General features: G+C 41.2%; 3 protein-coding genes and 3 non-coding genes across 9 annotated transcripts in view; 5 read left to right on the forward strand and 1 right to left on the reverse strand.

Moving 5' to 3' along the window:
* The first annotated feature begins 62,143 nt into the window (after positions 1-62,143).
* On the forward strand, positions 62,144-62,215 carry TRNAD-GUC (transfer RNA aspartic acid (anticodon GUC)). Its single transcript has one exon. It is a non-coding gene; the product is annotated as a tRNA-Asp (tRNA).
* A 640-nt stretch (positions 62,216-62,855) lies between these two features.
* On the forward strand, positions 62,856-62,927 carry TRNAW-CCA (transfer RNA tryptophan (anticodon CCA)). Its single transcript has one exon. It is a non-coding gene; the product is annotated as a tRNA-Trp (tRNA).
* Positions 62,928-70,376: 7,449 nt separating this feature from the next.
* Positions 70,377-98,548, forward strand: TMPO (thymopoietin). 3 transcript variants are annotated; one of them, XM_087814841.1, is made up of 9 exons: positions 70,382-70,933; positions 76,667-76,793; positions 81,171-81,329; positions 86,487-86,584; positions 93,449-93,568; positions 93,668-93,763; positions 94,189-94,299; positions 95,549-95,637; positions 96,340-98,548. In XM_087814841.1, exons 1-9 carry the CDS (start codon positions 70,655-70,657, stop codon positions 96,623-96,625), a joined length of 1,365 nt encoding a protein of 454 aa, XP_087670967.1. In that variant the 5' UTR covers positions 70,382-70,654; the 3' UTR covers positions 96,626-98,548. The 3 variants fall into 3 exon arrangements, with proteins under 3 accessions (XP_087670966.1, XP_087670967.1, XP_087670968.1); XM_087814842.1 differs by lacking the exons at positions 93,449-93,568; positions 93,668-93,763; XM_087814840.1 differs by lacking the exons at positions 86,487-86,584; positions 93,449-93,568; positions 93,668-93,763; ... (1 more) ...; positions 95,549-95,637; positions 96,340-98,548 and adding an exon at positions 82,325-85,048 and having other exon boundaries at positions 70,377-70,933.
* A 12,342-nt stretch (positions 98,549-110,890) lies between these two features.
* On the forward strand, positions 110,891-117,523 carry SLC25A3 (solute carrier family 25 member 3). Its single transcript, XM_087814843.1, has 8 exons — positions 110,891-110,966; positions 111,207-111,367; positions 112,949-113,070; positions 114,688-114,867; positions 115,646-115,827; positions 116,469-116,641; positions 116,991-117,101; positions 117,182-117,523. The coding sequence occupies exons 2-8, from the start codon at positions 111,211-111,213 to the stop codon at positions 117,340-117,342; spliced, it is 1,086 nt and encodes a 361-aa protein (XP_087670969.1). The 5' UTR covers positions 110,891-110,966; positions 111,207-111,210; the 3' UTR covers positions 117,343-117,523.
* On the forward strand, positions 116,150-116,398 carry LOC148093926 (small nucleolar RNA SNORA53). The gene has a single exon (XR_015714157.1). It is a non-coding gene; the product is annotated as a small nucleolar RNA SNORA53 (small nucleolar RNA).
* Positions 117,524-123,229: 5,706 nt separating the features above from the next.
* Positions 123,230-139,995, reverse strand: part of IKBIP (IKBKB interacting protein) — a 19,711-nt gene continuing 2,945 nt past the window's right edge. Inside the window, exons 2-3 of one of the 2 annotated variants that reach the window (XM_087814844.1) lie at positions 136,008-136,125; positions 123,230-124,144 (exon numbers count right to left, since the gene is read on the reverse strand). In XM_087814844.1, coding sequence (XP_087670970.1) covers positions 123,389-124,144; positions 136,008-136,125 — 874 coding nt within the window. In that variant the 3' untranslated portion in view covers positions 123,230-123,388. Of the gene's footprint in view, positions 124,145-128,627; positions 132,006-136,007; positions 136,126-139,995 lie in introns of those variants that run through there. The other variant, XM_016223140.2, reaches the window with a different exon arrangement.

Below are 139,995 nucleotides of genomic sequence, written 5' to 3' on the forward strand. Positions count from 1 at the left end.
TGCAAAAATACAACCTTACCTGTTAGACTGCCACCCCACACTCCCTATTACCCTGCCTCTGCTTTACTCTTTTCCATGGCACTGGTCTTACTCTGAATATTACATACTTGTTTCCTTACATCTGTATCCCTTGCCCCTCGTACATAAGTTCCAAGTGGCCAAGAGCCTTTGTTTCCATCACTACTGGATGCTCAGAACTAGAAAAGAACCTGGCATTTATTTTGTCCTCAATAAATACTTGTTGGCGGAATATGAAAGTGCTCTGAAAATTTATATAAAGCACTAAGCACATGAGGTGTGGCATTATTACTATTATGTTCATGGGTAGACCAAAGGAGAGCCTTTAAAACAAAATCCCCAGTCTTTCTCCTCAATATATCCTCTTTGCTATGTGACAAGGAGATTCCTCCTCTATCATCTGCCAAATTTGATTATGTGACACCAGAGGTGATACTAAAAATAGTTAACAATCTGCTGTGCAGGAATCCATCAGAATGGACACAATGACCCATCGAAATAAAGCCCGTTGAAACTAGCTTGTACCGTCGGCCTGGAGAAACTTATGATCAATGACAGTTCCACTACATTGTTATCTTTGAAAACTTGCAAAGAAATAAGCACTGAATTTAGAATTTAAACAAACCTGGGTTCACTGCTTCTCTCTCCAACTCAGGGTTTCTCAGCTTCAGCATGATTGACATTTGGTGACGTATAATTCTTTGATGGGGGACAGGGAAGAGAAGTCCTGTGCATTGTAGGATATTAAGCAGCATCTCCAGCCTCTACCACTAGATTCCAGTAACATTTCCCCTAGGTTGTGACAACCAAAACTACCTCTACACGTTGCTAAATGTCTCCTGGGGGGTAAGAACCACTAATACAGCTCTCAGCTCCGGAAACTGAGATAAATTAGTAAACCCCTGTGGGGGTTAATTTCCTTGTTTGTAAAAGAGGATTAGCTTAGGGTAGCTTTAAGGACTAAAAAAAAATAATGTATATAACAAGTACTTAGCAAATTTTACTATAATTTTTCATACCTATCCTTTTTTGCTCCTGACAAAGAATGAGCTGTTTATCTTGCTCTAATAAATGACTTTGCTTAGGTAGGCTACATCGATGATGGACATACTGCGTTTCTACAATCATAAAGTTGAGCTTTTTAGTGCCTTATCAGGTTACACCTGCAACCCACAAATTATCTCCAAATCCGTTCCCTGGTTGGTTTCTCCTCTTAAAGAGCATGCCCTTTGCAGATTGCAGTCAGAGGCAGTCTGCTCACCCATGGTTAATTTTATGGGCTGTTTATCTACAGTAGGATTTACTTGAGTCTATCTTGGTAAACGTAATGAAGCCTGGGTGTGTTTTCATGGGGATGTGAGGCGAGGCTAGGGAGAGCACAGAAAAGTCTCAGGCTAGTTTTGGAAATGTCACTTCTGAATCACTTAAATTGGAAAAGTTCTAGACAGTTCTAAAAGAAGAGCTTCAGTAAACAAACCCATCACAACAAACAAGACAGAAAACCCTTATCTGCTTTTTGGAGGCAGAGAGTAGTGCAGCATTTGGTGTGAATTCTATCTTGGAAACTATTAATAACCTGCTCTGCCAATTTTTCAATCCCCTCGAAAGCTAGACAGCTACATTGTACAGTAGGCTATTTCCACCGTAATGTTAATTTACGTCTTTCTCTGGTGAAAAGGTTTCAGAGGGTGGTAGGAATCTAGGAGGGATGGGTAAAATTACCTTCATTTTACAAATGAAGAGACTAAAGAGGTTTGGTAGACTACACAAGGTCACATAGACAATAACTGATGGAGCCAAGACTTGATCTCAAGTTAGCTGCCTTCAGATTCCAGTCTTTTCATTAAACTGCACTGAAATAACTCAACATTCTTGGAGTTCATTACCTGCCCTCCATTACTTCACCACCCGCCCCACCGAAAGCAATGGCAGGGAGTATAAGTGGGTAATAACAGGAACAGCGCTTTACAAAGGGCCAAGTACAAAAAGCTGAGACAAGTTGGGTTAATGACAGGAAAGACTATGAGCCCCTCCCTGAAGCAGCCATCCATGAAGGGACACCAGGAAGAGCATGTCAACCTGACACCTCCTCTCACTGATTTGTGCACTCTCTTACAGAGTGGCTGGGCTTCCCCTTCCCCGTGGGACGTGTGTCAGGAAAACTACCTCCACCCAGAGATGAGATTCAAAATATGTGTACTTCGTTCAGCAGAGGGACCAACCAATGAGAGCAGGCTCTGACCCTGAAGACCTCCTGCTGGCCTAACCCCTCTTTAGTTGGTTGATCATGGGACAATCTGGGGGGTGAAAGGTCTCCTAGGTGGGGAGACCCTCAGAGGGGCTTGTAATAACTACTTACTAGAATAGAAACATTTAGCAATTTAGAAACATTTCAGCATTTTAATGATGTGTCCAGGTGTTCTGGTACATTGAGACATTTAGCCCTGCTCCACACTTCCTGGATACATGACCTTACACAAATTACTTAACCCTTCCAAGCCTTCATTTCATGGATTTGTAAATAAAGATGATAGCATGCTAACCATTCAAAATTGTTGTGAAGATTAAGTAGGATGCAAGTAAAGTGCTGTGCATGTTCCTGACACATACTAGATGTGCAATAAATATTAACACTCATTATTATTAAAGGGGAAAGCTTGAAATGTGCAGCATATCAATTAACTTTGGCAGAAGTGAACCCGAGTCTCCCATATTAGGAGTAACTATTTCCTGAGGTCAGACAAACCTGCGATAGTCTGCCCCTCACTGAGTCACACCTTCCAGTCCTGGTAACTGAGTCAGCCACTTTCCCTTTGGGTTCTATTCCAGGCACTGGTACTAATTTTGTCCCCAAATGAGACAAATAGGATGACCTCTCTTGTCACCAGGGTGCCTTATGGAGTCAATCATAATTCATTCTGTTTCTACCAGTGGCTGAGACACCACTTTGCATCTCAAATTTTCAACTGTAAAAGCCCAAGCTTTCCAGGAGCTGAACACAGAATATGCCCCAGCCTTCGATAACTACGTTTCCTGTCCCTCAACGCCAGTCATTAGCTCCCTGGCCTCTGTTCCCCGGCTTTCTCAGTGCTCACTGCCAACGTGATCAGAACTCAACCTCTTCAAAGCTGTCAGAGTCTCGGCCCAACATTCTTTTCCAGACCTTGGACCCTCAGTAGACCTCATGCGTTCTTCTAGACTCAGCTCCTCATGGTGCATTTTCTAAACGTCCCTGCGTGCCAACCCTGGACGTGCTCCTGTATTTGGCCAGCATCTCCCACTGACCTAGACTCCAGGCCGTAAAGCGTGGTGGTTAGGAACATGGTGATGGATTCGCACCAAGGAGAGTTCAAATGCTGTTTCTGCCACTCACTAGCTGCTTCCCAAACCACACTATAAAATTGGGAAAAAATGCATAATTCCAGAGTAACTGTGGAACTGAAAGAGGTAAGTTGGGCTTGGTTCCATGATTGGCACATAGAAGCATTTAAAAAGTCAGTATTATTTTTGAGGGAAAGTAGCATTCCCCTTCCTCACTGCAACTTGATATCCAGCCAGTCTCTACAAAACTACTTGGAGCCCTGGCCAGTGTTGCTCAGTGGTTAGAGCGTCGGCCGGCACACCAAAGGGTCAAGGGTTTGATTCCCAGTCAAGGGCATGTACCTGGGCTGTAGGTTCAATCCCCAGTCCCAGTCGGGGCACGTGCAGGAGGCAAACAAATGATGTATCTCTTTCACATTGACGTTTCTCTCCGCCCCCCCCAATCTCTCTAAAAAAAAAAAAAAAAAAAAATCAATGGAAAAAGTATTCTCGGGTGAAGATTAAAAAAAAAACAACAACAACAAAACTACTTAGAAATTACTCAATAGCCAGATAGCTGCTCATGCCAATATTTTCAGGTCTCTCAATCAAAATTATCCAAAACTCAAATTTGGACCTACACTGTGTTTACTAGTTAATTACAACTTTATTTCCCTCAACAAATAGATAGTGAGCATCAGCCATATGCCAAGCACTGGGCCACGTGAACAAGACAGATCTGATACAGTCCAAAGTTCCCAACCAGAATTAAGGGAGCTTTTGTGGAAAGCTCCTCACTCACCCAGGACAGTGTCTAGCCCAGTGCTAGCTTGTGAAATAATTCTTTTACTAGAACTTTTCCAATATTTTAAATGGGAGCATATTACTCTTATAATTTAAAAATTCATTAAAATTCAAAAACACTTGCTGAGAAGTACATAAAGTAATTTTTCAGCCACCTAATGAAGCAGGGAAGTCCTGGCCACCTCACCGCCATAGCGCTGTTTCTCCCAGGTAAACTCCTGAGCTCACAGCCACTGCTGGCTCACTCTTAGCTGCAGACATCTAGTTTCTTCCCTCCAGGTACTTTGCCTTTTTTTCCCCGTGGCCTGAACCACCCAGCGTTCTGAAATAAATAATGTACTTAAAATCCAACCAATTTCCTCTGGACATTTAGAACAGACACCAGTTACTTTATCTAAATTCTTTAAACAAGAAAAGATTCCAACTGGCACAGTTTTTTTTTAAAGCGAAGACACTTCTCTCTTTGGGAGCTGCTATGTATACGCCACTGTGTTTTAAAGGGTCTTAGATAAGCCTTCAATTTTGTGAAGTTTAGAGATTAATAATAATACCTTAGGGGGGGCACATGCTGAAAGGTAGGCAGGTCTTGTCACAGTCAAAGAAAAGATTCTTTCCTGCTTTGCAGCGATTAGCTGTGTAAATTGTAGTGCAAGTTGCAGAGCTAAATGAATTAGTATGCATCCCACCCAGACTCTTCATTTGTTGGAGTAAAATGCTTACAATCTTTGCTTGGGGGAAAGGAAAAAAAAGAGGGTATGTCATTGAGTGAATATGAATTAATCAGTACTTTATGGACAGAACCCATCATTTTAAAGCAGTGGGAAAAAAAAGTGAGGCATTTATCAGGGTTCCACTCAACAATCTCCCTGTCATTGCTAATAAATCTTTTATGAAATGGAGTTTTGCAATCTTTGCAGGAACATTTCCCCTCCTCCACATTTCCTTGGAAGAAAAAAATAAGTTAGCATTCATGCCTAAGATTGTCTTCTTTCTTCCCTATTTGAATTTTCTGTCCTCGGAAAGTCTCTGAAGCTCTTTATTTTTAAAGCTTCCCCCCCCCCCCCCAATTTGTAAGTTCAAGACCTCTCTCATCAGAAGAAATAATTTATATAAATCTTCTCCCAGGAGACGGAAGGAAAGAAGCTGAGTTTCAGGGAAGGGAGACCAATTTTAGTGAGTATAACATCCTGGGCTAAACAATCAGTATTTATAGATGGAGGGATCCAGTCTATTGCAGGCCAAAGGAATTTGGAAATAGATAAGATAAAGGACACGACATTCCAGCTCTAATGCTTCGTCACTTCCCTCTACCTACCCATGGAAGCAGGATTCTGCCGAATAAACAGCCTGCCAATAGCCCCCCCATGCCCTGACTTAATTAGGATTTTGTGCTCCTACGTGAAGGGTAGGTTCATTAGCTGTGAAATATGCCACTGGATGTCTGGATTAAGATTTAAAGGAAACCCTAAATATGGAGTGGCATGTAGCCAGCTTCTAGCAGCTTAAACTGCACAAACGAATGTGTGATCATTCTCCGCGAGGTTGGTAACTTTTTATTTTTAGCCACAAATCCACAGGCCATTTCTCTGGGTTAGGGATGGGGCCCGACGGCTGGTCGAAAGCTTGAAAAGGCACAGGACTGAGAAAGAAGTTGTCAAGAGCCTCTCATGAAGGGCTGGCGGGAGGAGGGTGGGGCGCTTGTAATGATTTTGCCGTGAAGCTTGCGTTCCATTTTACAGCTTGGATTTATTTACAACAACAGGTGGTGGTATTTGTGGGGAATTGCTTGTTTTTTCATTTGAGAAGGGCAGCTCCATACATCTGCTAGGAGGCGAAACAAAACCTTTTCCAAACACCCTTTCCCTCGCTTTCCGCATCCCCATTAGGAAGGAAGAATTTGTAGCAAAAGGCCACCCTGCCATTATTTCTTCCTGATGACACTCATTTAGCAGCCATTAAAATGCAAATAGAACTATGATTTTTAGATCACAAAAATTAACATTAACGGTTGAATGATTGATTAAAGGTCATGGCGACGGTATAACTTAATTTCTTAGATAATTGTGTTCGGTTTTCTGCAGACTGTTTGGGTTTCTGAATTAATTTTATCTGTTGTTGAACACTGACAGGTGCAGTCATTGGCAGAGCCTCCTTTGGGCTCTTTTCTTCCCGAGCACCAAGCCCTCTTCCCTTGGTCCACGCCATCGCCTGAAACAGACGAGACGGCCCACCCGCCACCCCGCAACCAGCGGATCTGTGAGTCTGGGTGAGGTCACTGCAGCGGTTATTCCAGATCTGCAAAGCCCCAAATAGATTTCCATCCGCGCCTGATGAGTTTTCCCTCTAAGAATTTCCTGCATGCAGCTCAAGGAGAAATAAAATGACCCCAGCCCTCCCCAGGGGCAGAGGCCAGCCTCCTCGGAGCCCCTGCCACAGGAGCCTAGGTAGGCAATAACCACGCTGACAGGTATTAACACCACTGGCTTTTCCTGTCACCTCTGTAGGTGAGAGTTCAGGCAGTGACCTAGGAGCTGAGACGGGACATGGCCAGGGGTCAGGTCTATCTGCTCTGCTTCTCAAACGTCGAAAATATAAGAAATATAGATGGTGCTCACCTGGCAGGCTATATACCTTCTTTAATCCCAATAAGTACATAACTCTGTGTTGTAAAGGCATGAATTCAGAGGAAAAGCACCACAGTGCTGCGAGAATTGAGTTAAAACTATCATCACCACCACCATCATCATCATCGTCTCTTATAATAATTTCTCCTGGAAGTTTCAGGGGGCTTTGTTTTATTGTGATGGATTCCATTTTGCCCATCAGTTGCTGGATTCTGGCGTGAATCATTTCCTTTCATTCTTATGAGTTCTTAGACGAAGGCTGCACAGATGATTCCTAACTGTCCAGTCCTGCTCTCTAAGAGCTTACAGCCTAGTGGGAGAGACCTCTGTGCATGAAGCAATTAAAGACAATGCAAAGCAATACGTAAACCAGGTACCAGACATAAGCGCCTCAAGGTCACAGCCATGTCTCATCGGGCTTTCATTCCATACGAGTATTCATTCAACAAACGTGTACTGAGAACCTCCTCTGCCCTAGGCTCTGTTCCAGGATGTAGGGCTACTCTAATAAAGAGGACAGACGATCACATCAGCATGCAACCTACCTCTGATGAGGTGCGGGGAAGGGAGAGTAAACAAGGCACAACACTTAAAAGTGGGCTGAGCACTGCAAAAAGGGAAAGCTTTAAAAAGTAATACGAGCGTTTATGGGAGGCTTTATATTCCCATTGCCTTTCACGGCACATCATAGGTCCTAAATTAATGTTTGCTGAAGCCATCAATCTCTTTATTAATGAATCAACAAGAAGACATAACCACGTCATCCTGAGGAGTTCTAGAAGAGTCCATGGGAAGAAATGGGACTCGCAGGCCACCACACTGGCTCCTGGCAGTTCCTCAGACATGCCATGCTTCCTCTACCCCAGGGCCTTTGTACATGCCACTTTTACTGTGTGACACTCCCTTCCTTCCTCTATGCCTACTTAATAACCACTCATACTTCAGGCCTCAACCCAAAAGCTAGACTGCAGAGAAGGTGTCCCTGACCTCCTTTATCCCTTCCCCAAGCCCAGACCAGGTCCAGGACCTGGTATAGAGGCCCCGTCAGGTAGCCAGGTGCAGTGCCCACAAACCCCAATGCCCCAGCCTCCTACTTCCACATCACCCAACTAATGCTGCATTGGATGATTATTTGATGAATGTTGTCTCTCCACTCTGGACTCCGGGCTCCCTGAGGGCCCAACAATGCCTGTTCTGTACCATTGTGTCCATTTCAGACCCTTGATAAACAGTTGTTAAGTGCACAGGTGGTGTTTACCTTATTGGGTCTTGAAAAATGACAAGTATCTGAACAAGGAAAGAAGAAGAAGAAGAGCAGGCACGGAGGGTGAAAACAGTTCAGAGTGGGTCCCATGGGGCTGTGCAGGCTGGATGCAAAATATTTCACCAGCTGTCCAGCCTGGGCTTGAACCAGCAAAGTAGACTGTGCTGGGTCTGGGGTTCCCTGCATTGCCAGGCAGTTACCCTTCACATTCCTGGGTTGTGGAAGAGTGGGCTGGTCCCAGGCAAAGGTGCACCTGGGGTTGGAGGGCAGGGGTGTCCTCCAGGCAGCAGCTATCCGCCAACATTCTAACAAGCTGAAGACTCCATCAGAGGATACGAGCTGACTGAGAGCAATCTCAGAGGTGAAAGGTGTCCCTCAGGGGCTATGCCCATGTGGTTGGAAAAGAAGAGAAGCTAAATCATAAGAAGCCTTAAAATTCAGGCACAGGCTTTTGATCTTGAGTTTATCAGGCAACCTAGGCAGTCACCAGATCCCTAAGAAAGGAAAAAATGATGAAAGGCATCTTTTGGGGAGGACCGATTTCAAAGTTTGAGCCAGATGCTGTGACAGGTGCCAGAGAACTAAAGATGATACACAGACATCAGGCTTTGCCAAAACTAAGTTTCCCCTTTTATAGTGCTCAGAGGCGAGTCTGGTTTTCCTAAACTGCTAGTCTCCATGCTCAGCCTCTGTGAGGCTGGTTCTGTGTTTTCCTCCTCTGGTCTCTGAGCTCCCTAAAGGCAATTCCTTACGTCCTTAGTGTTGAGGATGGAGTCCAGCCCTTGGTAATGCTTTTTGAATGAATAGGTGAGTGAATGGTTTTATTCAAAACAAAAACATAGAAAGTCACCACCAAGTCTGTGCTACTATGCAAATCCTCTCTCCCTTCCAACTCTACCTTAAGCAAGTTTCCCCGACTAAAGCTTGTCTTTCAAAGACGTCCTAAGTTTCCTCCTTCCCTGTCTGCAATGAAACTGAAGCCCACCTGTGGGTAAGATCGCCTGCCCCTCCCTGAAGCCAGCCCAGTCCCCCCCTTCTTGGCAAACACTGGCTTGGCGAGCTGCATTTCATGAAGTTAACTAGGCTCATTACAGAGAACATATTTCCAGGAGGAGGGATGTTAATTTCTTCCTGGTACAAAGAACAAAAATCAATACCATAAATCCAGGAAATCTCCCCTGAATGTCTCCCCCGTCATCACTCTGTGTAAATACCATTATGACAGGTTAGCTATAATTTTTCTCCGGCAGTATGATATTGAGGTGACTGCAGGACAAGTCACACTGCTGAAGTAAGGAGTATTGGCTCAGATATTAGTCCTCAAGGTATTTTGTGACATTGGAATTCCGTCAGATGCAGCTGAATGTGCCTTTGTCTTTTGAACAAGCCCCAGTTCCAATGCTTATCCTGCTTAGAACATGCTGAACTTGACTGGTGAATCCATAGGGCAGCACCTATGGATTTCAACATTGAGTTAGAGGTGAATGAAGAGGAAGCAGTTTTCTAGGGCGTGTTTATATCTCAATATAGTCATTTACTCAAACGTGTAATAAACACCGACTGCACACACTGTATGAGTGACCCATAAATAGTGGAGACAAGGCACCAATTTTGCAGGAATTTACGGTCTAAGCAAGCAAATAGAGTTTAAACTAAGGCAGTTTCAATTTGAACACACACACGTCAGAGCCTAGTAAATTCCTGTGCGGAAATGGGGAAGCTCCAAGTACAGTAATGTTTTTCCTACCACCTTTTGAGGGTTCCTTAACTCATGCAGCCCCAGGGGGAAGAACACAGCTTCATTTTAGGAGTAAACAAGAATATCATTTTAGCCCCGGCCGGTGTGGCTCAGTTGGTTGGGCGTCATCCTGTGCTCCAAAAGGTTGTTGGTTTGATTCCTGGTCAAGGCATCAAACCATGGGCTTAATCCCCAGTACAGGATGTGCAGGAGGCAGCCAATCAGTGTTTCTCTCTCTTTCCCTTCCTCTCTCTCTAAAAAAAAAAAAAAAATCAATAGAAAAGTTTTAAAAAAAAAAAAGGAATATAATTTTAGAAATCCTCCAAGATATTGACCTTTGTGTAGGGGTCTGTCAGCATAAGACCCAGGGTCTTGGATGTGTTATTATAAATTAAAATATAATAAATCTGTCATCCTTCTCTCTGGATCTATAATGCCCCATTCAATCAGCAACATCCAGCATATGTGTGTAATTCAGCTCCAAGAGGTTGACTGCACAACATAGTGACTTCAACATCCCAAGGGCATAGGCAAAATTAATTAAGGCATTGCCACTAAATATTATCCCTCCTTGAGCCCTCCCTCCCAAGTTCATTTCTAATTATCTCCCACTGAGTCATGTCCCCAGTGAGTCAAATTTTTTATTACATTTTTAGGAACCATCTCCTGACAGCTTCAAAGGATTTTTATATTTTAGCATAGTTGATTCCCTCTAATATGCTTCCGTCTCTTAACTAATCTCTACCCTGAATCATATTATAAAGCCATAGAATGGAAGGAGTCTTTTGAGGTCGCCTAGCCCAAATCTGTCTGATTATAGGCAAGGAAACTGAGGCCTAAGGAAGCTTGATATCTTGAGAAATATGAGTAACTTATCACTGCAGAAACCTAACGCTACAGAGACCTACTGGGAGGTCCTATCAAGACAAACTAGAAATGGTCCTAGAATAAAGGCCTAGATATTTTGACTTTGAGGATATACCATGAAAAGGTTATCCTACGCTCCAATTATCCTCCATAAAGTCCCTCCCCCATCAACAAGCCCAGCCCATGCACTCAGAGCTTCAAAACGGCCTTCAGCACCTGCCCCTTTAATATGGACAAACAGACAAGGAGCCATCATACCTATGAGCAAAGACTGCACCATGAGAGACAGTAAAGCAAACTGAAAACAAAACAAAAGGAACCTAGGGACAACAGAAAATATGGGAAAGAGAAGCCTCAAAAAATATATCCTCAGAGCGATATTTTAAACATAAAATAAGATGCTAAAGAAAGGAAAGCTAGGCCAAAAAAATGATAAGAATGCTAGGGGGATTAACCCAGATAACCTACTATGCACCCAACAGGCGTTCCAGAACTATCAGAGGCATAAAACAAGAACATTTCCCAAGACTGCAGGCGAGGAGTCTGCCAAGAGAGCTTCCTGAGGGCCCAACACCACAAGGCAGCTCTGTGGAGGTTTGGGAGGCCTAGGGCCCAGGGAAGATCTGGAGAGCTTTGGAGAAGAGGGAGTTTTCATCAAGGAACCAGGAATTATGACGGCTTTGGACTTCTAGACATTGGAAATGAATAAAAAATTGGAGCAACACCTCCAAAATTCTGAGAGATGACTTGAAGCCTAGCATTTCATGCCAACCAAATGATGAATCAAAGGGGAAGGTGGAATAGTGACAATTTCACACAAGCGAGGTTCAGAGCACGTATCTCCTATGCATTATTTCTCAGGAAGCTACTGAGGGATTGGGCTTCTGGGAAAGGAGAGGGGAAAAACGAGACGGAGGAAAAGGTGGCATTCGGGAAAGGGACCCAGCAGAGGAGAGTCATAAAGGGAAGTCCAAGGGCTGCGAGGCAGGCCATGGGAGGAACCAGGTGGACAGGGGACTAAAGAGGGAGGTGTCCAGGAGAAAAAAATAGGAACCGGTAGATTACCTGCTGCTTTGGAGAAAGGGAAGCACTTTTGCCTGCGTACACAATAGCCATTTCCCTCTTTGTCCATGCCACTCGATTTTGTTTGGGCTGCAATCTGCCCAGCTCCCAGGATGAACTGGGATTGGCCTAAACCAATCACGGAGTCATTGGACAATTCATCTGCCCACAATTCATCTAATACAGACATTTGACCAATTCTGGCCTATGAGACAGAAGCACAAGGTTTCGGGGGGATTCTAAGAAAGAATGAGTTCCCTGGTAAAAGAGAGCAACCAAAGGCAGAGGCCCAGTCAATGGACAACCTACTTGCTGGGGATGGTACAAAAACAACCTTGAGGACTTTCTATCCTGGTGGTTGTTTCCATTGACCTTTTCAGTGCCTGGAACTGCACCACTAGCGACATCCCTGGACATTAAAGCCCTGTCTAATAAATGTCATTCTAAAGTCACTGATATTCCACATAGTAAAGAAAAGTTTGCAGCGCTCTGTGGATGGATAGGAGTAAGCAGATGATGCTGGGAGATGGGGGGGCAGGGTGCTGGACCCCTGAAGGCCAGCTCTCATGAGGCAGCCCAGCTGGGAGCAGAGGAAGAGCACAGAGGCTGGGCATCTGAACCTGGGGCAGCAGGTGGGCAGGGGAGGGACCTCGGGGCCATACTGTCTGGGACCCAGGAAGCAACATTCACACAGTTGCCTTTGCTCCAAGTAGATGCCACCTGCTGTTGGAAATGAGGCTTCCTCTGCAGTTTCATCTTCCCTGCCTGAGCCCCAGGAAAAAGCTGCGAACTAGAGCAGGCTTTGGAAATGTACACATGTAACCACTTTCTCACCCTTTCGAATTTAACTCCACAGTATAATTAAGCACATATACTGCACACGCACAGCTATAATACAAGCTGTCGGTTCAATTTGGAAGTGTGCATTAAACAAATCCAAGTGAGGAGCAACAATCTGTGAGCCTTAGATTTGGGGGAGGAACCAGGCACCAGCTCCATAAAATTAACATTTCATGGGACACACTGCCACCCAGTGGCCACTATGGAAATTGTCAAGACCAGGAAGCGCAGTCAATGCCCAGAGCCTGACAAATGTTCCTAAATGTTTTAAACCAAATTGAATTAAATAGAGTTGGAGTGAACTGAAGTGAATGGGATGAGCATAAAACGGACAGGGTTATATTGGAACAAAGACCAGGGTTCGATGACCTACTCCTGAACCCACAAAAGCACAGTATATTTTAGACCAGGCCTGCATCAAGAAAAAGTAAAGTTTAATCAGAAAAGATCTCAAGAAGTCAGGCTATGGTGTGTGCCTGGCTCAGATGGTGATCAGATGTGGTCTGCCAGGTCCACAGTATAAACCTGGTTTCTGACACCATACAAATATTCAGTAAATATGTACAGAAGTAAATTTTCATATACGAACAAGATATAAACCCAAATGCTTAATTAACAGGCCAGAATGGAAGTAACAGTTTCCTAACTGCCACTGTCAGTCAGGAGCCCCTTCCTTGATGTCCAACTATGCCTCGAACACCCTACTCCCATTCTAACTCTGCATCTTGCAATATGGGTGGGTTTAAGGGTCTCTGTCCCCTTTGGACTGTGAACTTTCAGAGGAGGCCTTTGATCCCACGTGCCTAGCACCATAGCTATCACAAAATAGACAAGAGAGGGAGGGAGAGAAATAGGGAATGGAGGGAGGGAGGGAGGGAGGGAAGGAAAGGAAGGAGGGAGGGAGGGAGGGAGGGAGGGAGGGAGGGAGGGAGGGAGGGAGGGAGGGAGGGAGGGAGGGAGGGAGGGAGGGAGGGAGGGAGGAAGATCTCAGCTGTGGAGGTCCCCTCTGAAGAACTAGAAGTTCTAGTCCCATACTAGGCCCCCCAGCCCAGAGTTCTAGTGCTGTGAAGAGAAGGCCCCATAACTCCTGGCTGTAAAACACAGCAATTTTTCAACAGAAAGTTTGCAGGCCAGAGGTATTGGCACAAAATATTCAAAGTGATGAAAAGCAAAGACCTGAAACCAAGATTACTCTACCCGTTTACACCATGGAATACTATGCAGCTATTAAAAAAAAAAAAAAGGATCTCTTACCATTTGAGACAGCATGGATGGACCTGGAGAGTATTATGCTAAGCAAAGTAAGCCAGTCAGAGAAAGACAAGTATCACATGATCTCACTTATATGTGGAATCTAATGAACAAAGAAAACTGATGAACAAAATAGATCCAGAGACACAGAAGAGTGGAACAGACTGAGTGATCGCAGAGAGAAGGCAGGGGTGGGTGGGTAGGTGGAAAGAGATTAACCAAAGAATTTATATGCATATATTCATAACCCATGAACATAGACAATAGTGTGGTGAAGGCCTGGGGTGGTGGATGGATGGGGTAGAACGGGTCAATAGGGGAGAAAAAAGGGGACATCTGTAATACTTTCAACACTAAAGATTTAAAAAAAAAAAAAAGGCACAAATTGGTAGTTATAAAATAGTCATGGGGATGTAAAGTATAGCACTATGTATGGTGCCAGGTAAGAACTAGGTTTATCAGGGTGATCACTTTGTAAGTTATATAAATGTTCATACACTGGTTTGTAACCTGAAGTTAATATAACACTGTATGTCAACATAACTGAAAAATAAAAAATTCTTTAAACTAAATAAATTGTTTAAGCTACCCAATCTGTGGTAATTTCTTATAGCAGCCCAAACTGAGTAAGACCCTCCCCCTAGCCCCTTGTACACCCTGCATAATCACTGACCATCTACACTTTGGTTGCCCCACTAGCCCGTAAGCTTCTTGAGGGTGGGATGGTGTGAAAGCATAACTAATCATCGCCCTTCGGAGTCAGAGAGCCATCAAGATGATGCTATAGAATTATTAAGCCAGTCCTAGGCTCACAGCTCTACCCCATTACTGCGCTGGACCTGATTTACTGAGTTGGAAACCAGATTTCTTATAAATACATCATCCTCTCAGATATCTGCTTGCGGCTGTTATCTAGGGAAGGAAAAATACCCATCCATGGTGCCTTGGAGGATATTACAAAGACAATGATAAAAGAGCCTTCTTTTAAAAATGAGAGGGGTGCATCTGTCACCAGCCGATCCTAGAGAACTTTGTTTTTAACCCTTGTAAAGCTCTTATCCCATATTACATTGTAGGATAAGTTTTCAGGCTATGAATTTACAAGTTCCTTGAGGGCAGAGAAAGATCCTTCAAAAATATATTAGTAATTCTTAACCTTTCTGAGACGTGGGTTTTAGAGACTCCAATAAATAATGCCCTCTTTTCCCCTTCTGAATTCCAGTCAAGTGAAAAAAGGGTACAGGAGTCATGAAGATCAAAATATAATAGCAATTGTTAATAATACTATGTCCTAGGAACCGTAAGTACTTAGACATGTCAAGGCATTTAATAGTACCACAGAATAGAAGGCTAAGGGACATGAGGTTGAATCACTTGCCCATGGCCACGTCACCAGTAAATGGCAGCCAGGATTTGTACCTGACGTGGTGCAGGCCACATTCATAACCACCATGCCTCTCAAACATCTTAACATGCCAATGAAGCTGCTTGGGGAGCAAGCCTTGGTTCTCCGGCCAAATGGTCTTCCTAAAGACATCCCTAACTTGAAATTTACCCGGCAAAGCTGCAGGCCTCTCCTTGCAAGCGCAGAACCTTCCCCTTAATGGAGAGCTGATGAAGATGTGCCTTCTCTCCAGGACCAGCCATACAATTTGCAAGGACCAGTGCAAAACAAAAACGCAGGGCCCCTTGTTCAAAAATTATTAATAGTTTCAAAATTGCAACAGCAGAACGTTAAACCAAGTACAGGGCCCTTCTGAGCACAGGGCCCTGTGCAACGGCCTAGGTGGCACACCCACGAAGCGGGCGCTGCCTCGGTGCCAGGTAGATTCCAGTGAGAAAGAGGCCAGGAGGCTCCTGAGGAGCACACGCAGACTGCCCAACCAGAGAGATCCCTTCCTCGTCTTCAACAGAAAATGAAGACTAAGGAAGAAGCGAGGCATTCGGAGAACTTTTTTGAGAAGGTAGTGAAAGTTACACAGATGCACACTACACTTTGCACACTTCCATGGGCTTCACAAACACCTTTAGTGTTGTCTTAGTCGGCTCAAGCTGCTATAGCAAAACACCACAGACAACAGACACTCATGACTTTTGAGGCTGGGAAGCCCAAGACCAAGGTGTCCTCTGATTCAGTGTCTGTCTGGTGAGAGACTGCTTCCTAGTTTGCAAATGGCCACTTTCTTGCTGTACCCTCACTTTTTTCAATGGGAGAGAGAGAGACAGAGACAGAGAGACAGAGAGACAGAGAGACAGAGAGACAGAGCACTCTGGTCTCTTCTTCTAATGGAATTTGTCCCACCACAAGGGCTCCAACCTCTTGACTTCATCTAAATCTAATTACCTCCCAAAGGCCCCACCTCTTAATACCATCACATTGGAGGGTTAGGCCTTCAACATATGAATTTGGAGGTGTGGGGGGATACAAACATTCATTCCATAGCAGGTATGTCTCTGCAAATCTACTGCCTTAAGCATAGAAGGGGGCGGAAATGGGTACACACACACACGTATACATACATATATACACAAGAGATTCCCTCAAGATCTCTTTTACCTTTCAAGTTGATTTTCCTGAAACCTTAACCCCAGCAGACCCCCACCTGGCCCAGAATGAGTCAGCTCATCTCCTTCCCCAGGTAAAGGTCAAACCACATCCACTGTTCGTGCGCTGGAATCTTCCGTCTCTGTCACCATGGCTGTCAAGCCAGAGGACCAGATTTACACTCAGTGTGGTCTAGGTTCTCATTAACCTTGAATCACCTCCTCCAACATAGAGCCATGACATTTAAAATCCTATCAAAGTAGTCCAAAACCAGCCTCAGATTGAACCTTTAGGGGATAAAATAAATGACCCATAAGCCCAGGATAGGAAAGAAATAAAAACAGGCCTTAGAGAAGTAGGTGCCTATTGAACACATCACTCACAACAAATCACTTCGGGTTGGTCTCTTTCTGTGGTATATCTGAAATTGAGTGATAGTCATCAAATTTAGCCCTTCAGATGGAATTTTGGTTCCAAATGCCACCTTGAAAATGTTGACCAGTAAAAGTTTCTAAGGAGGTATATTGTAATTTTCAATGAGTTTCAATAAGTGTTACACAAACTCCAAAGATAGAGGTCTTATAAAAAATACATACATATACAATGATTCATGTGGACCATTGTAAAACAGACTGAGGTTCCAATATTTTTATACTGCCTCAAATCCATCTCTTTTCCCAGCCGGGCCGATGGGCAATGTGCATCACTTATACTCGTTTATTGGTTGAAAATTTATTGAGAACCTACTATGTGTTGGATGGTGTGGTAGGAACTAGGAATATAAAGAGAAATAAAAGCTAGCTTCTGTCTTAAAGGACTTTCCAATGCAGCGAAGCAGGAGTCAATCACATGGGGACAAATGCTGAGATATGGCGTGTTTGTAGTAAATGCTCTAAGAGGACCAAAAAGTGACTGACAGAATCTGGAAGGAGACCTTTTGATGGGAAGAGCATTTCAGGCAAAAGGAAAGGAGATGAGCAGAAGCAGAGTGATGCAGATGTGAATACATTTCAGGGACCCCTAAATGCCATCCAGCGTTGTGTTGGAAAGATGAATCTCACCTCTGCCATTTGCTAACCTCTTGAGTAGATCGCTCAACTTTCCTGGACCTCAGTTTCCTTATCTGTAAATTGGGATAATGACCCCTATCACGAAATTGCTAAAATTTAATAAAAATTTATATAAAAGTGACTTGCAGATTTGATGGACTGTACAAATGTCAGCTGTAGTTGTCATTCATTATTCAGCCTACTATTTCTCTTTCCTCTTACTCATGAAAACATACTCTCAGAAGGGATGTCATAGGCCACCTGGTTCAAGTCACTTACAGATAAAACTGAGGCCCAGGAAGATGGTCATTGGCATCACCATTACAAATAGCAGCCATGAGGCCACCAAGAACTTGGAACTGCCCTCTGGGAAGGCTTCCACCTAACGTCCACCCTCCAAATCATAAGCTGTTGGATGTAGTTGGAGAAACCTAAATCACATGAGTGGCTCTAGTGGCAAGGGAGTCTGTGAAATGTTTTACTTAACTTTCTAGCTTCCATAGTTTAGGAGGCACCCTAAAGAGAGGTTGGGTAAGAAGACTGATAATAGGTTCCAACTTACCAGACACCACAAGCCTCTGAGGTCAGCAGGGACATGTGTATCATCACCACCTCTACAGATGAGAAACCTGGGTCTTAGGGAACTTAAGTTACAGTCCCTATTGACTGGTTCTCAAAATTTTTGTGGGATGAATGAGGGTTAGTGATTTGCCCAGAGTCAAAAAACAAACTCCTATTGTCCTTCAAGTCCCAAGTGAGAGGGGCGTCCTCTATGATGCTTGAACTTACTCCCTGAGTCAAGGTTATGCGCGAACACACACACACACACACACATGCAGAGACTGATACTTCCATTACAGTGCCTACTGCCATGTATTTTAAGGACCAGCTTACATGTCTGTTTCCCTGTGTAGACTGTGAAGTTCTCAAGGTCAAGGATGGCGTCTTACTCTTCTCACCAATCTGGGCACTCGCTGACCTTAACCCATAGGAGGTAAAATAAGTAATTGGTTCATTGATTTAATAAAGGTAAAGCTCTGGGCCTTGGACTCCAGCTCGGTGCTCTTTCCACGATGCCACACAGCTTCTAGCCAACTTTTCCTGAAACCCACTGACTGTTACTCATTTTCTCATTCGTGCAAGAAATATTTATTAAGCGCCTACAGCGTTCCTGTGTTTGGCTCAGGAAATGTAATAGTGAACAGAAAGAGGCCCATTCTCAGCTCTCATGGAGAGTAGAGTCTAGTGAGAGAGACTGATATTAATTATCTGATCACAAAAATAAATGCAAAACTACAGTGACAGCAATGGCACCACAAAAGACACTCCTCTTAGCTCTACCACTCGGAAACCCCAAGGGTTTTAGGAACTCTGTGCCAGAAACCGAAGACAAAGACCAAATCTGTATTTCTTGTTCTGTCAAAATATCAGATGTGCATGTGACAGATTTGCCTAAAACAGTGATGCTAGCTGAGACCTAAACCATACCAGGAGTTACCCAATGCAGAGGGTAGGGGGGAGACTACATTCCATGAAGACGGGAATGGTCATGGAAAGGTCTCGTGGTAGGATGAGCTGAAGGAACACAATTAGGACGGTACCAGATGGGGCTGGAAAGGGAGAAAGGAGCCAGATCCTGCGGGAAGGAGAGGCTGAATGGATGTTTTCTTTTTCTTTTAATGTGTTTTCATTGATTTTTTTTTTTTTTTTTAGAGAGAGAGGAAGGGGAAGAGAGACAGAAACATCGATGAGAGGGAAACATCAATCGGCTGCCTCCTGTACGCCCCCTACTGGAGATTGAGCCCACAACCCAGGCATGTGCCCTGACCGGGAATCAAACCAAAGACCTCTCGGTGCATGGCACGTTTCTCAGCCAACTGAGCCACACCGGCCAGGCAAAGGATGTTTTCTTTCTTCATTCAGCGGAGAGGGAGTGACATGCCTACATGTGTGCTACAGAAAACTTCAGTGTGGAGAGTAAATTATTCATAGCATTCATGCATTCATCATCCCACAGTGCACCGCCCTGGACCAGCCTCAGGAAAGGTAAGCAGAGCTACCTTCAACAGCAGCCTCCACAATCTCAGTCCATCTTTCCAAGGCTGAATCTCATTCTGAATATTATATAAACATATGCTATGCACAAAAAAAGACACGCGTTCCCAAAGAACACCTTGGAGAGAAACAACTTGGCTATATCGCTCACATGCAGAGGCATGGAGAGGTTTATACTGGCTTCTTGCATTTAATTTACTTTGCAGAAAGAAATGTAAACATCGTTGGGACTGGAGGTTTCCTTTGAACTAACATCAAACCACCAGACCTGTTAAGGAAGGTTCAGCCGGGCTTGATATGCCTCAGCACACACATAGCATTTTGCTTTGGACACGAAAAGGGAAGGGAAAAAATAGTCATCTGCATCGAGAACCACTCCTTATTAAAAATAATTAGTGGAGATAGTGCATAGGTCACTTTTAAACCCCTCCTTTACTCTAATTATCCTCTTGAATACATACCAAGACCAATTCACTCAACATTGCTTCGGATATTTTAGAAAATATCTTTTTATTATATCTGACAAGAGCTTAAGCAAGAAATTGTTTGCACTCAGGCCAAACAAAATAATAATGAAACTGACTTTCTTCCTTGTTTTTAAATCTCACTCCCTGTCACTCTTAAATGTTGTCTATTGTGTTTCAGCTGAGAATCAAGTGAATAGCTTTCCTCCCCACCACCATAAAAAAAAAGTATAATTTCATTAGCAGGCATGGATGGATCTACAACCACCATTAAATTCTTGGGGGATTTTGTAGACTTTTCTGGAGATTAAGCACATAACAGGCAAGTGTGCTTTGTGGGACTGATTTTTTTTAATATATTTTTATTGATTTTAAAGAGAGGGAGGGAGAGAGAGAAACATCAATGATGAGAGAGAGTCACTGATCGGCTGCCTTCCACACGCCCCCGGCTGGGGATCGAGCCCAAAGCCCCAGGCATGTGCCCTGACTGGAGTCAAACTGCAATCTCCTGGATCCCAGGTCAATATTCCACCGCTGAGCCACACCGGCTGGGCAGATCGATATTTTTCAAAGCTGCCTTAACACTGACTTTCCATAAACTCTAAATCAATACTAATAAAATCCATTTTATGTTCATGGTCATTCTAACCCGGCTCTGCTCCTTACAAACCACATGACCAGGCCAAACTCTTAATCTGCCTGAGGTTCAGTTTGTCTGCCTTGAAAATGGATATAATAAAAGTCAGATTAATGTCCAAATATAGTATTTTTTGCTCATTACTTTTTCAAAATAAAAAGGAATCGTATTAATTTATAAAATACATACACATGTACATACATAACACGAGAATGATAATTAAGCAACCTAGTTAATTTTGTCATTTTTTCCATCAGTTTGGGGACCTACAATACTACTGGCCAATCATATAACTGAGAAAAAACATTACAAAAGAATACTTTCTATACTCTTTTGTCTGTCTAGCTTTGGCCACACAGGCTTACTCTCCAGCCTCCCAGCCAAGTTTGCTCTGATCAGGCCCAAAGCACTTCCAGACACTGAGCTGCCAGGGAAGGTAAGAGCCTTGCTTTGTCAGCAAAAGCCACACAGGATAGCCCTTTCTTAAATATCTGAGATCCCCTGTTTTGAAATTACTCTTTCCTTGGATGGCTAAAGGCCTTGGGGATTCTCCAGAAGCAGGGCTCTCTGGCCAGAGAGAGGAGGGCAGGTGGAAAGCAAGGAAGGGCCCCTGAACGTTGTTCAAGAATACTTCCAGAGAGAAACCAGATGGCCGCGCAGGTAACAGCTGCACCCGCGCCTCCTGCAACCACATCAAAATCACAACTAAAATACAGAACCACCGTCACTCAGAAATCCGGCTGAACAGAAGCCCCACAACCAGGGAACTGAAGCGGCACCGAGAGCGGGAGGAGGGGGGAGACGCGGGCGGATCGGGGCTGAATCTCAGAGACCGGGCCGCAGGCCCACCCCCAGTGCCACAGGTTAAACCCAGGAGGGAATCTCGGCGGTGGGGGTTTCCCGGAGGAGGGAGGGGTCCCAGCCCACAGCAGGCCCCAGCCCAGGGCTCCAGGGCCAGGAAGAGACGTCCCCACAACTCCGGGCTGTGAAACCAGCGGGGACTGTCCCTGAGGGTCACGGAGGCTGCGGGAGCCGCAGCAGCTCCTCCTAAGGGCCCGGCACGGACTCACTCGGACACTCCCTCTGAGCCCAGCGCCGGGCAGCGGCCTGAAAGGACCCGGGACCCTCGGGGAGGAACTGACCTGCCTGAGATCCGGGCGAGAGGCGGAGGGCGGCTTCCTCCCAGGCAGCAGGGCTGGCGGAGGCCATGGCTCCTGTGGCGAGTCCTCCCCGCACACAGCCGCAGGCAGGCGCCATGTTTGAGTCGCCAGCACCTGACTCACGCCTTTGGCCCCGCCCCGTGATTCCCCGAGGCCCCGCCCTCCCCACCTGCAGCTCATCCGGGCCATTTCCAGGGGCTTTTCTGTGCAAGTGGCCTCTCGAGCCTCATGCGTAGGACTTTCCTAAAATCTCTCAAACAAGCAGCAGCGGGCCCCATACGGCTTGATAAGCGGCCCCAGGCCTGGCACTAGCGGCAGCTGCATTGGCTCATAGCTTGGCCTCTCCTGGACACCTCCAAGCCCAGCACAAGTAGCAGCCAACTAGGGTTTGCTGTGTAGCTCATGCTGGGTGGCCCTGGGCAAGGCACTGGCACAGGCTGACTGTGCACCTCCCGGGAGGCCCCAGAGACAGTGCACCTGGTGGGCAGACTCGACCACGCTGGATTACGACCCTACCACATCCACGAGTTACACACTCAAGGGGAGCACTTGGTGAACACCAAAGCCCCACTGAAGTAAATCCTGCTCCATAGGGGTGTCTCCAGCACAGCACCTCTTTGGCTGTAGTTGCAGCTGGTCCTCACAGCTGATTGGTCTGGGGGTCAGTTCCTCCCAGGGACGCCAACAGCAACCAAGGCTCAACTACAACAGGACAGTGCACACAGCCCACACAGGGGAGCACCTAGAAGGCCCAGCTCAGGTGACTGGGGAGGCTGAACCACTGGACCCTACATGACACCTACTACACAAAGCCGCTTTACAAATTCCAAGAGACATAGCAGCTCTACCTAATACATAGAAACAAACACCTGGAAGCAGCCAAAATGTGGAGGCAAAGAAACATGTAACAAATGAAAGAACAGAAGAAATCTCTAAAAGAGGAACTCAATGAAATAGATCTAAGCAAGCCAACAGATACAGAGTTCAGAATTTTGTTTATAAGGATGTATAAGCAGACTATTAGGGAAATAACTGAGAAAATTGATAACATAATAAAGTACCAATTTGAAATGAAGGCTACACAAACTGAAATGAAGAATAATTTACAGGGAATCAACAGTAGAGTGGAGGATGCTGAGAGTCAAATCAGCAATTTGGAACATGAGGAAACAAAAAACACCCAACCAGAAGAGCAAAAAGAAAAAAGAATCCAGAAATATGAAGATAGTATAAGGAGCCTCTGGGAAAACTTCAAGAGGCCCAACATTCATGTTATTGGGGTGCCAGAAGGGGAAGAAAGAGACCAAAAAGTTGAAAACTTATTTGAAAAAGTAATTATAGAAAATTTCCCCTACCTGGGGAAAGAAATAGACTTACAAGTCCAGGAAGCACAGAGGATCCCAAACAAGAGGAACCCAAAGAGGCCCACAGCAAGACACATCATAATTAAAATGCCAAAGATTAAAGACAAAGAGAGAATCTTAAAAGCAGCAAGAGAAAAGCAATTAGTTACCTACAAAGGAGCATCCATATGACTGTCAGCTGATTTCTCAACAGAAACCTTGCAGGCCAGAAGGGAGTGGCAAGAAATATTCAAAGTGATGACAAACATGGAACTACAACCAAGATTGCTCTACCCAGGAAAGCTATCATTTAGAATTGAAGGTCCGATAAAGAGCTTCACAGATAAGAAAAAGCTAAAGGAGTTCATCACCACCAGACCAGCACTACAGGAAATGTTGAAGGGTCTTCTTTAAGAAGAAGCTAATGAACAAAAGAATCTGACAAACTAAATAGATCCAGAAACATTGACACATGCAACAGACAATCATATCTCAGAGGAAAGAGGGAAGGGGGGTGAAGGGTGGGAAGATACTAACCAAAGTAGTTATATGCATATATGTATAACCCATGGACACAGTCAATAATGAGGTGAAGGCCTGGGGAGGGGGTAGGAGTGAAGTGGAGGGGGTCAATTGGAGGGGAAAATGGGACACCTGTAATATTCTCAACAATAAAGATAAATTAAAATATAAAAATAATAATTTTTAAAAAAAAAAAAAGAATACTTCTTTGAGATGCCCAAAAGAATAAACTCTAAAAAGTATTTTTCCCAGATTTCTCAGGCCACTGGGAGCAGAGAGAGCTTCCGTGGAGGGGTGAAAGAGAATTTTTCGCCTGGCAAAAGACAGGAAAACTCAAATATAAATGGTTGAAGATTTGGTCTTTTCGGGTGCCTGCCTTTTGAGCTCCAATGGCAAAAAGTAAAGAGAGTGGTAGGGGGAAGGCCCTTAAAACCACTAAGAAATTTTTCTGTTCTGCTTTGCTTTTCCCCTTATAGAGCAAACTCTTATGTTACATCCCAGCCTGGAATAAATCTTCCTGGCTGAAGGATAAATCAAGGATTGTAATGGAAATCACTACTGACCTTTAAAAGGGCACTGTCTTTATATTTTCACGCTGTGCTGTTTGAAATGTCGACTCAGAATCAGGAAAATAATATGCCATCGATTTCTCTCCATACCTCCGATAGCAGCTTGAGATTGATCTGGAGAGCATTGCTATGGGTTTTCCCGTTACGGTTTCAGCAGCATCGGAAATGGTGATTAACGATCCGGTCTTGGACATGGCATTGTTGGCCTCGTAGCTGCCTTGTGAATCGTGGCCGAACAGCGACTAGCGTCCCCTGTTCATAACACCCCCCAGAAGTGGGTGCACTTCCAGCCCAGTGCAGTGAAACTTTGTGGCTCTTGGTTTAGAGCCTATGCGAGATGGGAATATTATTTCCCTGTGTTAGTGCCTCTTGTTTACCGCCTTCTTCTTGTCCAGTTATTCCCTTTCCACGTCTCCTCCCACTTCTTAATGTACCAGGCCTCTCGGCAATTTGTTCCTGCTGGTGTTTCATTCTCTCTTCTTCTAATTTCTCATTTTTCTCTCTATTTTTCCTTCAGTGTCATAGTCTCTCTCCCTCTAGCTCACTGGTCTATTTAGCTCCCTTTTTTTTCCTGTCTGATTTATCCGCTCCATCTCTCATTCGCTGCACAAAACCCTTTTGAAACCACCCAGATTCTCAGCTTGCGCACTTTGACAGAGTATGGGCCGTCTTCCCTCGCCTGCCTCATCTTCGCATGTCCCATGGACGGCACTAGCCGTCCCTTACCGCCAGCCCTCCTAGCAAAACGCTGTTGAAAGGGCCATCCACAGAGCATGACCTCTATTTATTATTAAAAAAAAAAAAAAAAAAAGGTAGCTAAGTAGAAATGGTTATTATTTTTATCTGTTAAAAGGTTTTTTGCCCCGCTGGAGTGGCTCAGTTGGTTAAGCGTTGTCCTGCGCACCGAAAGGTTGCCCAGTTGATTCCCACTCAGGGCACACACCCGGGATTGGGGTTTGATCCCCAGACAGGGAGGATACAGAAGGCAGCTGTGGATGTTCCTCTCTCACATCGATGTTTCTCTCCCTCTCTTTCTCGCCCCCCACCCCCTCCCTTCTGCTCTCTCTGAAAAGCAATTACAAAAAATATCCTGGGTGAGGATTTTAAAAAAATAAATAAAGCCCAACCACATTCTCAGACCTAAAGCATAGGGAGAGAGGGAGTTCCACAGGGAATCTCTGTGGAGGGTCGTGGAAAGGAGAAGTGTCTCCCAGGTGTGCTGAGCTCATTCGTGCAAGCTCTTGGGCCAAAGGACCCACAGAAACCTAATGTCTGACCTGAGTTAAAAAACAAAGAAAAAATAATAATAATAAAAAAATAAAAAATAAACAAATAAGAAAAGCGCACCCTGCATATGGATGAAGTACTTGGCCACCCTCAAGATGTCATTTGAACTTCACAAAAAGTGTTCCCTTGCCCCAAAAACCTTCTGTCTCAGGGATGCCCTAGATAGAAGCCTATACAATAAGTTCTATTTTAAATTCCAGGGTCAAAGATTCCCATTATGTTTAGAACAGCTCTAAAGAAAGCATATTTTGTGGACCAGGATTCAAACCCTTCACCTGCCATTTTCATGACCTTGGGAAGCGTACTCATTTCCGAGCCCCAGGTTCTGCTTCTCTACGATGGGGATACAGAAATCATACTACATTTCATCAATTCTAAAATATACATCTCCTTGCACTTTAGCATCTCTGAAAACTTGATATAAACAAGAGCTTCTTATAAATACTAATTGACAACTTTTTTCATGGTGGCACATAAAATAATTGTGCATGTTATGATCAATGGAATCTTAGATCAATAAAACACAGTATCAGAGGGCTTAGAAAATGCAAATGCAAAGACATTTTATTCATGATAAGCTCTATATAAATGTCCTATACACTTCCTTGGGTCTCATTTTCCTTATCTGTAAAATCGCAGTAATAATGGTACTAACTGGATGGAGTTGTAGTAAGGGTCAAGTTAGTTAATACACATGAAGTGTTCAAAACAGGGTATGACTCAGGACAGGAGACCTTAGTATTGTCATTATTCCAGGACTTTCTCCAACTCATTTGAACCCAAGTTGGTTATTGATGTGTTCCCCCAAACACGGAAGGTTCTGTAGGTGCCAGCAGGGCGCTAGAGTCAAACTCAGTGGTTCTGAATCCTGGCTCTGTCATGTACTGACTCTGGGCAATTTCCACAGTCTCATTCGGCCTCCTCTTTGGCATCTGTAAAGTGGGAATTACAGCACCTGCTTCAGAAAGTGCAGGTTAAGTTTTAAATGAGTTAGTTCATAGAGAGAGCCTTGCATAGTGCCTGGCAAGTGAAAGTCCTCAATAAATGCTAGTTATCATTTTTAGCAAGCGATTCCGCGTTGAAGCATCTGGTCTAACTTCAGAGTTGGCCCAGAGAGAGAGTTACAATGCCCCACGTGAAGGGTGGCCCCGCTCACATGCTGCCCATCAATGTCCTCTGGTCAAAGACTGTCCAGGAGCACGCCTGAGGTCAAATAGAAGTGAGGTTGCTCAGTGCTATGGGGACGCCTCACGCCATGAAGATCCATGAAGTGTCTCAGAAACAGGGTATCAGGAAGGGCTTGTTCTAGGAGTTGGGTCTGCATTAGTTGATTTGGGAGAGAGCTCAAGGAAGTGAACTGGAGCTGTCAGAAAGTAGGGAAATTTATTAATGATCTTAATTTTTAGCTGGTAGGCAGGAAGAAAGAAGCAGGATTAGAGGTGTCAGTGAAGAAGCAGGGTCACTCCCATTAGCCAGAAGAGGGGGGTCTTGGGTCATTTTTGTGGTTGCATGGTGTCTGTCTTGGTTTGGGCTCAATTATGGAGTGGTCTTGTTTTTGGTTTGTTCCACCACTTTTGTGAAAGTCCTCATCTGATGTTGACAGTTGTGAAATTGCTTATATTTACCAAGGGAATGGCGTGATCCAATTGGTAGCAACTAAGCCAGCTACTAGGTACCAGCTAGTGGGATGACCAGCCATCCTGGTTGGCTTGGGACTGAGGGGGCCCCAGGCTGAAGGACTGGAACACAGGGCTTTCGGTGCTAACCTGGAGAAAGTCATGGGCAAACGGGGATGCATCGGTCACCCCAGCTGTCAGGGCTGCCTTTTTGATAACATGTTCTGTGCATTACCTAGTTTATACTTTGCTTATTGACTCGCTGGTCTGCATCTGAGTAGGTGCTCTGGAGGCACAGCTCTGTCTCTTACTAGCCCCAAGGCCTTGAGCAAATTGCTCAGCATCTCTGAGTCTCAGTTTCCTCCTCTCTAACATGAGTTCGGTGCACACTTCATCTGAAGGCTCAAGGACATAACGGCATTTCCAACAGTGACTTGCACGGAACAGGTGCTCCTCCTGCACTCCCAGCTCTACCCCGTTCCATACGGGCTTTGTGCCGTTTCATGTGACAGCCTTGGATTATCAATTATGTCTCAGCCACGTTATTTTTATAGCTCTTAGCATGGTTCCAGGTGCCTGTAAACACTTAAAAATTGACTTTGTGTTATCGCTGTTCCTTTCTCTTCTCTTCAGTACTCCAACTTCTTATATTTCTCTATTCCCTTTTCCTGCAGGAAACTTACACCTGGAAATAATGAAAATAATAACTCTGCATTTCTGGAATGCTTTACAATTTGCAAAATGCTTTTCTCACACACATATACACAGAAAAAAACCCTGAGAGGCCAGTATTATTAGTCTCCTGTAGATTACTCTCTAATTTCTCTCCTACAAATTAGCAAACCAAGGCTTGGAGAAGCCATATGCCTGATTCAAGATCACGAGGCTAGTAAAAAAGAACCTCATAGACAGGAAACAGTATGGTGAGTACCAGAGGGAAAGGAGGGCGGGGGAGGCAGGAGAGGGTAAAGGGGGGAAATAAATGGTGATGGAAGGAGACTTGACTTGGGGTAGTGAACACACAATACAGCATGCAGATGACATGTTATAGAATTGTACACCTGAAACCTGTATAATTTTATTACCCAATGTCACCCCAATAAATTCAATAAAAAAGAAAAAATAGAGCAAAACTCCTGAGTTTCCTCTTGGCTCTAAAACCACTTTCCCCTGGGGCTCAAACTGGGTGCCAATGTACCCCCATTCCTCCCGTAACAGGGGCCCTGGGTTGGGCCTCTTGGCCAGATGCAGCTATGGAGACATGCAACGGTCATTTGTAATTTCCTGTGCTGTCCCCCGGAGTCCACAGCTTAATTTCTTTTTAAATCCAGCATGGCGCTTGCCAGACCCAGGAGAAAATCCCATTCAAGGTGGAACCACTGCAATCGGATTCAGAGCTCTCGGCTGGGTCTTCTCTAGCAGTTCAGCTTGGGCCCTGGCAGCTGGGCTCAGCTGGGGCCGGATAAAGGTAGCTCCCTCTGACTTGCCATCCCTTTCCCCATTGCCCCAAGAAGGGATGACAAAATGGACTCACAATTGTCACCCTCTGTGTCAAATTGTCAAACCTTTCAACATCATGGCCTAAGCAGAAATTACAAATACGGTTTGGTATTTAACTCAGACTAGTTCCAAAATATTTCCCCATCTGGAGTTCTTCCAGGGAAAAAGCATCTGCAGCATGCAGATGGAGGGTGTGGGGCTGGAGGGGACCCAGGACTACAAGATGAAATGCTCTGAGTCCTCCTAGCTGAACGTGTGTGACCCTTTCCAGGGTTAACGGAAGCCAGTGGAATGTGTGGTGAAGCAGAAAGAGGGTAAGATTTGGGGTCAGCCGACCCAACTTCAGATACCAGTTACCATTCTCACACGGTGGGTTTGCCACGTGTTACATACTTAGTCTTTCCAAGTCTGTGCTCTTCTTTGAAACAAAAACAAAAACAAAATGCCTGTCCTGCCCTTCTCTTTAGGGAGATCCTGAGCTAATGGACATAAAAGCGCTTTAGAAACTGGAGATCTGGCAGACAAGCACGGGCTGTTAACAGGACAATGCAGGGCTTGAAGCTTGCAGGTCTTTCCGACAGGTTCCTGTGCACTGCAGTTCTCCCGTCTTTGTTTTTTCTTCGGGCTCCTTTGATCGCCCTGCACAAGCTCAAAGTGGCCAAAGAACAGGTCTACGTTTGTTTCACAGTTCACAGTTATTCAGGCCAGTGTGTGGTATTCCAACCCAAAAAGATAACCCAAGAAAGCTGAAGTGACTGAAAGGAGGGAAAAACACTTTTTGCTTGAAATAGGCTTTTTGTTTTTCGTTTCTCTAACCTATAAAGAAATCTTACATTTTGATTTAGAGAAGAAGGAAATACAGGAAAAGAAGAGACCTTGGGAATTGAAAAGGAAAATTCTGCCTTATGCACTTAAGAAGGGTTGAAAAAGATTACATTTGTAAAGCTAATTGGGAATGTGGTCAAGCAGAAGGTGAGTTCACAGCGAAGAGATAAAATGGTCAAAGAGATGCTCCAAGTATTTGAAAATCGTTCCCAAGCGAAGATAAACTTGCTTATCACAACGCAAGTCCTAATTCTAGTAGGGCCTTGCCCAGGGAAAGAGAGATTCTGAGAAAAATACCACTCACCTTGTTCTTTACATTTTAACACTATTTCTCTTTCGCCCGTGCAGGGGTTAATATGTTCTGGGAACTATGTAAATAATCCACAAATGACTGAGACTAGGAAGAGTCCAAAACGCTGTTTCTCTCCCTCTATGTGCTGTCCTTCCCATCTGGCCTGCTTCTGTTACCGCGCCCGTTATTATATGTTTCCGGCAGAATCTTTGTGTTTTACAACTTTCCGCTTCAACAAGGCGATGAATAGACAAGCCTATCTGTGCAAGGTGACCGGCGGGCCTGTGTGCACACACTGACCACGCAGCTAGACACGCACAGGCTGTTAACACGACCGTGCAGCGTTAGGTTTGCATCGCGTGAGCTCCTTAACGCCAACCAGCCCACATACGACGGAATTTGGACTTGGCAGTTGACTCCTGGACTCATTCCAGAAGATTTCAGTCAGGAAATACCACAGGTCCTCACCGCCGGGCTGCAGCTCCGGTTTCAAGCCCAGGCCGCAGCCCGAGGGGTGCAGTGTGGGGACGCAGGCCACGCTGGGGTCAGACACTGGAAGCTTCTCTGCGTGGCCACAAGATGGCCTTGCTGCTCGCTGACATCACACGGTCAGGTTGCAGGTTTTCAGTCCTCGAGGCAGGGTGGCGGGCGCAGGGGTGTATTTTAAGGATTGCCGCTGAAATCCTGATCAGGGAGTGACAGCGTTTCTGTGGGTCTCCGATTCGTCACCTGGGTTACCTATAACAGCGTAGGGGCAGAGTCTCCAGTGGAAAAAAATAGAATATTATGCATCTTTAAACTCTAGTACGACAGTCACAATGTTTCTGGTCAACACTATATACTTTGGTGAAATTTCCCTGGTATCTCGGCCTGGCCGGGTGGCTCCGTCGGTTGGAGCATTGTTCCCCTACACAAAAAGGTTGTGGATTCGATTCCCGGTCAGGGCACATACCTAGATTGCTGGTTCAATCCCTGCTCGGGGCTCATACGGGAGGCACCAATTGATGTTTATGTTTCTCTCTCTCTCTCTCTCAAATCTATAAGCATATCCTCCAATGAAGATTAAAAAAAAAAAAGCAGAGCAGGGAGATCAACTGAGCCACGAGATCAAGCCTCCCAAAGGAAGCCTCCTTAGGATTTTCAGTTACATGAGCCCAGGTATGTATGCTCGCTTGCACACACTGGAATAGCCGTCCTGGTTGGCATGGCTTGCATCCGTTCTTCTTAGGTGTCCGTTCTAATTGGTCCATCAATACCCATGCTGCACAGGTTGTTAAATACTTTTAATATCATCCCTATATGTGCCAATAATTGTCCTTTATTATTAAACTGATTTGAATAAGGTTTAATTTTTGTTTAGTGTGTTAGCCACTGAGTTTTGGGGGTTTGCATATTACAGCAATTAGTGTTGCCTTAACTAGCTAATGTCTTCTTACCTAAACATAGTGTTGCCTTTTCTTTTGAGTACCAGTTTACTAAATTAGAATTCTGTACCACCTTTTTTACCTAAATCAGATCCATAATTCATTGGTATTTCCCACTTAGTTTCTTTAAAAAAAGAATTGTAAGTGTTCATAAAGCAATATGCTTGCAGAATTTTTCTGTACTTGTGTGACTTTTTCCCAAATTCTATAGAGCTGTCTCATCTTTTTTCTTTAGTGACTCACTTGTACTTTCTTCCGACAGAGTCAATTTAACTTTCACAGGACTAATTCTTTTTCCATACTCATATTTCATCAGTGTATATAAATACTTAATGAGACTACATAACTGGTTTGAAAACTGGTTTAGAAACCTGTTATTATCAGAACAAAACTGCAAGAACACATGGTGCAAATTAGTCATGAGCATTCATCCTTCTGTGGACATCAGACAGTATGTTTTACAAAGGAAATGATGAACTTCTCTTAACCCAATGATTTGGTTAAGTGGAGATTGTTCAACTGAACGCACTGAGGTTAATCCCTTTATTTCACTTAGACAGTTCCCATATATATTTGCACATAAAACGGTTCTCTACGTTGATATTCTTGTTGTTCATGTATCAGGTCCTAGTGGTAAGGTTGTGCTAACTTTATAGAATAATTTTGATAGTATCATTTATCTCCATATGCTTTACAGAGCATAAGAATCAGATCCTAGAGTCTCTTTTGGAGATAATCCTTTTATAATTTCTTCCAGGGTTGTTGTTTCTACTCACATTTTCCACTTCTTTAGTCAGTTTTAGCACTGTGTTTTCTCAGAAAACTATATACTTCATTAGGGAGATTTCCAAATGTATTAGCATAGAATTAGACACAACATTCTCTTATAAATTTTTCAAACTTCAATTGTTAATATTTTAAAGTGTACAAAAAAGGAGAGCCCAGTCGGGCATGGCTCAGCAGCTGAGCATCAACCTAGGATCCAGGAGATTGGGGTTTGATTCCCGGTGAGGGCACATGCAGGGTTGTGGGCTCGATCCCCAGCAAGGGGTGTGCTGGAGGTAGCCAATCAATGATTCTCTCATCATTGATGTTTCTATCTCTCTCCCTCCTTTCCTCTCTTTGAAATCAATAAAAATATATATTTTTAAAAAGGAGAGAAAGAATAGTATAATGAACATCCACAGATCCATTGCCCAGCTTCAGCAGCAATCAAGATTTTTCCCAATATTCCTTCACTTATTTCTCTATCACTTTTTTTCAATGGAACAATATTTTTTCACCTTTATTGAGGTATATTTGACAAAACTGTAAGACATTTAAAGTGCACATCATGAAGATTTGATATACATACATCTGCATTCTAAAAGGACTCCCCCATCTAGTTAATTAACACATCCTGGCCTGAGACCACAGGCTGATGCGATCAGGAAAGGAGGCTGAGAACAGCTGCTACCAAGTGCTGCCCGCAACCATGGCTTCATGACGCTGCAAGCTTAGGAAGGCCTGCTGCGGCCTCCCCCTGGGCTCCGCACAAGTCATCTGAGGGCTCCGCGGCTGTATGTGCGATTATCCCAACATCCCTGTGCAGCGGGAGCCCCAAGCAGCCAATACAAGACCTGGTGACTCCGTGGACCAGAGACAAGCCTCAACACTGCTAGAAAGGGGGGGGAGGGGGTGCAGGGGATAGAATAATAAAGAAATGAAATCTTCCATCCAAGAAGGCCTGCAAACTAAAATCCAAACCATGGGAAGAAAACGATTGTTAAGACAACCAACACTATCACAATTATTATTATGAAAAAATAAAAAGGCCACAAATTTTTTAACAATATTTTTAAAAATAAACAAACATATTCTAGTATCCTCAAAGATATAAAAAGATAAATAGCCAGTTTAAAAAGAAAAAAAAATATGGAACAAAAGAGGCAGAAACAAAACAGGAAAAGATTGATATAAAAAAAGAGTACCAGCAAATAACTCTTTCAAGAAAGTTCTCTGCACGGTACTTCACGAGCCCTTGAGTATCTATCTACATGTCATTCCACTGTATTGACACCTGAAAAACTACTTGACTGGGTATAAAATTCTCAAGCTACACCTTTTATCGCCCAAATATATAGCCATCATCCCATCTGTTTCTGCCATTTACCTTTGCAGAAGAGAAGGCTGAGGCCAATCGGTATTTGTCCTTTAATATAGATTTGCAAGGGGGCTGGCGGGGGGTTGTCCCGAGGCGTCTGAGTTTATCTTTGCAATTCAAAGAAATTGAGTGTATCTGGGTATGATTTTCTCCTCATGAGCTTTGCTAGTAAATACTGAACCCTTTTCATGTTTATTCTCATCTGGTTATTGCGTCTGTATCAGCCAGTGTTCAACTGTAGAAAACACAACCCACCGTTTAAGCAGAGAGAAATTTATTACAAGGTATTAAATAATTTACTAAATCACCAGGAGAACGTGGGAAAACAGACCCTAGACCTGAGCTGTCCAATGCAGGAGCCACATGAAGCTACTGAGGACTTACAATGTGGCTAGTCTCAAATGAGATATGCTTTCATACAAAAAAATAGAATGTGATACATTAACTACAAATAAAAATTATAATATTTTTGTTGGATTAAATAAACTATGTTATTAAAATTAATGTCACCTATTTCTTTGTACTTCTTTAACTGCAACTACTAGAAATTTTCAAATCACCTATGCGTGTCGCGTTACGTGTCTATAGGACAGAGCTGTTCCTGACGGGCCTTCTGTGAGAGACACCTGAGAACTGGGCTGCCAATGGGGCCGCCGCTCCAGTCGCAGTCGGGCAGCACAGAATCAGGAGCCACTGTGACATCTGATGGCTCCAGGACTCTGCCACCCCTGCCCCTACATGGGAAAGCTGCCTCTGGCCTTGTCTCTGCCATCGGCAGCACCAGCAAACTGGGTGCCCCACGACCTCCCCCTTCCCAGCGCGACTCAGCTCTCAGTTCAGTCTCACTCGAGTGCATCATCTTGGCAGAACCTACATCCATCCAAAGCTGCGAGCAATGCTGGGCAGAGCGGGTTCGGGCTGTCCAGCCTTTGCACACTGCTAGAGGGCAGGAATGCGTTTTGAGCAAGCCCATCTACAGCACCCAGCGCTGTTTCTATTACAGTCGCTCTCGTTTCTTGGCAAACACAAGTACTTCTTGGATTGAATCACTTTATGTCTACGATGTTCTTTCCATTATCTTTCTCTGCATTCTAGGAAAACCTCTAAAGTTTCTTTTTAACAGTGCCCCTTCTGTTTTCTACTGTATCAGTTTGGCTCCTTAATACTTCCAAGAAGGATTTTAATTCTCCTATTAAATAATAGCTGCCTTGGAATTCTGTGATGAATGGTACAAAAATGAAAGTGATGGAAACTGATAGCTAGGGGCCCCAACCAAGTCTAAGGGTAGTGTACTTTTTTCCTTTTAAAGCAGTATTTTTCACCTAGACCCCATCTTTTGTTTCATTTTATTGTTTGTTTATCTTTGGGGGAAGAAAGACTAATCCTTAATTAGCATTTGCCAAATATTTATTGTCCCATTCTCTGTCTACCATCAATGCCTTCAAATCAAAGACCATCAGTAACACGTTCAACAAGCTGGATGTATTATGAGTTGCAGTAAGAAAGACTGAACGCCACGGGGAACAAAGGGGTGTCTCAGTAAGAGAATGTTAGAAAGGACTTATAGGATTTGGGCTTTGGTTGGGTGGTTTGGTGGACTGGGCACTGTCAGAAAGCAGGAACAGCCCAGCTGGTGTGGCTCAGCATTTGAGCGTTGACCTAGGATCCAGGAGATCGTGGTTCGATTCCCGGTCAGGGCACATGCGGGGTTGCAGGCTTAATCCCCAGTGGGGGTCGTGCAGGAGGCAGACAATCAATGACTCATCATTGATGTTTCTATCTCTTTCTCTCCCTTCCTCTCTCTGAAATTAATAAAGATATTTAAAAAGAAAGAAAGAAAGAAAGAAAGAAAGAAAGAAAGAAAGAAAGAAAGAAAGAAAGAAAGAAAGAAAGAAAGAAAGAAAGAAGGAAGGAAGAATTTTATAATTGGTTATCTCAGTAAGTCTTATTTATAGGGGAGGCAGACTACAGCAAGACTAAAGGTGTAACTGGCAAGACAGCAGCCATTACTCATTTGAGCTAGCAGAGGATGTTGGTATTTTGTGACTTGGACAATGTTCATGTGTTGTCTGTGTTCAGACGTAATTACTGAGTGCTCTTCTTTTGGCTTTGAAGCATTCTGGTTATAGAGTGGCCTTGTCTGATGTTGATGTTCTGTGAAATTTATTATGCCCAACTGCATCAAGTCTTAGCTCTGAGTTCCAGGCCAGTTATAACAACACCAAGGGCTAGTTCCTGGATGTCAGGGACTGCTTTTCTCTCCTTCATCACTTAGGTGCTAGTATAATTCTACTCTGAAATCCACAGCTGGACAGAAAGCTGTTGTTGACTGTTTCTTGGCCCGGTTCCCAGAATTAAGGAGATGTTTTTATCTGGTATCAATCAATCGCTCTATCTCCGTTGCTGGTTCTCTCCCTCACTGAATGAAAGCAAAGTGTTCTAGCTTGAACTCGTACAAAATGAAATGTACCATCACCAGTTTCTTTGTGCTTCCTGCCATTCATCGCTGGAAGGAACAGGCTCTGAGATTGTGAGGTAAGAGAGGTACCCATGGGAACAGAGACAAAGTCCTCCAGCCCTCCCCTCCAGCAATACCGGCACTGTGCAGGGAAGGCCAAAACATGCCCTGCTTTTCAAGCCAGAGTACAAATGGGAGAAGACTGATCAAAGTATATAAAATTATTTTTGAACAAAATCCTTGCTCTATTTTGGACATATGGTGTTTCTCAACCCATTTCCATTGGCTGTTCAGTAAACAGAAGGACTCCTAGATTCTGCCAACACACTGAGAATTTATTTTAACTTTTGCAAATATATTGACCTTTTTTTTTATTTTGAGAAGATATACCAAGAGCATCTAGCCAGTCACCATTTTCAGTGGGAATCTTGCCAATCTTGCCAATTTTATATTGAAAACACACATATTTGTCCAGATTTCCACCCCAGTATAAGGTCTGTAGAAGAGTTAACAGTATTGTATCAATGTTAATTTCATGGTTTTGATCACTCTACGAGGGTTATACAAGATGTTAACATTAGATGAAGCTGGAGAAAAGGTATATGGGAACTCTGTACTATTTTTGAAACTTTTCTGTAGATGTAATCTTATTTCAAAATAAAAATTTATAAAATTAAACAGCAATATCAAAAACTCCAGAAAAGCGAAGAGTCCATAATACCAAAGTTCCAGAGAACAGGCTGTTGCCCACCTATCCCTCGGGCCTGGCCTCCCTGGAATTTATCTAAAATTACTTTTTATTTAATTGGTGTACAAACAGAAAGCAGTTTTATTTTCTTCTAATCACCCTGTCCCAACATGCGCTGTCAAGTCACCCTTCCCCACCCCTGGGCAACATCTCCGGCAAATCTCATAGATTTTTAAGTTACTTTCAAGAATTAAAACTCACAAAAAAGTCCTATCTAAACTTCAATCACTTACTCAATTCAGACTCCCCCATCACCTAGCCCCACCCAGCCTGTAGCATGGTGACTGCAGCCCCACAGCACAGAAAGGAAGTATTGTCTGTCCTTCCTCCATCTAATTCACTCTCCTCCCCCTCCCCCTGCTGGTTCGGGTTTCTCCATGATCAAGGCATGGGACACAGGGTTCACAGAAAAAGGAGTGATTCCACCTTTTATGTTAGGTGCTGTTATAATACACTAGACCATGGCCTTGATGTAGGACGAGCCATATGCTGGCTCTCTCCAATGGAATGCATCTGCGAGCTTTCAGAGGTTCACCGTGGGGACCACCTGCTGAAACGCACCCCCCCTTCCAAGCCGGTGCACTCTCCCTCTTCCCCCAGAAGTTCCCTGCAAATTTTGCAGCTCCTGCCCAGAAATATACCATATAGCAGCTTGCTGCTGGGCTGCCTTCACCCCATACACAACCCCCCTGGTTCAAAGCCAGCTATTTTCCATTCTAATTCCTGGGAAGCACATATCCTCACCATTCCAAATTCTGGTTGTGCAAACAGATCTCACCGCTGCCCTCATCACTCATTTAGGGGTCACTGGTGGTCCTGACCAGCCTCCCACATTCCAGACTCGTCAGGCAGGAAGCAAGCACGAGTCTCCATTCATTTCTGTCCCTAAATTCCAGAGAACCCATATCCATATCTCCGTGGATTCTTTCACCTTGCTCTGTTCCAATCCCAGGGCACTTTAGGGGCCCCAGTTCTCTCGAGCGCCCCTCATAAGGAGAAAGGAAATGCAACAGCACTGTTCACTACCCCAAAGTCTCTTTAAGCCCCTTCCTCCTGCACCAGCTGGGGGTATGTGATGGAGGTTGATAATCACTGTACCAGTTTTGCTGCCTTTTCCCAGTTTCCGCATGGGTATGTCTCGTGCTAGAACTCTATTCAGAAATCTGGAGATACTTAACATCTTCTGTTCTCAGCTTTGGGGCTTCAGATGAAATTTCAAGTCACCATGAAAAGTCCCATTCGATATCCTGTTACACTCAAAACACACTTAAAACACACCATGATGCCCTCCATATAACCCTCAGTCCTCATCAGGGCTGTCTGCCGGCTCCACAATGGGAAACAGAGAAGCTGTGACTATTGGCAAAGTCCTGCGTCTGGGCTGCTGAGATAAGACTTTTGGAAAGATTGAAACTTCTGCAATAGTTACACAATCACTTCCGGCCCACCCTCACGCTGGTTGCATTCCAGAAAACTGAACATTCCCTAGGAGGCTATCATATAACTCAAGTAGAAAGGGTTGTAATCGATGTGTGGGAATATCCTTTGGGAGTTGAAAATACATCAGATGAGAAGAAAAGACTTAATTAGGATAGGACAGCCTTATATAGCTAAAGGCCATTCTGTAGAGAAGAGATTTAAGTCATTCTGAATCATCCCAAGGACTGCTTTATGGATGACACAGGAAAGCCAGTTTGGGGCCCAGTAATATTCGTTCACTCACTCATTCACTCACTGAGGCCCTGCTGTGAGCTAGGCTCTGAGTTGGCGCTGGTGTTGCCACAGTGGATGAGATTTGGTCTTTGTCTTCAAGTTGCTCAAAGGCCACCTCCATAGTGGAAAAAGCTGCCAGCAGAAGTAGTAAGATCCTGGTGGATCTCACACATGGACATCCTGGAAGACAGTGAGGAGCAATGATTCAAGAGTGGGGAGTGGGAGAAAGCAGCAGCAAAACAGCTGATCTTCAGAGTCCCCTCTACCTTCCCAAGCCTGAGGTTCCATCTGTGCTCTGGAGAGCCAGGCATAATGCATGATGTCCTGCCAGCGATTTGCATAAAATAAATTAAGAGACTGAAAAAAATTGACATGGTCAAAGAAATTAACATTTTAGACAGGTAATAGGACCAAAAGTGTGCAGAGTCCAACGTGAGGTATGTGTTTATCCAAATGCGAGGACAGCCCTGGCTGGTTTGGCTCAGTGGTTAGAACATCCGCCCACTGCGGACTGAAGGGTCTTGGGTTCAATTCTGGTCAAGGGCATGTACCTCGGTTGCAAGCTCAATCCCTGCGTGCCGGGGGCAACCAATCAATGCATCTCTCTCACATCAATGTTTCTCTCTCTCTCTCTCTCTCTCCCCCTCTCTCCCTTCTACTCTCTCTGAAAAGCAGTGGAAAAAATATCCTCGGGTGAGACTTAAAAGAAAAAAAAAATGCAGAGGACACTCAGTAACAGGATTTCTATCAAGAAGACCTAGTCTAGCAGAAGAACCCAGATAGCTATTGAGTAGTAATAATGTGTGCTTGCACTGAAACATGGGACAAAGGACAAAGATTTACAAGTGTTATTGTCCAGCAATGTTATATGAGACTTTTTCTGACTGAGAGAACGGGGTGCTTAAATAAGGTGCTAGACACACTAGGACATCTCCCTCCAGCCTAGATACCAACCAAGCTGTCACTTCAGTGGCATAGAAAAGTATGCATTGCCTTCTCTAACCATGTGGGAGAAGTTTCCAGAAAAGCAATGGTAAAGGATTCCCTGCCAAGGGAAGGACTCTGTCTCACCTCCCTCTGACCCCATGCTCACTAAGAAGCAGAGACCAGTAAACCCAGGGAGAAAATCTGGGGGACAGTATATTCGCTTTTTATTGTAGCCATAATGAATTATCACAAATTTAGTGCCTTAAAAAAACCCACAAATTTATTATCTTACAGTCTGTAGGGCAGGAGTCTAGTGTCTCACCCAACTAAAACCAAGGTGTCAGCAAGCCGAGTCCATTTTTTGGTGGCTCCAGGGAATAATCTATTTCCTGCTCATTTAGACTATTGGCAAAATTCAGTTCCTTGTGGTTGTAGGGCTTGGGTTCCCGTTTTCTTGCTGGCTATAGCTGAGGACCATTCCCAGCTTCTAGAGGTCCTCACATTCATTGGCTTATGGCCCTCTTCCTCTGTCTACAAAAAGCAGTGGTGGGGGGCCTCATTCTAGTGTCACATCTCTGACCCTTCCTCTGTGGTCATCTCTCTCTTGCTGACTGCAGCCAGGATAGGTTCTCCACTAGTAAGGACTCGTGTAATTAGATGATTAGATTAGGCCTACCCAGATCATCCAGGATAATCCCCCACCTCAATGTCCATAACCTCAATCACATCAGCATGTGAGGTAACAGAGAACTATTAGAGTTTCTGAAACTAAGCATTTGCACGTAACGGTGTTCTTAAAAAATAATAACAAAATAAGCAAAATGGATTAGAAGAGAAAACTGGGGTTCAGAATACCAGCTAGGAATCTATTGCCAAATTCTTATGGTAACTCTATCAATAGAAGTTGAGGCCTGTGATCTGACAAGTGCAGGAGTGAACACAAATCAACAAAATATAATATTTGAATAGAGGACGTCCCAGAAAATCTTTAGTTACTCTAAGTGCTCCTGGCATGTGGCAATAAGACGGTATGATTTCTTAACCCCTCCTTCTTTGCCGTAGCATGTTGTAAAACGAGATCTCCCCAATCCCTCGGAAATTGGTCAACTTGGAGTTAAGCAGGAAATTATTTGGCAACAGTTGCACCATTGTGAGATTTCATTCTTTCCTGGACCTATGTTTTCGTTAGATTTCTATTTATAACCAATTCATCTCAAACAACCAAAACAAAACGGATTACTCTGAATGTGAATGGACTACCTAGCTGCCTACCTGAAGCTGAATTTGCCATAAAGTGCCACACTCCCCAGCCCATTCTGACCGCACAGTTGGGTCTCATAGGTACCAGCCACACTAAAGATATTAATACTTCTCAGAGAGGATAATATAATGCCTTTATGGGAAAATGTTTTTCGCACACACACACCGTTGAACAATGCAGCTATTGTGTAACCTTAGGTCCACCTGCCCTGATTTCCTCGCCTCCTGCTACCATCCAGTTCCCAGCACGCAGCAGCACCAGGGCCTCGTGGGGTTTGACACTGGGCTCAGCTCAGATCTCTGGAGGAGTAATAACTTCCTAAGTTTTGAAGCAACAGAACAAACTACAAATAAGATGATCGATAATTTTATCATTAAAAATCCAAAACTTGTGCTACACAAACCAAAAAACTAAACTGGAAAGAAATACAATAGGCTAAATAATATTTACAGTAATTAAACAAGCAAAGGGTGAATACGGACGTTAAACTAAGCTTGTGAAAATCAGTAAGAACAGAGAGCCCTCAGCGGTCCCCCGGGTCTGTCTCTTGCTTCAACAGTGTTTGGACAGGACAGACCCAGGGACGAGCCTTCTTCCAGCCTCCGACCACCCTCCAACCTCTTTTCCAGCCGCCTTCAGCCTCTGAGACCAGCCAACAAGCACCGTTTTTTTTACCTTAACTCCTTCCTGCCTAACAACCATGAGCTCCCAACTCATCAGAATTATCCCCCGAGTTGGAGGATGCGGGCAACCCCCTGGCCAACCTGCATCTGCGGCCTCCCGCACCCCCCTCTCTCTGGGCTTCTGTTTCCACCACGACAAGGTGTGGCCGCACCCTCCTCCAGGACATGCTGAAGCCTTCCCAGGATGAGAGGATTGAAACTCGGGACGCCATGGAAGCCGCCAGGGCCTTGGAGAGGCGCCTGAACCAGGCCCTTTGGGACCTGCAGGCCCTGGGTTCTCCTTGCACAGACCCTCAGCTCTGTGGCTCCCGGAGAACCACTTCCAGAGGAGCACGTGAAACTCAGCAAGAAGATGGGGGACACCTGACTCACCTCCACAGGCTGGCCGCCCCCAGGTTGGGCTGAGCAGCATCTCCTCCCAAGGCTCCCCCTCAGGCAAGACTAGGAGCCTTTGGGGCCCAGAGGCTTTTAAGGGGCCCCTCTGCATCCCCCTGGTGTCTGGTTTTGGCCCGAGCCTCTCCCTGAAACCACTAGGCATCCTTTTAACCACCCTGGAGCCCTCTCCCACGCACTGGGCCATATGGAAACAATAAAGCTTTTTGCAGCAAAAATAAAATAAAATAGTAGGAATGTTATTAAAGCTCCCTGGACACAAATGAATATATGACATAATCAAACAGTTTGCATCAAAACAGAGAAATTATAATTACTAAACACAAATATGGGGAAATGTTCAATCCCTCTAATAATCAAAGAAATAATCATTAAAATAACGAGGCACCATTTTATCCCAATTTGATTTCAACTTAGAATGCCCAGGACCGGTGAGGAAGTGCACTTGCACCTACATAGGATAAATGAGGATGATGACACTGTTTGAAAAAAGAGTTAACATGGTAAAGAACTATTAACATGTTATGTCCTTTGATTCAGAAATCCTATTTTCATGTATTTATTCTAAGAAAATAATCCAAAAGTTTTTACTAAACTTGCATAAAGATTTTCATGGCTAAGTGGGAGAGGGGTGGATGAGGGATATCTGTCTGTAATAGTGTCAATAATAAATTTTCTTTTAAAGATTTTCATGGCAATATTTTAATACCAAAACAAAACAAACAAACAAAAAACCTGGGCTGTGTGCCTGATGGTTTGGAAATGGTGAATAAACAATATTCCACCTAATTAACGGAACAAAAGAATCCTAAAAAAAAAACAGAAGAAGAACAGAGTGATTTGGGGGGGGTAGCAGGAGTGTGAGTGTGTTTTGTTTTGTTTTTTTATTTAAAGTTCCGTTGATGTTGCCATAATAATGTTTATATAGTAACTTCTTTCTTAATCAACGAGCTACTATGGTACCCAGGATAAAGAACCTTCCTTTTTTCTTTCCTTTTGCCCTTTTCTGTAGCATTGGCAATTCAAAACAATCACAAGTAAACTTCAGTTTACATTGTAAATGCTCCACAGAAAGACATTTCAAAACACATTATTAACTTATGCTCAGATTTTAACTCTCCAGACCAGCCAATTTGGAGCTTCCTCTGCCCAGTGAGGCTCCTGATTTCTTTATTATCTCTCCATCTATTTCATTTTGGTTTTTTGGAAGTTATCACCCTGAAGTAGCCTGTCTTTTACTTCTAAATTCAGGGAGAAAGCCATCTGTGAAAAGCAGAGGTGTCTTCTTGAATCATTAACACTTTCCATAGATAACTGACCACTTTTTACAGTGAAGTTGGCATTCTGAACTAAGAAGAAGTAAGCCCAAAGAACATGATACAGGTAAGAAGTTTTTCAAATGGGTCCAATAATATATAAAACTGCTTTAAAAGGCATTCCTTTCAAATCAAATCAAAAGTACTAAACAATAGGCCTGGCCGGTTTTGCTCAGCAGTTAGAGTGTCAGCGCTCAGACTGAAGAGTCCCAAGTTCAATTCCAGCCTAAGGGCATGAACCTTGGTTATAATGGAAAAAATATCCTCTGGTGAAGTTGAAGAAAAAAAAAGTACTAAACAATAGTTTGCTTTGTAAGTCATAGCCTAACATCAGCTTAGAATTTCTCAAGGAAATCGTGCCATTTAAAACTGAATTATCTTTATCCTAAAGGAATATACTGAACCAATCAGGAGAGGCAACATCCTTGGAAGACTTGGCAGAGTTCAGACAAAAAAATCTTTGCAAGTCTCCTTATATACTTAATACTGAAAAAATGCAGTAGAGCTGAGGCTTTTATATAAGAACACAAAAACACTTAAGTGGCCTCAGTACTTGAGAACTACAGCTCTCTTCATACATTCTTTAAAAATTCATTCAAGACGTAACACTTTAAAAATATATTTAGAGCCCCAAAATGTTATTAGTTTCATACCATTTCATACAATGAAAGTTAGCACCAATTTTATCATATTACTGATTCACTTTCGTCAAGGAAATGGCCTCTTGGTTTATTAAAAAGACTCATCTCTATTTCACAAGCACCAGGTTTCCAAGAGAGAACTTTCACTAGAGCAGTTCTCAGTCTTTGCTATAATTGGAATCACCTGACCCTCTTTAAAATACATAAGGTTTCACCAAAACTTATTAAATCTGAAAGGGGAGGGCTGGGAACTAGCATCGAACTTTATAAAAGCTTCCAATGAGATGCTAATGATTATCCAGTGTTGTGAGTCACTACAATAAAGTCATATTACAGTCCTCTCTCCCCACCCCTCACTCACTCATCCCCGAGTGAGACATTTACCTGACTTCTGAGTGTTTGGAGTATAATATACTATACACTGGTTCGTGTTCCTCCATTGGGTAGAATTAATATTTTAAAAAGCAGTATACCATTTCTCTACAAAGTTAAACATATACTTACCATATGATGCAACAATCACATTCCTAGGAATTTACTCAAGAGAGAAAACCTAAGTCCACACAAACACTTGCAGACAAATGTTTATAGCAACTTTATTCATAATAGCCAAAAACTGGAGTCAACTCCAAGGTCCAACAACTGGCGAATGGATAAACAATCTGTGATACATCCATGCACTGGAATACAGTTCAGCAATAAGGAGAAACAAACTACTGACATATGCAGCAACATGGATGTTACGTACTCTACAGTTCTGTTTATATAGCATTCTAGAAGCAAAACAGAGGGACAGAAATCTGATCAGGATTGCCAGGGCCTGGAGCTAAGAGTGAAAGGAGAGGAGATTAACTGCAAAGGCGTGGGAGGGAGACTCCTGGCATGATGGGAATGTTCTATATATTGATCGTGATGATTATGCAATTCCATATATTTGTCAAAACTCATCCAACTACACACTGAAAATAATAAGTTTTTCCCAGACAACGTAAAGCTAAAGGAGTTCATCCCCACCAAACCAGTATTACAAGAAATGTTAAAGGGTCTTCTTTAAGAAGAAGGGAAAAAACATTTTTAAAAAAATACAAATAATAAAATGGCAATAACTACATACTTACCAATAATTACTTTAAATGTAAATGGATTAAATGCTGCAATCAAAAGACATAGGGTGGCTGAAGGGAGAAGAAAGCAAGGCCCATACATATGCTTCTTACAAGAGACCCACTTCAAGTCAAAAGACACACACAGATTGACGGTAAAAGGATAGAAAAAGGTATTTCAGGCAAATGGAAATTAAATATGGGATAGCAATACTTAGACAAAATAGACTGTAAAACAAAGATAAGGAATGATATTTCATATACAGTAGCCAAGATATGTACGGACCTAAGTGTCCATTGATAGACGATTGAACGAAGACGTGGAACGTACATACAATGGACTATTACTCGGCCGTAGAGAGAATGAAACCTTACCATTTGCAACAACACGAATGGACCTAGAGGGTGCTACACTAAGTGAAACAAGTGGGACAAAGACAATCACCATACGATTTCACTTATATGTGGAATCTAAAATTAACAATCAAAACAGAAACAAAATCATAGGTACAGAGAACAAACTGATGGTTGCTAGATGGGAGTGGTGGTAGGGGGTTGGGTGGAAAAGGGGAAGGGATTAAAAGCACAAATTGGCAGTTACAGAACAGTCATGGGGATGTAAAGTATAGCGTAGGGAATATAACCAGTAATATCATAATAAGGATGTAGGGTGCCAGGTGGGTACTAGATTTATCAGGGGATCACTTTGTAAGTTATATAAATGTCTAACCACTATGCTCTACACCTGAAACTAACATACTATTAAATGTAAACTATAATTGAAAAAAATTTTTAAATAAAATTATAAATTTTACTGTAATTAAATTGTTTCATTTTTTTAATATTTCAGTTTTTATTAAGATAGTACCTAGTTATGTTTCTTTTCTTTTTCTTCTTGCACTGATTGGGGCTCACAGAGTATACAGCAACAATTCTGGGTACACGAGTCTGCTCTAAACACTCAAACTCTTTGTCAGGTTGGTTAACTCAAGGTGTTGAATTTGGGGAGAGGGTGCCTAATGGTGGATCCAATGGCATTTTCCAATCCACTTTACAATAACAAGACTGATGTGTCCATTTCCTTAATGACCCCTAAATCTACTTCTTAAATAGTTCTAAATTCAGAGAGTCAGAGCGGAGATGGAATTAATCATCACTCCAACTCCCCCCTCCAATATATGACCATGTTGATCAGGGAATGCTGTGAGATCAATACTACTCTAGGACAATCGGAATGGCACATGGGAAGATGAAGGAAGTTAGGAGGCCTTGGACCTCAGTACTTTTGAGTGTTGATTGTTGTAGGCGGCAACACATTATATTTTGGCTGAAGTTTACAGACACAAGGCCAGCTTTTATTGGCATTAGTAAGAAGTTTTTCTGGCAGACTTAAATCTAAGTAGATGCGACTGGATCAAACATTAGGTTACCAAAGCAATGTATTTTCATACCATGTAAAACTTATAAAAATTCATTATATAAGATTATTATGCATTGGTGGAATAATTTTTGCACACTATAACGTATTTCTTTAAAAAGACAGTAGACTAGGGCTAGAAATTACAAAAGACAGTTAAGTGCACATAGAACACAGAGGACTGGCCTTTTAATTGTAGCATCTGGGTATTAATAGGTAGCAAATAGTTCAGCAGACCCAGGCCATTCTGGGGCTGCAGCTGCTCCTGGGAAGGGGGTAGAAACTTGAGCAAGGTGATTCTCTTCAGCCAGGGGAAACTCCTGGAAAGGGCTGGAGCTGGAAAGTGTCAGCCAAGTATAATCCCAGCAGCTGGGGGCACATTCTTCAGCCCTGGAGGAGGGATCTCAGCTGTGCAATACAGCTTCCATGACCTACATCTTTCTCCCCTCAAAAACCTTCTAGCAATGATACATTATTTATTTAGTCCCTTCTGTGTTTTCAGCATGTGCTAGGCCTTAGAGGCACAGCTACTCTTTTTGAAAACTGTCCTTTGATGAAAAGAGAGAAGCCAATCTAAATATTTGGTGAACATGTTCTCAATTTTTTATATTAAGATTCTTATACTTTTCCTCTTGGTCTTTAAAAATGAGTAGATTCTGTTACCGTTTTTTCTTTCAAAACAATTTTTGAGGACACATTTAATTCTATATCCCAGGGGGGATAAGATACTTTCTTCATTTGAAAAGGGATGACTACTAAAAACTTAAAACAAGTCTTGCTGTTTTTTATTTTTCAATTACAGTTGACATGCAATAATATATTAGTTTCAGGTGTACAGCATAGTGATTAGATATTTATGTAACTTACAAAGTGATCCCCCCTTAAGTCTAGTACCCACCTGGCACCAAACAGAGTCAATACAATATTATTGACTGTAATTCCCTGTGCTGTGCTTTACATCCCCATGACTATTTTATAACTTGTTCTTGTTTTAATTTGACTATTTTTTTATTTAACTGTTTATTACAGAAGTTTTAAAACATACACAAACCCAGAGAAAAAAGATTAATGAGCTCTATATATCTACCACTCATCTTCAACAATTATCATAATTTTGCCAATTTCCAAATATCACTCTGTAGAGTAAAATATTAGACCACATCATCATTAACATCAGGGACAAGATATAATGATGCCTACTTTTATGGTCAATAATTTTGTTCTAGAATTACTGGTCAATTCAAAAAGATCGGGAAAAATAAATAAATATGAATATTGACAAAGTAAACATAAACATAGAAAATTCAAGGCAATCACATATCTACATGGATTAATTAAAATTTTTGGAAAGGTAGAAACAAGTTTAACACATAAAAATCGGCAGTTTCTCTATCATCAGCAGAAACTAATTTGAAAATGCAATAGAGAAGAAAGCTATATTTAATTCCAGTGAAACCTTGAATTACTTAGGAAAAAAAAAACACTTAAAAGTATGAAATTTATTGAAGATAACCATATAACTTTAATGGCCATAAAAGATATTCCTAGATAAAAAGGTTCAGTATCATACTGACATTAATACTCTCCAAATTAAATAAAAAATGCAATGCAATTTTAATCAAAAATCTCAACAGGACATTTTATAGAATTGGAAGCTAATTCTAAAATTAATCTATGAGATGTGCCCAAAAAGTCAAGACTTTTTAGAAACAGAACAAAAAAATAATAACTTACTTTACCAGATATCAAAATGTACCATTTCCCACGCAGCTCACATTGTATTGACTACATTCTGTGTAATACTCCCTGGAACGCTATGATGTATGCATTGCTGCGCCTGGTTTACAGATGGGAAATCTGAGGTTCATAGAGTGTACGTAGCTTGCCTGAGGTCAAACAGTGGCAGAGCCAGGGTTGGAATAGACACTCCTGACTTCAAAGACCAAGTTCTTTGTCTTGCACCATTAGAGGCATTCTTCCCCTTCCTGTATTTCTATACTTTTTTAAGTCTTTACACAACATAATAAAGAGATTAGGAATGCAAGTTCTAGGGGCAGACTGCCTTGTTTGGTGACCTGAAATAAGAGCTACTTAACCTCTACTTATATGATCTAAGTTACTTAACTTCTCTAAGCCTCAGTTTCCCCCTCTGTAAAATAAGAATTTTAATAGTAACACCTGCCTCAGAGATTTCCGGACTGGTTAAACGAGACAGCATTTAACACAGTGCCTGCCCATTGGCTGGTGCACAATAGGTGTTAGCTGTAGAAGTCCCACTCCAGGTCACCTTGCTGGTACCACCCAGGTCTGCTTAGGAAACCCTCCTAGAGTACTTCCAGGGATCTACATCCAATTACAAAATTTCTCTGAAATTTCTTAAATACATATTTTCCCACAGTGTTTAGAGGTTTTTCCCCTCACTTTTATGGACTCCAAAATGACAGGGTTGAAATGAGGGAGACATAAAGGCCATCATAACTCATAAACTACCTAAGACACAGAAAAAATAGAAAGTTGCTGCAGCTATGACTCATCAAGGGCTCTTTGCATCAGTTCCTACTGCATTACAACTCACTCCCCATATTGCTCAGCTCTCCACAGTTATCACCCACAATTCACATCTGAGGGCACTAATTACACAGTGTTCTTCTGCACATTAAGCCAGCTGCCACCAGCACCCCACCCCCACACGCGCCAACCTGAAATTGGTTCAGACAACTAAGGTTTCGGTATTTCAACACTGAGGGGAAAGGAACTGGTCATCCCACATAAGTTCTTTGAGATATCTATTACTGTCCCCTTTTTACTGCTGAGGAAGATGGGGCTTCTTAAGGCCATTATTTGTATTTTACCCAAAGTCACAGAGTTGATAGGGATGGAGATAAGAGTTGACCCAGGTCACCCACAATGCTGCTCCAGGTGGAAGGAGCCCATTGCAAACACAGTGCTCCCCAAACTGGTCCCCAATCCACACACCACTCAGGGCCGTTTAACAACATCTTCCTTCCTCCTGTGGGATTATTATTTAATTTTTCTGAGTCAATGCACTTTGTGCTACCTAAATAAATTAGGAAATACCAGTCTAAGTAGGAAGAGCTGTGAGATCATGTTTTGCACACCATGTATTTTTTTGTAGAATGCATTTTTAAGTGTATTCATTTCCTAGGGCTTCCATAACAAAATACTACAAACCGGGTAGGTTAAAACAACAGAAATTGATTCTCACACAGTTAAGGAAGCCAGGAGTTCAAAATAAAGGTGTCAGAAGGGTTGGTTCCTTCTAAAGGAAAACTGCTCCACATCGCTCTCCTAGCTTCCTCAGCTTCTAAACACATCATTTTGATCTCTACTTCCATGTTTACATGACCATTTTTTCTATGTCTCTGTGTCCAAGTCTCCCTCTTCTTCCTCTTATAAAGACACTGGTTGTTGCCCGGCTGGTGTGGCTCAGTGGTTAAGCGTCAGCCTGTAAACCTGGAGGTCACAGTTGGATTCCTGGTCAGCACACATGCCCAGGGTTGCGGGCTCAGTCCCCCGTAGGCGGTGTGCAGGAGGCAGCCCATCAATGATTCTCTCTCATCACTGATGTTTCTATCTCTCTCCCCCTCCCTTCCAAAACATATTTAAAAAAAAAAAAAAAAAGACAGTAGTCATTGGATTCAAGTCCCACCCTAAATCTAAGATTATTTCCTCTCAAGATCTTTAACTAATTACATCTGCAAGGACCCTATTTTCAAATAAGGTCACATTCTGAGGTTCTGGGTGGACATGAATTCTGAGAGGGACACTATTCAACACACTATAACAAGTAAATTATGATTGCAATTTTTTTGAAAGTTTATCCATGCACCACCTAAAATAATCCTGCATCCTGCTAGTGATTTGCAAACCATGCTAGGGAGTACACATCTGGAGGCCCTTGGGCACCTCTCCTAGTTTTGAAAGCAGCAGATTTTATAGTCAAGGTAGTTTCTAATTTCTATTACTGCATTTGAATCAGCGTATGTTTTGGTAAACTAAGAAGTTGGTTCCTGCCCTGGCCAGTGTGACTTGGCTGGTTGGGTTAGTTATCCTGTGCACTGAAGGATTGCCAGTTCCATCCCCAGTCCGGGTACATGCCTTGGTTTCAAGGTTGATCCCCGGTATGGGGCATGCAGGAGGCAGTCAATCCAATGTTTCTCTTTCTCTTTCCCTCTCCCTTCCTCTCTCTCTAAAAAAAAAAAAAAAAAATCAATTAAAAAAATAAAAAGGAAGTTGGTCCCCTAGACAGACCCAATTCTCTGGTTTTGAGAACTTAAAAAAATGTTATTAATAATAGATTGTTTCAAGGGCTTTTCAAGAAGGTAGATGAACACAAGCTTATTGCATGATTCATTATTTTCTGAAATCACTAGCTGTGTAAGCACTGGTCTCTGCAGGGTTGTATTTGGGGGTTTATTAAATCTTCTCTCCATAGAGACAACCAAAGGATCATAAGATGGATTTTCAATTTAAAAGAAGCCATTAGGTAACACTGGACATTGTGAAACTCCATTCTGAGCACAAGGACAGGAGGATTCCAGAGAGCACTACAAACAGGAGCCCCGAGTAAGCCCAAATGTTCAGTCTGGAGAAGGGTAGAAAGGAGAAAATTATTCTCGGCAGCCTTTGTGCGACCTGGACTTCCATGTGAGCCACAGGTTGGATAAACTTGAGTTTTTTCCATTTGAGATAACATCCAGAAGACCTTACTCTTCTAAATGCACAGACTTCAGCTTTCCCTAAAAAGTATGCTCTGGAAAATGGCCATTAAAGATCTCAGGGAAGACATTTCTGTTGGTCATTCTTTTTGATTTAGATGCTTTCTTGCTCCAAAATATTAAAAATTTCCATTTATCAAAAACATAAGGGGGAAACTGTCATAAGTCAAGAATTATCAGATGGTAAAAATCAATTATTGCAAGGGCTCGATGCAAAATATTATAAAAGATGCATAAGAGCAGATGCTGTGCTTGGAAGCATCTCAATAAGCACATTTCCATAAACACATATGGTGTAGGACCTCTCACATCCATACCTCAGTGTTTATACCCAGTTAAATAATTCAAGATGGTGTAACCAGCTTGCAGAAATGTGACAAAACGCTTTAAATAAACTGGGCCACTGCTATGGCAAATAACCTAAACGAAAGAAATGACAACCTCCACAGCAACGAAAACCACTTAGAGGAGGTGGGGGAGGTCTCAGAACTAAAAAGGTTTAGCATTTCTTTGCAACAGCTCAAAGCACAAGATGTTACTAACCGTTACCTTGTGTTTCCACCAACAAACATATCTTAAAAGAAAGACCCAAACTTTCACGTGTAAGTGATTGCTGGCCTCCAAACAGTATTTTTTTTCCCAGCTACAGTTTACACTCAATATTATTTTGTATTAGTTTCAGGTGTACAGCACAGTGGTTAGACAATCATGTACTTATAAAGTGGTCCCCTCTCCCCCGATACTGCAAGTGCCCGCCTGGCAACACACATAGTTGCTACAATGTCATTGCCTATGTTCCCTGTGCTCTACTTTACATCCCCTTGACTCTTTTGTGACCACCGATCTGCACTTCGCCCTTTTCACCCAGCCCACTTCCAACAGTATTTGTCAGTACAGGACTCAGCGTCGCCCAATACCACTGCCAGCATACTGACCTGGGTGGCACGTCTCTGCAGGATCTCTTCAGAGACTGGCCACTCGCCTCACCAGAAAACCTGTTCCTTTACTTTTTCCTGCCCTTTATTTTACTGGATTTTTGCCATGGCCGTTTATCCCCCTAAGCCCCCTCCCACCTCCCACCCCCGCAATCACACACCGTGACCGTGACCGTGTCCGCGACCGCGAGTTCCTCCTCCTGTCCCTGCACTGCCCAGTCACTCCCGGGCTGTCGTGGAGGGCACTGCCCCAATGAATTGCAAGGCTCCAGATGAAAATGTGTTGCTTTGCCAGAAACATCCATTTGTAAGAGCAGAGAGGCAGCTTTCCAGCAAGCTTTTGGGGGGGGGGGGGTCACTGGAGGACAAGTTGGAGAATGAGGCAGAAACTATATATTATTCACTCCACTCCCCTTCCAGGAGTTCAAAGCAGGCATCAGGTACCAAAAGCTGTATGGAAGCCCCGCAGGAAAGAAACCCGTTTAACTTGGTTTAACATATCCTTTCTCCGGCTGTCTCCACTGCAGATCCCCTTCTTCACGTAAGAACTTTTAACACCCCAGTTCCCCGGGATGTGTTTTTGGGGGGATGTGGTCGCCTGAGACAGCTCCAAGATGTCCCCCGGTGTTCCTCACCTCCTGGGATTCCCACCCTTGCGCAGTCCCCTCCCACGTTTGATAGAGCTGATTCGTACCGTGAAAACGATACTGCAGATGTGATGGAGTGTGACTCTTGCGGACGGGCCATTAAAGGCACTGTGACCGTCCCTTTGTGCTCTTTTGGACTGCTCACCTGGGAAGAGCCAGCCACCGCGTCATGAGGGCACTGGAGCAGCCTGTGGAGGAACTGGGCACCCTGTGCGTGAGCCCACGGAGAAGCTAATCCCGCAGCCCCAGTCGAGCCTTCAGGTGACTCCGGGCCCAGTGGACAAGGGGACCGCCGCCTCGGGAGAGACCCTGAGCCGAACTGCTCAGCTAAGCAGGCCTGAGTTTCAAACCGCAGAGACTGTGTGAGAGCACCAATTGTTATTTTAAGTCGCTAAGGCAACTTGTTATGCAGCAACAGATAACTAGTACGAGGAGTATTACAGCACTTGGTATCAATCATTTTGGTTTGTCATTTAACCATCGTGAAGCTGTAACGTAAAATATACTTTTGCACTATTCTACCTCTCTGGACACGGTTAGTTGGTTAAGCAATGGATTCATATCTAAAGTCAAGCCAATAAGAGCCATTCCTCAAGATTTTTGTCACTGAAGCTAGACAAAGAGATTTACTCTATGGCGGTGGGGCAAAGAGATATGAGACTCGGGAGCTGCCAGTGACCATATTTCACGCTGTATAAAGAGAGCTTTTCTCCCAGAAAGAAGCTGACGCCTGACTGGCGTGGCTCAGCAGTTGAGCATGGACCTCTGATCCAGGAGATCTTGGCTCGATTCCTGGTCAGGGCACGTGCCCGGGTTGCGGGCTCGATCCCCGGGGGGGGGGGGGGGGGTGTGCAGGAGGCAGCCGATCAATGACTCTCTCATTATTGATGTTTTCATCTCTCTCCCTCTCCCTTCCTCGCTCTCTCTGAAATCAATAAAAATATATTTTAAAAAGAAAGAAAAAGAAAAGAAGGGAGGGAGGGAGGGAGGGAGGGAGGGAGGGAGGGAGGGAGGGAGGGAGGGAGGGAGGGAGGGAGGGAGGGAGGGAGGGAGCAGCTGACAGCTCATATTATACTTCTATTGGGCAGCACTGCCTTAGAACCCGAATGACATTAGGGAGTCACCGCACCACTCCCACTGAGTAAGATAAATAAACCTCTATTGATTTAAGCTGCTGTTAGTCAGGTTATTTGTTTCTTGCAACCAAAAACATTCATGGCAGATACTAGAGTCCTTAAGGTGGTGTTTTGGGAGGGGTGGACATCAAAGAACCCCTTTAAAGTTCATGGAGCTGAAAATAGAGAAAATGTGGAAGTCGAGTGTCAGCTGAGGAGGTACAGATGCTCCAGTGTTGAAAGTGGCCACCATGTCTGCACCTGCAAAAACTATCTTGAAACCATGAAGTGACAATCATGAAAAGTCAGTTTGCTAAGGGTTGCAGAGAAGAAAGACCCAGGGGAAAGAGTAGGAAGAACCCAGAGCTCTTGATGGCTTTGGGAGCTGCTGGACCAACCTGACAGAGAACTGTAGCTATGAGTCAAAGATGGGAGAAAGGCTTTCCTCTGTATACCCTTTGGTACTTTTAACGTTTCATACCATATGCATGTATCACCTATGAAGGGTGGCAGAATATGCCACCCCAAAATATGCCACTTTGGCATAAGGATTATTTTAAGCAAAAGGCACTTGAAAAAACAGCAGGCGTAAGAACAGAGCTCTGACCTCCTCTTTTTCTTCCAGAAAGCAGGAGATAAAACTCCCATGTGAAAGGTGTTGAGCCTATACCAGGAGGAATGAAACATTCTTACCACCAGAGACAAAGTGTCAAGGCCAAGAGAACTCTGTACAAACAGACCTTGTTAAAATAACTCTTGTCTTCTGTTAGCCTCCCCATATATTTTGGTTATTTTTCCGCAATTGCCTCTCTTTGTTCAACTTAATATAAAAACGCTTAGGTACTGCCACTTCTTTGGGTCTTCATTTTCCTATGGGGGCTCCTATGTACATGTAAAACCCCGTATGTTTTCTCCTGTTAACTCGTCTTATGCCAATTTAACCCTCTGGCCCAGCAGGAGAGCCTAGAAGGGTAGAGATGAAGTTTTGCCTTCCCAACATCTATTCAACTGAAACTGCAATGCCTGGGATCCTGTCAATCCTTAAACGTTTAAACCAAAAATATTCTTTGTCTATATTGAGGTAGGTTTTTTGGGGGGTTTTTTTTAGTGAAAATATAATTTTAATAAAACCAAACATGTAGTTTGATGAAAATGCAATACAAAGAAGTCAATTATAGACATAAAGGACCTTCAGTATCAACTGTCTCATTACACGGATAAAGCTCAAAGTGGCAGACGTTGTTATCAGCAAACAAGCTAACAACTATGTAACCAAACCCCTTTACCTAATTCATCTGCAATTAAGCCCAAGCACTGATTTATGTCGAAATTATAGGACCCAATTTGACCAAAGTTTTAGAACCCAGAAAGTTGTGTCAAATGCTTTGAGAATTGACTTTGCTGGTAACTTTTTTTTCAAAAAATCAGGACCCAACCCTCTCTGGTTTCAAAGAGTAAACCTGCCGAAATTGTCAGTGGGTGATTCCTTCCCCTGAAATTCCAGGCATTCTCGCATCCAGGCCTCGCCCCGCGGGGAGAGCGCAGGGATCGCTGTGGGTCGTGTCCGGTGGTACCTCCCGCGGACGCCAGAGGGCGCACGGGGCGCCGGCGCCTGTTTTTCTTTAAATCCAGACTCCAGGTCGCTGCCGAGAAAAACAAAAGACGAGGAGCGCCGGGGCCCGGAGACAAAGGGACTCGGAGAAAAGGCTACACGCCCTGTTTTACGAGGGTTGCAATTGCTCCCTCGTCCCACCCTCACCTCCGTGCCCTTCAGTAGCAACTAGAAATAGAAACTAGAAACTAGAAATAAACTTAGGCTACAAGATAATGAAATCTTCCACCAGCAAGCAAAATCGGAGCAGAATAGATTGCTTAGAAGTCACCTGGGTCTAGGGAAGACTGTCACAGGTGTGCGTCTGAGCAGTTTGCTGGCCTGATAGTAAAAACTCTCAAAATATTTTTTTATTGTTTGTTTTTCTGAGTTTAAGAATCATTTATGTCCGTAAGTAGAAAATTTAGAAAAATACAGAAAAACAAAAAGAACAGAGATCATCATTTCTCTAACCCAGATAGTACTATTTTGAGTATCTTCCCTTTTCTTTCTTTCCAGACTTCTTTCAGGACTGTTTATAAAGGCACAGGAAAATAGGGCTCTGCCTTGCTACACCGTGCTGGTTTTCTTCTCATGTATTGTATCATCTTCATTTTTATGAGTAAACTCGGATAACATAATCATGCTACTCCCTTGAGTGAATCACTGGTATAAAAGTAAGAAATTAAAAAAAAAAAAAATTTCAAATGTGCTACAGGCAGCTTTTTCCCTAAGGTCGCAGCAGGTGGTCAGGCCCGAGTCACGTATTTGGAGCAGGAATGTTTCTGTTGATTTGCATTTAGAAGATGAAACCGGTAGACTAAAGAAGTAGAAACTATTTCACCCCACCCCAAATAAGCAGAATGAATCTGTCCTTTGCGGGAGCCTGAGGACTGACTCCAAAGCTCCAGGGGAGAACATAGGTGACCAGGACCCAGGGGTCCTCCCAGTGAGGCCAGTGCTTGCCCTTAAGGTCATTAAAAATCAACCTGCACAGTTACTGACACAGGCAGGCCAGCAGGTGGTCAACAAGACTTAAAAGAAAGTCAGGAACAGGAAGGTCACTGACTTTGAGTCTTGGGGACAATGTCAGCAGGAGGTTTTCTCAAAGGAGAAGCTGAGACCAGCCCAGAGGCAGATAGCCACGGGGAAGGGGGTGCCCAGAGGCCTCATGCCCTGGAGCAACCGATGGACACCTGGTCACCGAGCCTGCCAAGTTCCTTGCATTACTGCACCAGGTAAAGGGAGGAGTGGTGATGTTCTCGGCCCTGAGGACATCAGAGAAATCACAGGAGCGCTCTGGGCCTTACCTGTATAATGAAAGGGTCTGAAAGATCTGTAAGGTTCCTGCCAGTGGGTCATTGTGTGATTTTCCACGGTCCCCAACTGTGCACCGTAATGAACCTGGGAAACATTTCCTGCAACCCTATCCCATGCAGCAGCCCGTCGCGTTGGTATTTCCAAATCTCCACACACTCTTTCACAAGCTCTGAGCCTCTGCTTCCTCTTCTAGAAGTGCTGGGAAACCTTTACGACGCCTCTTTCAAAGTCCATCACCTTTCGAAGGCCCAGATGAAAAGAAGGCCTTTTCCACCGTCCCCAGCAGAACGAGTGCTTCCCTCGCTGTAGGCCAGCTGTATTTTGCATTCTCATCACTTTCGACCTGTGTGACCTTAACCTTCCTGTGCCTCCCTGTCGGCACCTGTCAGTGGGGGACTTTACTATACTGCACTCATAGGGGTGTAACGAGGATCCGATGGTGAGCACATGTAAAGTACTTAGAACACAGCCTGCCCGTAGTTGGCTCCGTAAACGTGGATTATACCTCACAGTAGCACTTAGCACACTATTAATACTATCGGTTAAAGGGTCCGCCTCCCCCGTGAAATATGAGCTCCTCCAGGGCAGGAAGTGAGTCTCACTTATATCTTTGTTCCCAGCGCTTAGCTCCATGCCTGGCACAAATAATAATTCAAACAAGGTGTTTGGGTTTTTTGTTTGTTTTTTTAATATATCTTCATTGAATTCAGAGAGAGGAAGGGAGAGGGAGAGAGAGAGAGAAACATCAATGATGAGAGAGTCATTGATCAGCTGCCTCGATCCACTGGGGATCGAGCCCAAAACCCGGGCATGTGCCCCTCCAGGGAATCAAACCCCGATCTCCTGGATCCTAGATCACTGCTCAACCACTGAGCCAGACCTGGCCAGGCAGGGTTTGTTTTTTTAATGAGAAGAAAAGGAAAAGGTAAAGTGTCAAAGTGTTGATTGACATAGAGGGGGATAGACTTTAGCCTCTCAGTTTTAACCTCAGGTTGCTATTTAAATAAGTTAAAATAGGCCCTAGTAGGTTTGCTCAGTGGTTAGAGCACTGGCCCGTAGACTGTAGGGTCCCAGGTTTGATTCCGGGCAAGGGGCACATACCTGAGTTGGGTTGCTGAGTGCAGGAGCCCTGCATCAATGTCTCTCCCTCCCTCCTCCTTCCACTCTCTGAAAAGCACCAGAAAAAATATCCTCAGGTAAGGGTTAAAAAACAAAATTTAAGATAGGAAACAGTGAAGTATGAGAATCCTCAGTAGATTGTTTTTTCCCTTTAATAATCCAAACTGTACCCACCTAGGTCTGTTTTCCAGGCCCAAATCATAAACATTCACCTTTGAATTTGAATGTTTACGGAGGTTTAGTTCCCATATTTGCATGGGGAGTTTTGCATTTTAATAAATGTAAATAATGTTTCTGTGAATGAATGACTATAAAATCCAAAACTACCCAGAGAGAAACTGAGGCTCTTCTTTAAAGAAGAGGGAAAAAGGGAGGGAAAAAGGAAGGTTGTACAGTTAGCTAGCCCAAGTTCAAAGGTTGAGTTGAGGAAGTGAAAATAATTGAGAAAAAAGGGAAGAAACACAAGAAACTGGGTTGTGTGCTCTGATAAAAAGAAAACAAAAGTTCTTTAAGAGAGTAAAAAAACAAGACACAGCTCAGAAGAACATACATCTCCCAAGATATATATGTGTTGATATATTACAAGATACATATCAGTATGGCTTGGAACACATATCTGATTTTCTAAAAAGCCTAGTAATTAGAATATATAAAGAACTTTCAAAACTCAATAATAAGAAAACAACTCAGTTTTAACATAGGCAAAAGATCTGGATGCTTAAATAAATCTATGAAAAGATGCTCAACATCATTAACCATGAGGGAAATGCATATTCAAACCACAGTGAGATCCCACTACCCATCTATTAGAATGGCTTGAATAAAAATTAAAAAAAATACAGCACAATACCAAGTACTAGAAAAAATGTAGAACAACCAGAACTGTCATGTAATGTTGGAAGGAATGCAAAATGCTACAGCCACTTAGGAAAAGTTTGGCAGTTTCTTGTAAAGGGAAACATACATTACCCTAAGGCCCAGCGGGTCTGCTCCTAGGTATCAACCCAAGAGAAATGAAGATATATGTCCACACAAAAACATGTACACGAATGTTTATAAAAGCTGTATTTATAATAGCTGAAAACTGGAAACAACCCAAATGTCCATTAGCTATTGAGTGGATAAACAAACACCCACACAACAGAATACCAATTAGCAATTTAAAAGGGAAAAAGGAACTAGTGATACCTACGACAACGTGGATGACTCTCAAAAGCGCTAGGCTAACTGAAAGAAGCCATAGTCAAGAGGGTACACACTGTACGGTTCCATCAATATGACATTCTGCGCACGGAAATCACATCACTGGTTGCCTGGGGCTGGAGGGAGGGGACTGACTGCAAAGGACCATAGGAAACATGGTAATGAAAGCGATGAGTGTGATGGAAATAGTCTAAAACAACCAAAATTCATAGAATGATATACCTTTTAAAAAAAGTGAGTTTTACTCAATATAAATTATACCTCAATAACCCTAAAAATAATAAAGAATAGATAAATAGTCATGAATAAGGGGGGGAAAAAAGTTCTTCACACAGCCTGAGAGCCCCTGCCTTGTGCGACGCCCCGGGCCCTTCAGGCTCCCCTCTCCCAGGTGCTCACTTCCCTCAGCCGCAGGTCTCCTTTCAGCCCCTCTGCTCACCATTCCTCGTTCCTGCAGCCTCTGCACATCCAGCTCCATCTACCCAGAAAGCTCCTTCCTCATCTTCTCAGGAGCTGTTGCCGCTGGAATGTTACATTTTCGTTACTGTTGTTTCCCTTTGACTAGGCACCTGCGTCTCCTCCCGGCTCTGCGCTCTGTGCCTGCTCCTGGCTGTACCCCCGCTCCCCCCGCTGAGCTGGCCTACAGGACGAGTGAATGCCCAGCCCTTACATTCGACTCCACGTCTTCAGCTCCACACGTCCCAAATGCAAATGCTGATCACCCCTGGAAACCCCGCTCTGCAGGCAGCGCTGCCACATTGCACACGGGTTTGGATGGTGTCCTCTGAAGCTGTGACATATTCTTCTCCGCTTGAGTCGGTGGCAGCTCTATCCCTCCGGTGGCTCAGGTCCAAATGTTTACAAGTATCTTCAGTTCCCCTTTTACTCTCACACCTCACACTCACTCTATCAGAAAATTCTATTAGCTCTACCTTCAAAAGGTGTCATCTGCCCCTCTTGCACTCTCCACCGGCCCCACCTCAGCCTGGACCACTATCCCCCCCTCCCCCCCCCAGCTCACTGCAGTAGGCCTCTTACTGCTTCTGCTCTTCACCCCTACAGTCTACCGTCCACCGAGCAGCCAACAACCCTTCAAACACATAAATCAGACACTGCCACTTCTTTGCTCAAAACCCTAGAGTTGCTCCCTATTTCCTCTCAGAACAAAAGCCAAAGTCTTTACAGCAGCCTCTAAGGCCCTACAGGCCCCCCAGATAGCTCTAGGACTATGTCCCTTACTCCCTTCAAGTCTGTTCAAATATTACCTTCTTAAAATGGTCCTACTTTTACCATTCTATTTTACTTGCCACTCTCCAAGGCCCCTTACCATGCTATTTTTTCTATTTCCACTTTTTAAAAAGAATTTTTTAATCATCACCCTAGGATTTTTTTAAATTTATTTATTTATTTTTTTGTGTGTGTGAGAGAGTGGAGGGGAGGGAGGAGAGGGAGAAAGAGAAACACTGATGTGAGATGAGAGAGACACATCAGTTGGTTTCCTTCCACATGTGCCCCGGCAGGGATCGAGCCTGCAACCGTGCCTGATCCCTGCAACCGTGCCTCTGACTGGGACTCGAACCCTGGAGCCCTCTTTGGTCCATGGGCCGACGCTCTAACCACAGAGCCACACCGGCCCGGGCTATTTCTACTCTTGCAACCATCTCACATTTATTTATTATATCCATTGTTTGGTGTCTGTCTTCCTTCTGTTAGAATATAAACTCCACAAGAACAAAATGTATCCATTAAAACCTCCCATACATCTAAAGCAACATCTGGCATATTGTAGGTTCAATAATGAATGAATAACTAGCTATGTATTAGACATTAGTAAATATTTATGCTGAAACAAGTGTGGCACATATGTTGACACTAGTAACAAAGTTTTTCTCTCCATGGATATACTTACTTGTTAACATATATGTATGTGGCTTGAGTGGTTCCTGGCCTCTCTCTACTTCCTACCTGTTTGACTCTGCACAAGGTTCTCTTTACCCGCCTGTAAAATAGGAATGAAACACTTGTCCTACGAACCTCACAAGGGCTGTTTGGAAAATGGAATGAATGTGCATGGTTTTGCAAGCTGTGACAACTGTGCATTTATTTAGGCGGCGCGAGACTTGAAATTTTCAACAACATCAGTGGCCATCATGCTATTTACTTCCCAAGGAAGCTCCGTGCTTTCTGCTCTGCCCGTCAGGTTTTAACCTTTACCTTCTCCCAGTGCTGACAGCGAGGACTCTCTGGGCTCCCTCGCCCTGTTCAGGTTAATTCCTCTCTTTTCCTTTCCATTTTAGGAAGATGGAGAGCAGGTGCTGGGTTCCCTGCTGGGTGATCTCTGCTGACTCAGGCCGCTTCTTCAATTCCCTGGCCAGGGATAGAGAGCAGCGGCAACACGTGTGTGAGCACCAGCCTAACTTGGCCAGAGCTGAGGCGCAAAGGATGGTGCCGCTTCCCAAGGGACGAAAATTAAGCCTAAGCCTCTTCTACCCAAGTGTGGAACTTGGGGTGGGGAGCCTAGGGGGACGCGGCAGGGGCAGTCCGGGGACCTCGGTGTCCACTGCCCTGGGGCTTGGACAGCTGAGCAGCCTGGGCAAGTCCCTTCAAGTCTGCTCAGCCTTCACCAGGAGAAGGGCATCGCCGCAGGCAGCACAGTGCCCTTTGTACTCACAAGTTATTGGAGGACCAGAAGGAGGAGGAGCCTTCAAGACGCTTTTATTGAGGCTTTTGGTGTGTTTAAAAGGGGGGGGGGGCAAAGTAGGCCTCAGAAATTGCCCTATTTTAATGTCTGCACTAAACAATCTCATTCATTTGACGGAAAATACCATGTAGCCTACGATCTAGAAAACTATATTAATTCCTAGTACACTACAAGGGATGGATTACTTAGGACACAAAAGTTTTTCCGTAATGAAAACTCTCAGTCACCTCGGTTTGCGATCCTGAACTCGCTTAGCTTAGTCAGAGAGGTGAAGTGTGTGTGTGTGTGAGTTATTTAAATGCGTTATTATTTAACAACTTACGTGCTCATTTGTCATTTTCAAGTAACTGTAGCCGCCTCAGGGAAGAGACGGAAATACGGGAAAAGTCGGCCAGTAAAATGTCCTTTGGTTTCAGCCGGTCAAACGCGGAGCCCTTTTGTGCCACAAACGCTCACAAATTGTGTGACGAGCACTGGCCGCGGGACAGCCCCGACTGCCCCTCACACGTGGCAGCCATACGACATCCCTGAGCTCCCACTTCCAGGATGAAAACGTCAAGTTGGGAAAGAGAAAGCTCGGCTTCAACTCACACACTCTGGGTCACTATTAAAACAAAAACCTCCTGCCGGAAGCCTAAGTTAACCGGAAAACAGAAAGAGCCCGGCAAACTATTTTCAACAATGCACCACCCCTAACTTTGGAAGCGCATTAGTTTCATTTATTCTAACTCATTTACTGATCTTTTCACCGCCGAGGCCAAGGTACCGGGGAGAGCAGTTAGCGCAGCAGTGACTCCGGTGTCTGAGTTTCGGTACTTCCGGGCTGCGGCCGGAAGGGGGCCTAGGGGGCGCGGGGGCGGGGAAAAACCTTTCCTTCCCTTGAAGAGGCACTTGGGAGGGCACGTAGCAACAGCTCCTCGTTAGTATAGTGGTTAGTATCCCCGCCTGTCACGCGGGAGACCGGGGTTCAATTCCCCGACGGGGAGGTTGTCTGTTTTTTCTAATCCGCTCCCTATTTTCCTTCTCATTCAGCTACAAATACAACATGCTAATTTTTTGGTAAATGTGTCTTTTCTAAATGAGGACTTTTAAGCTTTTTGCTCACCATGAACTAAATGCTTACACGGCGAGCAAACGCTTTATATTGTTGGCCAAGGGAGAAGAAGGGGGGAAAGAAAACGCTCAGACGAGCCTCCGGGCTCGCTTCCAGCCGCCGGCTGGCTAAGGCTGCGCGTGCGCAGCGGCTCCCCGCCAAATTCCAACTGGAGGGAGGTCGCGAACTGGCCTCGCGGAACGCGTGGGGGGAGGGGAGCGAGGGCGGAGTCTCCGCCCCTAAGGGGGCGGTAGGAACGGAAATCGCCGGCTGAGGAAGAGGAAGGACGGATTTCCTCCGAACGTGGGGGCGGGGCCAAACGGAAACTCCTTTCTCTGGCCTGGGCTCGTTCTGTCCCAACGTGGGTGGAAGGCTAGCGGTCAGCAAAGCCTTGGTGGCAAAGGTATCACTCTCCACCTCCGACCTGGACTTCTCGGAGGGGCAGGGGAAAAAATGAGGGGACCGGTGGGGTGCTTGGGAGAGACGCCATGTTACCCGAGTCCTAAGAAACTGCGCGAGCCACAGCCCAGCAGGACCTCGTGGCGCAACGGTAGCGCGTCTGACTCCAGATCAGAAGGCTGCGTGTTCGAATCACGTCGGGGTCACGGCTTTCCCTTTTTCTTTCTCTTCAACCGCTGGTTTCTAGGTGTTCCCGCCATTTTTTGAAAATTCCTTCAATTTTTATAACTAAGCCTTCCGCGTTGAAATGTTACCCTAGAGATTCGTCCTCTGCAAAAAACAACAAGGCTCAGTCTATATGGTAGAGCCTTACGGCTGATGTTTTTTGAACTGTTTCGCCTTCAGATGTGAGTTTTCTGTCGTTTAACATGCATAAGGCGTAGAAATAAGGGCTCTCACTGCTGTGCCTTGGTGGGCACTTCAGTCCACGGTGGCCCTTAGCAGGAAACGTACAATGTGCTGTGCGAGATGTTTTTCCAAAAATGGTTTTAGACCCGTTTGCCTTTTGAAAGCAAGAAAAAGGTATGATTTTTTTTTTTTTTTATACTTTGAGTATTGTAATAGTTTTAGTCCGTGTGTCAGGCACTGTAAACAACCTTACAATATGCGATTAATGTCCCACTTTTACAGATGAAACTGGCACACAAAGGAATAGTGACCTAGGTTTCCACGCAGGTGACTAACTCCAGATGCCCCTCTTTACTAAACGTTTTATGATAAAGGTGCCAATAAACTGTTGAAAGAACGTGCTGGAAACGGTTGGACTTAAGTGACTCACCGATGCACCGTATTTTCACTATTTCATACCGGCGGTGCCAAGTCAGATAACCGCTTCCAACTACTGTATTCATCTCTTTAACAGCAGGGAACGAAGCTGACTCATTCACTTTGTAAGCTTCAGAACTCTTAGTACTACAGGGTTCCCTACAGGTATGTGTCAAATATTTGTTGCACAAAAAAATTGCAAGACTGTGAGAAATTAGTATTTTTAGATTTTTATTTAGTATGTTCCATCAACTTCCTGAGTTTTTTTCTGTTCAGTGTTTTGAAAATATAAAATGTTAATTTCTCAGGATTCTACCTAATATAGCAGTATAGCTGGAACCTGTATTTTCACTTTGTATAGTTTGTTCTTCCTTCCCCTGTTTGGTTGGATTGAGATTAGATCATCAATTTCAACAGATATTTATGGACTCCCAGATGTCTATGATGAGTCTGATACTGTGCTAAAGCACTGAGGGAAAGGACACACTGAGTAAAAATGGGTTTGTTTGTTTTTTGAGCAGCAGGAGACAGATATGTTAAGTAACCAAATACCATAATACGTAGTTTAATATCCCAAGAATCTGATTTCTTCAACTACAAAAACAGTGGTTTAAATTACTTTGCTAGGGCTACTATAGCAAAATATCACAGACTGGATGGCTTAAACAACAGAAATTTATTTTCTCAGTTTTTGGAGACTAGAAGCCTAAGATGAAGGTGACAGCAAGGCTGGATTCTTCTGAGACCTGTTTTTGACTTACAGGGGGCCACCTTTTCACTGTGCCCTCACACGGTCTTTCCCTGTACTGGCACACCCCAGTACAGCGGCCCTTAGTTGATCTTAGCTGTGTGTCCTCTTATAAGAGCCAGTCAGACTGGATTAGGGACCACTCTAATGGGCTCATTTTAACTTAATCACCCCTTAAAAGGCCTCATTTCCAAGTACAGTCCCATTTTGAGGTACTGGGGTTAGGGCTTCAATATGCAGATTTCAGGGGGACACAATTTAGCCAGTAACAAAAGTTATGTTCTTTCTCCCCCTGGCAACCTTTGCATATACAGCATTTATCTGTATACAACAATACTTGATCTTAGTTTGGACCAAGCATGTTATTTCATTTGTACAAAATCATGGTCTTGTGAGGCAGACCCAGCAGGTTGTATGACCTTGTTAATCATTTTGTTATGGCAGCCCTAGCAAACTAATACAGCGTGTTTGGAGAACTGCTAGTTCTCCAGTAATGGCTGGAGAGGAAGAGAGAAAGCTGGAGAGGGAAACAGGAGTTCAGATCACTCAGGACTTGGTGTGCCATTCTAACTCATTTAGATTTTATTCTGAGGGCAATGCCGAGCTATTATTCAAGAATGTGAAATGGTTGGCTGTGGCTTTACAAAGAATGTGAAAAATGGCCTAGAGTTGTTGTTTCCAGACCTGCATCCTGGGAAAAAGTAAGGAATGCAAATTTTGCGGCCATACCATAAACCTACAGACTCAGAAAACTCTGGGGATGGGGCTAGCAACCTGAGTTTTAACCAGGCCTCTCAGGTGATTAAGATGCAAGCTAATGTTTGAGAAACACCGGCCTATACAGCAGGGCCAGGCTGGAGGTCCCACTTCACTCACAGAGTTGCTAAGGGAATCAGGTAAGATAAAATACATAAAATTGTAAAGCAGTATATATACAGATTATGAATACTGCTATAATTCTAAAACTAGCGCTTCATAGGTTCCAGCTTCCTTCCCAAGACTGGGATGTCTGTAGTTTCTTAGAATGGCTGATTTGCTGACTTGCTCCAACACTTCATTTTAACTTAAACTTCTGCAATCATTATATAGGAATGATGTGAGCAAAGAGGCTCTGGAATAGACAGATCCATGTTTGAATTACCAAATCCTGACAATAGCTCTGTGATTTTATTTCATGAAAAATTTTCCAGGCTATCATTTATTCTCCCAAATGGATTTATTCACCAGTACAGAATGCTTTGAGCATTTATTTCACCTGTTTAATAAGCTAGTTTTCTCTTTTGAGATCATTTTTAATCAGTTACCTAAGACTGATATACTCTGGATGAACTGAAAAAATGGAGCCTTTGGAAATGCAAAACTGACAGACTGAATTCTGATAAGCCACGTGATACTCTGGTTTCTTACACACTTTCAAAAAGAAAAGTAGTTATGGTTATAAAATCATATGTATTCATTGTAGAAGTCTTGAGAAATATAGAAATACATAAGGAAGAAAATAAAAATCACCTGTGCCCCCAACACCTAGAGTGAATTACTACAAATATTTTGGTCTGTATTTAGTCTTTTTTTCTTTGTATGTATTTTTAAATATACACATATCCATACATATTTTAGTTTTTTATAGAACTGAGATCTTACCCTAATATGGTTCTTTATCTTTTCTATTTGTTTTTTACTTAATGCTGTATTGTGAACATTCTTTCATATTATTAAAAAATTTTTAAGAACATGATTTTTATGACCATGTATTTTGTCACCTCTGTTTGAGGTGACATCCTTAAATTCACAACTAAGTCGTATGCAAAACAAAAATGTTATTTTTATATGTGATGTTTTGATAATGAAAAAAAAGTCAGCTGTACCTTAATAGCATTAAGAAATTCAAACAGGAAAAAGGAAGCAGTCATCCAAGTGATTCAGAAAAAAAGTTCTGGAAGAGTTCTCTGACAAAGTACTTCAATTTTTTAAAAATTTATTTTAAAAAATTTTCTTTTTATTGATTTAGAGAGAGAGAGAAACATAGACTTGTCCCATTTATTTATGCATTCACTGATTCTTATACGTGCCCTGACTGGGGATCAAACCTGGACCTTGGTGTGTTGGGATGATGCTCTAACCAACTGAGCTACCCAGCAAGGGCTTTCAATTTTTTTTAAGCTGTGGCTTCACATAGAAATATCTTTCCACTGTTTGTCCAGGTTTTAGTTATCAATGCTGTAACATTTAAACATTTAAAAATTAAAAGAGGAAAAAACCACCTAATACCTGTTTTAACATAAATGATCATTTAAAAAAATTATTTATATTGGATGAATGTAACATAAAACACCAATCTTTTTTTTAAATTCGGAAATGTCACAGGAGATGACTAAAAGAATCAAGTTCTTAAGAAAGAGAGAAATATGAGATCCAGAGTACAAGTGGTGAAATTCACTCGGATAGAGGGACACTTCTTCCACTGAACTAAGAAAGTTGCAAGAGAAAATGATTGCAGATTTGACCATCTGAAGTTGAAGCATTCCCCACAGATGTTTTCTCAAGCATGAGGCAGTCACCAGTTGAAAATGGGGAGAGGTGGGGGGAAAGGCATGTGAGTGATTTGTGGGAGAGAAGTGAAGGTGTGAATCCAGATAGCTTTTCCAGCCAGTGTTGAGTGCTCCTATGAGATCTGACGTCCTAAATTAAAACCAGCAAGCCCTGTTGTATAACTTCCCCAGGAATATTTGCTACTTGGTTGTAAGCAATGAGGTTTGTTTCAGCAGGGTTCAGTCCAAGCAAGGTTGAGGTTCTTCCAAGTAAGAAAGATAAAGAGACATTGGGAAAAGAGTTAAAAAACTATAAAAGGCTGATTACAAGAATTGACCAGGGAACCTAAGTCAGATGAGTTGGAAGTGATATGACGGCAGAAACAGGATAATCGACATTTTGAGAGTGTTGGGGTTAATGGACTGGAAGTCTGTTACGTCAGTGAGAATACAATAAATGAGCCAAAGTGAAAAGGAGAGCAATTGACAATCAGGATGAATGAGATTGAGATTTAGAAGGTGAAACAGTTATTGATGACGAGGGTCAGGTTCTTACCACAGGGGTGGATGTATTGGATGGAACAGAGGAACAAGTTGTTGGAGATGGAGAGGTCCAACATCTAAGAGGCCAAGTGTTGGTGCTGTGTGGGTCATCTGTAAGAATGTTGAATTTATACCCAATAGACAAGCAAAGATGGTGAGGAAAACCTAGAGCAAAGAGCAACAGTGTAATTTCTGAGGGAGAGTGGCCAAGAAGTTGATAAATGATAGTAGTAAAGGTGGTAGGGGGTGATTTAGCCAGATAATATGAACTTCAAATATTTTTGAAGGAGGAATGAGAAGAAATAGTTTGGAAGTAGTAATCAGAAACAAAGAGGCCAAATTCTAGACCCAACCTCGTGGCCTTAAGGTACATACAATATGAGAAAAAATAGCCTCTACTTTGGAGATCTACAGCAGAGTCAAAAGCAAAGATTAATTTCATCACTAAAAATAGGGGTGCTAGGGACATACCTGGATGCCTCTATGATATCAAGTGTGATTCTGATAACTCATGAGTATGGATGATGTAGAAAGGCAGTCACAATGATAGCTTATAACATCCACCATGTTTCCTGAGAAATGTAGAAGCTGCAGGTAACCTCCTGTTGATAGTGTCCCCGGAAAAGAAAGGGAGAGAGAACGAATGAAAGGGTATGAAAATGATGTTTTTGCTCAGGGAATATTTATTTCAGGCATCTAGAATACAGTTTTTTGTGAATTATCTTTAATATTGGCCTAATGCTATGCCTATTTAAAACAACTTTCAGATGCAACAGGTGATTTTTTTTTTTTTTTGCTTGTGAAAAATAGGATTAACTATTGCCTCTAAATATTACACTGCCTGGACATTTTCTGGTGCAAAGGCCTTATGAGAAAAGCAGAGTTCCAGTGCGGTATCCTTGGGTGATTCTCTCAGGTGGTTCTGTGACTCCAGCATTGTACTCCACTCACATTAAGGTGAAAGAATATTGCCCAGCTGGGTGTGGCTCAGTGGTTGAGAGTTGACCTAGGATCTAGGCAGTTGGGGTTCGATTCCTGGTCAGGACACGTGCTGTGGTTGCTGGCTCATCCCCAGTGGGGGGTGTGCAGGAGGCAGCCGATCAATGACTCTCATCATTGATGTTTCAGTCTCTCGCTCTCCCTCTCCTTTCCCCTCTCTGAAGTCAATAAAGATACATTAAAAAAAAAAAAAAAAAAAAAGGTGGAAGAATATTATCCTCAAGTGTCAGTAATGGCACCTTCTCTGCAGAGCCACTTGGGGGACCTAGCTGCCCCAGTATCCTCAGACCATAGGAGCCTGGAGACCCTTCCAGTTAGATCAAATCTGGCCCTGGTAACCGAACCTTTTCACTTAGAGTAACAAAACTTACTTCTTAAAAACTATTAGTACAGTTAAACCAGAGCCAAACTCTGCAACTATCAAGGTAACTATTTAGCAGGATAATTTGCAGAGATTATGCTCAGGACTTTGTTGCTCTAAACATTGTAATTTGAGACTATACTGGAAGAAGTAACTGAACTGTAGCAGCACAATGCACATTGGGAACATGCCACATGCATTAATTACATTTGTGAGGTTACCAGTATGGCAAAAGCATGGTCCTTTGCCACTCAGCTCAGTCTCCCCTCTGAAGATAAACTTTCGAAGCTTGCTAATTAAAATACAATTTTTAATTTGTATTACTGAGTTTAACACTATGGCTTAAATATATGTAAATACTGAGTTTTTTTTAAAAAACAAACAACAAAAAAATATATAATTGCCTCAAGGAAAATAACCCTTCATTAAAAGAAGTGTTCTTCCACTGGAACAAAATAAAGTGGCTTAATCCATAGGAAGCATTTTTAGTGACAGCGTTTAAATTTACTCAACCAGGCAGAAATCAGATAAATGTTTAAAAATCCTTTTTAAGCAGCTTATTAAACTAGTTTGGAGATCAGAATCTGGGGAAATTATTAAGATACCCTTAGAGCCAAGGTCAGCTTCTTTCCTTTTTTGGAGGAAAGCATCGTGAAACATAAATTCCTAAGAAATACAAATATTTGCCATCAGTGGTATTTTTCACGAAGACGTTTTAATTGTAGCAAATTTTTGAGACTCTTACCCAGGTTTTAATTTGAATCAGTAATGAGATTAGAGTTCAGTAATGTAATTAGGCCTAATTATAGGTCACTGGGTATGATTAAAATCTAGCTTGTACCTACCTCAGTTATCGTAAGTTGCCCGTGAAGGCATTCCTAGATGTCTCCTTCAACTTGGCTGTATTATTAAACGTTAGGTTGGATTAAGTTATGGAAAGATACAGGTGGAGGGATCTAACTCAGACGGCTCCCAACAAAAAGGCAGCTGAGCCCCAGCTAACTTCAAACGTAGTAATTCAGAAATGCCCCAACCTTTTGGGTAAGAAGCAAAAGGAATATTTGACAATGCAATTTTGTCACAAATTCAAGGGCAGTTTGAAGTGCCCAGGAGCCGAGGTCTGGCTTTTCCTGAATTTCGGGAACAAAAGAAGCGTTCGCGAGCCGAGAGTGCAGAGGTTGAAATGTACTCGGAAGTCAATCAAAGCCGGGAGGCTGAGCGCCCGCCAGCGCGCCCCGCTCCTCCGCCCTCCTTCGGGGCCCGCGGCGGGGACGGCCAGGCTGCGGCTATTCTTCGGGGGTCAGCGTCCGAGGCTGAGCGAGGCCCAGCGCCGGCCTCGCAGCCGTCGGCCGCCGACCCGGGAGGAAGGCTTCTTCCCCAGCGAGGAAGGGGAGGAAACGGAGCACAAAAGCAGCGCGACAGGTTCCTTATCAGCGTCGGAGGGGAAGGGTGGAGAAAGGGGAAACAGAAACGGGCCGGGCGTCGGGGCTCCCGCCCGAGCGGCTTTTAAACTGCGTTTCCACCACCTCTCGCAGGGCGCCGCGGCTAATGGAACCCGCGCGAGGCGTCGGGCCAATCACCGCCGCGCTTCCTCCGGCCGCCGGCCAATGGCGGCGCGCGTTCTTGGGGCGTGGGCGAAGCAGCCTGCTCTCCTTGGCTGTGGAGTGTTGGCTGGGGTTGGTGCGGGCTCCTGTCTGGGCTGCACTTGGTCCGCAGTTCTGCTCCGGGGGCTTTTGTGTCCGGCCTCTGCTTTGCTTTCTGTGTGCGAGTTGGGGTTTTTTTTTGTTGTTTTTCTCCTGCTCCTCGCGCTGCTCCCCGGCGGAAGCCGTGAGGCTCAGAGGCGGCAGCCCCCCCACCCCCAGGCAAGGAGCGAGCGCGCCGGCGTGAGCGCGGGTGTGACGGCTGCGGGGAAGGGGATTCGCCGCCGAGATGCCGGAGTTCCTGGAAGACCCCTCGGTGCTGACGAAGGAGAAGTTGAAGAGTGAGTTGGTGGCCAACAATGTGACGCTCCCGGCGGGGGAGCAGCGCAAAGACGTGTACGTGCAGCTGTACCTGCAGCACCTCACGGCGCGCAACCGGCCGCCGCTCGCCGCCGGCGCCAACAGCAAGGGGCCCCCGGACTTCTCCAGCGACGAGGAGCGCGAGCCCACCCCGGTCCTCGGCTCCGGGGCCGCCGCCGCGGGCCGCAGCCGAGCCGCCGTCGGCAGGGTAAGGACGCCCGGCTCCGGCCACAAAGGCGGCGGTTTGGCGGTTGTCGCTCCCCGCGCGCTCGAGGTCCTCCCTCCCAGGCGCCCCCTCGGGCCTCCTGGGCGGCGGGGCTGGACTCGGGCCCTTCGCCGCGGGCTTGCAGGCCCTGGAAGGGGAGGGCGCTGGAGAGGAGAGTCCCCAGGCTGGGGCCGCCGGGCAGGCTGCTCGGCCGAGCGTGGCTGGGAGGCGTGAAGTTGGCGCGCGCTGAGGGGCGCGGGGACGGGCGCGGGCGGCCGGCGGCCCTGGACCACCGGCGCGGGACTCGGCGTTCGGACGGCGCGTAACGGGCGGGTTTCGAAAGCGCCGAGGAGGGGTCAGCCTGAGACGGCCCTGGGTTACCTTCGAACGTTTCCCGCCGGCAGCGACTGGCGGCACAGTCTCAGAGCGCTCCCTGGAGGGCGATTGGCGCATACTAATTGCTAACCAAAATTTGAAATTAATTCCCGCCTTTTTATGTGGGTGGTGGTGGCTTTTTTTTTTTTTTTTTTTGCATCTGGAGGGCTTTTTGAACCGTTTATGTTTTTCTTGTTTGTGTTGCTCTTATTGCAGCAACAGGCTCTCAGGCGAGGGAGCGTTACTCTAAAATGAGCATTTAAAAGTACGTCATTAAGCGGTTATCATAGACGTGCAAACATTTTAAAATTCTAGAATTCTGGTTATTAAGGGGTTGGATGTTTGGATATTTTTTTTCTTTTTGGTAAATTTTGTACAAGGAAAGCAAAGACTTCGGAACCTTGAGAATGTTTATTTTATGACATTCTGATAATGTCGGTGTCACAATTTGGAATATTTGATCCCGGGTAAATCTCAGATTGACTCCAGCAAATGGATATTTTGTTTGAGAAGTTTGTTTTTTGTCCGGTGGGTGTCTATAGGCTGTTTTGCTGGTGTGAATCTGTCTAGTTAGACTTCAAATCCTAACAGAATGTAGTTAAAAGGAGTGATTGGGGTAAGGGACGGTGCTTTGTGAGACTTGGAATGTGCAGCTTGGAGTTGTTGCTACTAATTACTAGTAAAGCTCAAAAGTACTTCTTTCAAAATTATGTTGTTAACTTTAGTTTTTAGAAATCTGTCTGATGTGCTTTCTGGGCTACCCAGATAGAAATGAAAGAAAGATGTAATAGATACGGTGTAAGTTAATTGAAAATCTTAGCCCAGAGAATCTTATATCTTAAGTCAGTGCCTGGCAGATTGTACCAGGTAAGTATTTGTTCAGTAAGTAAAAGACTAGCCACACCTTACTGTGTCTGATGTCTTGTTCTGTGGACGTGAAGAAAGCCACTTGACTCTTCCATGATGAACAGAAATTTACTTTTGAAGTAAAGCATATCCCTTATCTGTTTTTCCCCAGCCCCTCTAAAAAAGAAAGTAATGCTCATATTATTTCAGTAAAGATTTGGTTGAAAATGAATTTTTCTCCATTTAAATCTCTACACTTTTAAAATATAACAGATCTTCTGCAGAACCCTATCTTGATCTGTGCAAACATTATTCTTGAGCCATGAAAGTATTTGGTTGTATGTTTTAAAATAGGATTACTGTTCTTATTTTGATTACTCATTTTATACAAAAAAAAACCACACCACCTTGGTTTTGATGTTTGTCCTTCAGCTAGTTTCTAAAAGAGAGTATGCCCAACCTACCCTGTGTTCTTTGGGTTGTAAGAAGACCTGAATGTAAAAATTTTAAATTTCAGTTTAATTATTCAACGTTTTTTAGTTTCTACCATATGCTCTTAAGTACTGGAGGTGGATTTTTTGCTGACCCTGTTTTCCACCACAGTTTAATTTTTTGGATATTTTTGTAATGTAATCATCATGTTTGTTATTTTCTCATCTCCACAAAATTCTCATATTATCCAAGTTGTTCAGCACTATGCAAATAAGCTCTGGGTGAAAGGAATTAACATTTTAAGAGAACTTGCTATGTCCAGTGGCATGCTAAGCCCTTTATATATCATTTAATGCTTTGATACATATAGAGAAAAGCTGTTAGGGCCTCTCTATTTGAATATTTAAAACTCAAAAAATGTGTACCCTTGGCTAGGCTTAATAGTGTGAACAACTTGAAGAAGCTAATAGTGATAGTTGGCCAGTAGCATCATCTGTTTTAAAACACATTAAGTAAAATTGAGTTATAATTTAGCTTAGGAATCTAAGAGTTTGTCAGGCATAGGAAAAATATGAATATACAGGAAAAAAAGGACCTTAAGGCATTTATAATAATAAAGTTGTGCTCTATTGAACGTTCCTTTTACCTATATAACATTTTATGTTTTAGTCATGGTTAGCCCTGTGTTTAGTAACTATATATAGATTCACATTTCTTAAAGAATATTTACAATCTAGGAGAAAGCCAAATTATGTTTGAGAGTTACAGAAAAGGCAGTTTTTTTAGGTGGTGGATTTTTAACATATTAAAAGAAATCAAACATTTCTGTATGTGGACTTGGCCAAAGGTAGAGCAGCTCAACCAACTGAGCTCCACCTGCCAGGAATATTTTTAAAGGAGAAATTGTTTTTTTCCAGTCATTGTCGTGGTCTCTTAGATTCATTTGGTGTAATATGACAAAAATGTTAACGCGTGTCCAAAATTTGGTTTTGGGTTTTAATTTTCCTGTTTCTAAGGTTTTTATTTTATGCATATTGTTGATACCAGTATTTTTAGGTGTTGGGATTATCTAGATTGTCAACACAAAAATAAACATTTACAGAGTTGGTGCTTCCTGTTCTTTCCAAGAGGCAGAGCACTGTATCTGTTTTGAATCCAGTGGAGCATAACATTCTTCAATGATGTGATCTGGTCAGGATTATGAATTCTTACCAGGAAATATTTGAAGATATGGAACAGAATACAAAAAGTATGCCAATGATGGTAAATAATAATTAAGCCATAAATTGGCCATCATACTCTACAATAAAGTGTTAAGTGTATAGGCTTCTGAATCAGGATTATTGATTTAAATTCTAGCCCTGGCCAGTGTGGTTCAGTTGGCTGAGCATCACCCCATCACCTGGAGGTTGCTGGTTTGATCGGTGGTCAGGGCACATGCCTGGGTTTGGGGATCTCCATCCCCAGTAGGGGGACTGCAGGAGGCAGCCTACTGATGTGTGTCTGTCTGTGTTTCTCTCTTTCCCTCTCTTCCCTTCTCTCTCTGAAAATCGGTAAAAACATTTTTAAAAATTCTAGGTCAATCACTTATTTAGATGACCTTTAACAATGAACATTGTCTATTAGATGTTCAGTTTTCATTTGGAAAATAGGAATAATATAATAGCTACTTAATTATGTTGAGGCTTGTAATAGGTTACATTTCTGAAAGTGTCTAGTGCTCAGCAATTTATACTATTACAACGTGATTTCTAAGCTTTTTTGTTTTTATTTTAATGCCAGAACAATACAATGTTACCATAATATATTTTTCAGAATTGGGTGAGGTAAATTTGTGAAAGTTATGTATACATAGTCTGTTCAAATTACTATACAGCATAATATGCAGATTGCCTGAGTTACTCGTGCAACTTTGTACTTCAGTTTCTTCTCTTGCAAAATGGGGATTTTAGTATCTATCTAAGGATTTTTATAGTTCATTAATTTAGTACATATGAGTTTAGTACAACTTGGTACATAATAAGTACTCACTAAAATCTATTTTACAACAATAATTATTATACTTCATCTTTGCTATTACGGGTAGAGATTTAAAAGTAAGTAACTCACACATGATGATATGCAACTGTTGGGTTTTAAAGTTGAAAAAGATTTTAGAGATCACCTGGTAGTTGGGAAGAAACTGCAGAACAGTGCCTGGCACATAGTAGGTACTGAGTATTTTTGACTGAATGCAACTAAGATTAACATGATTTAGTTAAAGGAGCAAAGCTTTCTGCAAACAGGAATCAGTACAACTACTGGTTCCTTCCTCATTGAAACTTCTGGCTTGATAATTATGTTTACCACACTACCTGTCTCCCAATTTTTATTCTTATTAAATTTGATATTTCATAAAATGGCATTACTTTTCTGGAATTTTTCTTCCTACAAATTAAAAATAAAATCAAGCAGCCTGTTATGAATCCTGCTCTATTTAACTTACTTATTCCAATTTATTGACCTCTAATATTTCTTTGTACAGCTGTGGTTTTTCATTGTTTCAAGAAAATAAAGAGTTGGTTTCCTGCTTCGATTTTATAATCCTCTATTGTTTTTAATAAGAAATGAATTTTAAAAAAAGTGACTTTTTTCTCCAAGGTTGGCACTTTTCGTTCATTCAACAAAACATCTGTCAGGTGCCTATTCCTGTGTCAGGCACTCTTTATTTTAGATGCTTGGGATACAAATATAAATATAAGGCTCCTGCTTTCTACTACCTTATTAAATGTTGCATTCAAAATTACCTGAGATACTCGTTAAAATACAGATTCTCAGGCCCTAATAGAGCTCATACTGGGGTAAGACTTTAAACGAGGTAAGTTTTCCAAAACTTTTGAGGTTTTGATAACAAACTAGACTTAGGGACTATTGCTCAAGTAGGTCACCATCTGGGGAAGATAAAACATTTATGCAAATAACTAATAAAAAGTAGGCTGAGTGTCAAAGAAAGATTTCTTGAAAACTTCAGGCTATTACATGAAGTTGAAATTTCTGGATGTTTTGTTGATAGTAGAGTTTGAACATTCTTATGGTGGGACGGGTTATCTACAAGTAATCTGTACCTGATTGGTTTTCTTTGAAGTATTTATGTTATACAGTGGAGTTTTTGTTTCTAGCCTAGCCACACATTTTGGAAACTCAAGTAGATCACTAACATGGGAGTATGTCTGTTTGATTTTAAAAAGTCTTTTCTCTAAAGACTTCAAGGTTTTGATAATACAGAACTTTTAGGCTCTAAGCAACTATTTTGAGATCAAGGTGTGGGTTGCTTCAAGATTTGAGCCTAATCTAGGTAAGAGCAGTATGTACAAGAGTAGGCAAAAGTAGGTGTACAGTTGTAATACAAATAAATAATACAAGGAATAAATAGTAATACAAGAATAAACTGTTTCGTGTACTCACAACTGTAAACCTATGTTTACCCACCCCTGTATATTAAAGCTTTCTGAAAGTACCCTCACTGGTTTATCACAGCCAGGTTTTTATTGAAGATTTTTTTTCTTTTTTAAAAAAATATATATCTTTATTGATTTCAGAGAGAGGAAAGGAGAGGGAGAGAGAGATAGAAACATCAATCAATGATGAGAGAGTCATTGATCAGCTGCCTCCTGCACGCCCCCGACAGGATCAAGCCTGCAACCCAGGCATGCTCCCTGACTGGGAATCAAACAACGGTTGGTGCTCATCAGCTGAGCCGGGCCCAGCCGGGCAAGATTTTTCTTAAATTGATATCATTGTTCTTATTAGCAGCTGTCTTTAAAAAATAATGTCTCATAATTTTGTCTTATGCAGTATTCATATTTTTATTTGGTTAAACAAATTCTAATTCATGGCCAAATAATGTGATATTTGCTTGGTTTCTAGGTTTGTAAAAATATCTCCAGACAATGAGTTACTTTTAGGTTAGTCAGATTGCCAAGGCTTAATATAACTATAAATCAACTTGAAGGTGAATTTCCATGTTTATTGTATACAGTGTTATTTATATAGTAAATGAACATTTTAAAATTCATGTTGAAATGATAATGACTTTGTTTACAGAAAGCCACAAAGAAAACTGATAAACCCAGACCAGAAGATAAAGATGATTTAGATGTAACAGAGCTCACTAATGAAGATCTTCTGGATCAGCTTGTGAAATATGGCGTGAATCCTGGCCCTATCGTGGGTAAGTTGATAAAATTTTAAATATATTTTTTATGAAGCGGTACCCCAAACTGTTTTTCGCTCTTGTCTAGCCACTTAAGTTCAGGTCCTATGGGCCAGTCTGTCATTAATCATTTATACGACCAGGACTTCAGTTTCCTTAACTATAAATGATGGAAATAAAATGAAGGAATTGAATTAGACAATCTCCAAGATAACCTCTGTTGTTGAGATTGTTTCATATGGTGTTCACCTTACATTACTTGGTGAGGCACATGGGTCTTATAGGTCAGTTGAGGAAAATCTGAGGTAACATGACTGGCCAGATTCATTCAAATCAGTAATTTAGTACAGAATTGTTAAGATAACTCAAGCTAATCAATTCCCAGAATTTTCAGTTATTAAAAGTACCATTTTATTTTTTAATATATCTTTATTGATTTCAGAGAGAGGATGCAAGAGGGGGAGAGAGTGAGACTGAAACATCAATGATGAGAGTCATTGATCGGCTGCCTCCTGCATGCCCCCTACTGGGGATCTAGCCCACATCCTTGTATGTGCCCTGACCAGGAATCTAATTTCCTGGATCATAGACCGATGCTCAACTGCTGAGCCACACCAGCCAGGCAAACAGGAGAAAAAATAATATGTGCGCATGGGAGAATCATAAAGTCTTATTTTGGTTGGAATTCAAGAGTGATACCCTGAAGAACAAACTAAAAAGCGAAACCTTGGAACTAAATACATTGGATTTCAGTCATTTAGTTACTTCTGGTGATTTTGCAAGGCTGAGTGTGCCTTATTTTTGGAGGGTCTTGGCAATAACCTCAGGGTGAGGAAGGTCTACATATTTTTATCTTCTAAGTTACATAAAAGTTTTTGAGAAACACAAGATTTGTGGGTTTTTCTTCTCCTATAGGTGTAGTTGCAAATAAGTATTTAGAATGTTATCTTTCTTTTTACTTACTTGTTGTTTTTTTAATATATCTTTATTGATTTCAGAGAGAGGAAGAGAGAGAGAGACATCAATGATGAAAAAAATCACTGATCGGCTGCCTCCTGCATGCCCCCAACCGGGGATCAAGCCTGCAATCTGGGCATGTGCCCTGACGGGGAATTGAACCTTGATCTCCTGGATCCTAGGCTCACGCTCAACTGCTGAGCCATGCCTGGCCGGACTCTTTTGATTTACTTAATAACTGCTTCTAAATAGATGGTATTTGCCTATTCATATAAATACCAGCAGACATTTTATACCCTTTTTAAATTTAAATTTATTTAGAATACCAAAAGGGAGATGTTGAAAAATGTGTGTTATTATCAATATACATTAAATTACATGTTAGTATACCAGCTGTTTATTTTCCCCCCAGCTATATTGAGGTATAATTAACAAAATTGTATATATTTAAGGTATACAACTTGATTTGATATACATAATCATTGTGAAATGATTACCATAATCAAACTAATCGACCCATCCATCACCTCACATAGTTTTCTTTTGTGTCCTAGGAGCACTAAAGGTCTACCTTCTTACCAAATTTCAAGTATATAATACAGTGTCCTTAACTGTTACTCATGTTATACATTAGGTTTCCATAACTTACTTATCTTGCATAACTGAAATTTTGTATCCTCTGGCCAACATCTCCCCATTTCCCCCTCCCTAGCTGTTCATCTCAAGGCTACTTATATAACATTTTGAGAGGTGTTGTTTCTAAAAATACATATTAGCATTTTATTCATCTTGTAGAAATCAGAGAAGACATACATCTAGTGTAAAACAAAAAATAAAAGCTATATTTTGGTTTTAAATTGTCATTGACATTGAATTGTGTTAAGAATTTGTTTAGCCCAACCAGAATGGCTCAGTTTATTGGAACCTTGTCCTGTGCACCAAAAGGTTGCTGGTTCAGTACCGAGTCAGGGTACATACTTGGGTTGCAGGTTCAATCCCTAGTTGGGGCACATACAGAGGACAACTGATGGATATTGCTCTCCCTTCCTTTCTCTAAAGCAGGGATGGGGCCCTCAAAATCATTTGGTCTGGCCCGGCCATACAAAATTATTGACTTAAAAATTAGCCTGCTATATTTGGTCAAACATTTAATTGAATTTATTGAATTTCGAGTCCCGCTTACGGGTTGCCTTGGCAGGGATAGACTAGATGATTTCGCAGGCAGAAAAAAGGTTTCCCATCCCTGCTCTAAAGCATGTCCTTGGGTGAGGATTTAAAAAAAAATAATTTGTTTATGTTCGATTTTCCTTTGCCATCTAATTGTTATAATTTGTTACACGTTTTCCATAAAATATCATTCTAACTGCAGAGTAGTTATATTTAAATGTGACTTAACACCTTAAATTTGCACAATTGTTATACAGTAGATTTCCAGAACTTATCATCTTGAATACCTGAAATTTTGTATCTTCTGACCATCACGTCAAACTTACTTAAGTTTTAAAAATGTGATTTATAGTATTCCCATAACTGGATGGCTATTTATAGGTGTATTAATCTCTTAGAGTTGTGGGATATTTTGTTTTTGTTTTTTAATATGTTTTTATTGATTTCAGTGCAAGAGAGAGAGAGAGAAACATCAGCAATGAGAGATTCATTGATCAGCTGCCTCCTGCACGCCCCCTACTGGGGCTTGAGCCTGCTGCAATCTGGGCATGTGCCCTGACCAGTAATTGAACCCTGATCTTCTGGTTCATGGGTCAACATTCAACCACTGAGCCATGCCATCCGGACGAGTTGTGGGGTTTTGGTCACAGTAGTTGAGTACAATCTATTAATAAAAATAGTTTTTCTACAAAGGCAAGTACTAGAGAAAATATATAAGTCCAAAACTTTTCAGGCAAAAATACTCAGTCGTACGTGGCTCTTCATTAGGTGACCTAAAAAGACCTGTATTGATCTATGTATTCCATGCTATAAATGAAATGTAATTACATGTTAGAATACCACAAGGATATCTTTTTATAAGTAAGTTCACTATATAGCCCTAACCGGGTGGTTCAGTTGGTAGGGGCGTGTATGGGAGGCAACTAATCGATGTCCCTCCCTCCCTCTCAAAAAATCAATGAAAACACATCCTTGGGTAAAGTTTTTTTTAAAAGGAGCCCTGGCCAGAGGGATCAGTGGTTAGAATGTTGGCCCGCACACCAAAGAGTCTTGGGTTCGATTTGTTGTCAAGGCTACATACCTGGGTTGCAGGTTTGATCTCTTGTCCCAGTAGGGGCACGTGAAGGAGGCAGCCATTTGATGTGTCTCTATCACATTGATATTCTCTCTCTCTCTCTCCCTCTCCCCCTCTCCCCTTCTCTCCCTCTCTCTCCCTCTCTCCCTCTCCCCTTCTCTCCCTCTCTCTCCCCGTCTCTCCCCCTCTCTCCCCCTCTCTCTCTTCCCCTTCCCCTCCCCCCTTTCCCCCTTCCCCTTCTCCCTTTTCACCCTAAAAAAATTAATGGAAAAAATACCCTTGTGTGAGGATTAACAAAAACAAAAAAGGAATTCATTATATAGTGTTTTTTTAAATTTATCTTAATGTTGAAAGTATTATAGATGTCCCCCCCTTTTCCCCATTGACCTCCTCCACCCTGTGCCCCACACCCGGCCTTCACTGCACTATTGCCTGGGTCCATGGGTTATACATATAAGTTCTTTGATTAATCTCTTCCTGCCCTGCCCCTCCTTTCCTTTGAGATTCATCATTCTGTTCCAAGCTTCTGTGTCTCTGGATCTATTTTGTTCATCAGTTTATTTTGTTCATTAAATTCCACATATGAGTGAGATTATGTGATATTTGTCTTACTCTGACTGGCTTATTTTGCTTAGCATAATATTTTCAAGGTTCCTCCATGCTGTCTCAAAGGGTAAGAGATCCTTCTTTTTTACAGCTGCATAGTATTCCATTGTGTAAAGGTACCACATCTTTTTTTATCTACTCACTACTGATGGGCACTTGGGCTGTTTCCAGGTCTTAGCTATTGTAGATAGCACTGCTACGAACATAGGGGTGCACATATTCTTTCTGATTGATATTTTGGGATTCTTAGCATTATTTAGCATTTTTTTTTTTTTTTTTATATCTTTATTGATTTCAGAGAGAGGAAAGGAGAGGGGGAGAGAGAGATAGAAACATCAATGATGAGAGGGTCATTGATCAAGCCAGCAACCGGGCATGTGCCCTGACCAGGAATCGAACCCCGATCACCTGGATCCCAAGTCGATGCTCAACCACTGAGCCACGCCCGGCTGGGCTATTTAGAATTTTTAAGCACTTAAATTTAGAAAAGGAAGAGTGAAAGTAACATTTCAATATTGCTAAAGATAACGTCTGAGCTGGATCTTAAATAAGACGATGTAAGTACTAAAGTGAGTTCTGCCTTAATGCAGGAACGACCAGGAAGCTGTATGAGAAAAAGCTGTTGAAACTGAGGGAACAAGGAACAGAATCAAGGTCTTCTACTCCTTTGCCAACAATTTCCTCTTCAGCGGAAAATACAAGACAGAATGGAAGTAATGACTCTGATAGATACAGTGACAACGAGGAAGGTAAAATTTTAAATGATGTTAATCAAATATATGGGATTTTTTTCAGACTCATAAGATACAGTAACCATGAAGAAGATAAAATTTAAAATAATATTACCAAGACATTGTAGTTTTTGTTCATATCATTAATTTTCCAAGAAATTTGATTTAAATAGCTTTTGTTGAGAACTCTAAGAAACAGAAAAGTACAAGTGTCTAATTTTCTATCACCTAAAATTACCAAAGTTTCTGTGTCATTTTTGCTTCAAATCTCATTTTTTAAAGAGAATAAAGTATTACAAATAGACAGTTTCCCCAGCTACCCCTTTCCGCGTATCATTTCCATAGAAGCAACCACAATCATTAATTTGATGCTTATCTTTCCAGCCCATTTTAAAATACTTTTTTATAGCCATCTATCTAATACCTGGTATTTATACTTTAAAGGATCTATGTAAACAATATCTTGCTAAATTCTGTCACTTTTCTTTATTCTGTTATATTACCAAGATCTCATTGATTTATTACATGTTTGTTTTATTCCTTGTAATTAATATGTAACTAGTATTTACATGTGGCATGTTTTCTCTGTTCTCTGTTGATAGGCATTTAAATTTAGTTTTTGCTAGATAATCTGATTTCATGGCAACTTTAGAACAAATATTTTGACAGATTTTAGTAGACTATTTTAAGAAAATTTGACCATGATATTTAGAAATTTATAAAATAGTATAAGAAATAAATGACCTTTTAAAATTTATAAGAACAAGTTGATATTACATATGTTTAATTCATTTTTATGATGTTTTTTTATTTCATGATTAGTTAATTTTCCCCAAATTGCTTATACTTCCATAAACATTGCCTGCCAGGGCATAGTCTGTCAAATTGGTTGTTCAGAATATGAAAAAATAGAGCCTTTTCCTTCAACAGCACTATGTTAGCAAGGAGGCAAAGAATAAAATCAGCTTAAACATAAGTAATGCTTAAACTTCCTGCCTCTTTTGCCTCTACAGGAAAGAAGAAAGAACACAAGAAAGTGAAGTCCACTAGGGATTTTGTTCCTTTTTCTGAACTTCCAACTACTCCCTCTGGTGGATTTTTTCAGGGTATTTCTTTTCCTGAAATCTCCCCCCGTCCTCCTTTGGGCAGGACTGAACTACAGGCAGCTAAGAAAGTACATACTTCTAAGGGAGACCCACCTAGGGAGCCTTTTATTGCCACAACCTTGCCTGGCAGGGAACAGTTGCAGAAGTTAGCCTCTGGAAGGAATTTGTTTATTTCCTCCAGTTCTAGCCATGATAGATATTTAGAGAAAAGTTCTTCGACATCTTCTCAGCATGAACTCGCTGCCATGTTGGTCTCTGCTGCAGCTTCTCCTTCACTGATTAAAGAAACCACCACTACTTGCTATAAAAACTTAGTAGACAATATTTACCGTGGAGAGAAAAGTGGAGTTCAACCATTATGTACTGAGAGGTCCCATGGTTCAAGTCAGTCGATTCTTTCCAGTGAAAGGAAAACACTAGAAGAGTCTGAGAGATCACAAGTAATTTCTCCACCCCTTGCTCAGGCAATCAGAGATTATGTCAATTCTCTGTTGGTCCAGAGTGGGGTAGGTAGTTTGCCTGGGACTTCTAACACTACACCCTCACTGGATGTAGAAAACATATGGAAGAGAATTGATGTATCTAAGTTTCAAGAAACTGATTCCCTGTCTCCTCCACAAAAATTGCCTAGACTCAGTAAAAAGTCAGAAGAGGGAAAGGATTCAGGTTCCTCTGTGGCATTTCAGAATATACGTGGGTCTGAGCTGATGTCTTCATTTGCCAAGACTGTTGTCTCTCACGCACTTGCTACCTTAGGCATAGAGATGCCTAAGCAATCACAGCATGATAAAGTAGATGCCCCAGAACTATCTTTTCCTTTCCATGAATCTATTTTAAAAGTAATTGAAGAGGAGTGGCAGCAAGTTGACAGGCAGCTGCCTTCATTGGCATGCAAGTATCCAATTTCTTCCAAAGAGGCAACACAGATACTATCAGTTCCAAAAGTAGATGATGAAATTCTGGGGTTAATTCCTGAAGCCACTCCACCAGCAGGTATTCAGATAGCTTCAACTGATAAACAGTTGGACCTAGCACTTTGTAGAACATACGAAGCTGCAGCATCAGCATTGCAGATTGCAGCCCATACTGCCTTTGTAGTTAGGGCTATGCAGGCTGACATTAGTCAGGCCGCACAAATTCTCAGCTCAGATCCTAGTCATATCCACCAGGCACTTGGGATTCTAAGCAAAACATATGATTCAGCCTCATTTCTTTGTGAAGCTGCATTTGATGAAGTAAGGATGGCTGCCCATACCATGGGATCTTCCACGTTAGGTCGCCGTTATCTCTGGCTAAAGGATTGCAGAATTAATCCAGCTTCTAAGAATAAGCTGGCTGTTACTCCCTTTAAAGGTGGAACATTATTTGGAGGAGAAGTACACAAAGTAGTTAAAAAGCGTGGAAATAAACACTAATAAAGGTAAAATAAAGGCACCCATCTTATCTTTGACATCGGGAACCCAGCAGATTTTCTAGAAATTTTAAGTACTTTTAAACCAAAAAAAAATTTAAGGTCATTTTAGTTTCCATATGGGACTAATTTCTAAGTGTCAAGCTTCTTTCTACCCATCAAATTATAGTTTTAAAGTAATTGCCTACATAGAACTGTCTTTTTTAAAACGTTGCACAGATAAAGCCTGATACAATTTAAAGCCTTGTAGATCACAGTTTTATCTCAAATTGTTCACTCCTGTTTTACCTAAGATTTTACAACTCTTCAAAACTAAGAAAATTCTGTTAACTAGAATATAAGCAGAGTCTTCACTGGTCTTAATACCTTTTTATTTTCTATAACTTGTCTACATTTTTTCTTTTATTTTCTCACTTTTGTTTGTTTTTTACTTATGTCTACAGTATCATTCATAATATTCTAGATGATTGCAACTTAGCGTGCCAGTCGTCAAACTGTTACTGATCCACAGACAAGCACGCACCAGAATTCGAATCTAGAGACACTTTAGATCAGTGACGGGGTTTATTGTTTTGGTAAAATTTTATTGGTAGAGAAAACGGTGTGCTCACCTACATTCTATTGTAAGTGCCTCATTTCTTCATGGACTGGTGGCAAATAGTTCGTGGACCACACTTTGAGAAATACTGCTCTCGACCATAATACTCTAGAATAGTGCATTCTTACTATCACTGTATTTTATTAGATGAACTAGATACTGGAAAGATGGGGATTTTAAAGTAACACTTTCAAGGTATGTTGTAGTTCATAGGTTTAATCTAAATTCTAAAAGCAAATTTAAGTTAGTTGGGGTGTTTAAGTCATAAGAAATCATACTGTACCCCAGTGTCTTTGTGTTTATATAAAACAACATTATCTTGTGTTTTCATTTCTATGATTGTAAGATGAGAGAGTCTAACTGTAGAGGCATTTGATAATCGAATTTGCTTGTATTTTTATGGAAATAGTAGTAGTAAGTATAAGCAAAATACTTATACTTGGGTACTCGTAGCTATATTCCTAGACTATACATGTCCATCTTTGCAGCTTTCTGGGAGTAATTTTCTTTGTCATTTGTCTTCTGAAATGTACATGTATACATGTACCTAAGTGCTATGTGACTTTAAAAATGTATTACTGTAGAATGCTTCTGCAAATTCAATAAAGTTGTTAAATTTGAACAGTTTTGTGTGGTCTCCAGCAACATGTTGTATGTGTGTTTAATTCTTGGAGTTAAAATAAGTTAGATATTTGTGGATGAACATCCTTTTATCATTTCATCATTGAAACTCACTTGACATTACTAGGGTATAGTTGAAAATATTCTAAATGTAGTTGTTTTATTCTGTTTGAGAACCATGTTTTTATTGGCTTTTGGAATTTAAAATTTGTAAGAGGGATTAATCTGTAACCAGATACCTTATTTACTTAAATCAGTTCCTGCTCAACTATTGGGTTCTTTGTATGCTTTCTAATTCTTAGAACCTGTGTTAACAAAGCTTAAGATTTTATAATGCTAAGGATTGTCCCAAATATACATATATGTGATAGATTTATTAATAGGAGCTTTGGGAGGGTGGGGGACAGAGTTGATTAAATCCTAAATAAAGATCGAACTGTTTGAACTGTCATGCCACAAATAAAAGTCACTTTATTTGGGGGAAACTTGCAAGTAGACGCTGGACTGACTAGGGCTAGAATAGATAGCAAGACACATGGCTATCTTGATTACTTTTTAGTACAACTGAATTGAGTTCATGCAAAACTAAGCTTTTAAGAATTACTCCATTTCTTCTCTGGTAAGAAAGTAAAGGTTTTGGTAACAGGTTTTAGAAGTAACTGACATTTTGCTATGTGATGATCAATGACCACAAAATGTGGACGTTAACTAAAATTTATATCAGTCATTTAATAAATCCAGCTTTCCAAATGGTGCTCTAATGAAGACTAGGGGAATGGAATACTGAAGCCTATAAAATGACATACATATTACTTGAGTTATTATGTTAATAACTATAATGGTGGTATGCTAAGTAATACATATGCACTACTCTCCAAAGAAATGTTATCTTTGTATTACGGGGAGGAGGAAGAGAAGTGGCCTGTGATTGGCTGTACTTTTTTACCAACAAGATTCCTCCTTACTTCCTCAATTGTACTTAGTTCTTTTTATAAGCACATCAAACAAAGAACGTAGGGGAGACTTTAACTGCACTTAACGTATTAAATACATCATTGCATTTCCTGTCATTAGAAGCCTAGTACCATTCGGGTGTTTTTTTCATTCTAATGTTCTTTTCCCAAATCTAAGTTGTTTTTAGTGAAAAGCCTCCATGGGTGCAGTTTGAATTCACTTTGTTTCAGGCTATTAGTCCCAGAAAAAGGGAAAGAGAATAGGAAGTTGTGATCAGATTAAGGAGTGAGGGAGACAAACAGAAATGGAATAAAATAAGAATGGAAAGGAAAATTATTTAAAGACATAACTGCAGTTAAACTGTTTATACCAGTAGACAACTTGTTTTACATATTAATGTGCCTAAAGCCAGCGTTCCAAACTGATGTTAACATGGTTGTAGTTTATGTTTCAAAAAGTAATGGTTTCTCCAATGTTATTTCCAGACTCTAAAATAGAGCTCAAGCTTGAGAAGAGAGAACCACTAAAGGGCAGAGCAAAGACTCCAGTAACACTCAAGCAAAGAAGAGTTGAGCACAATCAGGTATCTTTAGTTTTATGGTCGCTGTATTCATGTCTAAGCAACCTCCAGGCAACACTAATTTATTTGCCTGTGTTCTAGCCTTTGGTTAATAGTTGACATCCAGATTTCAGCACACTAAATACTATTCATCCATTGTTCATTAAATGGCATCAGAAATCTAAATTTTGTGTTGTCTGTAGTGTAGCCTGTGTTTACTGCAAAAGCAAGTGTTTAATAAGTGTCTCATTTGTGTTTGAGTCTGTGCTAAGCATGGTTCAAAGCCAGTCATACTGCTTTTGAGGGGTATTTTGGGTTTTTTTGGTTTTTATATCTTTTTTAATTTTTATTTTTCAATTACAGTTGACATTCAATATTAGTTTCACATGTATAGCATAGTGGTTAGATATTTATGTACTTTACAAAGTGATCCTCTCAAAAAGTCTAGTATCCACCTGGCACCATGCATAGTTACTGCAACATTATTTACTACAATTCCCTGTGCTGTACTTTACATCCCCATGACTGTTTTGTAACTAGCAATTTGTACTACTTAATCCCTTCACCTCTTTCATCCAGCCCCCTCTCATCTGGCAACCATCTGTTTGTTCTCTGTGTCTGTTTCTGTTTTGTTTGTATGTTTTTTAGATTCCACCTATAAGTGAAATTATATTGTATTTGTCTAAGAGAAATATTTTAAAAGGTGGAAATGCCTAAGCAAGTCTGATATAATTTCTTTAAAGGGCAGAGGAATGGTTTTATATTTGTGTCTTTGTCTCCAGATTTGGGACTTTACTTTTGCCTGTCTTAACCTTCTGTGACTTTTCCCTCAACTCTGAAGTTTTTCTGGTCCTTAGATTACACTGTTTTCTATCCTTGTTCTAGATGAAAATTACCTTTTTTATTGTGGGTGAGGCAAGATACAGTTAGTGCAGAAACTAGGAAAATGGTGAAGGGCACTGTAATAGACAAGCGTGGAGAATTTTGACCTAGAATATGAAGGCAGGATGGTATAGAGCTAGCAAGAATGCAAGACAGGTTAGATAACAGGTTAAAAGGAGGGAGGAAGGATGATATTAAAGATAGTTTAAAGGGTAATTGTTTCAATTAGGGAAGCTAAACTGAGGGACAGGATAAACAGTCAAAGGAGAGTAGATTTAGGAGACGACAGGTAGAATTAGGCAGTGGCCTTATATACAAAATTTAAAACGTAAAAGAGTGGAGGGAAGAGTTTCAACAGTTGTCAACATCTTACCAGCTTTATTTCATTGTCACCCATACTCTCTAGCTTTCTTAATTCTTTGGTTTTGTTTTGCTTTTCACTGGAGTACATGAAAGTAAATTTCTGACATGTCTTTTCACACATTAAAATTTTGGTATATATCTCTAAAAGATAGAAGCTGTTTTTATACACATACGCAATGCCATTATCATCTTAATAAAATTGCTTTTCATACCTGATCTGTGTTTAAACTCCTTCAGTTTCAAAAATGTCTCTTGTGATTAAATTATTCAAATCAGGATCCAAACAAACTCCATATATTTGTTTTTTGTTTTCTCTCTTAAATTTTAGCTGTTTCCTCTATAACTGTCCCCACTCCCTCCATTTATTTGGTGAAGAACCAGGTTGGTTTGCGATACAGAATTTCCCACATTCTGGATTTGGCTTCTTCAAGTGTCATTTAGTTTGTTCTTCTATACCCTTCTATTTCCCGTAGCCTGGGAGTTTAGACTTATAGTAGGGCAGTGCGGTAGACCTTTCTGTGATGACTGAAATGTTTTTTATTTGCTGTCCCGAGCCACATGTGGGTATTGGATATTTGGAATTAAATTGCCACATGTGGCTAGTGACTACCATATTGGACAGCACATAGGGTTGGTTAGATTCAGGTTCAGTTTCTTTGACAAGAACATTTCATACATGGTGTTGTGGCCTTCACACTGCATCATTTCACATAATGTCCTTTGGTTGTGCTAAAATGGGTTCAACTGTTGAAAGCCTAATCCATCCATTTTAAAGTTCCGTATCACTCTTTCATTTAATGGTTTTGACAGCCACTTATGATTATTACCCAGAACCATTATTTCATTTGAAGTTGTAAAATGATGATTTCTCTCATTCCTTTACTACTATAATTGGAATTTCTTTATAAAGAACTTTTTTCCCTGATAAACTGCTTAGTTACCTTGAAATAAAATTCATATAGAAGAGCCAGAATAAACGCTTGCTTCTTGTTATCTTTTCTACTTTTCAAATCAAAGTGCTGTAATCACTTTATTTTTTTTTTAATTTTTATCTTTTTAAAACATATCTTTATTGATTTCAGAGGGAGGAAAAGAGGGGGAGAGAGAGAGAGAGAAAAACATCAGTGATGAGAGAGTCATTGATCGGCTGCCTAGCCTGCAACCCAGGCATGTGCCCTGACCGGGAATCAAACCCCGATCTCCTGGATCCTAGGTCAATGCTCAACTGCTAAGCCACGCCTGGCGGGGCAGTGCTGTAATCACTTTAAAAGGTGATCAATAAACGTCTTTTAATATTGTGGGGGGTTTTCTTTTTTTAAAAAAAAAAAAGATATTTTTATTGATTTGAGATGGAGGGGGAGAGAGGGAAAAACATCAATCAGCTGCCTCCTGCATGTCCCTCCTGAGGATTGAGCCCGAAACCCCCAACATGTGCCCAGAGTTGAACTGGTGACTTCCTGGTGCATGGGATAACTCTGAACCAACTGAGCCACACCAGCCAGGCAATAGTATGGTTTTTATATATTTTATGATCAATTGCAGTCATTCCTCTTTCATGTTCAAATTGTGCCATCTTTAGCCATTGGGAATTACTGAGTTGGTTCCTGTTTCCCTTTATTGATCTTGTTGGTCTTTGATAGTTTCTTGTTTTCTGCCACAGTAAGATGACCCATGCTCATATATATTTCCTGCCTCTTACCATATCAGCCATTTTTCTAAAGAACCCTAAAACTTTTAATAGAAAATATTAATTTGGAGGCTACCTACAATCTGGAATCTAAGGTGTTCATTCCTACTGTGTTGTCATTCTTCTAGGATTTCACAGCTGGTAGAGGTAGGAGTACTCATCTTTTAGAAAGAAAATAAATTATGAATTCATCAAATTAATGAATGCAGGCCTATCTGACTTCAATGTGTTTTAATTTTCTTTCATATATATTTTTAATTATTGAGAACACATGTGGTTTTATTTCTGGCTTCTATCTTTGTTCCTTCCATCAATAGGTAATCATTTTTACTAAGTTTTGGTTTATATTATTTATGCTCACCTACTTACCTTACAGCCTATTTTGTACATTTCTGTTTTTCTGTTTTCATCTAAACACACATCTTCAGAGATCACCCCATATCAGAATATAGTATAGCCATCTTCCTCATTGCTTTGTAGCACTGCATGGTACTGCATTTTATGGTTGTGCTGTACTTTATTTAGCTACTCTTCTTTTGGTGGGTATTCGGATTGTTTTTGTTTATATGCTATTTTGAGTAATGCAAAGATGAACCAATGAGTAGCCTTTTCCATGTATCATTTAATATTTTAGCCAGTTTATCTTCTGGGAATCTAGAAGTGAAATTGCTGGGTGATTTCGCTAGATGTTACCAAATTCCCTTGCATAATAGTTTGAAGCATTCTGCATTCCTACCAGCAATATATGAGTGCCTATTTCTTCTGCAGAAATATGATGCTGCTTTTTCAAAAAGTTAATATAAATAACCATATTGGTCATATTTTACCTAAATCGTTAGTCCTTTAGAGTAAGGTGGCTTTTAATTAACCTGATTGTTTCTTTTTATAATCTAGTTTTATGTAAATTTTTTGTTTATAGCTTGTATTTTACTCACTGGGATTTTTAGCCCCTTTAATAACCCAGCTTCCTCATCGTCATGTGCCTCAACTGCCTAAGTTTTCTGAATAACTTTTTACCTGATAGCTTATTGAATGGCACTGTGAGAAGGTTTTTGTTTCTTCCCCCTGTTGACTTTATGATAAATTCAGGACTTTTATAGAATATCTTGCTGAAAATAGATGACATTGCAATTCTTGTTTTGGCCACAGAGCGTATAGCAATCCCATTAACTACTAATTTTACATAGCAGTGAGCTTCTTTTCAATCAGTAATTACTTAATCATATTCCTGAGTAGTTATAATATTGAATTATAATCTTATAAGTTTTTAATTCTGTTTTCTTCCTGACGTCACTTATAGTGGATTCTGGTAGAAAAAAATTCTTTTTAATTTCAGAATATCTTTTCTGGTTGTATGAAAGGTTGTCAATTAGTTTTCTGTGAAGATTAATTTTTTTTCTTTTTTTAAAAAATATATCTTTATTGATTTCAGAGAGAGGAAAGGAGAGGGAGAGAGAGAGATAGAAACATCAATGATGAGAGGGTCATTGGTCGAGCCCGCAACTGGGCATGTGCCCTGACTGGGAATCGAACCCTGATTGCCAGGATCCTAGGTTGACGCTCAACCGCCGAGCCACGCCCGGCCGGGCAGTGAAGATTAATTTTAAATCAGATAATAATGGTCAAAAATAAAATTGGTGGATAGTCCTCAACCAAAGAATTTAATAACTTGAACAAAGGAAAGTATAAATAACTTTTAGGGAAACGTGTCCGCCCCACTCGTTCCCAGCTATTCCCACAGGTAACCAACGAGTTTCTTATGTTTCCTTCCACAGAAGAAAATAATCATGAAATGGTACTTGGCCTTTTTCTATTAACCATAACAGTTTTAATAGATGTTTGATAAAAAAATTTTTGATGAAGGGATTATTTCAGTTATTTATTCAAAATAAAACATAACATGGAAAGTCCTGGAATTTGGTAGACAACTAATTTTAAGGAAAAAGACATTGTCTCCCTGACCCGCTACCTTCATGGACCTAGGTAAAATGTCTGGTCTTATATTGTATCAGTTGCATAAATGGTAACTTGATTAGACCTTTTAAGCAGTGTAGTTTTAAATTTTTAGAGTTTTAAAATACTGAGTATACATTGATAATACCAGATAGACTATTTTAAACTAGAATATTTTAAAATACTTCTAATTATTTTTATTGGCATTGAGCAGTTGATTGTTAAAGAGGAAGCAATGGGATGCATCATAGATCAGTTATATCATTTTATTTTAAACGATTTGTTCTCAACTCTGGCTGCACAGTAGAATCTCCTCAGGAGGTATAAAAATTTACTATGCACAGGCCCTTCTAGATTCTGACTTGATTGGTCTAAGGCGGGGTTGGAAGCATTTGATATTTTTTTCAAAAGCTCCCCAGATGATACTGTGCCACAAGAATTGAGATTAAAACTTGTTTTCTTCTATTCAAATAATCAGGAACTTAACTATTAATAAGCATTTATTATATGTATATGTAATTTGTTCACAGATTCGTCTTTTAACATTAAGTTTGCATTCAACAAAAATTTTCTAATTGATAGCAGAAAAAGGACTCAGAAGTTCAGATTGTGAGTCAAAGGGAAACTACAAAATCAGTCCTATGAGACTGTGTCTGTACCTTGTGGGGTTTGGTACTAATACTTCCAGCCAAATAAGCACACTTACTGGGTGACCACTCTTGTCCCAGGATAAGAGTAAAATGTATTCATGTTTAAAATTAATAGACACTGATTCAGATATAAAAAAAATCCTTTATCTAGATAAAATATTAGCTTGAAAGCAAAAGTAACAGTATGAGTGCACTCCAATATAATACTAATCGTAGATGGCTCTTTTCTAGTTAAAAGAATTTAAAAGTATCATCTGGTAATAGTGGCTTCAAAGTTGAGTAATTTGCTACTTGGGGTGCAAAATCTCAGGCCCCACCCCAGAGCCACTGCATCAGAATCTGCATTTTAACAAAAGCTCCAGTTGGTTGATAAACATTACAGTTTGAGAAGCACTAGTCTAATGACTTTCAAGCTATTTTATAAGAACTGGTAACTTATTTTTAAATGAGGGAAAATTACTCAGCTTTCCAGGGAGAAACGACTCGAGGACTGGAAGGTAACACTATTACCTTTCTGTAGTGAGGAGCGGGTAGCACTTTGTGAAGTTTGGCAGTGACACTGGAGGCATGCATGTTCACGAGAGAGGTGATACCAGGTTTTTGTTGTTTAATTTTAATGTCTTAGAAGTGTTTGACACCTGGGAATTTTTAAGTTTAGATAGCTGTGCACGGATTATAATTTAAACTGATTCTATTTAATAATCCTAACCACACGAAAAGAATGTTTAACAATTATAAAATTTGTATTTTATTTTAAAAGGAAATTGACTTGTAGCAGATAACTTTCTTATAAGTCAAAGAAAGTCAGTCATGCTCAGCCTCAGCCTGCTCGTTGTTTAGACAGCTGCAGCTGCAATAGTAGAGTCAAGTAGCACACAGCAGTCACAGGAGGAATCAGTGATGAATTGATGCACTTTTTCTCCCTTCATTTCTATTATAATTTGTGAGTTTCTATAGTTGGATTCTGGGCATATTTTTACCATATGTTAAGTACTTGTTTTCTGATACCTACATATCAGTTCAATCAATTCATATAGAAATATATTGAGGGCATAGCATTGTTTGCAAATGCTGGCATCTGGAGATGTCATGGCTTCTCAGTGTGCTAATATAGCCATTGTTAAGGTGTTTGATGTTAGAATATGACTTCTTAATGTGTCAATGCTTGATTAGAGCTATTCTCAAGCTGGAATAACTGAGACTGCCATTGTTAAGGTGTTTGATGTTAGAATCTGACTTCTTAATGTGTCAATGCTTGATTAGAGCTATTCTCAAGCTGGAATAACTGAGACTGCCATTGTTAAGGTGTTTGATGTTAGAATCTGACTTCTTAATGTGTCAATGCTTGATTAGAGCTATTCTCAAGCTGGAATATCTGAGACTGACTGGACAAGTGGATCTTCAAAAGGCGGACCTCTGCAGGCATTAACTAGGGAATCCACAAGAGGGTCAAGAAGAACTCCGAGGAAAAGGGTGATGCAAGGCTTATTGCTTAGAATTGGGTTTTCAGATTGGTAGGGTTTTAGTGATTATTTTATATTTATTGTTTTTGTTTTGTTTTCAAACTAACAGGTGGATACTTCAGAACATTTTCGTATAGATGGTGCAATAATTTCAGAGAGTACTCCCATAGCTGAAACTATAATGGCTTCAAGCAACGAAACCTTAGTAAATATGTTTCATAAACTATACAAGTGGTATTCTTTGTAAATTACCCTTTAATTAGAATTGGGGAGGTGGTAAATTTTGGCAAATCTTCAACTTACATGTTTTAAAACATTATATGTTAAACTTATTTCCCCACATAATTCTGGATTTTAGATTTTTTCGATATAGCAGATTTATATATATAAATTTAATTCATTGTGCAAGAATTCAAAGTAGTATAAGGGTACTTTTTTGCTAAAATATTTAAAGCATGATAAGGCTTCACATATGAGAACCACTGAATATGTTCATTTCTGGGTCCTTTTGCCTAAATTTTTGTTAAGGGAAAGTTCAAATATTACAGAAATAAAATATCTTTTTCTTTTTTTCACATGTCTTTGTTATGTTTGGATAATTCTGAGTCTGAATAATTTGAATCTTGGCAGGTTGTCAATAGGGTGACTGGAAATTTCAAGCATGCAGCTCCTATTCTGCCAATCACTGAATTCTCAGACATACCCAGAAGAACACCAAAGAAACCAATGACAAGAGCTGAAGTAAATGAATAAATTTAGATCGATGTTATCATTGATCTTTTAAAGAGGAAATACTTATATTTGTTTTTTGGAGTGGGAGGGAGCAGAGCTTTATTGGGTGGGGTGTGTGTGGGGGTGTGTGTATATGCATATATTATTTTAAAGACATACTTTTATTAGTGACAATGAAAAGTAACCAATGCAGTGTGACACGCTAATACTACCTTCTTGCTGCTACTGTGTTGTGCCTCTTAAGCTCCAGTTTTCAAGGGAGCGGTTCATTCGTGTGCTGCTTATAGCATGTTCTCTTTGTTATGGATGAGAGTTGAAAGTGTAACTGGGCAGTTATGGAGGCTATACTATCTTTCACTGAAAGGTCAAATAATGGGACTTTAAAGTGACTTCATATGATGCCTCATTTGATTAACTCCTGTATAATTAAGCTTTAAAGTACTAACTGCATGATGCATTATAGTTTCAATGAATTTTTACCAAAGGTTATTTTGATCGGGGCATAAAGGTAAACAAGCAAAACAGTCAGGTTGTTAAAAAGTATGTATTTTATGTTTTTTAAGTTAGGAAGATTAGATTTACTCTGTTCTAAAATATACAAATATTTAATATATAAAAATATACTAAAATTTATTAAAGATATATGTAAATTTGATACCTTCTATATTTGATCATTTTATTACAAAATATTTTTTTAATGTTTTTATTTGAAGAGAGAGAGGAAGGCGGGGTGGAGAGAAACATTGATGAGAGAGAGGCATCGATCGGCTGCCTCCTGCAGTCCTCCTCCTGGGGATTGAGTCCATAACCCTGTCATGTTCCCTGACCAGAATCGAACTGGCCAGCCTCTAGGTACATGGGTCTGCACTCAATCAATTGAGCTACTCCAGTTGGGCTTGTTACAAAATTTTTAATAGAGGAAGAAACAATGTACTCTTAATGAAAAGCATGGGACGTCCAGTGGGGGAACTTATACTGCCATATTAACTGCACTGAATTTTTGGGGTTTTTTGACTTGTTTTTAATGTGACGTGATTTTTTTTCTTCCCCAATTATCACATTAACTTACCTTAATTTTGAAGAAATTTGAAGAGAGCCATGGAAATGTGTGGATACTTAAATGATAATGAATTTAGAAATAGCCATTAAAAGCTAGGAGAGATTTAAGTGCATTCTCTTCTCTGAAACTTCTATTTAAAATATATTTTAATTGCACATTTACACTAATTTTTAACTTTGTTTGTTTGTTTCTTATTAGGTGGGAGAAAAAACAGAGGAAAGAAGAATAGAAAGGGATATTCTTAAGGAAATGTTTCCCTTTGAAGCATCTACACCAACAGGAATTAGGTATTTAGATACATTGAAACAAGTATTAGTGTATTCTATTCTACTGGGGCATTTTTATTTATTCACTTATTTATTCCCACATTTTTTGAAGTATAATGGACACATAAAATTGCATAAATTTAGGGTATACATCATCATTTAATACACATAAACAGGAATTTTAATTTTTAATTCTTCACAGAGTTATGCCTGTTTTCTCAGAATTAAACTGTTTGTTTGCAGCAGTTTAATTTCTCTAAGCCACTAGTTTGTATTTCTGGAAAGTTGAATCAGTTTCAAAATTAACTTTGTTAAACTGAAGGATTGTAAATAAGTCATTTACTTACTATTTAATTCCTATTTTTAAATCTAAACTGAAACCTAGTGAAGAAATCATTGTTTTCCCTGAGAAATTGTTTTCTGATTGAAAAGATATCTGTTGAATTATTTCCTGACTGAAGGAATCACAACCAAACTACTGTGTTTCTTCTCTCTTATTTCCTAAATATATTAGCTTTGAAAAGCCTCTAAGAAGGCAAGTTTAGTGAATATTTATCAAAGAAGTTTTAAATAGGTTGACTGACCTCACTGTTTATATGTGACAAGTACCTGTTGTTACCTCAAGGAATGTGTTTGGAATAAGGAGTGCTAATGACATTTTATAATTTTATGTAACTCATGACTTTATTTAAAACTTACTGTTTTTCCTTTTATTCCCAACAGTGCTAGTTGTCGCAGACCAATCAAAGGGGCTGCGGGGCGGCCATTAGAATTCAGTGATTTCAGAATGGAGGAATCTTTTTCATCTAAATATATTCCTAAGTATATTCCTTTGGCAGATGTCAAGCCTGAAAAGACAAAAAAGGGACGCTCCATTCCCATGTGGATAAAAATTTTGCTGTTTGTTGTTGTGGCCATTTTTTTGTTTTTGGTCTATCAAGCTATGGAAACCAACCAAGTAAATCCGTTCTCTGGTTTTTATCCTGGTGACTCCAAAAGTGTCAACTGAATGGTATCTCTTTGGCACACTCAACTTGGTCTCCTATTTTTAATAATCATATAAAAACACATTTGTGTACACTTGTTGGCGCAAGAGCTAAATATAATGTGATTTCACCTCAATAAATGTAGTATTCCATTGAAAAGCAAAAAAGATATATAAATGGACTTCATTTAAATGTTTTGGACTTTGGACTAGTAGGAGATCACTTTGTGCCATATGAATAACCTTTTTTAGCTCTCGAACTTTTTTGTAGGCTTTATTTTTTTAATGTGGGCATCTTATTTCATTTTTGAGAAAAATGTATATTGTTTCTGTGTATTTGGGAAACAAGAAGGGCAAAATGTATAATGTGAAGCTACACATTTAAATACTTTGAATTCTTACAGAAAAGATTTAAGAATTATTCTCTGCTGAATAAAAACTTTAGAGATATGTGAAACATGAAATTCGGTAAGAGAAAATAACTTGGGGTTGTACTTTTTGTAACAGCAACAAAGTTCAGTGGTGTTTATGAGGAAAAGTACAGCAATAATCTCTTGTGTGACTTTTATTAATAGTAATGCTATTGTAGCCCTATTGTACTCACTTTTTAAAAGATTTCTAGTATCATGAATGTCCTACTTCAGTAAGACCCATTTAAATACAGCTGAATTTTAGCAGGGATCTTTTAGTGCAACATATATGTACATGTTTTAGAGAACTGTTAGCTGGCTATACCTGTTTTTTAAAGCTGTTTAGCTAGCTAGAAGGCTATAATTGGAAACCTGTACTTTTTATTTACAGCTAAAAATATTGTCAATCCAATTTGCTACCAAAATATTTTTTAGATAAATAAGTGTGTGTCTGTTTAGAAGTTAGAAACTTTACACACTGGTCTTAGCTTCATTTGGATTCCTTATTGCGTTGTCCTCTGTTACCAAAAACAAATTTTGCCAAGTGTTTTTGCCCTCTATTTCCCAACATAATTTGATTTTAAAGTGCAGAAAGTATTTGCTTTTAAATTACATAAACTTTCCTTGGATACACAGTGAATATATGAATTTGTGAACTCTGAATATGAGGTGGGCATTATGATTTTTGTGTACTCTTGAAGTGGTTAACTTTATCTTTGTGGTTGATTTATTTTTTTAGCTAAAACTTACCTCATGTATAACTTGGTTAATTAATTGAAATTTCAATAGAATCAAGTAAAACAAAAATTTTAAACTTACTCATTTGAGTTGCTAATTTTGCAGTCTTTGACCATAAAGTACACTAAAACTGTAAGTTATTTTAAAATATCATCTGAAATAAAAAGATACTTTGAAAAAGGGAAAGAGCTGAAAGTGTATATTTAGACCAGCACACAATTTTGATTTGAATTAGCCCTATTGTGATATTTAGCTTGTAGATATTTTGTAGACATTTTTCACTTGGCATTTTACCAGAAATGTTTATAGGCCTGGTACTGCAGAGGGAGTGCAAAACACTCCTAGGTCAGAAATGCTTGCCTCTGAGTAAAAGTGTTTCTTTGAGATGAGCCACACAGGGGGCACATTTTACTCAACTTTTCTGCTGTAAGGTAATAGCAATCTCATTTTCTTTGTTTTTAAACTTTCCCATTTTGTTTTCAATCTTTTGTTTATAGTTAGAAATTGTGAGAAGCTGCATTCAAAGTTTAAAAATGTGGGATGATAAATCAGACTTTCTATGTATGTAAGATCAATTTTCTAATAGGAAAGGTATGGTCCAAAATAGCAAAAGTAGGACCAGGTAAAACTTTTTTTTTTTTTTTTTTTCTCCAATGTGTATTTGGTCTTTTGTCTGTGTCTGTTTTATTCCACTAGAATTAATGTGTCCTTGATGTAAATGCAAAGCATTTCTTCCTGATTAAACTGTAGATGTAGAGTTTACAATATGATTCAACAATAAAAAAGTAGTTAACCTCTAGTTTTGTCATTGCAATAAATGATTTTTAGATAGCACAAACTAAGATGTCCTGATAACATTTCTTATGTGATACTTATGATTGTTGAGTTTTAGTTCTCATTTTCAGTCAACTCCTTTATGTTTTGCTTCTCGTGACTGTGGTCATCAGGCCCTTGTTTGTTCATAGGTAGTAATGGAGAGCCATTCGATGGACTTAGAGAATGACGTAGGGAACTTAGAGGCACCTCTCCCACTCTCTACAGTGTGGTAACCACTTCTTTTCAGTCATCTTCTCCCACCCCTTCTCCAGCTTTACTGTCTTAGTGCTTTTCTGTGGCACTCGTGCCTGTTAGTCTTGGTTTGAGACAAAGCAAAGGTGCTGTGGTATATTTATCATGGAGCTGTGTCACAAGGATCAAAGTGCCTTTATTTGTTCACCACTCATGTGTTCCCCAGAGGTGATTTTTAAATGATTCTCACAGTAATGTATACACTATAATTACAAAGAAAATAGCATCAAAGGTTTAAAATAATAAAGTGTGCTTTTTTGCATGCTTACATGTGCTAATAATACTGTTCTATGCACTTGATATGTATTGACTTGCTTAATCCTCATGATAATCATATGAAATAGAATTTTCTTACTCTTATTACAAATGAGGAAAACGATGCTCAGAGGGGTTAAGAAACTTGCCCAAGTTTGCAAATAAGGGGACCTAAAAGACCACACTGTGTTCATTCATATTTAGCCTTGTTCTTTGCATGACTTTGGTGGTGCTTCTAAATTCCAAACCTCTAGGGATTCTTTAAGGTTCACTTCTAGTTTTAATCTTTCTCCATGGCCATTTAAGTTTGAGCCTTCTTTAGTTTTGTTAATTCATTTTCTATTTTTAGTCCGTTTTTCATTATCCTACAGTTTTTTGAAATATATTGTCCTGGATGTCTCACTTCTCTTCCATTCTCTGTCGTCGTGTTAAACATTTTAAAATTCCCTTTTTAGTAACAGAGGCTCAACAAGAAGAAGTTATAAACATGTAACCTGTCGCCTTGAATTAGCAGTTACTCAGAGCTTTTCAGGATTCACATACCAATCTCCCACCAAAGATTTGGGAAGAAAGTTCAGGAGGAGACACGGAGTTTTGAATGCAGGGGGCTCAGAACAGATGAATTCTGTTGTGTTCTAGAATCATTAGTTGAACTGGCATTTGATGACATTTATGCTATAGTCACAGTGCTTTGAAATTGATGGCTTATAAATTTTTACCACCCACTTCAACAAATATTTATCTGATGCCTCTTCTGTACCAGGTATAATGTTTGGCAGTTCATGGATGCAGTTTTAGAAATATCTTTAAAATTGTCTTGGGCATTCTTTTGGGGAGTTTAAAAAAATTTTTTTTGGCCTGGCTGGGCATGGCTCAGCGGTTGAGCGTCGACCTAGGTCCAGGCGATCGGGGTTCAATTCCCGGTCAGGGCACATGCCTGGGTTGCGGGTTCGATCCCCAGTCAGGGGCGTGCAGGAAGCAGCCGATCAATAATTCTCATCATTGAGGTTTCTATCTATCTCTCCCTCTCCCTTCCTCTCTCTGAAATCAATAAATATATATTTAAAAAAAAAATTTTTTTTTGACTATTCCTTTAATAGCAATATAGGTTTATTAGCAATTTAAATATTATTAATTGTTCTTGATTGTGTTGAGAGAAAATAGTAATGTTTAACTCCTGGAAGTCAAAGAACCAAAAGTTTGTCAGATCTTGTTTGGAATAAATCAGAGGTGATTGTGAAAATACAGTCCTAATCACATGCTTTTATGCTAGACCACTATTGACTTTATTGTCCAGAATTTAACCCATTGATCTTGTGATAGTGCAAAATTTGGAACTGTAAAGCAGTGCAAAGGGTACTTGTTTTATTTGTCCTAGAAACACAAATTGTATGGTCTATCACATCTTACCGTTTGATTGGGAGAAGAAATGTTACCTGTGCTATGTAACCTCAAATTTAAGCAGCTTTAAAACAATTATTGCAGTTCCTGTGGGTCAGAAATCAGGGAGTGACTGCACCCCTGCTCTGGACTTTTCACCCACCTAAACATGACTCTCCTCTGCCTCCTCCATCAGGCTGAGGCAGTGTGGATGGATGACAAATTCCTTCCTTCATTCCTACGTGCCACCTGCCCAGCAAGGACCACGGAGGGCTTGAGGGCCGAGGGCTTGAGGGCCTGGGACTAGGAGGGCCGGCACTTTTCCATGGCACAAGGCTAGCAAGGCCCCTACTGCAGGTGGTGTCAATTCTAGGGTGTGGCAGAAGGGGGGAAGAGGGGACAATTGTGTGTCCTGGTGTGAAAGGATTGAACAAGAAGATCGAGGTTCCCTCCTGCCTCTTCCACCAGTATCCAAAGACCCTAGCTGGGCCAAATTACATAAAAATGTATTGAATCCATTCATCTGTAAAATGGGCCGATGCCCACCCACCCACATTGCTACTGCTATCTCAGAGAAGTTGTGCATATGAGAGGGAGATTGTGAAGGAGAGGGAAGTGGCTGTGCAGGTCAGGGATCAGAGGGAGGTTCTGCAGATCATTCACAGGGCTTGTGACAATCGCAACCTGATTTGTGGTTGTGGTGGGACAGGGACAGGCAGGGAGGAAATGAATAGCTGCTCCAGGTGTCCAGAGGACCAGAAACAAAGCACTTGATTCATGCTGGAGAAGAGGTTGAGTGTGATTTAATTTCACTGGAGTACCAGGCTTTGGACAGGAAATCAGTCTGTTATCACCCTGGGAGGAAATGAGGGCCCAGTCCCTGGGCTGCTGTATGGGAGGTGATTTATTTAAAACAAAAGCTGACTTGATAATGGCACCTTAAAGTGGCCCTGGGCACTGCTCTAGTCTGAGCTCAGTGTGGCAGTCACAGAGAACTGCTCAGTGACATGGGGACAGCTGAGGGCACGTGGCCTCGGCTCAGCCATGTCTAGCCACAGAAAAGAAACGCCCCAAGGCAGGGCATCCTCTCCCGTTATTCCTGGGCCAACAGCCCTCAGACCCTAGAGTCACAGTCTTGTTCAGATGCCTTTCTCCAGAGCCAGACAACCCAGAAGCAATAACACCCTGGGGGTAATATGCGTATTTTGCTCCCAGATCTTTGTTTCTAAATGCTACTCTAAACAGTACCTGAGTTCTTTGGAGAAATGGCTGATTGCAAAGTTCCCATAGAAAGTGTAAGCTGAGCCTGAAACATCTTGCTGTACCAGAAACTAACAAAGTGCTCAAAAAATGACAGGGACTTGTCAAAATAATACAAGATCAGCTTAAAAGGGTTTTTCCTGGCTGAATTTGGGACAATATAAGCATCAAAAGAAATAATACTGGTAGTATAACTCATTGAATAAAACAAATCCATTAGTCCATACCGATATAAACAAATGAAGAATGAACTAGATAAATGAGGGTAAAGGAAAGCAATTCCTTACATTAGAATACTAATAAATGTAAGACTGATGGAGTTAGAAAAATCTCATGAGAAAACATCAGATGAATTCAAATTGAATAGCATTCTCCTACATGCCTGTCTTCAAAAATGCCAAGGCCATGAGTGACAGAACTGTCCCACACTGAAGAAGCTTTAAGGGACATGAAAGTTAAATGCAGTGTCCTGGACTGGATACTGAGCTAGAAGAAAAAGTAATTCTGGTTTGTTTTGATTTGTTTTTTGTTATAAATTACATTACTGGGAGTTTGGAGAGGCTCTATGAATTGGGTGGTGGTGGTCTATCAATGTTCCTATCCTGATTTTGATGGTTGTGCTTTGCCTTTTAGGAAATACACACTGAAGTATGTAGGAGTGATAAGGCATCCTGTATATTCAGGAAAAACACGTATGTGTATATATAGGTACATATATGTATGCACTTGTGTGTGTGCATGTAATCTATACAAGTATATTGTGTGTGTGTGTCTCGCTATATGTGTAAGAACTGACGGAAGCCTGGCCGGGCGTGACTCAGCGGTTGAGCATCGACCTAGGATCCAGGAGATTGGGGTTCGATTCCTGGTCAGGGCACATGCCCGGGTTGCGGGCTAGGCAGCCCATCAATGACTCTCTCATCATTGATGTTTCTCTCTCTCCCCCCCCTCCTTTCCTCTCTCTAACATCAATAAAGATATGTTTAAAAAAAACCAAAACCTGACGGGAGAGACAGGATGATGAAGCACATGTGGCAAAGTGTGAATCGGGGAACCTGAGTGAATGGTATATAGAGGTTCTTTGCACTATCATCTTTTCTGTAAGTTTAAAATTACTTCAAATATTTAAAAAGTAAAAAGCCAAAAAATATAAAAAATATTGAAAAATTTCCCATAAAGGATAAAAAAAGCTAATAATCTGCATGGGAAGTAAAGGAAGTTCCTGGGAAGGGAACGTAAAAGAAGAGAGGCCAAAAACAGAACTTTGAAAATATTCACAGTACCCTAAACTAGGTTTCCAATAGATCTTAAGTAAAAACATAGCCTAAACTAACCTAGGTATTATATCGCTTTTTAAAGTTACTGTACTGCCCTAGCCGGTTTGGCTCAGTTGCTAGAACGTTGGCCGCCTGGGTTGATTCCGGCCAAGGGCCTCGGTTGCAGGCTCGATCCCCACCCCCGCCGGGGTGGGCACGGGAGGCACCCATCGATGTGTCTCTCACATCGATGTTTTTTTCCTCCCTGTCTCCCTTCCACACACACTGAAAAGCAATGGAAAAAATATCTTCAGGTGAGGATTAGAAGTAATGATGATAATTGTACTAAGACACTTTTATTTTTCCTACACGTATTTAGAGTCATACTACGTTAGACATTTTAACAGTTGAAACATGCCTATGGGTTTTTTCAATTACCCCTGAATCCATTGTGTTAAGGAAATACCTCAAATGCTTCAACAATTTAAAAAAATGTGATGTTACTTTGTCTTGTTCTTATTTTTCCAAAAATATTTCTTAGAGTGAATGGTATTCCAAAAACTTTTAAGCTGTCTAGATCAGCAATTTTCAACCGGTATGCTGCAAGAATTTTAAAACATGCAATACCTGACTTTTTAGTCGGGCACTGATTTTTTCCCCCCTGAGATTGTCAAATAAAAAAATGACAGCCAACACACAATAGCCGTCTGGTGTGAATGAATGAAAATTTAACTTTTTTTTTTTTGGTCAGATCAGCAAAATATATTTTTGTGTACCACAGAATTTTAGTAATTAGTTTATGTGTGCCATGAGATAAAAAGGTTGAAAATTGCTGGTCTGGATTACTATCACACAGAGCAGTTTCAACGTACATATACTGACAAGTGGGCAAATAGGAAGGATGCTTACTTTCTGAAAGATTGGACCTAGTTAGGAGATTGTCTTAGAAAAACAATGACTACAAGTAGCCAACAGGACTAGCACATGGCAAAATAAGGTATAACAAGTTCTTAATGTTTAAGACGGAAGCTTTTCCACATAACTTAGGAGATTCATGTAATGAAAGTTATGAAAACTAATATAATACATAAAGACAGTTCAGGTTGGGTACAGTTTGTTTGAAAGACAATAGTAATATTGGAACAAATTATACTGTTCATGTGCAAGAACACAGTATAAGGAACCCCAGACTCCACCAATGTACCAAGAATGTATAATGACTTAGTTCTAAGTGTAATTATATTTCCATTTACACAGGCTTCGGGTGTTTAGTCATGTTTTTAAAAAATAGAAAATTGGTTCCTACGTTTCATCCATACCACTTAACGATGAAGTGAATAATGATAATATTGTTCATTTAATTCAGACATCTAATTTGATCATTCAAACACCCAGGAATGAACTAGTAAATTAGGTTGTTGACAAAAGTCTAATTTTTATTTCCTCCTACTCTGTAATTTAAATGAGGGATGACTTACATACTTTTCAAGGTTGACATTATTGAAATCAAAAGAGAAAAAATACTGTTTATTTCCACAATGTTTCAAGTCAGCAGAAGTTATAGAACATTTAAGTAATTGTGAGTGTTATGTAGGTTAATTGTAATTGTGTAACAGCAATATTTAGTTTCAGAAGAATAAAGTCAGTCAATTTCACTAACATTTGAAGTTACTGCTCACTAAAGGGTATGTTTGATTCCTTCCCAATGGACTACCCTCCAAGTTTAGAGATAAAATAACAACTAAAAATTTTTTTCCTGAGGTTTCATTATGTTTGCAAATTTTAATTTCATTTAGGGCTGACTGCAATTGCTGTAAACTGTGCTCATTTGTGAGTAGGCCCCTTAGTATCTATGGAAAAAATATCACAAGTAGTATGAGGTTTGAATTAGGACAAAACTACAGTACATTTCAGTTATAATGACCCAGGGCATAAACAGAAACTTACGGTTAGGTATCCTCTGTCCCATGTCTCTAGGGATGGACAGAACTATTTCTACTCCTTTTAGTAAAACTTAATCCCTTTATTTTAATCATTTTTCATATTTTCTGTTCTTCAGGTGTATATATTTCTCCCTAAAATTTCCTGTAGGAGCCCATCCTTGGCTCACTTCTTTCCCGTAACTTTTTTAGAGAGCCAAAGCAGCCCCCCCCCCCCCCAGTCCCTCTCCTGTTGCTGCTTCTATCCTAAGCCCTTCCTTGTTTCACTGTCCTCAGCTTTAATAAACATACTCTCTAAATAAAATTTCCTGTATGTTACACTCTTAGTGTACACCACAGCCTACCACCTTGCTCTTGCACATGATCAAAGCAGATCAGCAAAGATCCTTTTAGTAACTAAGCACTTTGTATCAGTGGTAAACCAGGTAATTCAGGATATTGTCTCAGTTTACAGATAGGAAACTTGAGTCAGGCTCATTCCACAGGCTCATGTTTATCAGTTCCTAAACCCGGCTGTGTATAAGAACCACCTGGGGAGCTTTAAAAAATGGCAGATTCCAGGACTCCTCATTGGCCTTAGTAAGTATAATCTTTTGAGGCCTGAGGAAAATCTGTGTTTGAAAACTCGCCAGGTGCTTTGATGAAAAACCAGATTTAGGACTCTAATTTGTGATGAACAGGCCTCATTATTTATTTATTTAAAATATACCTTTATTGATTTCAGAGAGAGGAAGGGAGAGGGGGAGAGAGAGAGAGAAACATCAATGATGAGTCATTGATCAGCTGCCTCCTGCACGGTCCCCCTACTGGGGATCAAGCCTGCAACCAGGGCATGTGGCCTGACAGGGAGCTGAACCTCGATCTCCTGGATCCTAGGTTGATGCTCAACTGCTGAGCAATGCTGGCTGGGTGAACAGGCCTCATTTAAAAGCTGTTGGGGTGATGGATTGTAGCCATTGAGTGACTAAAGTTGCCACATGTGTGTGCCCCTTCTATGTGGACTATTTTAGGGTCTGTCCTATCTCTGTATGCCTCTCCTCTCTGGGCCAAACCAGATTTCATTCTTTTAATTGGAGAAAGAAAGACATTTATAGATGTCAAGAGATAAAGACTGGGTACAATAATGCACCTGCCTTTTATTTCCTGTAAAATACAATGTCCCTAAATATTCATGTATAACTTTCAGAGTTCCAAGCCCCTGCACAAAGAGGGGTGACGCTGAGTCTGAATATGAGCTTCAGAGCTGGGTCTGCTCAATTGGGGTGCACTGTGGTAAAGGTGTTGCCCCTAATCTTACAATCAAGGTACTCTAGGCTTTACCTAGGATATCCCTCCAGAGAAAATGGGGATGGTTTGACCTTTTAAAACTTTCCAGAATGAAAATTATGGCCTCATGATGATGTCCACTGTATCTTATTTTAGATAGAGACAAATTTCTTTCTGCTCTATTTATAGAAACATGCCAAAAAAAAAAGTAAACAAGATTTCTAATAAAGACAACAACTAAGTGGATGTTATTTTTTTCCTCAGGACATAATTTATTATATCCCTCTACTACATGGCTGTACTAGGAATTATTTAAGGATTTTCTTGTGATTCCCCATGGAAAGGATAGACCTAAATGCAAACTTGACCTCCAGCTCTAAGTTTATAATATCTGTTGGAAAGTTTCACTTGAATGTCCTATCTTGCTAGTATCTCAAATTCTGTTTATCTCCCAAATACGGTTCTGGGTTAGGACTGGCCACGGGAAATTTGTGCAAGATTTCAAAGGCAGAAGAAAAGCAGCAGTCATTACATTTTAGAGGTTAGGAAAGGACATGAGGTACTACGGCAGCTCAGGAACAGTTGCCAATCTGCTGGCTCGCCTTGGAGTGGGCAGTGGCCAGGTGTGGAGCTCTTTCAGCAACTCTGGGCCGCCTCCAGTTTCTCTGAGTCCTGGGCCACATGCCTGTGTAGTAGCACCATGGCTCCTGCAGATACCTGCATCATCAATGTTGTAGGTGGTAAGAGACAGATGCACAGTCTAGTTTATGCTCAGGGGGCCCAGTTTGTCCCTGCTTGCCCCCACTTCATGTCCAGCTCTCCTGCCTTGACTGTAACCCCTATCGATTTATAGCAATTTTAGGTCCAACCCCAGATACAGAGGCAACTTCTCCAGCTCCCACAACTCCATAAGGCCTAATCCCTAAAATAAGTCTCTTATTGCATATGACTCATACCAGTTTTGCTTTTCTCTGGTCAAACTCTGATACAGACAACAGTATTGGAAATAATTCCAGGAGAACCAAATGTTAATAATGGGTTCTCTGAATTTGGGTTATCTAATCTGACTGGATTTAAAGGCACCGATGACCAGTTGTCAATGTGACACTGGTTGTCTATGGCATGTATTAACAAAAACAGTTTCTTAATATATCACTTGTGGCCCCAGCCGGGCGTGGCTCAGCGGTTGAGTGTCAACCTAGGATCCAGGAGATCAGGGTTCATTCCTGGCCAGGGAACATGCCCAGGTTGCGGGCTCAATCTCCAGTTGGGGACGTGCAGGAGGCGGCCAACCAATGACTCATCATTGATGTTTCTATCTCTCTCCCTCTCCTTTCCTCTCTCTGAAATCAATAAAGATGTATTTTTAAAAAAAATTAAAAAAATATATATATATCACTTGTGGACACCTGTAATCAAATAGCTAAAGAACTCGAGGTTTTGAGTGACCAAGTAGATACTTCCATAGAATATTTATGTGAAAATACGACATACAAGGGAGTTGGTTGGTTTCTCCTGATTATGTCTGCTGAGGGAAAGGAAAGGACAAGCTTAGGGCTTTAAAGCCTCAGCTCAAGATAAGACACAGGGCCCAGCTGGGCATGGCTCAGAGGTTGAGCATTGACCTAGGATCCAGGAGATCAAGGTTCAATTCCCGGTCAGGGCACATGCTTGGGTGGCAGGCCCAATCCCTAGTCAAGGGTGTGCTGGAGGCAGCTGATCAATGACTCTAATCATTGATGTTTCTCTCTCTCCTCCTCTCCCTTCCTCTCTCTGAAATCAATAAAAATATGTATTTTTTAAAAAGATGAGATAAAGGACCAGAAAGTCTTATAGGACTGCCTTCTAGTATCTGCAAGGATGTGATTTCTAAAAACCAAACCCAAAATCTAATCCTGAATACCCAATCTTGCAGGTCTCATGTTAAAGTTAGGGAACTTATTTTATTTCACTTTATTTTTGAGCAGCAGTGAGCCTCTGAACATTGAAATGGGAACATCAGATTCACATGATACTGGGATCATAACCCCCTAAATTCCGCTGAGCCTCCTTTGCCGGGAGAAACAGCCCTTCCTCCCTTGCTGAGGAGGCTCATCTCTCCTTATCTGTAAAACCTGTAATGGCCTCCCCTGAGTTAGTTGCCTTGTAGGGTTTGCTGATCCTCCTCAAGACCACTTGTTGACACCTCCCATTGCTTCTAGAATCCATGGCAGGAGATCCTAGAAGGTAAGAAGACTCTCTCCTTGAACAAACTTTAGTTAGGCTCTTCTGAGCCCTTTTTCCACTAGGCCTGTCATTGGGCATGTCCTTCAAGAGCCCAAGTATAACAAGAATTCTGTTAAGTCAGTTTAGTCAGAATCCTCCAACCTTGATAGCTGATCAAATTCCTCACCCCCAAGTGGTATCTGATCACCTTAGCCTGCCTGCAGCAAAGATCCTGTTAGGCCAATTTAGCAAGACTTGGCCTACCCTCTTAGTAACTTCCCATCTACTGACCCCTTCCCCAACCCTGCTCCCTGGCTATAAATGCCCACTTTTAGAAAGACATTACTCCCATCCAGTTACAGCTACATAACTGCAGGGCCCAGTACAAAAATACAGGACATCTTGTTTGCTAAAGAGAAAACCATAGGCCCAAAATGGCGTCACTCATGCTAAAAACCCAATGTACCAAACCTAGATTTAATGCCCGATTTAACTGCAGTTTCAACCTCTCCCATAAATGTAATCTTAATCAACTAGTCTGGAGTTTCTGGTTAATCAACAGTAAGGTATTTCTGTCATTATGGCCCCTCTCTACCTCCTCCCTACCCCCCCACCCCCTATAGTAAGAAGAGGCAATCTGCTGATTAAATAAAAAAACCTTGCCTTTCCTTTACCGTAAAAGAAGATACCCTGGTCTAAAAATAATTTTCTTTTGTTGATAGCCCCTTGCCCCTGCGTCTTCCTATAAAAACCTTCCATTTTCTACAGCCCCTCAGAGCACCCTTCTAGTTGCTAGATGGGATGCTGCCCAGTTGGCTTAATTCAGCAAATTAGATCTCCAAATTTACTCGGTTGCATTTTGTGTTTTTTTTTAACATGTTCATAGCCCAGCCGGGCGTGGCTCAGTGGTTGAGCGTCGACCTAGGATCTAGGAGATTGGGGTTCGATTCCCGGTCAGGGCCCATGCCCCGGTTGCGGGCTGCAGCCGATCAATGACTCTCTCATCATTGATGTCTCTCTCTCTCTCTCTCTCTCTCCCCCTTCCTCTCTCTGAAATCAATAAAGACATATTAAAAAAAAAATAACATGTTCATAAATTATTGAGTTTCAAACAGTGACAGCATGGCATTACACCAAGCACAGGGTTCTGTGTAAACTGTACAGGTGGCAAGCCCATGGGGCCGGCAGCACTGCTTCTTCCATCTTCCATTTAAGAAACAGGTTCGTAAGAGATCAGGTGAATTCCCACTTTATCAAGAGCTGGGAAAGCGTTCAGAGCCGGAACACTAACAGAGGTGTGGAAACACTCCAAAAAGAGTCTGGAGACCGACTAGGAATAAATGACAAAGATTTATGTAAGGGTCTTAGAGTCCGCAAACTTGAGACACAGCTAGGCAAAAACCCTTAAGTGTTCCTCCCAAAAAAGAAAGAAAAGTTAAGGGCTCTCGTGGTACAATGTACATTCTAGAGAATTATCAGCCCCGCATTCTTAGCCCTAGGATTGGTCTAGGATGACCAACAGCAGGACGTCAGGCAGTCTGGACCATGGCTGTCAGGTGGATGTCAGGTCCTGGGCCAAGTGAGTCCTTCAGGGGGAATCAGAGGTCTGGTCTGTGACCAGATACATACATCTGAACACAGGACCTTAAAGTTCAGGAGCTGAAGTTCCCAGGCTAGAACTGAATCGCGTTAATTTTAGCAGCTTGGTTAAAGTGACTCCGTGTTGTGTGTCTCTTATTTTCGCGCTTTCCTCAGAGGTTTGACCTCTACTAAACTCTCCCTCGTTCAAGTAGGCCCTTCTCTGTCGGACTGAACCTAATGAAGATTTCCCAAGTTTACTAAACACACAAAAATCTCTTGCCAGTCGCTTTCACGCCAGGTCCTCTCTGGACCCCCAGGCTTTACAAAGCATTTACTGTTTTAACGTGTTCTATAAAATGTGATGACGCGGAAAAGCTGTTTTGTCCATCTTTAGAATTCCTGCCGCACGCCTGCCTTCTAAAATCCCCTCCTGAAGTCCTGCAGACACGTCTACATGTCCTGTCAACGGATGGAACTCAAACAACAAAGGCACCAGGACGCCAGAAGCCGGGACACGCCACACCGCGGTGACGTTCCGGCCGCAACGCCCGGACGATTAATATCACGCATTCCGTGTTTCTTTCTTTCTTTTTTTTTTTAAACGACTATTAGACTGGAACTCACTTAAACGGGAAGAACTGAAGCGCCGGCGTCAAGGAGAGACTCTTCAAGGTGAAGGGACAAAACGAGGAGGTCACGGGCGCCACGGCCACACCACCCCACGGGCCGGCCCGCTCGCGCACCTGCGCAGAACGGAGCCTCCTGCGCAGAAGCTGGATCGGAAGGGCGGGGGCGGGTGGGGCGGGTGTAGGGTTGCTAGGAGAACGCGATGACGCTACGACCGCTACGCTCTTCTCCGCCAATGGGTGCCGCCTGCCTGCGGTGACTGGCTGTGTACGTCACGCTGACGCTGCGCGAAGGACACACATCTAAGGGCTCGGAGGACGTTCGGCCTCTGTGAGCCGCAGCCTTCTGAGGAGCGTCGGTGTGTTCGCCATCTTAGGGAGTGAGTCGGCCGCGGCCTTCCGCGCGGCAGGTGCCGGGAGCGGGGAAGGAGCCCCTGTGGGACGGTGTTTCGGCTGTAGGCCCGGCCGGCCTCCTCTTTTGGGGAGGCGGCCATGACCTCCTCAAGGGCGTGGAGGCGGGAAAACGAAGGCCCGGGTAGGGGTCCCTGGGTGCCGGTGACTTTGGCCGCCCTGACGACTTCCTTTGCCTTTCCTCTCACCGCCTGCCCCTCTTTCCCTAGAAAGATGTTCTCGTCCGTGGCGCACCTGGCGCGGGCGAACCCCTTCAACGCACCCCACCTGCAGCTGGTGTACGATGGCCTCGCGGGTCCCTCCAGCAGCCCCGCCGGGCCCCCGGGCCCGCCCCGCCGCTCCCGCAGCCTGGCAGCGGCGGCTGTGGAAGGTGAGGTCAGACCCACCCTGCCCCGATACGGTCATTATGCCCACTCGTGGGCCGCTCGGCCTTGCCGGCCTGCGCGGGGCCTGGAGGACAGGGAAGGACGTGCGCAGCGCCCCGCGCCGCGGGATGGCGCCCGGTTGCTTGCGGGAGGATGTCAGCCCCCTCTGCCCAGGCCGGGTGTCGGATCCTTGGCCCTCCCTCAGGGGCGTGGAAGTAGGCACCGCTCCCTCCGTGACCTCCACGACCTCAAGGGGTAGAGGCATAGAGGCCTTGACTAGCTCCTTATCTTCGCTGTAAGTCCGCTTGGTCAGCATTGGGTAAAGTCTCCTTCGTAGCCACTGGCCACCTGAACTTGTAACTGCATTATCTGATCTTTGATTTGGCTTTAATTTTCTTCTTAAAAACACTCCCTCCTCCGTTAGGCATTTCCGAAGCCTAATATTAGTTGACCCAGGGTCTATGAGATAACTCGGTCTCTTGTAATACGATTTGTGTAGGAGATAACTTGCAGCTTCAGATGGGCCATAGAAAGGACATAACTGGCATGGATCCCTTTGGTCTCGTTTCTTGGGATTCTTGGTGGTTAGACCCAATTTAAATAAATTGTGTGTACTTTAAGTCAAATCCCACTGGAGTGGATGTAGAGAGAATCCTGAAAACGGAGTTGTAGTTCTGGCAATGTTATTTACTGTTGTCTAATGTGTTGGGGTTTTTATTGTTTGTTTGTTTTTACTTAAATTACGTATGTGTCTCTGTTATGTCTGTAGTGTGGGTAAAAAAATCCTTACACTAGCATTCCGTCCTTTCATTTAGAAAGTTAAAGCTAACGCTGTTTGTGTAGTAAATGTATTTTACTGCAGGATTTATGTTTCTCTAGTTTTATGCTATAGGAATCCATAAGTGGGGATAGTATTGGTTAGTGGTTGGGGTAAACCTAGAAGCTTGCAAGCTGAGTGCTCCTTCTAAGTTTGATTTATACTCTGAAGTGTGTTCTTATCAACGATTAATAATTTGAAACTTGATTTTAATCATTAATGTAGAAAGCTTTTGTTTTCCCCACAGATAGAACCTTTATAATCTCTTAGTGATTGTTTTGATTTAGACAGTGAATTTCTTGTTACTCGAACTAGGTGGAAACTCATCTTTTAATTTAATCATAAACAGGTGGCCGAAGCTGTTCACTTGTTCTAGGACTTTCACAGGGAAACAATTCTCTTTCATTCCCATGGCCTTCGTCATCTGAAGAAATACTTACTTGATTTTTTTTTTTTTCAATCAAACAGAGGAGTATAGCTGTGACTATGGATCTGGCAGATTCTTTCTCCTTTGTGGAATTGGAGGAATTATTAGCTGTGGCACAACACATACAGCATTGGTTCCTCTAGATCTGGTTAAATGCAGAATGCAGGTTTGTTTTTGCATGTGGGACTGAATAAATATTGTTGAAGCATGGCTGTTAAGTTATAAGATGTAGTCATCTACTAACAAGCTGTGTGGAAACCTAACTATGCAGGAGGTAAGTTGAGAAATAGTAATAACATGAGTTTTATACTAAAATGCATGGTGTGTCTTATTTTATTACAGAGTACAGTTGTGAATATGGCTCCATGAAGTTTTATGCACTGTGTGGCTTTGGTGGGGTCTTAAGTTGTGGTCTGACACACACCGCTGTTGTTCCTCTGGATTTAGTGAAATGCCGTATGCAGGTTTGTATTGAGATGACAATGTTGAAAGTTTTCATGTGGGACTTAATTCCAAATAATCTTAAAGGACTTCACAAATGAGAATTTGAAGACATAAGAATTGCTAGAAGCTTTAGTAGGAAACCAAACCTGAATTTCTTTAACTTACGATCTTTATTTTGATTAGTATTTTAAATCCAAGGAATGCCTCTTTTAAAATAAGAGTGGGTGGATTGCTGGGTCTTAGACTCTGGCTGTAAATGGATTTTTGCTGTTGGGCTCAATTCTGGCTAGAGTTCTTCAAGGCCTACTGGTTCTTTATGTTCCAAGTAGTCATTTTATAAGCAGTTACATGTCAGTGGGTAATCATTCTTTGTGTATTATGTGAAGTAATTTTACATCTCTTAATTGAAATATTAAGGCAGAGAGTTTTGTGTACATGAAAAAATGTGCTTTCAGGGTCTTAGTATTAAATTTTTGTGGATATAGCTTTTTGTATATTCACTTACATAAAAGGTTGTTTTACAATTACAATATATTAATTAGGATTATTGAAGCAAAAATAATCAAACCTCAAAAATTTATTTGTTCCAAACAGGATTAGAAGTCTACTTACCTTAAAGAGAAAGGAAGGTGAAATATTAGCAGAGAGGAAGGTGACGTATACCGGCCCTTATAGTACTGGCAGAAATAGTGAGATAAGATCCCCCCCCCATTTAGTTAATAGAATGGATATGAAATATGCCTTCTTTAAAACTTCTTACACATGTCTCTTGAAGTGAATTTAAGTCAAAAGACAGATTCTCATTATGTCGATGTACCTTATTAACTTGTATTTAGTTTGATTATCTTAAGTTCACAAAACTTTACAGTATAATCTACGTAATGGGCTGGCCTATATCAGATACAGGCATACCTCACTTTATTGTGCTTTGCTTCATCGCACTTCAGAGATACTGCATTTTTTACAAATTGAACACAAGGCCCTTTACCAGCAAAAAGGTTATGACTTGATGAAAAGCTCAGGTGATGGTTAGCATTTCTTAGCAATAAAGTATTTTTTATTTCAGGTATGTACATGTCTTTTTAGACATAATGCTTTTGCACACTTAATAGATTACAATATAGCAAACATAAAATAGATTACAAAAAGTAAACATAACTTTTATATGCACTGGGAAACAAAAAATGTGTTTGACTTGCTTTATTGCAATACTGTCTTTATTGTAGTGGTCTGGAACTGAACCTGCAGTATCTCCAAGGCATACGTGTAGAGTTGTCTATTATTTAGGCAGAAGCTTTAAAACTAAATCTTTAAATCTTTAAAAGTGGTAATGTTGGGTGGTGACAACTCTTTTAATCAGTTTTATTATGTATTTTTGTAGGAATTTTACCCTTTGAAGTAACCCTCCAAGAATTAAGTCTAACTGAAAGAAAGCTGGCCTCAGTATACATATTTACAAATATAATTATAGATATTAAGCTGATACCATGCAGTGAGTTTGTTTATCTACCTTTTGTGTAGTTACTGAAGTTTATTTTAGAACCAAAAGGGAAAACTAGTAATAACAAAATATTCACGAGAAGCGTTGGCTCTTTGGTACATTTAATTTCTTATTTTTCTCCTTGTTTTAAATATAGGTGGACCCCCAGAAGTACAAAGGCATATTTAATGGATTCTCAGTTACACTTAAAGAGGATGGTGTTCGTGGTTTGGCTAAAGGCTGGGCTCCAACTTTCATTGGCTACTCCATGCAGGGGCTCTGCAAGTTTGGCTTTTATGAAGTCTTCAAAGTCTTGTATAGCAACATGCTCGGAGAGGTAAATAAGTTAATTTTGAAATTGAAAGCCCTGAGCTTTTAACTTAAAGTTTAAGACCAAAAAGGATCTTAGATTTTTGTCTGACCCACCTCGTTTAAGAACTGAGGAATTGGTCTCAGAAAGGGTAAGCAACATGTTTCAAATCATGTCTTTTTTAGCAACAACAAGATGGAAAAAAGTGTATCATTGGATTTCAGTACTCTTTTTATTATATGCTGCTGCTTTCCAAATAAGTTGGATTCTGAGCTTATATCATTAGTCTATTAAGGGAACTTACATTATGAGGCATGTCTCAGGTGGCAGCAAGATAAGACATGGATGTCGTCCGTGCTGCATGGCAGGCACTAAGGGGTTACATAGGACTGGGAAAGATGGATTGTGTATGGGGGGGGGGGGGGTGCTTGCCAGTGGCAGGGCAACAGAACCAGCACACTTGGGTGTAGGGGCTGGGTCGATCAGGCAGTCTCTGAGGGGACTTTCAGGAAGCAATTTCTATCCAGGATCTAACTGGATCTAGCATAAGTGTCCTGGAGTGGTAACTCATGGAACAGTCTCTCCACAGATTCCTTAGTGTAGTTCAAGGGCCATCCATTCTTGGTACCTAGATATTAAACAAAACTATTCACATTGCACTGTGGTTGATGAAGGTATGAGAGATAAACGTATTCAGTCTCATATGATAAACACTTAAAATGCCTGAAATTTAACTGTTTCCTAGAATTGTCCCTTAATCTAAAATTGGAAATAGCCAATCGTGTCCCTGGTGTTTTTCGATTAGGAGAACACCTATCTCTGGCGCACATCGCTGTATTTGGCTGCCTCTGCCAGTGCTGAATTCTTTGCTGACATTGCCCTGGCTCCTATGGAAGCTGCTAAGGTTCGAATTCAAACCCAACCCGGTTATGCCAACACTCTGAGGGATGCAGCTCCCAAAATGTATAAGGAAGAAGGCTTAAATGCGTAAGTAAACATTTGCCTAAACTTACAGTATAAAGTACTCATTTGAGGGAATCGCATTTGTTAGCATTAAGCCTACCAGACTAAAAAAATTTTTTTATGTCCACCCCATCCACCTCTTACATAGAACGTAAACTCCAGGGGCAAAAATAAGCTGATAACATGGCTTGAGCCCTGAATTAGGGATTTTTTTCTAAAGTAGGAACCATTTGTCAGTCTTCAAGTGACAGGATATTTGACCTAAACATTAACCTGTTTACTTTTGGGGAGAGCTTATTCTTGTCATCTGTGTTCACAGTTAAGAATTTGTATATAGTCAAGCCACAACATGCTTCCTTAGATCCACCTTTGCGGATGCCAATCTTGAACTGAGTTCTACTCGTAAACTTACTGTTTCTTGTAGTTCCAGTCAAGAAACATCCAGCAACTTTTCTGGTTGTACAGTCAAAGGTGCTTGAGTCATTGGCATGTGAGATAAATATACCTGCATGTTAGTCTTAGGTTCTGATAGCAATGACATGCAATTGTGCTGCCATTTTTTTTACTATCAGAACTTGACTGGTGTGCGGACACTTCTGTTAATGATGGAAATTGTGCTAGATGAATAGATGCAACTGAGTAAAGTAAGTCGTCTGATTTCCTAGGTTCTACAAGGGGGTTGCTCCTCTCTGGATGAGACAGATACCATATACCATGATGAAGTTCGCCTGCTTTGAACGTACTGTTGAAGCATTGTACAAGTTTGTGGTTCCTAAGCCCCGAAGTGAATGTACAAAGGGAGAGCAGCTGGTTGTAACATTTGTGGCAGGTTACATAGGTATGAATTATTTAGAACTCACTTGTCTGAAATGAAGAAAGATAATGATTTTCACTACTGACCTCTTTTGTGAAGAAAATGTGTTCTAAAGGAGTTGTATCTTCTCATAGCATTTCATACACCCTTTGGGATTCATAAATACTTGCTAATTAGTTCCTGAAAGATTTGTTTTCATTGCTTGCATGGTTAAGGTTGGGAATGCATTGATTTGACTGCTATACTATTTTTGTTGTTTAGTTTTTCAAGAACAGATTTTTTAATACAAGAGAAAGTGTTGATTAAAAGCTGAATATAAAAACTATTGAAGGATTTGACCCCATATTGAATCATATTTCTTGACTTTTTTCAGCTGGAGTCTTCTGTGCAATTGTTTCTCACCCTGCTGATTCTGTGGTGTCCGTGTTGAATAAAGAGAAGGGTAGCACTGCTTCTCAGGTCCTCCAGAAACTCGGATTTAAAGGTAGGATTGTTTTTCCTCTAAAGAAAGAAGACCACTCTTGGGTATATCTATTTTTCACTCATGTTTCATGTTTCATCCAGGTGTGTGGAAGGGACTCTTTGCCCGAATCATCATGATCGGCACTCTGACTGCTCTACAGTGGTTCATCTATGACTCCGTGAAGGTCTACTTCAGGCTCCCTCGCCCTCCTCCACCCGAGATGCCAGAGTCTCTGAAGAAGAAGCTTGGGCTAACTCAGTAGACAGATCGAAGCAAATATGGACTGAATCTGCTTGTTGGTCAGTGTTGAGGAAAGTGGCTAAAGGAACTTTTATATATTTGACAGTGTAGGAAATGGTCTATTCCTAATATAATCACTGTAGTACTCTTGCCTACGGCATGAGTTTCAAATTTGCTGTTGAAATAAATCCAACTGTTCATGATTTGTCTCTGACTTGATAATTATTTTTAAAACTTGTTTTTAAAGATTTAACCCTAAAATGGAAAGACTTAGTATAAAACTTCCAGACAAAAATGCAAACCACTGTTGGTTCAGTACTCTAATCCCTACTCATAAATTGTCATGTCTCAAGTTTTGTCACTAAAGAGAGTTCCTATATTTTTAGGAAACATACTGTAAATTTTTTTCTTTTTTTTTTTTTTAATATATCTTTATTGATTTCAGAGAGAGGAAGGGAGAGGGAGAGACAGAGATAGAAACATCAATGATGAGTCACTGATTGAGCCCACAACCCGGGCATGTACCCTGACCGGGAATCGAACCCCGATCGCCTAGATCCTAGGTCGATGCTCAACCGCTGAGCCACGCCTGGCCGGGCCATACTGTAAATTTTCAAAAATTTGATGTGTTAAATCTAAATATGGATATTTGTTACTACATTTTGACAAGTTGATTTCAGCATATAATGGAATTTTTGCATTGTGTACTATGCCTTTTAAAATCCCTATGAATTTGGTAATCCTTATTTGTAAAAGAAGGTAATCTAAATTAGGCTGATTCTTAGGATGATAGTTTTCAAAAGGCCCAAAGCAATTGATAGCTAAAAACCATTTCAGGGAACTTAATTCTCTTCCACACAAACCTGACTTTTAAATTTACAGAAAAGTTGCCAGGCATAGTTGTTTTCAGTTTTGTTTTAAGAAAGATACCAGCTTGACGACTGAAGTAAGTGAATGCCCCTGGGAAGGCACTCTGGTGTACTCGGACATCTGAAATTTGGTTGTAGGTTTAAGCCCAAACTGATATTTTAAAAGCTTCCAGGAAGTAAGGCACTCTAGTTTTTCCTTATATTTGCGTAAGAAGTATAAAAGCCCAATCTATAACATTGTTAAATGTTTTTTGAATCCGATGACATTTTAGCTTGAGGCCTTTGATGATAGTATTGTGGTTGGGTTGACAATCACTATTGAAGTATACAGATAGGGCCTCAGGGAAAGAACTTCCAAGGAGTCTTATCAGGGAGATATGCTTTCATTACAGATCCATATTGTGAGGTCAGCAATTTAGAATCCAGATGCATGTAGTTGCATGTTAACTTAGCTATCATCATTTGGTCTCGTGTAAGGCTCCAGCCTTATTTTACCTGTATTGCAGAGAGAAAGGAAGGGTTATGGGTGCAAATTTGAGCCAAACTGTTAAAAGGTAGAGTGGCAGTCTGAGCCCAAGCGAGTGATGGCCATAGTAAATTAGCATCAGCAGTATGCATTAGTCATTGCTGTGCAGCAAATCTGAAATGTAACGGCTTGAGCCAGTAGCTTCTGTGGGTCAGGAAGTCGGGAGCATCTCTGTTGGATCCTTCTGGCTTTGGGTCCTGAAGTTATAATCAGATGCTAGCTTTGGGGTCATCTCCAAAGGCTTTTTCACTCATCCAGGCGGGAGAGAGATTCTGAGCATCTCCCTGTTTAGTGGCTTAGTCTTTCCTCAAGTACAGTTGGTGACTCAGGGCAGCTGGACTAATTTCAGGGCTCCAAAGTGGAGCTAGGCATAAGCTGAATCTTTTTTAGGATTTAGCCTTGGTAAACAGTGTCGCTTCCACTAATCTTGATCACAACATCAGAAGTCCCAGAAGACCAAATCCCAGCTTCAGGGAAAAGGGATGCAGACACCACATCTCGCAGGGAGGAATATCACTGTAAGAAGAGCCCATGGGATTGGATATATATGTGTGCTGAGCCAACCCAAAGGAGGACTGCATCTGAAAACCAGGGAGTGCAGTTCAGCCAGCCTTCACTATGAGGCACTTCTGCTGATCTCAGGATTCAAGTTTTATTTGTGGGTATTGGTATAAAGTATGCTGTGTTCAAGCTGTACCTGTAATACCTGTAGTTAGATATTTCAGAGTTTCTAAGAGAACCATTTCATCCTCAAAATTCAAATAAAATAACCTACTTAAAATGTGTATTCCCATAATTTAAAATTTCTTTATATTGAAAACAAAGATCCTAATAAGGACATTTTAATAACTAGGTTTTTACATTTGGTATAGTAACTTGTAAATTCCATAAAGTAGAGCCCAGTAGGATGAATATATATATATGCCATTAGTACTTTAGCTGAATTATGTCATAATGCCTAGGACAAGATAGTATTGTTTAGTAGCTTCCAGAGGAATCACATATGATTCAAATAGTTTTGAAGAGCAATTAAAGCCTGGCCCTGGCTGGGTAGCTCCATTGGTTAGAGCATCAATCCAATATACCAAGGTTTTAAGTTCAATCTCCAGCCAGGGAACATAAAAGAAGCAACCAATGAATGTGTAAATAAGTGGAACAACAAATCGATGTTTCTCTAAAAATGAAATTTAAACAGAAGGCATGAGTTTTGCTAAATTAAGCATACCTAGTGACATTTAAAGTAAAATTGAACAGAAAAAGTAACAGCTTAAACAAATCCCCATTTTGTGAAGGATGAGTGAAATGTTTTGACCATATTGTAAAATGAGTTTAACGTTTCTGAAACACTTTTTGGGATAGAAGTATTCATATGTTCATGAAGTTTGGTTACATGGCAGTCTTGCTGCTAAATGAGAGTTATACACTTTCTGTAGCTTAAGATTATATAATTGTTCATACAATGTTTATTTATGAGATAAATCACAAAATTGTTAAAAATTTCAGATACCACGTGGAGCGAACTAATTCCAAATTTCAAGGAATCTATAGCTCAGTTAAATGCTGTGTCTCTCCTCATATATCAGGTGATAATGTACTACCTTAAAGTCAGCTCCTCCTAACAGCTCTTACCTCAGATATTGAATCATTTATCTCTAAAAGGCAGCACTGACTTCACATTCTTAGCAATGGTCATAGGAGTCCTTGAGATGTTAACTTCACCACTGGTATAGTTTATGAATCTCTCAGTTATTACAAATGTGACCTGAGTTTCCTAGCAACAATTTTAAAGTTTTCGTGTGTTTTTATAGACTCTAAAGTGCCATGCTTGCACCTTAATAAACGCTGGCTGGAATGAACACCTAGGGGATGTGTCTCCAGAAGACACTGTAATTCTTATCTACTACTGTGATTTGGCGTACAAGTCTGCTGGCTGGCTTTGTGGAATGTGGTGTACGCAGGATTCGAAGATGGGGGATAATTCATGTGAGGGGCAATACGTTATTTCAAGACCCCTGAGTCAACCCCAGATGGCTATACTAACCAGGTTAAAACTACTGAGACATCAACATCTGAAAAAATGGTGTGCCCCACTTTTCCTTATGAATAAACAATGCTTTACTGATTTTATTGACTGGACAGTTGGTTAGACTTTAAATGACATTAGTGCAGGGAAATTTCATAGCTGAAGATGACTCATAAGAGATCATATTTATTTATTGAAATAAATAATTTTACATTTTCTACTGTTAGGAAACAAAGTTTTTTGTACTGTATTTGCCACAGAAGCTATCTGACTTGAGGAAAAAATAATGACCATGAGCTTGGTGACATCCCAGATTTTAGGGTTCCTTCTCAGCATGGCTACCAGATTACTGACAGATTTGTAAAGCATTATTTCAATAATACGTAGAACTAGGGCCAAATAAGATGAGTGCCTCGTTTATTTGTCACTGATAGAAACAAATACTCTTCATAAATGAATTTTCAAATAAACATGTTTGTATTTTTAAGTGCTGAAATTTGTCTTTTTTCATGTCTAAAATGCATTATTGTGTCTTATGAAGATGATTACATGGAACATAATTTACAGTTCATTTGGTATCATCATTATGAACAAATACTGCTTGGACGGACCACAGTGATGATACCCCTTTGTGATACAGAGCTGTTTACAAAAGAACAGTCCCCTACTACATAACTTTTTGTTATGTTATTTGATGGCTTTGTTCTTTGTTAAATGTGCCAGGCACTTTAGGTATGCTAATGCTAATATTCACAGCAGCCCTGTAAGGTAGTTGTTGTTATTATTATTATTATTATTATTATTAACAGATGAAGAAATTAATGTTCACAGACACTAAATTTCTCTGAGGCCACAGAACTAAGTGGTGGTAGAGCCAGGATTGGGACCCAGTATCTCTGATTTCAAGGTCCTTTGCTGTTTCTACTATGTTACAACAGTTACACATCAAACAGTCTTCAACATGCCTGACTTTTCCACTCTAATTATGGAAAATCTATCAAAAAATTATTATTGTTTGGAACAAGAGAACTTAAATATCCCAAACGCTAAGAAACTCAATCTAGTTTCAGACATCCCTGAAACCATCTGAAAATATGATGTACACCCAGTGCTTAAATAAAATGTAAGCAGTACAATTGTGAGGGAAACTTCAAGTGGAACAGCAGTTCAGGAAAAGAAGACAATAATATGGAATCAAAGCAGCAGAAAGTTAAGTTTCTTTGGGCTCAATTTGGAATTATGTGAATCAATTTTAATACTAATTATAGAGCTAATATGTAATCCGGGACTTAATCTTTTAAAAAATATGTTCATAGAAAAACTTGCAAGGACATATACTAAAAAATGAATAGTGTTGCCTGTCTGTTGTGGCTCAGTTGGCTGAGTGTTGTCCCATGCACCAAGAAGTCAGTTTGATTCCTGGTAGGAGCATACGCCCAGGTTGCAGCCTCAATCCCCAGTAGGGGGTGTGCAGGAGGTAGCCGATCAATGTTTCTCATAAATGTTTTTCTCCCTCTCCCTCTCCCTCTCCCTCTCCCTCTCCCTCTCCCTCTCCCTCCCCTCCCCCTCCCTCCCTCTCTCTTAAATCAATAAAAACAAATAATAAAAAAAGAATAGTGTTGACTGAGTAAAGACAGGTTCTTGAAGAAGTGTGGAGATGCGGGATAAACTTCATCAGAGGCATCCCAGCCTCTGGTCAGGTCAGCCTCCCGCAAGTTTCTCTTACAGCAAAAGCCTTCTCAGTCTTCAATGTCCACATGAATTTCCTCAGGATTTTGTTACAAATACAGATTCTAATTCAGCAGCTCTGAGGGGGAGCCTGAGATTCTGCGTTTCTAACAAGTGCCTAGGTCTAGAGGTCGATGCTTCGTCCCTTCAAAGGGGAAAGAGAGCTCTGTCTCTACTGGTACTGGCCTTGTGGTCCCAGGTCCCATGAGCACTGGTTATATACCACAATTCTTTCCTTGAGATACTCACAGATTAATAAACCCTCCCCCCTGCCCCATGAGATGACTTGGGTTACTGTTTCTTACAACCAGAGCCCTGATTAAACCCCCTAGTAGCCAACTCTTAAGTTCTGTAAGATCAGGGGGTACTTGTTAGCCAGCTATGCATTCCCCCGAAGCACCTACACATGTGCTTGGCACACATTAAGCACCCCATAAATGTGTTCAAACAAATAAAACAACCATGGACAAAAATACCTCTTCCTCTAAGCGAATAATGAAAGCCACAGCCCTGATCCTGAATAATGAATGCCACAACCCCAAGCCCACATTCTATGCTCCCTGGCAGTCAGCGAGCACAAGTGGGGGGTTCAGATCCTGCCCCACCTAGATTTCCCAGCGCTAGACTGCAGACCCTGCTCTCCCCACTTGTCCCAGTGTGTGTGTGTGTGTGTGTGAGAATCAAGGGGACGCATAAGGTTCTTGCTAAAGAAAGTTTCAACTATATTTTTAGCATACTTAATTTGAAAAATCAAGTGCACAACCCTTTTAAAAATTTCATTTTTACTGTACAAAATAGAATCATGTACAAAATGGTATTTACTTCGGAATTTCATTATTTCTAACTTGTCAGTCTTTTCATAACATGACAGAGGTCCCATTTAAAAAACAAGTTGCTTCCACCTAATCTAAATAATTTCAAACTAATCAGTGCCTGAAATGTGTGTTATTTCATCTTTTATATCCTTAATCTCAGCTTGGACTATTGTTAAATTAGATATTTTTTCATTTAAGAAAGCAATTTCTTTCTCTCTTTGTAGTAAGTCAGTAACCAATCTCCCAATGCGTAGCGTTAAATCATTTATCAATGGTTCCAAATGGGAAAAGTCCTTCTTTAGATTATACACCTTTGGCTTTAGATCATTTGCAAAAGTCACTGTCTTCAGAACTTTAGCTCTGTCACTTTCTAAGCTTAACAACCTATCTGTGTGCTTGCTGAAATCACTCTTGAGCTCCGAAAGCATCTTCTTAACAGAGTTAATTCTCTGTGCATCTTCAGATGCTGTCTTTCGGAGCGTTGCTGTTCGGTCAATGCTGCTTGAAAGAAGATCACCTATGTTTTTTACTGTATTTTTTTCTGCCTTTTCTACTTTATTTTCCAGTTCTTGCACAGAATCTGTCAATGATTTTGTATCAGTTACTAAACCAGAGATACGTCGTATATCTGTTTTTATACTTGCAATCTTGAGACCAACATCTTTTGCAGTGGAAGTTGTGCTTTGGTCTACTTTTGTAACATCTTGCGAAAGAGTTGTCAGATTGTTGTTCAATACATCCTGTTTTTCAGTTATCCTGTTGGACCAAGTTTTCAACTCATAAATTTCCTCCTGTAGACGCTTTAGACGAGCAATTATTTGAAAAGACTTCAATTGTTCCATGATAGCTTCAGACTTCTGATACTATAAGAAAATATAATATCACAATAATTAAATTAAGAGCTTAACATTTAAAATTCAACTTAAATTTTATGTTAGTTTTAACTGTAACTTCAGGGCTCCTCTGGAAAGCACTGGGTAAAAGACTCATTAAGTATATTACTAATGCATAAGAAGGAAAACATTAAGGAAATATAAAATATTACTGGAAATGGCATTTTTCAGTTATTATTTTTGTACTATCAGTCCTCTGTGGCCTCAACTCAGTTTATTGGTTTAGTAGAGAAGACAGACATGTAAAAAGCAAAACAACACATAAACAAAGAACTCTCCAAGGTTCTAAAATGCCGTGATTCCAAATACCAGTGGTTCTCAGCTCTTGTAAGCTTCAATGCCATCGCCCTTCCCCACCATCCACTGTATACTGACATCTCTGAATTGCCTTTTTGGTTTAACTTGGGCACATTATCTGATGAACGATCTGAGACATAGAAGTGCCTGGCAACATTTCAAGTTGTTGTTTTTGTTGTTGGTGGTGGTGTGCATGCATGTGAGTGTGTTTATGTACAGGTATTGGGAAAGTTAAATTGTTCTATTGCATTTTGAATACTTTACATTTTATTGCATTGTGTCATCAGTTAATAAAATTAAGAGGGGAAGGGGGAAATGAAAGTGCTAATAATAGTGATAAGATGGGTTCTCATAAATGATACAAAATTGAAAATTAAAACAAATTTAAACCAAAGTACTCAAGATTCATCCATGTTGTCACAAATGGCAGGATATACTCCTTTCCATGGCTGAATATATAAATTTATCAAAGTAACATGTTGTATAACTTAAATTTATGCAATGTTATATGTCAAATATATATTCAATTAAAAAAATCCCACAAAGATAGGAATCTTCAGGTGATACTATTAAGCTTTAATCAGATTAACTTAAGCCTGTGAACTGTGTGTTCAACTATGAAGAAAAAAAATTACAGAACAAATGTAAAATATATTGGGAAAGCCTGTGTCCGAAGACAGATATACACTGTGATTGCACTGAAAAAGGGAACCCCACTTATAATGTGGGAGCCAATTGTTTGGCTTTTGCACATTTAACTTCCAGCTCATTTTTTAGGAGAGCATTGTTTTAAAGTGGAAATTGTGTATAGCTTTCTCCCAGTAATCAAAACCAGTTTGATTCAACATTTATTGTGCCGGTATGATCAAGAGCAGTCTCTGCTTTCAGGGAGTTTGTAGTTTAGTTGGGAAAGAAAATGCCAATAAATGGATTTTTTTTTAATTCAGAAAAAAACACAATAGGAAGCAAATATGCAGGCTGAAAAACATTTTTACAAAATAAGATATGTTGTTTAAAGGCATCAAGTTTTCCCCCCAAATAATTGTGCATTTCTTCAATGACTTTATGAATCACCTTTTTTTAAATCTTCACCCGAGGATATTTTTCCCATTGCTCTTCAGAGAGAGTGGAAGGGAGAGAGGGAGAGAGGGAGAGGGAGAAACATCGATGTGAAAGAGGCACATCGATCGGCTGCCTCCTGCACATACCTGACAGGGCCTGGGATGAGCCTGCAACTGAGGTCTGTGCCCTTGGCTGGAATCGAACCCGGGACCCTTCAGTCCTTAGGCTGCCGCTCTAACCACTGAGCCTAACCGGCCAGGGCTGAATCAGCTCTCTTAAATTGCATTTGCCTGGTTTACTCAGCTAAGCTTTAGAGGTTATTTTGGTAACAATAGCTTAGTTTTATTTATGCAAATAAAAGTGTAATATACCTGGAATATTATTTTTATGGCAGCTTTAAGAAGGAGCAGCTATGTAGTTGCAAAGAAGCAACAAGCTGAAATGGGGCAGTAGAACAGTTCATTCAAAGCAGCAACTTCCTTGCCCCATCATCATATATGTTTAGTTTCAAAATATATTTTAGAATTTTTCTCCTCAAAAGGTTTATGCTACATTAATTATTGCTGGGGGAGGTGGCCCCCATTTTTTTTTTATTGATAGAGAAGTTAAGATTGTGAAAATGTTACTGTGAGATGGGACTAGAAACAGCCACAACTAGGAAGGAAATCAAGTGGCAATTGCAAAACCACGTTTTATTTTTAAGGGAAAAGTTTTGCAATAAAGTGTATTTGCTGAAAAAGAAATTCCCAAGGGCGAAAAGAGATGGCTTACTTTCATCTATTTCATTACTAGGTTATCATTTATTAATGTATCTAGTCTGCAAATGTTGCTTAATGACATTAAATAATTAAGACACCTCAGAAAGAGCTAAGTTTATTCTTAAAAGATCAGATCATTAAGAAGCCGGCAGTAAGCCCTTTTGTTTTACTTGGTAGTTACAAAAGCAGTTTATCAAGAACTTTCAATGATCTTTACTAAAATATAAACTCAATACAGTGTAGCAATGGTCAGTAATTGTTTTATGGAATTATTTTTTAAAATTACTTATGGCTTGCTTAAGCTACTTGGCTAAGATGGAGAGAAGACATGGAGAGTCTATCAGTAGCTCAAAAGATTCAGCCAGTAATTTGAATATTTACCAAGTTCATACATATATATATATATGCAAAGTACTAAGCTAGAGTGTCCTTTAATGATAAATATTGTCTAGATCTACAAACATAGCAACATGGTTCCAGGGAATGATTTCTGGGTCCAATTGCCTTTCCAAAAACTTTACTAAAGGACCTTTGAACTGCACTAAATGACCTGGAAATTGTAATGATCTCTAATATTTAAAACCACTTTAAGCTGGAAGGAATCTCACATTATTTGGTACAATTTCTCACTTTACAAATTAAAAACAGCCTCAAAATCAAGTGCCTGAGGCAAAGCCTAGGTCAGAAGATTCCCATCTAAGGTTCTTTCCCCACCACTGCTTCCCCAGTCTTCCCTACACACTGATTAAGTCCTTCTTATGCCCAAGGTCCAAAATTTAGGTCACGGTGACAACTTTTGAGTGACTCACAGTCTAGTTTAATGGCCACATGGCCGTTGTCATTGGGCTACCACCAAATTGGGCTGAATTACAGCTTTTTGAATCCTCAAGGTAGCTCTCCTGATAGGCTCCTTGTGATGTCTTCTCCCTGGTTGACCAGCAGCGGGCTGCATTGAATACAGTGTGAGGTCAGTGGCCTCTGCAGCTGGACAGACCCAGCAGCTTGATTGCAAGACTCCTGATCCTGCCGAACCTCAATTTCCTCATTTGTAAAATGAGTCTCATCGCTAGCAAAGCTGTGGTGAGAATTCTAATGAGCAAAATAAACTAACAAACAAAATAGAAACAGACTCATAGATACAGAGAACAGACTCACAGCTGTCAGAGGAGGAGGTTGGGGGAGCTTGGTGAAATAGATGAAGGGATTAAGCAAAAAACAAAACAAAACAAAAAACAACAACCCGAAACCCCCATAGACACAGACAACAGGATGGTGATTGCCAGAGGGAAAGGGGGTGGGCGAGGTAAAGAGGGTAAACGGGGGATACATGGTGATGGAAGGAGACTTGACTTGGGTGGTGAACACACAATACAATATACAGATGATGTCTTATAGAATTGCGCACCTGAAACCTATGTAATTTATTAACCAATGTCACCCCAATAAATGCAATAGAAAAAAACAGCTTCTAATCAAAATTTAAGGAAATATTAACATAAATATACTTTGAAACTTTACATCAAGGGGTTAAAAAAATTAGGTGTTTGTTTTGTAAAAGTGATTTATATGTGCTTAATGTTTTTTAAAAAATGAATCTAGTATTCTCTATCAGAAATCAACTGATATAAAATTTACTAATACAAAGACACAAAAGTGTGTCTCAGAGTATGGTAATCTTCCTTAAAGGAAAGACCAACTAATGTAATTTAATATTTGATATACAGGGGAGTTTTTGAAATTTCAAGCATTTGTGTTAAATAAGTTAGTTTAGGAAACAGAGGAGCTCTGGCCTGGTGGCTCAGTTGGCTGAAGCCTTGTCCTCTGCACCCGAAGGTTACGGGTTCGATTCCAGGTAGGGACACATAGCCAGGCTGCAGGTTTGATCCCTTAGCAGGGCACGTATGGGAGGCAACCGATCAATGTTTCTCTGTCACATCCATTTTTCTCCCTCTCTCCTTCTCTCCCTCCCTTCCTCTCTCAATAAACATATCCTCAAGTGAAGATTAAAAAAACAAAACAGAAGAAGACAAAGTAGGTACATCTAAAACTCTTTAAGAACACTTTAAATAGGGAAACTCCGAGTATACATGTGTACACACACAACAGTTTTCTCCTGAAATCCTTGTCGAAGGGCAGTCTTTGTTGCCCTTGGAACTGTTGCTACAGACTAAGGAGCACATTTTCTGTAACTGTTACTATGATATACACAGGTTAATAATAACGCTGATGCTGAATCAAACAAGGCGATGGGCCGAAAGAATAAATAAATAGAAGTGCCGAATACAAGAGAGCATGTCTCTCTGACAGGATGGAGGCTGAAACAACAAAGATCCAGCTAACTTTATAATCTATTTTATTAGTACAAAAATAAAAGCAAACAAATACAACTTTGTCAGTGCACAGACAAGAACTTAGACATTCAGGATCGAGAAGTTTAATGTCAGGAGTCCAGAAATTAATGCTCTGCCTTTTCATTGTAGCACTCTTCCATTTTTATGCTCCATGGCTGTCCCCCATGGAGCACAGAACTTGTTTGGGATTTTCCCCCAAATGTGCAAATGTACATAGTAAAACTACCCGACCTCAACTCCCGTTTGTAACAGACTGCTTCCAAGTTCTCCGTCTTCACTGCGTTGAGATTGCCTTACGAAGCGGGGACTACAGGTGGCCACCGGCAGGAATAAACAGGGACAGTGCCGCCATGTGCGCTGACTCCGTTTTCCACACTGTGTTTGGACACTCGTGACACATCACTTTACCAATAAGAATCTCATGTGTTCCCCCAACCCTGCACATTTCTGATTATCGCTAACGGAAAAATGCAGCCAGATCTCTGCTTAATCACATCTCAGCATGTCCATGTCTTATTCCTGTGACTTCATTATATAATTCTGAGTAAAATAAAATCACTATGCGAAACAAATCTGGTTGGGTAATTAGCTTGGGGACTCTTTAAAATAATGATGTACTTTTAATTACCCTAATTGTCATCATTTCTCTTTTTTAATTTTAATTTTCTGTGTACCCGGCCTGCTGTGGGGAGAGGCCCTGGGGCAAAGGAGAGAGTGTGGAGCCTGAAGAGCGGGCCTTTTAAATGTGTTTCATTAAATCCTGTGCCTGCGTGAAGAAGCCGTAAGTTGCACCTCTGGATGAGTGAGGAACCTCTCAGGCTTGGGGAAGGCGAGCGGGCCCTTGCTCCTCTCAGGAATCGAGGAGATGCCTGGAGAACTACGTGATGGGGGGAAGCTGGACCGGACCCCAGAAAGGCGAAGCTGGGGCCTCGTCCTCTGAGCATTTGGCAGGCTTGCCTGTGGCCTTAGTTTGCAGCCCTGTGTTGCACCTTTTTGTTTGTGGTGCAGTTCTCTGTCTGGTGCATTCAAGGTGGGGACAGTGTCCTACTTGATTGACTTTAACAAAGTTGGGACAGGCCAGCTGCCCAACAAACATCTCTTAAGTGAATGGCACTTTCATGCATTCACCAATATTTACTCAACTCTCGTCAGGTAACTTGCACCGTTCTGGTCCTTGGGACGTAGCAGTGAACAGAACAGATACATCCTTGCATTCCTAGCACTTATATTGGGGATAATAGTTAATAAAAGAAGTTACATAGAAAGTTTGTTACGGGGGTAGGGAGCTGGAAGTTTACAGTTTTACATGGGGGGGGGGTGGAGGGTTAAGGGAAGGTAACACTTGAGAAAGACCCTCAAGGAGGGGAGGGAGCATTCCAGGCAGAAAACCAGTGTCAGGGTGTGAGCAGGGAGTGAGGGAAGGAGTGGAAAGAGGTGAGGCCGGAGAGTTAGGAGGTGGCAGGCTGGCTCTCATCATGTCTCATTCTGCTGCTCTTTCCTCTTTAAAATGGCTACAGGCTTATTGCTGTATGTTCACTGCAAGTGGAATAATTTATCTAGAGATCCTGTATCTAGCAAACTCAGGAGTCTGCAACAGTCAGAACCTTTTTTTTTTTTTTATAAAGCCCAGCTATACAGAGACATTCCAAAGGTCCGTACTTCAAAGCATACATACTTAATTCATAGGAAAAGTCTTCAAAAAAAAAAAAAAAAGACCATATAGAGTGGGGCAAAAGTAGGTTTACAGTTATTCATATGGAAAATAATACAATTAATAAATAATAGCACAAGAATAAACTGTTTTGCTTACTCACAACTGTAAATCTACTTTTGCCCCACTCTATTTACTTTTAGTTAAAAATTCTTAAAAGTATCTGTAACACAGTTTAGAGCCTTAACAAAAAGTAAAAAAGTTTCCAAGGCTCCATAGTTTTCAAAAAGTGCAAATTAATTCATAGCAAAGTACCCCAGGCTTGCCCTCGGGGCCTCAGGGTGGTTATCTTTTATTTTAGAGAAAATTCCTATGAACTCCGTGGTCTGGATTCTTAGCCTGTAGTAAGTTTATAAAGGAAATGAAGATCTGGCCGAAGCTGGCATTTCACCAACTGACCCCACGGTGGGTCAATGGGTCACCTTTCTGGCCACAGGGAAGGTATAAGACGCAGACATACGGTTTGAAAACCAGCAAACTGGGGTCATTTAGTGAGGAGGTAAACACTCCTCGTGAGCTCCTAGAGGCATTAATATATTTGGGCTCCATAGGTGAAATTCACAATAATGACCATTGATTATTAGAAAAACATTTAAAACATTAAGTACGTTGCTTTTTAAAAGGTAGGGATACATATTTTAGAAATATTTCTATTTAAAGTGGCTGAAATGAAATGAGTGGTATTGCTTAAAGAGATAAACTTTGTCTGGATAATACATGTATGTGGACATCTCACTTGGAGACATCAAAGTAACAGAGGCACGGAACTCCCCCAGGGACGTGTAATAAGGTTCCTCAGAATAAACGCGGAGCATTTAAAAGTCGCTGTCGATTCCTTCCTTTTCTAGAGCCCGTTCTTTCAGGGCCCCCTTTTCTCTTGCACTCGAATACGCTACGAAGTCGTGAACCTTTCCCTTCAGAGCGCGCAGCTCGTTCTGCATTTTCAATATGCTGTTGTCGTAGTGCAGGCCTTCGAGCGCCTCCCGCAGCCGCATGAGCTCGGCCACCGCCCTCAGCATGTCCTCCTCCGCGTTGAACACCTGCAGCGTGAGCGCTTCCACCTTCCTCTCGGTGCCCAGCAGGTCCCGCGACACCCTGAGCACGGCGCGCAGCGCGCCCTGGATGGCCGGCAGGTGCGCGGCGCACGCGGCCGCCCGGGGCCCGCAGCTGGCGAGCCGCTGGGCCAGGTGCGCGCCGCCCGCGCCCAGCGCGCGCTGCTCCTCCCGCAGCGCCGCCACCGCGCCGGCCTCGGCGCGCAGCTGCTCCTCCAGGCGCCGCAGGTCCTCCTCCTCCTGTGCCCTCACCGTCCGGATGTTCCGGAGCGTGCTGTCTTCCAGGTCTCTGAGCCTTTCCGTGAGCCATCTGACCCCTTGCTCGGCGGAGTTAATTTGGACAGTCACTTGGGAATGCATGTGCTTTGATTCCGATTTGAGAAGGTCTGTCCGAGCGTTCATGTCTTCCAGGCTCCTCTGCCAGATGTTGGTGACATTCCGGAATGTGTCATTAAGGCTCTGCATCTTGTGCCTGAGCACCTCTTCACTATGCTGAATGGCACGCGTGATACGCTGGAGGCTGGATACTTCCTGCTCAAACTGGGTCACCAAAGCCACGGATGATGCCGCTTCCTGCAGGACACGCTCAGTAGACTCAAGCTGCATTTGCGACACAAAACAATTCCCGAGGCTGCTTAATAACGTTTATAGGAGGGAAACACACTTTCATCATCACGTGCCACGTTCAAATTCCGAAGATGTCCAAAATACCAAGTATATCAGAACCATACTGGCAAAAACATTTATTACTTGAACGCTGTTTTAACATATATATGTATATTTCAATATATCTTTATTGATTTCAGAGAGAGGAAAGGAGAGAGAGAGAGAGAAACATCAATGATGAGAGTCATTGATCAAGCCCACAACCCGGGCATGTGCCCTGACTAGGAATTCGAACCCCGATCGCCTGGATCCTAGGTCGGCGCTCAACCGCTGAGCCACGCCCAGCCAAGCTGTTTTAACATATTTAAAACAAATTTAATACATTAGCACTATGGCGGAAAAATATACACCTGAATTTATAATCCTAAATATTTGCAGATTATTATGGAGGGATATTCAAGTGAGGAACAGTGCTGAGGAGACTGAAGTCTATCACATTTCTTTCTTTTCTTACCCCAATGGAAAGCAACTCAGTTGTTATTTTTATGGTTATTTGACATTTTTAGAAACTGTAAATCAGCTATAAAATTTGTTAACTTTTCTAAATTCAATGACTCTGGAAGAGTTTCTCCCTGGGGAAAAAAACATATTCCATAACCTCTCTCTATGCTTGGCTTCCCTCCTCTTTGCTTAGCTATGTTCTGTGGAGAAGGTACCAGAAGCAGATCTTACAGATATCACAAAGGCAAAGTGAAAAAACAAAACAGTTTAGTGAGACAACTTACATGAAATACCAAGTATATCAGAACCATACTGGCAGAGTGTCCTAAGTACCTGTAAATTATGGTAATCTCCTGGCATGTCCTAATATGTGCCCGGAACACAGATGGGCCAGGCTGTGGACCTCTCTTTGTCTACACTCACATGGATAACAGCCTTAGAGATACAGAAAGACCTAGAAATGGGCATTAACTTATCAAATGTGTGCAGCCTTGTGTTGAAGACTTAATACTGTACAAGACACCACTCTGCCCTTAAGCAGCTTAGTTTAACTGGGGTGGAAGCTAAGTCTATACGGGAAGACTGTGGCAGCACTTATAGGGGGCACCCACACGAGACTCTGATGATCGAGAATATTCTAGAAGCAGTATGTAGTATCTGCTTCTAGTTACTTCCTCCCTAAATCATCCTACACACTACAGCCAGATTAAGCTTTTAGAAACTGCTATGCACATCACGGTATAACAAAACCCAGGATGTTTCCAAATATTTCTAGGATCAAGTTCCAAATTCCATAACCTCTCTCTATGCCCGGCTTCCCTCCTCTTTGCCTAGCTATGTTCTGTCCTTCCTTCGAGGCTCAGACCAGATCTCAGCTCATCAGCGCAGCATTTTCCGGTGGCCCTAGCCCGACAGCCTGAGCTCCTGCAGCAAGCACTGTATAATGTATGTTCCACCTATATGGCACTTAGCACATATAATTCAAGAACTCTGAGTGTTCACTGTGTGCCAGGCCTGTGCTAGAAACTGGATATAAAAATATAGATACAGCAATAGACCCTGGCTCTACAATTTGGTAGGGGAGATGGTGTTTTGGATCATAGATTCTAGAGTTCCAAAAAGATTTATCAAGTGTCCTCTGTTCCGTTGTTAGGCAATATGATATAGAGAAAAAAGACCTTGTTTGTCCTAAGGATCAGTAAAGGTGACAAATTAACAACAACAAAATCACAACAGATTATAATTCGTGTCATGACAGAATTAGCACAGGAGAATGGATGTTTAAGGAGAGGTCAGAAGCCTGGATGTCAATGAAGAAAGGCTTAGAAGTGCCTCGGAAACCTGACCCTTTAACAGACTGATGAGTGAGCCAGGTGAAGACAGGAGAGCTTCTAAATTCCTTCGGGGACGAGAGCATGTCTTACACATTGTTGTAGTCCCCGTATGTATCTCCAGGCATAAAGAACATGTTTGTTGAAGTTTAGGAAGAAGAATGGCCATGAACCTCCTGGGGCCACCCCCATCATACCTGAAGCAGTTCCCGGTGACAGCTGGGAGCCATGAGCAGCCGTACTGAACAATACAGTAAGAGCACTCTGAAACCTTGCTTACAGATTATTTTCAGTGCACACGTGTAGCCATAATACAAGTTCCTTTAAAAACCAATTCTGAGAAATACCTGTACACTGGTAACACTGCTAGGTTTAGTTGTCTTGTTAGCAGCATTCCCAGGAGGCAAGCTTATCTTCACCCGCGCCGTTTGGGCTGTTCATCAATCACTATACCCCGAGGCACTATATCCCAATACCCCCACAGGCTGAAAAGATAAACTTCATAAGATAATAAGGTCTCAAGATTTAATCTGCAAATACATATACAGTGACCAGTATTACCACGATAGCCATCATTTATGGGCTGCCAGTATATTCCAGTACTTTTTCATGTTTTTTAAAAAAGAGCCAATACCTTAAATTTATTACTGCTTGAAAGTTTTCAGAGTTTACATATATATTGTATCTCATCTGATCCTTATAAAAATCTTGTTATTCTCATTTAATAAGTGAGGAAATGGAGGCCAAGAAAAGTGAAAGTGATTTTTCCCCAAGGTGACACAGTTATGACAGGAGCCCACTGCATTATGCTGGCCATTGGGGTCAGCGCTGTGAAAAGGCAGCTACTGCTAAACTACTCCTAAGGCAGACTGGGTGGGAAAGAGCTATACAAAGACTGAATACTTCCTGGATCCTATGATAATATTTTAAAAAATCGGCTTTAAAAAGTATTTTAATTGCTACCAAATTTTTCATTGAAAAAGGAAATCTTCCTTCAAAAATTGTTTTACAATAGCTTTTAAGCACACAAAGTTTGTCTGTCTCCTGGAAAAATTTTTTTTTATTATGCTCCCTCTGATGAGTGCCCCCCAACAAGTATAACCAGATTCCAACTTGAGGAAAATTTTTTTTTTATTATGCTCCCTCTGATGAGTGTCCCCCAACAAGTATAACCAGATTCCAACTTGAGGAAAATTTTTTTTTTTATTATGTTCCCCCTGATGAGAGTGCCCCCAAGTATAACCAGATTCCAACTTGAGCCCTACGTCAAAATACCAATTCTTGCAGCTCCTCCCCAGAGGCCCCTAAGTTCACATTCACTCCCTTGCATGTCCGAAGGGATGCATAATTTTCACCCATGGCTTTTATCTCCTGAAGGAATATATGCTCATCCAGCGCATGAGGCTGCAGGCACTTAGACCCTCTATTTCTTTTCCCTTTATTTTTATAACATCCTTGCTCACCCTGGAGCCAAGCACAAGTCCTGTCTACCTTCTGACATGAGTAAAGAGTTAGTGAATGAATAAATGAACAAACAAGACATGTTTCCCAGGGATACCTTGGTCCCGAGTGGCCAGGCAAGGCCCACGGATGCCTTACTGATTACAGCAGACCCTCTCCTGAGAGTGTGGTACATTTTTTTAAATCCGTCTCCTGTTTCTAAGAATCACAGAAATAATGCATCTGCATTTGCAGCTTGAAGGAACGCAACAAAGACATGGATTTTAATTTTCATTCAGCTACAAAGTCTCTTTATTTTTAGGTTAGTAGGTCTTATATGCACATGTATATATGCTTACCGGTGGAAAGTAAAGAAAAAACCACTGATGAATCTTTGTCCAACAAACATTTTTCCTATTCTAACAATCATATTTTCAGTGCTCTAGACATCTGATATTTAAATAGAAAATTAAGATCACCTCAATATAAGCATATTGGTCTTTTCAAACAATAACACTAGTTATGTTTAAAAAAATCCCTGTCATTTCAAAATATAACTTGTCTAAATTGGATTGAAGGGAGAATGTAAAGAGGTAGGAAGACCTGTGAGAGTTAAAATAGGATTAACTAATAAGTAGGAAAAAAAAGAACTTGTGAACTGGGATAGAATGGTGATAGTGAGGAAGAAAAATGGGAAAATCTTCCCAAATGAGCCAATAATTACCTTTTCTGAAATTAAACTGATTTTACTTTGAAGCTGTTGGAATTCGTTCGTTTCTTTTTTCAGTAACTGGTATTGGTTTTCTACCTTTGCAAACTTCTCCGACTGCTGAAATACAAACCTGGAAAAGAAAAAAAAAATCACTACCACCTAATTCATATCTATTTTAGTCTGAATTTTAAAGGACTATTTTATATCCACTTCTGGTAAGGACAACATAAATTCTGGTATGGGTAGTGGCAGCTTTTATTAGTTTATATCAGTAAACATTTAGAGAGCCTGCTATGTGGTAGGTAGTGATTTAACGGAACTTACTACTCATGCAAAGATGAGTGAAACTCTGCCCCTGTTAAAGTTCACAGCTCAGTCAGTATGAGCTGCATAGAGGTATGCAGAAAAAATATTTTGGAGAAAGAAATAATGAATTATTTAGGAAAAAATATGTGATCTCTACTATTTTACAGTGGAGTGGAAGAGGCCGTGATGGTGGTTAAAAGTTGCAAAATAACCAGACTCAAAACTGATGAAAACAGGAGTCACTGTCAAAGTGATAACAGAACACATATGCAGTGCAAGGTGTACAATATGTACAATTGTTTATAGTAAAAAATACAAGTCATATAGGTGTACTTTAGATATCCTTCTAAAATTGGAGTATGTTCTTCATCTGGTAGATAGTACAGGGTAGAAGCATAACAGTTATCCCAGTCTTAAAAACAATGAATGGACTGTTGTGTGTTCAGAACTTGAAATGTGCAAGCACGAAAGAAATGCTTTGAATTTCTTCATCTACTTTGACTCAATTTTTTGGAATCAGAAAGAGCAGCAGTTGAAATTCTTCGTGTATCTGAGTCATCAAAAAGCAGTGGAGCAGGGCCTGTGAAGCCAGGGTCTAAATCGAGTACACAGACCAGTGGTTCAAAATCTTCCCTGTATATTGGAGTCACCTGGCAGTTTAAAAAAAGTTTATATCTGGGTGCCCCCACAGAAATTGATTTAATTGGTTAGGGATTTGACTTGGATATTATAAAATTTAAAGGCTCCTCAGGTTTATCTGAGTGCTCAACAAAGTAAAACCCACATACTGATACTGTTTTGTGAAACTGACTTCCAAAGACATTTAAAGATCCCCAAATTCAATGCAGGGGTGAAAGACTTATGAGCTTTGTGCATCATGGCAAAGGTGGTGGTGTTTCAAACTCATAAATGTCGTCATTACGCTGTTTCTATAAAACTGTTCAAAGCTAAAACAGATATTTTGCTTTTTAAACAAAGGTTTACAATGTCAGATGAAATAAATTTCTTTTAGTGATGGCTCCTGTCTATCCTATAACACCAAATGAAGTCCAGGCTACGTAATTTATACAGATTTTCTCCTGTGTGCTAATATGAACTTTTAAAAAAAACTTCTGGTTATTAGAAAGCACCATTATCCTAATTTTCAAAGATGGATATGTAGACTTAATTCTCTTTTGACTGGTTGATTCATTCTTGGCTTTTTAGAGGTTCTTTTCAGAGTATAGGCTTATCTGAGATCAGCAGACAGAGACCTAGAATAGAGACCATTCTAAAGAAATAAGTCTAATTTCAGGGGCTAGTTTTATCATTTGGTACTCTACAGTGTTACCTTATAGGTTTATCCCATACATCACTGTGTATATTCAGAATAAAATCATTATGATAAAAAAGACTTTTTGTGAAGGTTGATCCACTACAGTAACACATTAGGACTTTCCATTTTATTAAGTATTTTTAACGTTGTTTCTCTCTGCACTTCTCTTTAAAACCAAGCAAAAGCTTGACAAAGACTGTGTAATGTTAGTGGAAAATCACCTCTGATGGTAATTTGTAGGTTTTTTTTCATGGTTAGCTTAAAAAAAAATAAAATTTAAGACTCACCATTGCTACATATGAGTAGCATATATAAGAAAAAACAATCATAAAGTTGACTTACTGCTAGTAATGAAGAAATGAAAAGTGTTTGTATGCTGGAGTATTTTTCCCTTAGATGTGCTGACACTATTTTAAGGGCTTTGTCAATATTAACTCTTTAACATTAAGGAAGAAGATCTTCTAGAGCCAAAAATGTATGCTGAGAGAAGGTGGCTTTGATTCTGAAGCACGAATTTTTAAAACAGGCGTTCAGATTAGCCCCCAAGATGCTTTGCTTCCTTTTTGTGTGTTGGAGGCATATTTTAACAGGAGCAGATCAAGGCCTTTTCACGCTCATCTTCCCTAGTTTAGATGAGACAAACAATTAGGGTCTGCTAAGGGCTACAGCTTGTGGCTGAAGAAAGAAAACTATAAATAGTTCTGGAGCAAGGACTTCTATTTCTAGGGCCTTGCCTCTTTTTGGATTAGTATCAAAGGGGAGGCAGCATATCATGCTGGGTGAGTGTGGAGCTGGGCAACTTTGGCTCTGCCTTTTACTAGCTGTATAACCACCTTGGGCAAGTTATTTATCTTTAAGTTTTAAAACTTATCTTTATTGTTGAAAGTATTACAGATGTCCCTTTTTTCTCCCCCACTGATCCCCACCCCACATGCACCCCCCTCCCAGGCCTTCTCCACACTATGGTCTGTGTCCACGGGTTATGCATATAGGAGTATAAGTTCTCTGATTAATCTCTCTCCACCCACTCCCCCACCCCGGCCTTCCCTCTGAGTTAGGCAAGTTATTTAACTTACCTCTGCTAGTTTCTCATCTGTGAAGAGGGGTTACTACTACTGAGTTCATAGGGTTGTTGCAGAGGTTAAACAGGTTAGCATTTACAACGCTCCCAGACAGCGCCTAGAGCGTAACACCTCAGCTGTTCTCTGTAAGTACCCTTGCCTTCGCTTCCCGGCTGCTTTGTGCAGCGGCTTCTCCACACTTCTGCCAAACCTGTCGTGGTCGATAGAACCCCAGGCCAGTCCCCCTCTGAAACCAGGGTTGGGTTTACAGCAAATAAAGGCTGCATTGAGTGGATGAGACTGCTAACAGGAAAGAGAATCACTCTCTTATCCTGTTTTGGGGCCCCTTATTATCATATAGGTCATGGTCTTGAAGGACCCAGGTTAACTGGCTACCAAGTTTACAAAAGGAAACTTTCAGATTCCATAACCCATTGCGGTCTATAGAGGCCTCATACAGACTCAGGGCCCTGTAGTATTAAACTGTGCATCTCCTTGGAGTGTTTGACTCTGCATAGCTCCTTCAGGAATCTTCCACGGTGGCAGACAGCTGACTGAGGACTATTATAGGAGTTTCATTGGCTCTGTTTCAGCTTAATGAGAAAGAGGCAAATAACCAAAGGCAGCTGTTATTATGGACCTTCGGCAAGAAAGGAAGTTCCAGGGCCACTGCTAGAGTCAGGTAGCCCCTTAGCCCTGTTTCATACTACAGCTTCATTTTTAATATAATACTGAATGTTCAGAAAAACATTGACTATATTCCGTTTTTAAAAAGCAGGACATTTAGCCCTGGCTGGTGTGGCTCAGATGGTTGGAACATCATCCCATACAGCTAAATGTTGTGGGTTTGATTCCTGGTCTGGGCATATACCTAAGGTTGTGGGTTCCATCCCCAGTTGGGGCATGTATGGGAGGCAACCGATCGATGTTTCTCTCTCTTTCTCTCTCTCCTTTCTTCTCTCTCAAAAGTCAATAAACATATCCTCTGGTGAGGATTTTTTTTTTTTTTAAAGAGGTCATTTAAAGAATAACTTTTAGATAAAACTCCATTAACAACAAAAAGCTGAAAAATTGGGTTGGCAATTATTTGGCTGCATAAATGATTTATAGCGTTAGATGATAAAGAGAAAAAAACTATCTGATGGTTTAAAGAGCTTCTGACTTCTTATACATAATTATCACAAATGTGATGGAAAACTTTTATAAAGGCAATTTAGAAATCTGTTGAAATTTCCAGAAGAAACATATTTTTCACAATGGAACTTTTCTGCTTTTTATGTAGTTAAATAAGCTTGTAAAGTATCACCTATGTCTTGTT

Source organism: Miniopterus natalensis, chromosome 2 (assembly GCF_054644295.1).
Source record: "Miniopterus natalensis isolate mMinNat1 chromosome 2, mMinNat1.hap1, whole genome shotgun sequence".
NCBI lineage: Eukaryota > Metazoa > Chordata > Mammalia > Chiroptera > Miniopteridae > Miniopterus > Miniopterus natalensis.

Coding starts and splice junctions, on each gene's coding strand:
- TMPO (XM_087814840.1), top strand. CDS start 70,655: ATGCCGGAGTTCCTGGAAGACCCCTCGGTGCTGACGAAGGAGAAGTTG. Junction 76,794..81,170: donor GAATCCTGGCCCTATCGTGG/GTAAGTTGATAA, acceptor GCCTTAATGCAG/GAACGACCAGGAAGCTGTAT. Junction 81,330..82,324: donor ATACAGTGACAACGAGGAAG/GTAAAATTTTAA, acceptor TTGCCTCTACAG/GAAAGAAGAAAGAACACAAG.
- SLC25A3 (XM_087814843.1), top strand. CDS start 111,211: ATGTTCTCGTCCGTGGCGCACCTGGCGCGGGCGAACCCCTTCAACGCA. Junction 113,071..114,687: donor TAGTGAAATGCCGTATGCAG/GTTTGTATTGAG, acceptor TTTTAAATATAG/GTGGACCCCCAGAAGTACAA. Junction 116,642..116,990: donor ATTTGTGGCAGGTTACATAG/GTATGAATTATT, acceptor GACTTTTTTCAG/CTGGAGTCTTCTGTGCAATT.